Source organism: Clytia hemisphaerica, unplaced genomic scaffold (genome assembly GCF_902728285.1).
Source record: "Clytia hemisphaerica strain Z4C2 unplaced genomic scaffold, Clytia hemisphaerica genome assembly, whole genome shotgun sequence".
NCBI classification, from domain to species: Eukaryota; Metazoa; Cnidaria; class Hydrozoa; order Leptothecata; family Clytiidae; genus Clytia; species Clytia hemisphaerica.
In genome coordinates, this window is record NW_027103968.1 from 2,165,618 (window position 1) to 2,290,516 (window position 124,899).

At 35.3% G+C, this 124,899-nt stretch overlaps 6 protein-coding genes across 9 annotated transcripts; 5 read left to right on the top strand and 1 right to left on the bottom strand.

The window, feature by feature from the left end:
• Positions 1-14,881: 14,881 nt before the first annotated feature.
• Positions 14,882-27,508, top strand: LOC136810496 (testis-expressed protein 9-like). Its single transcript, XM_067067064.1, has 13 exons — positions 14,882-14,994; positions 15,373-15,436; positions 16,486-16,538; positions 16,673-16,775; positions 17,140-17,198; positions 17,647-17,828; positions 18,245-18,327; positions 19,257-19,343; positions 20,246-20,332; positions 24,057-24,121; positions 24,697-24,766; positions 25,885-26,019; positions 27,034-27,508. The coding sequence occupies exons 1-13, from the start codon at positions 14,936-14,938 to the stop codon at positions 27,112-27,114; spliced, it is 1,128 nt and encodes a 375-aa protein (XP_066923165.1). The 5' UTR covers positions 14,882-14,935; the 3' UTR covers positions 27,115-27,508.
• A 590-nt stretch (positions 27,509-28,098) lies between these two features.
• On the top strand, positions 28,099-37,788 carry LOC136810506 (ADP-ribosylation factor-like protein 6-interacting protein 4). 2 transcript variants are annotated; one of them, XM_067067083.1, is made up of 8 exons: positions 28,099-28,355; positions 28,954-29,079; positions 29,424-29,541; positions 33,167-33,318; positions 33,686-33,772; positions 34,897-34,966; positions 36,837-36,936; positions 37,702-37,788. In XM_067067083.1, the coding sequence occupies exons 1-7, from the start codon at positions 28,144-28,146 to the stop codon at positions 36,894-36,896; spliced, it is 825 nt and encodes a 274-aa protein (XP_066923184.1). In that variant the 5' UTR covers positions 28,099-28,143; the 3' UTR covers positions 36,897-36,936; positions 37,702-37,788. The 2 variants fall into 2 exon arrangements, with proteins under 2 accessions (XP_066923184.1, XP_066923183.1); XM_067067082.1 differs by lacking the exons at positions 33,167-33,318; positions 33,686-33,772; positions 34,897-34,966; positions 36,837-36,936; positions 37,702-37,788 and adding an exon at positions 30,392-32,183.
• Positions 37,789-40,885: 3,097 nt separating this feature from the next.
• Positions 40,886-42,305, top strand: LOC136810567 (ADP-ribosylation factor-like protein 6-interacting protein 4). Its single transcript, XM_067067129.1, has 4 exons — positions 40,886-40,921; positions 41,018-41,181; positions 41,552-41,638; positions 42,191-42,305. Exons 1-4 carry the CDS (start codon positions 40,886-40,888, stop codon positions 42,303-42,305), a joined length of 402 nt encoding a protein of 133 aa, XP_066923230.1.
• Positions 42,306-46,573: 4,268 nt separating this feature from the next.
• Positions 46,574-93,177, top strand: LOC136810505 (A-kinase anchor protein 10, mitochondrial-like). Of its 2 annotated transcripts, none has more exons than XM_067067081.1 (13): positions 46,574-46,661; positions 83,166-83,261; positions 83,540-83,604; positions 83,978-84,452; positions 84,877-84,975; positions 85,345-85,426; positions 86,106-86,229; positions 86,826-86,968; positions 89,558-89,702; positions 90,217-90,476; positions 90,819-90,919; positions 92,141-92,193; positions 92,501-93,177. In XM_067067081.1, exons 2-13 carry the CDS (start codon positions 83,180-83,182, stop codon positions 92,570-92,572), a joined length of 1,701 nt encoding a protein of 566 aa, XP_066923182.1. In that variant the 5' UTR covers positions 46,574-46,661; positions 83,166-83,179; the 3' UTR covers positions 92,573-93,177. The 2 variants fall into 2 exon arrangements, with proteins under 2 accessions (XP_066923182.1, XP_066923181.1); XM_067067080.1 differs by lacking the exon at positions 46,574-46,661 and adding an exon at positions 78,404-78,466.
• LOC136810497 (merlin-like) lies at positions 61,218-71,932 on the bottom strand. Of its 2 annotated transcripts, none has more exons than XM_067067067.1 (16): positions 71,701-71,932; positions 70,292-70,333; positions 69,742-69,951; positions 69,442-69,510; positions 69,017-69,102; positions 68,725-68,800; positions 68,058-68,192; positions 67,076-67,150; positions 66,653-66,766; positions 65,585-65,707; positions 64,842-64,973; positions 63,736-63,821; positions 63,294-63,396; positions 62,646-62,836; positions 61,661-61,820; positions 61,218-61,386 (listed from the first exon to the last, which is right to left on the bottom strand). In XM_067067067.1, the coding sequence occupies exons 1-16, from the start codon at positions 71,782-71,784 to the stop codon at positions 61,336-61,338; spliced, it is 1,737 nt and encodes a 578-aa protein (XP_066923168.1). In that variant the 5' UTR covers positions 71,785-71,932; the 3' UTR covers positions 61,218-61,335. The 2 variants fall into 2 exon arrangements, with proteins under 2 accessions (XP_066923168.1, XP_066923166.1); XM_067067065.1 differs by having other exon boundaries at positions 70,205-70,333; positions 71,701-71,931.
• A 5,749-nt stretch (positions 93,178-98,926) lies between the features above and the next one.
• LOC136810568 (T-box transcription factor TBX2-like) lies at positions 98,927-116,129 on the top strand. Its single transcript, XM_067067130.1, has 10 exons — positions 98,927-99,614; positions 100,337-100,532; positions 102,862-103,129; positions 104,407-104,553; positions 105,375-105,454; positions 106,447-106,559; positions 107,149-107,795; positions 114,293-114,377; positions 114,864-115,031; positions 115,777-116,129. The coding sequence occupies exons 1-10, from the start codon at positions 99,194-99,196 to the stop codon at positions 116,127-116,129; spliced, it is 2,478 nt and encodes an 825-aa protein (XP_066923231.1). The 5' UTR covers positions 98,927-99,193.
• The last annotated feature ends 8,770 nt before the right edge of the window (positions 116,130-124,899 follow it).

Consider the following 124,899-nt stretch of genomic DNA (forward strand, 5'->3'; position numbering starts at 1 on the left):
ATGAAAATAGAAAACATAACAAGAACAAATTCGCCATTCAATGACAATGCGAATTCAAATGTGGAATTCATGATATGCATCATGGACCAGCAGCTGATTAGATTGGTGTTAAGTGACGTAAAATCAGTCACTGCATCAATTGAAACCAATCAATTATTGAGTACGTGATGTTGCAATGAATACATTAGTTGCAAGGCAAGTGTTGCATATCAAGAATAGTGCAAATTTTGACGGGTTCGAGATTGACGTAAATTGGAGCTTTATGCTGCAAGTACGACAGGACAAATTTGATTCTCTAACGTTGATTCCCGTACTCCTCAAAAGTTGCTGTATTCCAGGCTTTAACTAGCCTGTACCAAACCCCCACAGCGGGACGATTTTTCAAATCAAAAAAAAATCTTTCCGTGTGAGGGTTTGAAACGTCGAGGCGATTTTCTTGTCCATAAATGGGGTTTCTAGAGCTAAGGAGAACTTTAGAAACTTTCACTGTTTACGAAAGTAAGTTTTGCATTTCATGCATTTTAATTAGAAACAATCAACTTGAGAATTGCTTTTCATTACAATTGTCATAAAAAGTTGGAAAGGAATTGATTTTGATCTAGAACAACTCCCCAAGGGAAATAGAATTGCCTTACTTTGATACGTCATAATGTGAACATTGCACTTCATCGTGTGGCTTTTTGCAAATAACCTTGGACAAGAAATCCTTCTCGACGTAACAATCCCAACTATCTTCAGCAACATCAAAATGGTAGGGTTTGGTACAGGCTAGGCTTTAACCGAAAACAAATTGACGTTAATCTAATCTAAAAATCAGGTGCGTGGTTTTTTTTGCAATATCTCCTTAAAATAGACATTTTTACCTCAAGACATCTTCCCTTTGAGAAAGCTCAAACTTTGCAATCGATGCGGTGAATCCAATTTTTTCAACCAAATTGTAAACTGCATCATCCTTGATTAGTGTGTCTCGTATCTCTTGATTGGATTTTGCCTCTAATAGCTAATAAAAATCAAATTTGATCTGGATTTTATAAACAAATAAATACCTTATTGGCAAAATAAATTTCGGCAGGGAAAAATGAGCCAGTTTGTCTATTTTAGCGGAATTTATTCCGGCTAATTTTGAAGAGAACTCAAAGGTAGAAGAAGATTGTGCGTAATATGTTTATAAAATTTTAAAAAATTATGATCGAGAAAATTTCTTCCCTGGACATTTTAATTCCCGACCCCCCCCCACACTGAGGGTAAAGTTCCCTTGAAATTAGGAGAGGCATAGTATTTTTAGAGTTCATATGTTTTTTAAAATTAATTTATTGCACATCAAATAAATCTATCTGGTGCCAGGCAAGTTTCTTCCAAGATGCATAACTCTGATGATCAGGAAAATATTCAACATCTGGAACCTTTGGATTCAGACCGTGCAGCAGATTTCAAAGAACAAGACTGGCAGTGGTTTTCATGCGAAGTCAGCTACAACTGCAATTTCATAGGAACACTGATAGCTGAAGCCGGCTGATTTTGCGGCGCCTCTTAAGGTCTTTGATGGTAAATTGGCCTGCTCCTTTTGAGCTTAAGTGTGGGCGGCACAAAAGTGGAAACCCCGAAAAACAAGATTGTTGAATAAAAACAAAATTGAATATTTTCATCTAAAAGACAGTGATATTTTCATGATTTTTTCAAGTCTTTTGCCCAAGTCTTTTTTGATAGCACTGTCCAATCTATCCTCCATGAAAAAATAACTCTGTTTAATTTTTGTCAAACATTCTTTTTGTAAAAGTCGAAAGTGGTTTTTGGATTTTCCTATGAAGATAGTTTGACTATACAATCATAAAAAAATTTTACCTTTTGGATATCTGGTTTTCGGGTAAATTCTTCAGGATAATCTGTAACAGTTGGCATGGAAGATGTCAAAATGTAATTATAACACCAATCTTGCAATATTGCTGGGTTCATGCCACAGTGAAGAACCGACGAGCCCATTAGACGTCCAGCATAGAAGAAGGATTGGTTTGTTAAATTCATTGTGGATTTGTTAGGAAGCCCATCTGTAAATAGTTCGGCTTTCATTTGGTCAATGGCAACTAAAATATAGAAAAAGGGAGAAAAGTTTGAAATCTGAGATCGTGTGTAAATTGCAAAATGGTACAAATTGTTATTTGGAAGTCAAACATGTGAAAAACACTAATTCAGATCATCGACTCTTTGACATGAATTGACATCACTAACCAACAATGGGTTCTGTATTGGTCCTTGACCCCTTGACCGAAAAATTCAAACAAACTTGCTCGAACTTTCGAATATGTTAAAAAATTTGCGACTTAAGTTATTCTCACCAGTGAAAAACTCTCTAACTGGGCCAGATCCAGTACCAGGCTCCCCCACAAATCTGACGCGCAACGCTTTCTTCCCGGTAAACCATGGCTTGTTTACCATGGCATCTCTGTAGTCCTTCCAGGCAAAAAGCCTTCTAACGGAGAGTTTTTCAAATGGGTCTGTGTCAGAAAACTTTCTTATTAAATCCCCAACATTTTGTATCACTTCCTCCGACTCTTCTTCATACGGCAGAGTTTCATCTATCTCTTCATCCTCACTAACACTTATTGTACTGTAGTTTATTAGACCACAATCAGCGGCATGTTTCTCAACAAAGTTTGCTGGGAAGGGAGTTCCACAAATAGGGCAGTCTACATAACTCCGTTCGATTGATGATCTTGGGCGTGAGTTTGAACTTGATGGCTGTTGATTAATTTTGGCGTTGTCCTTCTTAGCTCTACTGTCACCCTCTTGATCACTTGAGCTACCATCACTAGCTTCTACATCAAAAGGAGAATTCAACTCGTCCACAAGGTCTCTCAGTGGTACCGGATCAACATTGTCCAAACCAAGATCCGTTGAACTTCTAATATATATTGGAGTAGTTTTGGCAAAGTGTTTGATAGTGTGAAAATCGTACTCATCAACATCTGGCTGGACCAAATCATCGCCATTAACCGCTTTAAGAAATTCAAAACCTTGTAAATTAGCAAATCTCGTCTGGAACCGTTCCAAAATCAAGGTTTTGATTTGACTTTCTGTCATTTCATCGTTAATACTGAAAATAAAAAAATACATTTTGCAGGATGTTCCTTTGCATCTCTCTTTTGAGACTCAGACAGCGGCTACACTCCTTTTTTTATAAGAATAGTGTACCTTGACTGAGGTACAGCTAGACACCAATTCTACACATTTATAAATTGTACGTTAGACATGGGCTACCAACGAGTCTGCTAAATTGCGTGGATGGATGTGTGGGTCAAAAATCTGTGTGGGTGCTTGGGTTGAAACTTTTTTCCATAGGTAAATTTTTTTTGCTTGGATGCGTGCGTGGGTAAAAGATATTTTGCGTGGGTAATTTTTTTGTGGTTGTGTGTCCAAAGCAGTCATTTACTGACATCGTCAACAAATTTATAAAAAAAAGATAGGATTCAGCAAATGGGTTTTCATCGCCAGGTTTCCGGGCTACACCTGAACAAAAAAATGTTTGATTTTCACCGAAATTCAAAAAAAAAAAGATTTTTTGAAATTAGGGCTTTGAAAAGTGAAAAACTCTTTGTATTCTTCTTCATTTCATGTTTTCATTTCAATTTTTTGATTTTTAAATTCTAAAAAGGTAGGTCTAACAGGACATATAAAAAAAGTTTTGCATTAATCTTTTTTAAAATTCAGAAATTGCCATTTAAGTTGACATGAAATCGAAAAATTAGGTGTATCCCGAGCCCTTAAATTATTTTTAACACTTTGTAGTTTTTTTTAATTTGAATGACAAGGTCAAACGAGGAAAAAATGCTCAGTAAATGACTGCTTTGGACACACAGCAACGAAAAAAATGACCCCCGCAAAAAGATTGATATTGCTAAACTTGCCACAGTCATCACTTTACCATAAAGAGTGTTGAAGGGACACGTTACATATGAGACATTTTGGGGTATAATAACCTGTCAAAAAATCTTTTTTCAAGAATTTTTCAGGCCAAAAGTGATATGGACCACCAAGAATAAGGTAATAGGCTGTAAAAAAACTTTACTCCAACAAGGTTGAGCTATGCAATCAAAAACTACAAGCAGGGGGCACCTTTTTTGAGAAATTGGGCAAAATTCTTGCAAACGACCCAAGGGTTTGTATGCTTTTTGTTTTATGTATGTTTAGTCAATCTTGATGGACCTTCATGCCAGAGACTGTAGAAAAAATTCTCACGTTAATCCAGTAATGACCAACTTCTTTTTGTGATAATTGGTTCTTGCAGACTTCAAGGGAATGCGTTGGTAAACAGGATGGGGTAACAAGAAAATGTCTTTCTTCATTTCTGACCCCCTGCGTTTCTTGGGAGCCTTCTCCTTCCCTCGTTGTTTGAATCTCTTCCCACGAGACGGCAAAGATGCAGGTGGTGATGTTTTTGATTTCTTACCTGCAAAAATAAAGATTTTTATCCATATTTTATCAGTGTTGCTAAACATATCAATAAGGTTTTCGTAATAGGAAGTATTTCAAGCTTGAATGCTAATTGGACCTAGCTGTTGATAAGGGTACCTGAAGCAATAATGACTGATTATGATCATACCCAGGCTAAAATAGTGTTGTAAAATAAGAGTGCTTAAAGTCTAAAATCACTGTTTTGCATAAAACGAGTTTAAAGCTGGAAATAAGTTACCATTAATGTATTATTTGTGTGGGTAAAATGTGGTTTTCATTTTTTGTATAACTTATATCTGAAATAGCTAACAACTGTTTCTTAGATAGAAATTACAAGAGTGTAAAGTTAAATTACCAAAAAACTCACCTCCAGCTCTTCCATTGCTACTGGGGAAGAGGTCCTGAAGTGCTTCATTGACACTTTTGGAACTTTTGTTTTCTTTTTCGTCATCACCATCATCCAATGTATCAACAAAATGTGTGAATTTCTCCAGTAGTTTCTTTTTGTCCATTATGAGCTATTCCTATAAAAATTATATACACCAGGGGTATTGACAAAAAGTTTTTCTCGTGAAATTTTAGAATAATAACAAATCATCCCCTGGAAATTAAAGGGGGTGACACACCTAGAAAGTGAAATCTTGTGAAAGGCTTTAGTCCAGCCTGCTTTAGCACATCACAGTTTTAGCATATGTTTTGCATATTTTCCTGCATATTCTCACCACAGGAATTTGGCCATCATAATTTTTCCATATAATCCAATATGGCGAATGGAGAGGCGAAAGATATCGAGGTTTCAAAATTATGTACCTTTGAGCCAATTATCAGAAAATTTGAGTAAGCCAATTTCGAGAAAAGCTGAGTAATTGGGGATGTGCTTATAAAAAAAGATCGAATTTGGCCCATTTTCTTACAAAAACATGTCTGACAACCAGTATTTCATACTTATTAAGCAAAAACATTCTTTCAAATTATGACTTCATGAGCAAATAATATATCTATCCCGTCTAGAATTTGAGTAATTTAGTTAAGAACATCGACCCATGCTTATAAATAGCGATTCTTATAGCTGAAGATGCGTTTTTGAGCCAAAAAAATTTTCTATGAAAATCTGGTTCGGCCATCTTTTACCTAGGATGATACCCTACTTTCGTGCAAAAATTCAGAAAAAATTAATGATTGGCCCAAATTTGCCCAAATATTTTTTTTGTCAAAAATCGGGCTCTGTCACATTCGAGGGTTTATAGTCATACACCTTTGTGCCAAAAATCAGGGTATGAATGTGAAAGATGGCTGGATTTTAAAATGGTTAGCGTGCGTTAAATCTGTAAACATTCTTTAAAATCCATAGTGTGCAAGGGGGTTCCAGGTCCCACCAAAATGAGAGATCCCAGCACAATCTAAAGCCCCACCTGATATTTTGTAATCTGTGGTCCCACCTAGAACTTGAGTTTTTCCCTGCTACCAAAGCCCAAAAGGCAATTGTGTGTATGGACCCTTTTTAACTATGAAAGTTATCCCACGACGCTCACTATGAAATCTAAAAGATTTTCCTGTTTTTTTTTCTACTCAAGAAGGGTCAAATTCTTTAGATAAAAAGCGAGACCATGATATTACAGCACCAGGCCCGGGCCTTGGCCCAACAACAAACAGGTTCAACTAAATCCTGCTTTAAAAAAACCCTTGACAGTTACATCAAAATGCCTCGAAAATGTCAATATGAAAATTGCGTAATCAGAGAACGTATGTCTCGCTCATTATAAAAAGGCCGACACAAACTTTCAATAATTGGATTGTAACATCGAGTTAAGTCTCTTTTGTTAAGTCACCAGGGGGTAAATAAAACAGACCTTGATACATTTATCGTTCGTTTCAACTTGACCATTCGTTTAAAACTCAGCCTCCTAAATATTTGGGGTAGGTAAAATATGTACAAAGAAATTCATACTTTTCCAACCCGGCGAATCTTTAAAAAAGAAGCGAACAATGAAATATAATTACCCTTTCCAAATAAACCTCTTCGGTGGCGAGCATAGTCTACTCTGACGTAATTGTAAAATTTATGTGATGGGAGTTTGACATAGTAATGTAATGTTGTTTGGGGAATTATGAAGTTCTCTGGAATTTCGATTGCATTTATTCAAGTTGATTTTTTATGACTTCTAATGGTACTTTTTCTAACGAGTTTGATTACTCTGTTCTCACACTTATGTCTTTTTTTTCGTGTCCTTTTCCGTGATTACTTTTATTTATATTTTTAAAGATAGGTAAGAAGGCATATTGATGTAACTGCTTGAAAAAGACCTGTTTTTGGCAGGCAGGGTTTATTCTTAGAAATTTTCTCCTGTTGGCCCCAACCATGGTGGTGTGTGTGGCACCTGCAGACACTGGACATGGCCCTACCCACTTTCATCAAACATCAAAACAAAGTGGAGCCGCGGCGGCCTCTGATGTTTCTTAGACAGAATAAAAAAATGGTCTGGAAGCTCTGTAAAATGGTTTCTTTTATGACATCCCATGTAGTCCCAAGCTAGAGCAGTTGACAGTAGCATTAGCCCCCCCCCCCCCCCCCCCGCTTGCTTGCCTTAGAAATTACACTTGGTGTAGCTAAAATCTCATCGCTGTCTGAGGGCTGAATACTTCCTGTTCAACTAACTACTCCATTTAAAGCAGCTTTCAGGCATTTACACCATAATCAATAGAAGAAAAAAAGGACATGACCACATAACATTGAGATCAAAACCAAAACAGTGGTGTTTTCACCACATTTTGGACTTTCTGTTCCGCCATTTCCATATAAAGCATGTTGTTCTTTCCATCCAGCAAGCATGTTCCCGCCGTCCCACCATGCGCGGGTCATGCATGCAAACTTTAAAATGAGCGAGGCAAGACGTGCCAACCTCGTTTCCAGACTGTTTTCGAAAAGATAGTATGTTTTAAAAAAGATAGTATCGTTTTAAAATAGATAGTATTGTTTAAAAAAAGATAGTATCATTACAAAAGATAGTATGTTTTTAAACGAAGATAGTCTGTTTTAAACGAGAATAGTATTTTTTCAAACGGAAATAGTATTTTTTCAACGAAAATAGTATTTTTTGAACGAAAATAGTATGTTTTAATCGAAAATAGTATTTTTTTAAAAAGATAGTATGTTTTAAACGAAGATAGTATTGTTTTAAAAAGATAGTATTTATTTCCGCTTTGGCGCGCCATAAATTATGATCAAAATCAAAACATCTGCACCAAAAATGAAAATTTGTTGTGACAACAAAATACAAATCCATTGACTTGTTGACAAATATATAATCTGTCAAGGTCACATTGAGTATATTGCAGAACAAAAAAGTCTCTGGTTTATACCTTCAAAAATTGTTCCGTAAAATTAGAAATCCTAATATTTGATGGGTTCGTGGATTGGACTTACGTTCCAAAATGGTATCTCGAGAGCCGTGGGACATTCTGCCAGTGATCCGACTGGTGTTAACCTGATAACAGATGTTCATAATTTTCTTACGTGCACGGTAAACCTCTAAAGGCACTTGAAAATTATTGTATGTTTTCACCCATCCCTTTAGAGCTTCAGCGTGGTGGGCAGAAAACAACCACAATCTGATCTCAGGTTAACTGGTGTGGACATCAAATGGATGACAATGGTAGCGACTCCAGAAGTCACGCAACTTTCGTTGACGTCAAACCAAATGTTTCATTTTTCCGTGAACTTTGAACCCTTCGAACTTCTTTTCTATGTATGCTAAAGCGTTCCGGTTTTTACTAAATGAAAGCCCGTGATCTTAGCTTTCCAGCGGTATATAACACTGTGGACACGGGCTAGACGGCAAATTGGTAAAATGCCGAACGTTTTGCAACATTTTGAAAATTGTTTGCCGACGGGAGAAAAACATTTTGCAACTTTCGATGAATAAATGTGTCTGGAAACGGAGGAAAATGTGTTTGAAGGCTGAAACTTTGTATGTTTATCAGAAAAAGGGTGAGGAATTCAAAAATCACAATCGCTAATTCTAATTCTTTCATTTTCATGTAGTTTTTTCACTTTTTTGCTTCTTTTGCATGGGAATGTCCCAAAATAAAGTTTTTATTTCTGCCGAAATGGATTTTCTTTTCATTTGGGGTTTCTCCTTTCAGAAAAACTTATTCTTTATTCATAAGTTTTTGTTCCTCCATTTCCAGAGGCCCCTTGAAAATGGGTCCTACCACCTTTTTTGACTCATTTCAACCTTTTCCAAGCTAATTTTCTTCAAAAACAAAAATAAAACAATGCAATGTCTTCTTTTTTCAAAAAAGATATATCTTTCTTTATTTTGATAAATATACTAAATATTTTACAAATATTTTTATATAATAATATTCTAACACCATCAAAGAATTCTCCCTCCAAATTTCAGGTCTCTGGCTACACTAGAAAAAGAGATATGCAAAATTGAAGAAGCATGACTGGAAAAAATTTTTTTTTTCTTTTTTGACACATTTTTCGAATTTTTCCAAGCTATTTTCCTAACCTTTTTTTGACATTTTTAGTCAAAATTTTGACACTAAAAGTTGAATATCTTTACAACCACTTATCCTCTAGAGGCCTATGACCCCTCATTTTCTTTCTTTTTCAAAGCTCTACAAGATAGGATAGGTTTTGAGAAAAAAATTAAAATTTGAAAAATCTTCTGGAGTTGCTAACAATGGTTAATGGATGGAGCTGATTTTCTGACCAGTTTGTTTATTCTTTGTTTCGTTTATTCAGGTTTATTGGGCTTATCCAATTTTCTACTTTTAGCTCTGCGTTAATAACTTCTTTTTGCAGCCTCTTTTTTTTAGGGGCCACTCACATATTGATTTTTCCCACAGGACAGTAAGTCTGACAGCCACACGAACTTTAGTAGGAGGGTGGGTGGGTTGGATCGAGTGACGCTAAGAAAATCGATAGAGATATCGATTTTCGAGGCCCAACAGATGCTCAAAATTCCAGAATACTACAAGCCGTATATGTATAAAAGTTGCGAAGCGTTCCAGAGCCTCCTCGATTCGCAAGTTGCAAGCAAAACATTTAATGACATAATACAAACACTGTATATTCAACGACGCGGGATTTGTGCAGTTTTCCTCTACATTTGCTGCAGTCTTTCTGAATATCCTATCATTTGCAAATTTTTTATAGTCCCTCTCTGTAAAAATGACATCTGTAGATTATCTCTCATTGAGCAGCAAAATGAAGCTTCAACCGTTCTATTTTTCATTTTCTAGAATAAATTGCAAAAAAGTTTAAAGAAACAACAATATAAGAAGATGAAAACACTAAACACACTCAAGGCATTTTGAACTTAGAAAATAAAAACAAACTGTACCCTTATAATCATAATATTTGATCTGTAGCATCACGCTTCACCTTTACAAAAAGGAGGATATCATAAAATGAACCTAGGAAAATTTCATAATTTCAAAAAAGTCATTTTGCATTATCATACAGTAATATAACTAATAATGTTAAAAAAAAAGAGAAAACTTTCAAAACAGGACAAAGCAATTCCATATTCATAATTTCCAACAGATTGCAAGGAGGGAAAAATATCTTATGGGAAACATTTTTGTAATCTAAAAGAATGCCCAAAGTGGAAGAAAACTTCAAATTGCCAACAAAAGTTTTCCATATTAGACGTCAAACGTGGAAGAAAATTTCCAAATTGACAAAGAAAAAAGAAAGAAAAATAACTATTAAAAAGCAACAAAATGAAGAACAACAAACCTTCTTCTTCTTTTGCAAAATATATAACCATTTTCTAATATGGTCTACAAATTAGCATTTCTAGAATTTTGATAATGGAAACTTAAACATTAAAGATGAAGAAGGTAAGAAGATAAAAAATGCGCTGGATAATTTTCATTGTAACAGTTTGGTCAATCATTGCTGAAAGTTTGAAAAAGTTTTTCCGACGCAAAAAAAAATGTCAACCAATTAAAAGCATAGTCTGCTTATACCTACATCGTCTAGCTAGGCTAAAAAAAGTGCGAAAAGACACGAATGCTATTTTTTAATGAGTGACGTTATGACTTCTTTGATTGCGGCCGTGTACAGGGAACTCACCAAATGTTCCTAAACTGAAATGTGGAGGAAAATTGTTATAGTTGACAACAAAAAATTTTCCATGTTTTAAAGGCTTGTCAAAAGTGTGTTGACAACAAAGATTTTCCACGTTCAAAATGCACAAAGAAAATTTCAAAGTACTGTAAGAAGTTGTGCAGAATCTGGGTTCTGGCTCTGGGTTCACCTCTCGATTCAGCCGGTTTACCAGATGAGTTCACCTCCGTTCTCCTTGGTTCCCTTAGTTCACCTTTTTCTAATTCAGTTAAGTCAATATCGCAGAAGAAGAAGATTTTGATCTAAGGTTGAGTGAAAACTAACCTAAGTCAGTGAAAATTACAAAATTGTCCTTTTTTTGCAAGAAATTGGCATCTCTCATTCCAACCATCAAAATGGAAACAAAACATTCGATTCAGGAAAGAATGATAAGTACACTACAACATAAGCCATTTCTTGTGACAATCATAGAAAAATCTTGATCCAATTCAACTCATTAATAGCATGAACACCAAAGACAAAAAAGTAAAAGAGAATAGCAACAACCTATTTTTGCCGCCATGTAATGGCATCACTTTCGCTTTACAATAGATTCAAATAATATCAATTTACTATAACGGAGGTAATTTGTTTTATCATTTCCCGGGATGTTCTTCACATTTGTTATCTCCTAAATAATGACTTCACGGGTCACGGAGGGTTAACTCGTTCTTCGTATCATTCTGACGTATACGTCAAATTTAATATGACGGAGATAATTTATATTAAATTTCCCGTATTATCCTTCATATTTTATCCCCTAGATATTTTGGTGTGGCGCGACTCGGAGATACGAAACGTTTTTCCCCTCTCCCTGCCTTATAGAGAGTCGAAAGGATAGATAGTTAAAGGTACGCACACACGATAGCAAAACTGCTTCGCTCATGTACATTCGCTTCGCAATAACTTTCAATTACTTTTCTGGTAGCAGCCCTCTTCGTCCAAGATAGCAACTCCAGAAGATTTTTCAAGTTTTAATTTTTTTTTCAAAATCTATCCTATCTTGTAGAGCTTTGAAAAAGAAAGAAAATGAGTGGTCATAGGCCTCCAGAGGATTAGTGGTTGTAAAGATATTCAAATTTTAGCGTCAAAAATTTGACTAAAAATGTCAAAAAAAAGGTGTTAGGAAAATAGCTTGGAAAAATTCGAAAAATGTGTCAAAAAAGAAAAAAAAGAAATTTTCCAGTCATGCTTCTTAAATTTTGCATATCTCTTTTTCTAGTGTAGCTAGAGACCTCAAATTTGGAGGGAGAATTTTTTGATGGTGTTAAAATATTATTATTAAAATATTTAGTATATTTATCAAAATAACGAAAGATATATCTTTTTTTGAAAAAAGAAGACATTGCATTGTTTTACTTTTGTTTTTGAAGAAAATAGCTTGGAAAAGGTTGAAATGAGTCAAAAAAGGTGGTAGGACCCATTTTCAAGGGGCCTCTGGAAATGGAGGAACAAAAACTTATGAGTAAAGAATAAGTTTTTCTGAACTGAAAGGAGAAACCCCAAATGAAAAGAAAATCCATTTCGGCAGAAATATAAACTTTTTTTTGGGACATTCCCATGCTAAAGAAGCAAAAAAGCTAAAAAAACTACATGAAAATGAAAGAACTAGAATTAGCGATTGTGATTTTTGAATTCCTCACCCTTTTTCTGATAAACATACAAAGTTTCAGCCTCCAAATACATTTTCCTCCATTTCCAGACACATTTGTTCTTCAATAGTTGCAAATTTTTTTCTCCCGTCGGCAAACAATTTTCAAAATGTTGCAAAACGTTCGGCATTTTACCAATTTGCCGTCTAGCCCGTGTCCACAGTGTTATATACCGTTGGAAAGATAAGATCACGGGCTTTCATTTAGTGAAAACCGGAACGCTTTAGTATATATACATAGAAAAAAAGTGTGAAGGGTTCAAAGTTCAGGGAAAAATGAAACATTTGGTTTGACGTCAACGAAAGTTGCATGACTTCTGGTGTCGCTATCCAAGATTCAAGCAACAAAACATCCTCACGTCAAATTTGTCTCTTTTTCAAGAGGCATCGAGAATAAACCGGCATAGTAAAATGCCGGAGATGCTCATTATGTTAACAAAGTTCAGGCCTTTTTTTCCCGTGTCATAACTTGTGCGGGTTGTCTAGGAACCAATCTGTGTAAAAAAGTCATAATACCAAAACCACTACTCGAAAAACAAGCGAAATGTGCAAGCAGAAGGGGGCGGGAAAGCAACTTTTCTGGCAGTGGAACATCAATACCCGAAGTGACAAAGGAAAAAGATCGTTTTCATCAATTTTCGGTATATTTATTTTATAATATGACCAGCGTAAAACAGATATCCTTCTTTTTTTTGAGTTATACCTGACAGATTTTCATGATTTTTGGCACAATGATGCAAAATGGCAATGCCCAAAATGTGACGGAACCCGATTTTTTAAAAGAAAGTTTTTTTGCTCAAAGATGCGTTTAGACCCCTTTCATAATTTTTCAGCTTGTTTTGATTTTCTTGCTTAGTCTTTCTGTATGGTCTTTTTTAACAAAATCTGGAATAAAAGAGATGGAATTCGGAGGCAAAGTTGGAGGCATATTGCCTCTATCATCTAAATTTGTAATATATTTTATTTAGGCTAAACAAGGTAATCCAAAACATATGACATCACATGAAAAGGGTCTATTAACAATGGCCAAAACATGGCGGCCGGAAATCGCCGTTTTTCTGGATTTTCATTGGACTTTTTTCTTACATATGGTTATTTTTTCATTCAAAAACATTATTAATAGCAATGCCCACCATCAATCAAGCATGTTTTAATTTTCAATAAAATTGGTTTTTGAAGCCGGAACGATTGACTGACTGATCTTTTTCATTTTTCTTCTCGCATTGCTATCTAAAGTCTATTCACGCACGATAAGTACGCACTCTTTTTTCTTTTACCTATAACTTTTGAAGGAATTCTTCAATCTTTATAAATTTGGTATCGTTGGAGAGATATTTGTGAGTGGAACAATTTGAAATAAAAAAGTTTTAAAAAAAATTCTAAAAACGAAGCATGAAAATGAAGAAGAAAAAAATGAAGATCTTTTAGAGAAGTGCTATAACTTTCATTTTCATTGGAGAGATTCTTTGATTTTAGGAGGTCATCACTGTAAAGAAATTTCACTAAAATATTTATTCAATATAAAGTTATGATACAAAGTTGACAAGTGATTGACCCCAAAAAACAGCAGAAAACAGCGTTTTTAGACGTCAATCAGCTTATAAATTTGTTTGATATCTTTTGACTGAATGATTGACTACCAAGGGTAGTTAAATACTAAAATGGGTGGTATCTATGTGTTAAATGTTGAAAAGATTTTACTACCTGGGTAGTTAAAACTGGTAAAATTAGCAAATTTTAAGCTATTTTTGTAATTCTTTTAATTTTTTGGATGACTTTTCTGAAAAAATCTGAAAATCTTTATAACGCGAACAAATTTTCTGTTGGAAATGTTTGCTGCAAACAAAAATTTCTCGAGATTTTTTGTCAATATAAAAGAAGACTTTAATTCTAAGGCTAAGGGCAAAACATTAATTTTTGCACAAAGTGAAAAATGTGTCACAGAAATAATCATTTTATAGCTTTTTTTGTAAAATCAGTCCCAAAAACAACCAAAAAATAGGTGGTCTTTATGACAAATTGTCTCAAAAACCTTTACTACCAGGGTAGTAAAATACCTCTTCCAAGAGTATGGGTGGTGGTATGTAAAATTTCGTAAAAATCCTTTTACTACTCATATATGTCTGAGATTTTACTACCGACCCCCCCCCCCCTGCATGAAAGGAAGTTTGAGTAGTCTGAGTCCTTTTTACCATAAACAAATAGAGAAAAAAAACAAGGGGATTGATTTTTAGAAGGGGGTAGCAGCGAGAAGGGGATTATCGGACCGCACTATGCACTATATATTTTCGAAAATTTAGCCCAAACCCTCGGGGGATAGGCATTTTTAAAGGTTGTGGGGGATGCCAAAAAGGGGGGGATCATTATTTTAACAAGGGGGAATCAGACCACTTTCCGCACTATGACTTTATTTAAGATCTAATGGCTAATCTTTATACATTCACTCAACTTCTGGTTCCCTTGAATGGGCCTTTTTAAAAATAGAATCAAAATTTAAATTTGCATAACGTTGTCCTCAAGCTGAAGAAAACTTTGCACTTTTCCATTTACCCTTATACATTGAGATATTCACTAAAAAAACAATGATGAAGCCATGGATGAGAGGGCTAAAAACTTTCCCTGACTCTACCTGCCTTTATAAATTTTTCTTGAATTCTAGAGAAAATAAATAATTCAAAAATATTATTGATAACAACTGTTACTACTAGAAGATGAGTAACAACAAGAAGAAAAACAATGCAAGTCTTATGCATAAGGAGCAAGAATTCAAGTAAGTTAATATCAAAATATTATTATATATAAATTGATATAAAACCACTGACCATTTTGGAATTTTTAAACTGTCCTATTATTATTTGACATCATTTCCTGATAAAATAACACATTTATTGTAAAGAATGGATTTTTTGTGAAACTCGAGCAAAAAGAGTGGCCCTCTGCAAGGATCTCCCTGCTTATCTAAAGTACAAGCTGAGCCAGTTTGCTCCAATTTTTATCACCTTCCATCAATTTCCTTTTAAGAGTACTAAAGCCATGAAGACTCAGTTATTGTGAACTGACTTGATAGCTGAAGCTTTTTTTAATAGTACTGTACAAACTTTTAAAAATTGTTTGAGAGGGTCAATAATTTGTTTAATTTTTTTTCTAGGGATTTGAATGCAGCACTTGAAGAAAAAACAGCTTCATTAATTAATGACGTAGAGTCTGTGTTGGTAGGGTATAATGAGTCGCTTGAAAGCAAGAAAGCCTTTAGCCAATTTTTTCAATTTGTGATAAAGTCCAGAAAAAAAGCTGTACGTCACAAAATTGACTTACATCTCTTTTGATCCAAATCTTTTCCAAACAAACTACTGACAGGCTTAGCAATCCTAGACAAAATTCAGCAAAATTCCAAAAGTATTTTGACTTTAATGGCTTTCTTTCTTCATATTTATAATTCTATTATTTTTGAGCGAAAATTTTGCTTTGATGTAAAGTCTTTTTTCGAAAAAACTTAGGGCTTGACTTAGGGCTTTCTTGCTTTTAAAGCAAGGAAAAGTTCTTTCTATTTTTTTAAAGCTGAACCATTTCATCAGTAATATTTTACTGTTATTATTATAATTTGATGGCAATCTCTGGTCCTTTTTATCTATTGATTATTACTATTATGTATTACTACTGATAAATAATGTTCAAATTTATATAACTTACCTTAAAATTCTTGTACACCATAGCATCCTCGAGGCATATTTAACACAATTGAGGGCTCATTTCATGAAAAGGATGCTGAGATGAGAATTCTACTTATTCTGAAAGATAATCATCTCTTAATATGTGCATTTGGATTATATAACAATGGCCTCCTTGCTCTTGGTGCTTCTTTATTTGTACAAGAAACTGGAGCAGTATTCTATGAGGCCCCCTCAGGAGACCTTCAATTCACGCAATCATGCATTTTTTTTTCCCAAATTCACGCATTCACGCAATGTTTTTTCACAATTCACGCATTTTTTGTTCACTCAAAGCTTTCCAATTCACGCATTCACGCAATGTTTTTTTAATGTTCACGCATTCATGCAAGTGAAAAAGCTCATTCACTCATTCACGCAAACCTCTGGGGGCCCCGTCTATGCAAAGATAAAAGGCTTCTGTCATTGTTTGTTGGTATAGGATTTATATTTCAAGGAATTATGAAGGATAATGAATAATTATATTAAGTTTTTCAAATTATTTAGTTTTCTCAGTTTTATTTATGGAGATATTTTTTTCTTCATATATCTAGCGTGGACAAGAATTATTTTTCAATGACCTTCATTCAACAGAAAAAGATCTCAGGTATAATATATCTGATTTCAAGAATATTTTTCATGTTTTAAAAGTCATTTTATAACAATCAGTTCATTATGTTTATTTTATCGAGATTCTTTGACATTAGAAATTTTATACTGCTTTTTCTTTCTTCTCTTTAGTGATATGTCACTTGGAACTCAGAGCATCGATGGAACAGAAGCGAATACAACAGAAGACTCTCTACGAAAACCGCCAGCCAAAAAGAAACTGTCTGTCAAGAAGGTATGAATTAGTAGTATCTAAAAACAGGACAAGTAAAATCTTTACAAGCTGTTATTTGATTTGGTTGTTAACCTGTAATAAAACAATTTTATTGCTCCTCCAAAGATTTAAAGAGATCATTCAGTATCATATAAAAACTCCAACTCATTCAACATGAGAATTATTTGATCATACTTGGGATTTTACTATTTCATAATTTTATTTGCGTAAGGGATCTGTCAGAAAAGAATTTTCATACCCTAAAAACTTGGCCTCCCTCAACTGCTTTTTTTCACCCAAAAAAAATTACTTAAAGTATTTGCTGGTTTACTTGATATTTGCTTTTTGTGGCATTTTTATAGTCAATCGAAAAATAATTTTATAGAGACCTCTATCTGGGCCAGTGACTGGTGCAAAAAAGAGAGAAATGAAACAAAATGGCAGGTAAAATACTTTTAAAACAGATCTTGGTCATAATCATGAATTAAGTAAAATTTGCAATAATACAATTTGCAAGACAGCAATTGAGGATCTTTCTCATCAGTTTACTTTGCCTGGGTTTAAAGTCCTTTATTCATGATATGCACCATTGCAATGTCTTCTACGGACCCAACAGCTGATTGGTTGTAAGTGACGTATCGACTGATTTAACGTCGCTTACAATCAATCAGCTGTTGGATCCGTGATGTAATTTCAGAAGACATTACAACGGTGCATATTATGAATTAATAAAGGTGATTCATTCTCTTTTTCGTTAACATCATTGTTTTTCTTTTCCCTATTTCTGACCAATCTTGCTCCACATCCGTGTCAATTTAATATCAAAAAGCTTGTAAATTAAAATTGATGAGTAAGCTCTTTTTTAAAAACAAAACCTTTTAACATCTTCTAGACCGAAGACTTCAATCAACACTATTCATGGAAAAGAAACATCACCTTTAAACTTGGTTTCTGATCGAGCAGCTTTCGCAGACCGCATCAATACGTTAGAGATGGAAGCTGCAGATGACCTGTACACACCTTCCCATTTGAATGAAGGAGTACTTCCAGAAGCTGCTAATGAGCTAAGTAGTGGTAAGACTGGGTCTAATAAACAAACTTTCTTTATAGTATAAAAATAATATGAAAACTTGATAATGGGTGACATTGCTGCCAAAGGAAAACCCAAAATTGTTCTAGTTTTTTTAAGTTATTGAAAGATATTTCCTTGGGTCAATAATTTAATGGTGAAAAGAATAACCATAGAAGCGTCATGTTTTTATTTTAAAACTGTATATTCGACTTTCACTACAAGCGGCCATCATCAGAGTGTAACAATTCTACCAACAAAGAAAAAAAATCTAAAAAATTGTTGGCTATTATTTTAATTTAATGTTTAATTTGGAAAAAAGGACGATTTTTAGACCATGGGCACATTTAAACTAAAAAATGTATCTTTGTGCGATTTATTCATGTTCACATTCTCAGATTCATTTTTAATTAATTTTCAGATGCCACAATCAGGTTTTTGAAAGCCAAATTACGTGTCATGCAAGAAGAGCTTGAGAATGTTGCCAATGAATGCAGACAAAAGGTACAGGTGGTGAAAGTAGAATCTATATTTCTAAATAATTTCTATATTTCTATAGAGACCATGAAACTCTGAGTTTGAAACTTAGATATTGTGTCAACTCTTTATTATATATTTCTATATATTTATTTGCATAAATTCATTATAATTACTTTCGCAAATATTTAACAAAAAATGCTATGAAATATAAAAAGGTTAAGCCTATAAATATATAATACATTGTTAAAATAAGCTGGGTAAAGGGGAAAGATACACGCTTTTTTTTTATAAGAATGGTGTTTTTTCATTTCATGATACGATAGATATTCTTAACTTTTTGGCGAAAATATCCAAAAATATTCTTACCGTATTCTTAGGTTAAGATCGAAATTGCCAATCTACAGGTTAAAATGCATTAAAAATGGCATTCTTAGGTTCAGTTGTTAAATTCCATGATGGTGATATTCTTACCATATTCTTAATTTTTTGGCCATTTTCATCATGGACATTCTTTTAAAGTGTATTCTTATACAAAAAAAAGCGTGTAAGCTTAGGATCGAGGCTTAGCATACAGTATCAGAAAGTATAAATGATTCTCATGAAAAGAAGTTTCTTATTTCTGTAAAACTACAAAATTGAATATAGACCACACACAAACACGCAAAAATTTGAGACCCCTGTCCCATATCTTACTACATTGCTCTTAAAATTGAATCATCTCCCATTGGTATTCAAGAAATAGTAAAGTAACCTATAAAATTGTTTCACTGCTTTTTATGCTCTTTCTAATTATAAATTTTATTTCCTTGAGACTTATTTCATTTATCCCTTGATTTTAAGCAGATCTTTCTCTTCTTATTAGTTAGAAGACTTCGGCTCAGTTTCTTTTGTGTTAAGGTTTTTACTTTATAAGAATTTAGCCTGAGAATCATCTTTTCTATTGCGGTTTTCAGGCAAGCAAGGTAACTGAACTTCAAAGCGAGATGAAAGAATCAAATATGCAACAAACAAACTTATTGAAGAAGAACGAACAACTACAGGTTTCTAAGCTTGATTTTAAATACCTACCTATTTTATGCCAAATTTTTATTTAGTTTAACTTTAGACTAGAGTCTACTTCTGACTGAAATTTGTTTTCTGATGATCTTGATGGTGCTGAGTCCAGTGAAGTAGACTAGAGGATTTTGCCATCTTGAATTTTTTCACTTTCGTTTTCGAAAATTATATGAAAGTATCAGCGCCATCCAGTCTATCAAAAAGCTATCTGGTTAACTTCACAGGTCTACTGATATCTACAAATTTTTAAGACACTGATATATTAAACCCTTCGTGCAACTTTGATGAAGATCTCGGCATCATTGAAGAACTTCATTATCGAGAGATAAAATCACGATGCCAAAAATAGAATCCTCACTTTTTCCAAATTTCATATTTTTTGATCAAAGTTTGTGTAGGGGCAATTAATTTTGCTATCTTGTAATTTTTCCTACCCAATAATGCCTTATTTGCCCAAATCAGGTTTCTATATCTCAGGATTGGAAAATATTTCACCAGTGTTAGGTATTGATAATGAAAACCATGATTCAAAAAGTCAAAAAAATTCAGCTAAATCAGACCAGCCCTTGCTAAATACAAATTTCAATCACTTTGTGATTTTAGCCGAATTCAATTTTATCTGTATATAATACACCAATGAGACATTTGGCTAAACTGAAATTTTCAAGGTAATTTGACAATCTTAACGGTTGATGCAGTCGAAAGTGCTTTCCCTACTAAAATATAGGAAGATACAAAAAGAGCTAGTGCACAAAAATTACAAAGAAAATTATCAAAAAGTGATGATTTTCATAAACATATATTTTCATTGAAATTAGTAGATTACCAAATACCGTATGTGAAAATTTTGCCTAAATTTAATCTCCTGTCTCTTTTTTATACACAGAAGACGATTGAGAAACAGAAGAAACTTCAAACAGACTTACAAACTAAAAATTCAGACTTGGAATCAGATGTGACGTCTTTGAAAAAGGTAAAAGATGTATACTCGAACCAGGCTTAAAGTTTCAGAAACTTTGAACGTTGTCTTTTGGGCTGAACAGGGCAGGATGAACATTAGGGTAATGGCAGGGGTAATATCCATTTTGTTGTTAAACTTGATTAGTTTTAGATACTGAAAAAGGATCGAGATTAGCAGGATCATCAGCTATTTTAAATTTTTTTTTTACTTTTATCAATTAACAGTCGATCGTGTCAATGAAGAATGGGCTTTTCCAGAAAAGAAATTTACCCCCACTATTGAGGATATTGATTTTTCGAAGTATCGAACCCCCTCTATATCCTACTTTATTAATAAAGACCCCCTGGATATCCACTCTTAAAAATATGCTCAACTCCCTGGATATCTTCTCTTATAGAGATGCTTTACCCCTGGATGTCGTATGCTTTACTTGAAAAGACACTTTACCCCCCTGGATATCCGCTCCATTGTAGATATTTAACCCCTTGGATATCCACTTTTGAACAAAAATCGTTAACCCTCTGGATATCCGACATCCTCAAAAAGGGGGGCGGGGGGTACGGACTATTTCTGGAAAAGCCCAATCTATTAGGTTAAAGCTGTGATAATGAGAGCTACAAATGGCATCATTAAGATCAACAAGATAAAGATAATCAAAAAACATCGACAATATGTATACCGCTTCACTCTCTTAAGATGTGAATCTCTTAAAGCATCTCCAGGATTTTTTAAAAACCTTTTTATTAATTTTTTCTTATTTCTATCACCATAAATATCTTGCTTTATTTGTTCAATGATTTTCTCCAGCCATTGCACAACTTTATCGTGATTTTCGTTTACGTCGCGTATTTTTTCCGCTAGAGGTCCTGTCTTTGAGCAATATCTACATGTCGTCGCTAACTGACATAAAGTCTTTTCCCAGTCATCCATTACTAAAACAGTGAGGTCTGTTATATAAGCTGAAAATTCGTGCACACTTATCAAAGTCTCATCAAAATGTAAATTAATTCTTGATAGGTTTTGAAATGGTTCACGTAACTTGTCTGCATATTTGTAGGGTATCATTTCACAATTAAAATTGACCCGAGTTTTCCAGGCTTCCATTTCATATATGAGTCGTATTATTTCAACATAGTAGTTAGCGAGGTAATCATTAAGAGTGCTATTATCTTTGGAATTTTCAGGTATGTTTACTAAGACTTCCTGGTCCTGATAACCAGAGTTGATTTGGATGCTCATCTTATTTCTATTTTTGATTTTATCCCATTCTCTTTTATCAACCAGCTTGTATATGTTTTGTTTTGGTACAAAGAAGTTTGGTAAAAATTCTTCAGCTATCGATTTTTCTAAATGATTCCACACCTCATTGTAAAAACTCTGGACTTTCAATTCTTCTGAAGATAGATTCTCTTCTTTGAATGACATTGCGACAGCCATCAATGCAGTTTTCAAGAAATAAGACGGTATTTCTTTAACAGTTTTTTCAGTTTTCAAAGAATATTTCAGATTCAAGAACGCCTTTCTTTGGTAAGGTGCCAAGTTAAGTAAGATTTCTCCTTCTACTAACGAGAAAGATATTCTCCATTCAAGTTTAGCCAGTGGACTTCCTGGAAAACTTTTTGCAATCAAAAACAAAGGAATATTCTTGAAAACATCGATTTTTGACTGCATTGGAAAATCTTCCATCAATTCTTTCGGCCATTCATCTAAACGTAACCCAATCACAAAATCCTTATTCGAATATCTGATAGCAGCATGCGTTTTCGATGTCTCCTCGAAATCGTATTGGTTATTTTGGTGAGCATCTTGGCCAGTCAAAAATAAAGGAGCTAACTTCTGCTGAACAATCTGTGGATATAAAAACATTCCATTTTGATCTTCAATAGTGTAAAATCCAGGGTTCTTAGTCTGTTTCCAGTAAAAACATTCAAATTTTCGGCGAAAATCACGGACGATCCCAGGGCCAATCTCGTATAGATAATCATAATCAGAGTCATCTCGGTATAAATATTCAGCGCGACTTCCTGTTAAATATTTGGTAACAAGAGTTGGAAATAAAAGTCTAGATGGCTCATACCCGTTTACTGTAAAGGGAACAAGTTCTTTTTCAGTCAGTTTATTCTTAATGTTATTTCTGCTTCGTAACTCTTTTTCACTTGATCAAAATCGATTTCACTCATTTTCAGCCCTTTTCCCTCCATTTTTTCTACAAATGGTACGTACTTTCGAAAAAAAATCCGTTTCTTTTTTCTAACAAAGTTCAACTCCTTATTTTGCTTTCCCCGATTTAATTTAATAAATATCATTATTCATTTTAACCAACAATTAAATTTTAGTGCACATACTATATTATGAATCGGCAAAAGAAAATCCTTAAAAATTTAACCTGTCGAAGATGATATGTTATGAAATTGCCAAAATAACGTTGAAAATTTAACCTGCTGTAGATATTGAATAATTTAACCGAATTAGTTATTAAAAACCATTCATGTTTAAGAATTATTTCCCAGAAGTAGTAATAAAGTTATGATATTGCTCATCTTGTAGATTGTTGACTAACTAGACATTGAAATGCTTATTCGAAATTTACAATAAAGATCAAAAGATTTTTCTCACGTAACGTGTCAATGACTATTTTGTTCAAAGCAGGTTAGGATAGAACAGGCTAGTGCAAAAACAGGCTAGTGCAAAAACTGGCTAGTGCAAAAACAGGCTAGTGCAAAAACTGGCTAGTGCAAAAACTGGCTAGTGCAAAAACTGGCTAGTGCAAAAACTGGCTAGTGTAAGAGCAGGCTATGTCCAAGAAAAGGCTAGTGTGAGAGCAGGCTAATGGAAAAGCAGGCTAGTACAAAATTTGCAAATGCTTTTAACCCTAGACTATTTTAATCTAGTTCAGAAATGTACTAAATAAAATGATCAGTTGTCTAAGAAGAATAGCGGGTTTATGTATTTGCAAGAAATTAGAACCTTACCGTCTCCGTCGCAGAAAAACACACCTACATAAACTAAACTCGGTATTGTCCTTTAGATAAACATTGTTCTGTCGGAACTCGGGGGGGTCATATGGTCCGACCCGCGTCATGTGCCGCCCTTAAGGGTAGGTTTATCGAGACCCTCGGAATACACTGTAAGGTAAGTGTACTTTTGATAGAGTGCACTACAAGGGTCCTCCTTTAGCTGGATTCAATGTAAGGGTGTGTTTGGGGACTACTGAATTGCAAGACTGACAATAAAAATCTGATGTATATCAAAATGTACTCTTAGGTTCCAAAAAAACAGGGGGGGTTAGAAAATTTTCGATATTTTAATAAACGGGAGGGGGACCTAATTGCCGGAGGGGGGGCTTGCAAATTGTACTTCTGAACACCCAAGAATAAGGTAAATGTAGGCTAAAATCAGGCTATTTAGAGCAAAATAAGGGGCCTTCTCGTTGACAGCTGAAAATATTCTTAAAAATTGATAAACCGGGGGGGGGTCCTAATAAAGTACGGGGGGCGTTTATTTGGAACCTAAGAGTATAGTATCAAAAGATATGCGATCAAACTACACTGTAAGAGTCAGAAACTTTCAAAAATGCACTTTAAGGGTATCTTTTCACTGCTCAAAGGCTGCACTATAAGGGTCCGATTTTGAAAGCCATTTTTTTGGTGGCACATGCCGTCGTTTAGAAATCGAATCCCCCCCCTCGGGTGTCGAAATTAAAACGTATTTGCATTCTCTTTTTTCGTTTTTACAGGAGCTGGATGGTACCAAACGTTCAAATAAACAATCTTCCGCAAACAGAAACACACTTGAAGTCAGGTATGCACCTTTTTCAACTTCAGGTCACTTAATATTTCGATTTAATTTCTGAGAAAATTGCCATGACTAACCCTATTATTATACTTTTCATTTATGCAATGGGCTTTTCCAGAAAAAAAATTTTAATATGGGGGGTTGAGGTTATAACTTTTTTTAGAAATTTACCCCCGGATATTGACACCATGTACGGATATTTTCTGGAAGAGCCCATTGGGTCCAGGGCTATCATCTTCTATTATTAGATCTAAAGGCTTTTCCTTTATGAGATGGTATTAGGGCTCGAGCCTTAGCAATCTCACGTTTATCGCTTCGTAGTACACTCTGTGCGCATTGTATGTTTGATAAAGAAATTCCCGTACATGGACTTCTGCGATGAAGTATGATCTATAAGTAACAACGCTTCTCTTATCGCCTCCCCTCTCTCACCAACACTCCATAGCAGCGGTCGGTTTGAAAAATCTCAAATGAGAAAAGGCAATGATAACGACCTAATATGGCAATGAATTTTGAAATTAGCCGTAGATACTGGGCCTGTGCACAGACAATCAAAGGGCGCTTTTTTTAAAATGTTTCAGGTTGAATCGTGCATTGGAAGAAGTTGAAAAGTATAAACAAGCTCTGAAAAAATCCAAAGAGTCGACAAAGGTAAAACAGAAATGAATACACGCTTTTTTATCATAGATATTCTTCAACGTTTTGGGAAAAATCTTCCTGAACTTTTCTCAAGGGTATTCTTAGGTTAGGATCCAAAAGCAGTCTAAATCTAACATGAAATACATACTTCGAGAAAATTTTTGGCATTCTTGTGAAACTTTCAGCATTGCTGGGAAATAATTGGAAATTTAATGGTAAAATGCTTTAGATATTGATTTCTTAGGTTCAGCTGCCGAATTCCATGATGGTGGTATTTGGGCAATTTCATCATGAATATTCTTATAAAGTAAATTCTTATGAAAAGAAAGGGTGTACGAGAGTATTTTTAAAAGGTTTTTGTGACCAGGAAGCCTACAACGTCTTAGATTGACACCTGGCAGTCCCCAAACGATTTAAAGTACCTGAAAATCGGACCGGTCTTGGTACAGTATTATGAGCGATTTAGTAGCGGTCAAGTTTTTGTTTTAGACTTCAGACCTTCTAAAAAATCTGATTTTGAACCGTCCTGACCGCTCGTAGACCCTCGTCTTTCACATCAAATTTAGCTTAAAAATGACCACTTTTGTTTGTCGCAACACAACTGTGTATCCCCCACTAATCAGTCGGCAAGACACCGTTGATTTGCAGTAAAGAGATCTTTGAGCCGGAGGTTTGTTAGTAACGATAACATGAAACAAATTATTAAAGGATGTCAACCGGTCGATTGATGTCAGTCTGGGACTGGACGCATCGAAACGGCTGCTGAATTAAATGCATTCGTAACAGTCATTTAGCGACCCTCTCAAAAAAAGTCCATTCTGAAGATTGTTCCGATTTTCAAGTACTTAAAATCGCTTGGGGAGTCTCGTATAAGCGTTGGGTTTTACACGGGCAAATAAATTAATTTGAATGGACTTTTAGTCAATTTCTTGTAAAATCTTTCGATCTATTCATGATATGCACCATTGCAATGACTTCACAAAATTGTGCAACTTTTCTGTCTTTGTTCCACCCAATACGTCACTTTTTCTATTGTTTAAGTGACATATTGGGTGGAAAATTTTGAAAATTTTCAGAAGACTCTCCAGTGGTGCATATCATGAATAGGATGTTTTTTTTTCATATTACAGGCTGTGAACGATACTGACAGAAAATGTTTGGACCAATTACAAAATGAAAATAAACGTTTGGAGTCACAAAAGAACGACCTCATGATCGCATTCAAAAAACAATTGAAACTTATTGACATTTTGAAACGACAAAAGGTTTGCTACAAATTAGAAATGGTCCGAAAATCTTTTCTAATCGACCTTTTCATAAATTACGTCGCGAACATCGCTTGCCTCGTATTCAAACAATTTCCATGGTAATCATATCCCTTGAGATATTAAATGATTTTTTTATGAATAGAAAGTGGTTGTAATAAAATCATCTAGGAGTTAATCACCATGGTAATAATTTCAAAAGGAGGCAAGTGACGTTCGTGATGTAATTTATGAAAAGGTCTATTTAGTTACATTTCTAAATTATTTTACCATAGTACGTTTACAAATGAAAGTTGGATTTTTTTGAATTTCCTGAAACAATTGCAATAGTCGAGATATATTGATTTTGCTAAATCATATTTACTCAAAATGCCAAAGATGCAGGGTGGATACGACGATGCCTGCAGCGACCGTAGATCAGTCGTAGAGCATCCGGCTAGGTCGTTGGTTCAACTCTCGGTCGGGTCATACGGTACTAAAGACTTCGTACTTAGAACAAAAAATGATTATTGATGCCTCTCTGCTTGATGCTCAACAATTAAGAAAAGGATCAAGGGTAAGCGGAGCAATCCAGGGAGAACGAGTGCCCCCTACCATTTGGTAGATAGCTATCGAAAGAGGAGCTCGTAGACTTACTTTCGTATGATAGAGAAATAGAGGAAAATTTCTTTCTCTAGATGGATTCTTATATTGGGCTCTTCCAGAAAAATGAAATTTTCAGAAATGTTTTTTTGTATTTGGGAGTGGAGGATATATATAACAATTTTCAATGATATTCCCCCCCCCCCGGACAAAATTACTTTTGGCCCCCGGACAAAATTACTTTTGGCCCCCGGACATTGGGTTTTACCCCCGGACAAGCATCAGTTAACCCCCGGACAAGGCAAAGTTTGATATTTTTTTGCTACCCCCCCCCCCGGACAATATATCCTCCACCCGGGGTGTACGGACATTTTCTTGAAGAACCCATAATTATTGCTTGATTTTACTAAGGAATTTCTTTCTTTTTTTTAGATGCATATCGAAGCAGCAAAGATGTTGGAATTCACTGAAGAAGAATTTATTCGAGCTCTCGATTGGAATAATACCACGTGATAGGACCTTTCCCATAGAAAGATTATGTTTTATCTCTTTTTATCAATAACTTGAGGTTTTTCTTTTATTTAACCTTAAATCCTTCTAGCATCTTCTAGGGGGAAGCATCTTGGCGGGGGAGGGAGGCAAGATCGACAAGTGATATGACCGTGAAGGGTTAACACTTGCAACAGTCGTGATGTAAAACTTGTCAGAAAAGGACAGGGTCACTGGTCACTGCATGTCTCACTTCTTTTCTTTTAAAACCGATAATTCAAGAGGAAAATTGTACATTTTGTTAATTTCTAGAGATTTTATTTGTGAATATTTTTTTTTTCAATGTGTAAAAGGATGATGTAAATTTAATGGAAACTTCTAAACAGGGTTTTTATAATATTACTTTAATGTAACAATATTAATTTATTCCACCATATAGTTACTGCTTTAGGGGACCCAGACTATACAAGTGATCTTTTACAAAAATAATGAAAAACATTTACCTTCGAAAGCTTGCTGACAATGCATTTTAAGCAAGTATTTAAATTAACCGTATTTCAACCAAGAAATTAAAGACCACTACTTCATGGTTGGAGAGTTAACATAGTAAACACTTCCACTAATATTTTAAGTTGATTAATAGCATGTTCAGACGTTACGGTTCCGTTCCGAAACGAAACGAAATGTGAACGTCAAAACTCGAAACGTCAAAAAAGAAGACGTTACAAAGCAAAACCGATCGAACTGCTCCGTTTTCTTGCTCCGAAACGTTCCGGAATTAATATGAACACACTCGATCCGTAACGAAAATCATACCGGAGTGAGACGGAACAGTAACGTGTGAACATGGTCTAAGGTGCACCTTGTATCCCTTTAAAGTGATGCCTGTTTTTTTTCTAATGAAGCAAAGTGTCCAAAAGTGCTTTTGATATAATTTTGTCTCCTGAGTGCTCACTTTTGACTGGTCATTTTTCAAATAAACATAAATTCTTTTCCATTTTCAGAATAAGAAAAATAATAATAGATTTAAGAAAATTAATTATAATTGTAATCATGGAAGACGAAGCACCTGCTACTGTCATGGAAACCTCTCATTCCGGACGTGAACGTACAAAGCGAACAAAACGACGGCACCGAGATGATATGACGTCACCATCAGATGATTCACCATCAGTAGAAAGAGGGCGTAAGAAGAAGAAAAGAAAGGGAAAAAAGAAACATAATAGAAGAACTTCAACATCTTCGAGCTCAAGCAGTAGAAGCAGGTATGATTCACTGTCCTTTATAAACCCTGGACCAAGCTATATCCGCCATCTTTGGTCGATTTTTTTTGAAAGTGGTACCCGCAATGAAGCCATTGTAGTATTAAAGCTTTGCCTAACGACAAATGGCGCTACATAACTAGTGTCCAAGTAAAAGTAGATCTAGCGCTCTCGATGCGGGTACCACTTTAAAAAAAAACTCCGATCAAAAGATTTTGCTTGGCCGGGGTTGGGAAACTGCTTCCATGGTCTTTATAAAACTCAGTCATATCACTCTTCTTGAGGTGGATAACAAGATATACAAGATTTCTTACAAATCACGCTTTAAGTGGGTTTAATTGTCAATTTTCCTTCTCCATGTACACGTTTTATTTATAAGAACAAACTATATAAGAACACCTGTTTCTTAGGTAAATGGAAAAAAATACTCAAAAAATGATGAAAATAAGAACAATTTAAGAACATCTATAGGAGTAAAGAACATCCGACGGCTTCAAAATTTTTGGATGTTCCTATAGGGAAAACGTGTACTAAGAATTGTTTTAGTACTACTATTTTGTAAAATATTTTGTTTTTGTGAGTTATTGTCTTTTGTACTTAGATCATCATCCTCGTCAGACAGGGGACAAAAGAAAAAAAGACGAAGGAAAAAGAAACATTATAGAAGCTCTTCTTCCGATTCTTCAAGTTCTTCAAGCAGTGTTGGCTCTCGTTCAAGTTGTAGCAAGTAAGTTAACAAACTGCTCTCTTCCATAACAAGCCAGGAAGGGCTAAGTAGTATGCAGAGGGGTCTCGACCCCTTCATTTATATTTTATGCTCCCTATGTATAAACCCTCCCTAGAATCCTTATATTTACTTTACATTACATCTCTTCACAGGTCACTCACATCTCTTATACGTTCAAAAGTAGGATGAAAATATACTCTCGAGCCTGAATTTTATGTACCTTAAGTAGCAAAAGAGAATGAAGAACAATTTCATAGAACTGAAATCTCGTGATAATTGAGTGAAGTTTTACCGTGATAATCGAGTAAAGCTTCATCACGAAATTTGAGATTTTTTCCTTTCAGTTCACCATCTCCATCACGTGACAAAAAGAAGAAAAAGAAGAAAGATAAGAAACTTCGGAAAAGTGAAAAGAAAGAACAAAAAAAGTTGGAACGGAGATTAAAAAAGATGAGAAAAAAGGTATCTTTCTATATAAATTTTCTTGAGCATTAAGGTTGCTGCATAGGCTGCTGAGGTTCGACTCCCGCTCGCAGTGGTTCACTTGGCAAGTGAATGAACCTTCTCCTGGATCAACCTATGCCATGTGAGGGGCATTGGGTAGCCAGGTCAAGGTGCGCTCAATGAATTCGTTTATACTTGCGAAAATGGGCTTTAAAGCCTCCTGCAACTCAACAATACCGAAAGTAGAGTGGTGCAAATGAGGTCAAAGGCGCCAGCGTTACAAACCAGGGGTCCACAGTACGAATCCCCACTCCTACGCAGAGCCGGTCGGCCGTAGTCTGAATCGCAGACCTCTACAAAACCCCAGGTAGTATAGGAGCACGAATCCGTTAGTGGATGCAAGCAGCCTAGGTCGGCCGTTGACTTAATGAAAAGTTACAAAAAAAACATTGTCTAAAAATCTCAGTTTACTGGGCTGTCCGTGTATATATCTTAACTGCTAAATCATTTGATTTGTACTTGAGGTACTTTGAACAAAAACGGGCTTGTAAACTTATACGGAAAGATAAAATACACCGGTGAAGCAGGTTACTACTATTGAGGCCTTGTTAAAAATGTCCAAAATATCCCTCTTGCAGTGCAAAATTATTTTATCTTCTCGATCACGAGAAGCAAATTCTTTCTATTATTCGAATCCTTCTGTGATTCAACTAAAATATTAAGCGCCCCTCTCAGCTAGAAAGTCATTTAAAATACTCTACGTAATTCGAGTCTTTCTATTCTTGGCATCCCTGAAGATCGAGGAATGAGGGGGGAGTTGGCTGTAGTGTAGGTTGATCTGTGAAACTGGTGTATTTTATTTTTCCAGAGTTTGCTGACGCTCGATTTGGTCAGCACATTATCGAAAGAGGCTCAAGATGAAATCAAAAGCAAATTAATGGAGGAAAGAGTATGGAAACGAATTGAGAAAAGCACGTGTAATTATTGTCATAAATTATGTCGTGACGTACAATTGTGTTGGGAAAAGCATGATACTGTTTGTGGAAACAATGACGTAATAAATACTGATGCAAAACCTGGGAACGAGGCTGTCGATGTAAATGACTTTGAGGGAGCGCCTGAGCCTGTGGAAGAAATCACTATTGAGGAAATTAGCGAAACAAAGACGAAAGTTGCGGCTCGTATGAATACAATGAAACCAGAGATGATTGAAAAATACACATGTTCTTATTGTCGTAAATTTTGTCGTGATATGCCTCACTTGAGAAGACATTTGGCTGTACACGAAGAAGGACGAAAGACATTTGTTTGCGAGCATTGTTCAAAAGCTTTTGCAGCTTCATATCGTTTGAAAGACCACGTGAACATGGTCCATTTGAAACTTTATCCTTTCCATTGTTCAAAGTGTGGAAAGGGATTTGCTAAACGAAAACGAACGGAGAGACACGAACTCGAATGTAAAGGTGACCCACGTGCTAGTATGAATGAAAGTGAGGCTGCTGCTTGTGAAATCGAGGCTGTTATTGTCCAAGATGAGGATGTTGGTGAGGATGAAGAAGTTATTGAAGCCAAAACATGATTCGTTCAGGCTAGACCTTAAAATTCCTGGTTTGCTGTCACCCGACCCTAGATTTTTTAGATGGGTCGTCGGCCGGAAAAATTTTTTTATTTTGGTCATTCATGGAATTTTCGTCTACATTTTGTAATTTTTGAAGAAGAAAAAATTCTCTTCGTCGAAATAGCAATAAAAGTTTTTAGGTCGGCAAGTTTAGAGAAGAGTCGGTCAGCTGACGGTAAACCAACATTTTTTAAAGTTCAGCCTCGTGTATATGAGAAACCGTGTAACACAACACCCTACACATAAGAAAAATTAGCACAACTCATATCCGTGCGAAGAACCTCGAGAAGAATATGCTGCGATACACGTAGCCAAATACTCGAACAAGTTTTATGGTCCCTTTACAATGATTTTTAAACCTTAACCCTATTTTTATCAGGGGGGGTATTTTCCACCAGGCTGGCACTCTTTTGCTAATAGCTCACTGAAATTTGTTTTTAACACTCTGAAAGTTTTTGACTTTTAATATAATCCTATTAGCAGCATGTATACCAAATTATACAATTATACTCCGACCAGATCAGGTTTTATGACTATCTTGTGCAGGCATATCATAAAATCCAGCTAAAACCCTGCAAAATCCCAAAATCTTAAATTTAGCATAACTTTTGATCTAGGCATCCAACTGACTTCAAATCGAAATTTCCTTAATTCAAACAAATTTGTGTTCCCCACGCAGTGCTTGAGTTATGGGGACTCCACTGTATTTGTATCAAACAACATTAGGAGGAGGCCATTTTAGGGGCAAAATGAATCATCTCCACTGGGAATGACATCCAATTGTTAACGTTATCGCTGTATTATCTCATCCCAACTTACTAGCCAGAACATTTTTTACCATGTTATCGAGACAGGGGTGTTAGAGATCGGATATTTTACCGCTTGTCCATATTTTACGTTTTTTAAATAATTTTATTCGATTTTATCTATCATCATCCTCATACCTTAAGGGAAGAAATTTTCACGGGACAAATTATCGCGGAATTTCATTTCGTGGTTTTTTGATAAATCCGCGAAACTAAATTCCGTGAAACACGAGTATTCTCAGGATTTAATAAATCACCTCTATAAAATTGGTCTTTTTAGGGCAAAATAGGCCATATTCGAAACAAAAAATTATCTCAACCGCGAAATTTCCAAATTTTGAGCTGTGAACAGTGAAATTAAATTCCGGGAAAATTTCTTTCCTTTAAACAAGATACTTCTGATATCTCCAACATAAACAAGTAGGCTTTTAATACTTTTTACAACTACATATCGAATTTAATTTCTAGTTGATTTCTAGCTTTTTATATGAACACCGTAAATCCTCGAATAAGCGCCCGTGCGCTTATTTAATTTTTCAGGCTCTAAGGGGGGCGCTTATTCAAGCGGAGTGCTTATTCGAGCGGGGCGCTTATTTTTTTATTTCCGAAATTCGTATATCAATAAATTCGGAATCTGCTTAAACTTAACTGTTTCAAAGGGTTGATTTTTCAAAAAAGGATGAATAAACGAAAAATTGGAAAAATCCAATTGACAATTTCTATCATTTTATTCTTAATCGCTTTCTTTCTTTTTAAGAGACAAGTATCTACTCAATATCTTATTCAATCTATAACAAAATTCGAATAAGCGCCCCTCCCTGGAGGGGGCGCTTATTCAAAGGGGGGTGCTTATTCGAGCGGGGCGGTTATAATATTATTTTAACTAAAAGGGGGGGTGCTTATTCGAGGATTTACGGTATTGTTTTCTTTTGGCATAATGAAATTTAGCAATATCTGCAATAGCCTTGCGCCGTGTCGTTTCCTTTGATACCCGAGTATTGAAACAAAAAATTTCCAAAACATCGATTTAATAGTCGGCTGATTTTAACCCTGATTGCTTCAGTTTCTGAGATTTTGATATGACTGTTCTTAAATGACTGCTCCTCTTATAGCGATTTATATAAAAACTTTTATTAGAATATTTCGACTATTCAAAGTAAAAGCCCTAATAGTGATGGAATTTCTTCTGTATTATGATAATTTCGATTCCTTTATTTAGGTGGAAAAGAAAGAAAAGAAAGCTAAATCGAAAATGAAGAACAATCATCAAACAACTAAAAGTCATCCATCAAAACCACCCAAGGGAAACGACGAAACAGCGAACAATGTTGTTTCCAATGCTGGGCGTTCTTCTGCAGCACCAAAGAAAAGGTACGTGGGTTACAGGGTTTTCGATAATCTCTGCTCTAAGTTTATCTGAAAGTGGTTCTCCAACCACCACTACCTTAAGGGAAGAAATTTTCGTGGAATATAATTTTGCGGTTAAGAGGAATTTTTGTTTCAAATATGGCTTATTTTGCCCCAAAATTTTTAAATCAAGAGAATATTCTTGTTTCGTGGAATTTGATTTCGCGGATTTGTCAAAAAACCGCGAAATTTTCTTCCCTGATGTTTATAAAGCAACCATGTTTGAATAAAGGTTATGGAGACTACTGTGTCATCTAAAGAGATAAATCAGTGTCGGTATGGATTTTGCAATTAATAAAAAAGTCACAGTTTATTGTTTTCTTAACTACAGAACGCTGGTACCGATGACGAAAGAGGAATACGAAAAACAACAAAGTGTTGTCAGGAGAGTTTACGATCCAGAGACTGGCAGAAATAGGTATTAAATGAGCTGTCAACCTCTTATTTATTCCCATCATTTTTTCAGAATTCAATCAAAAACAAAACACTAATTATCAACCTTTAACCCTATTCAACCTAGGCTTTTAGGGGCGGTTCAGAACTAGGGGGGGCTTTTCCTGTACCACCCCTTAACTTTTGATCTAGTGGGTCTTTTTGGATGAAATTTGGCACACAAGATCCTTGTCACGTAAGGTAACTTTTGACAAAAAATTTTTTTGATGACGTCACTCATCATGCCCAAAGTGAGCAAAAACCGAAAATTTCCTTTGTTCTTATAAATAGCTATTGTATTCTAACAAAGGCTTAAGAAAAAAGTTCCCTGAGTTTAAAATGCTTATTTTATCCTAAATATTCAATAAATTACGGTTTAAAAGATATATTTGACATCAAAAATAAATTTGTATTAGAAAAGTGTCAATTTTTGTGACACCTTACTGTCAGAAATGTCATAATGCTCAAGGTGTGAAAATATTTAGGTGTCAAATTTTTTTTTATTTTGAAGCTAAATAAAAGTTAGGAATTTACAGAAAATTTCACGGCAAAAGCTCTAATATTTCAGGAACTATTACCAATAGTTTGACCTCCGAACAGAAAGAGCCCCCCCCCCCTAGGCCGAATAGGGTTAAAGTGTGGGAGACCAGGGGTTCGTGTTAAATTGACGTTAAAAAGCAGTTCTGACGCCTTGTAAATTTATTAAGAGACCCTTCAAAAGGCGACCGCGTCGTTAAGGAAAGATAGGTGTATTTATCCGTCAGCTCTGGCTCAGAGTCGCGCGATATTCATACGTGGAATGCTCGCTGTTAGCACTTTTAGGGAAGTCAGTTGTTTTCACGGGGTCCACGGCCATCAGGCTTGGGTATTTATAAATGAACTTAGCAAAAAAATAGGAAAGAGTAGGGATTTGAACCGGAAACTGCGCATCCTTCAGGGAAAACAATTATTAAAAGAAATATATCTATAGAGGTCTGTGTATCAGACTACCTGGTTGGTCCCTTAGATCAGTCTCTACTCGTGCCATTCCTCTGCTTGTTTTGCTTTAGAGCACTTTGTGAAACAGAGATAACCCTCATGTTTTAGACTCTTATTTTCTTTCATCTTTAGGCTGATCAAAGGCGATGGTGAAGTATTGGAGGAGATTGTCAGCAAAGCAAGACATAAAGAAATCAATAAGGTACCTGCTATAATGTTGTTAAACTACAATACTGGCCAAAAGTAAATGGAATCCTAATTATTCAACTGTTTTTCTGGCTCCTCTTCTCCCCTACTACAATCTTGCACAGTCAAGTTCGATTGAAATTCCACATTGTAAAGGGGTCAAAGGTGGGGGGGGGGGATTTGTGAATTCATACCAAAAAAGTAAGAAATTCCATTACTTTTGGCCATTATTTTAGTCTTGATTTAGGAGTTATTCAAATAACAGCCCGATTACTGGATACTACAATTAAGGCCATAATATATTGAGAATTTTGGTTATTTTAACGTTTTTCAAGATTTAAAGTTCTGGCGAGAAAGTCGATTTTTGGCTATCTTTTTAATTTAATCGAATATTTCAATTTGGGAGGGGCTGGCAGACTTCCAGGCTATATTCTGAGTCTTATTGGACTATTTTTGAACTTTTGAATCCTCAGATCCTAAGGTCCTAAGCTTTTAAGTCTACCGCTAAAACTCAGAGTTAAAACTCTACCCTTCCAACCTACTTTAGAGCACTTACAAATCGATTGTGGTTCAAAAACTTCCCGGTGGATTTCCCTTTTTTCTCAAATATTATGACCTTGATTGTGGATCATGTGGCTTTAAAGTGAGGAGTGGGTGGTCAACCAGTTAGAGGTTAAGGAAGAGATCTTTTGAAGGTTTATACGAAAGATTTAGATTGCTGACAATTTTCCTTACACTTACCGATCGAAAACAAGTTCCCAGTTTTTAATCCGTTTCCTGATGAACAGACAATCGGAATCGTGAATAGGAATTATCACTCTGATTAGAAAAAATATGTTTTGATTAGTTTCTAAGGATTCAAGGTGAAAATTTCATGATAAGTTTTTAAGTTTTTTTTATTGTCAGTTAAATCAAAATATTAGTTACTCGTAGCAAGAGTAGAAATGAGGACTTAATTTCTACCATGGTTACCGTGTTTGACGATTGACTTCATCATTAAAAAATCTTTTTTCTCTATTGATAATAAAGAAACAGTGGGTGCATTGCATCAAAGCTTCAAGCCTAGGTATCTCTAGGCTTTCATATTTAAACTTTTCCTATCATCTAACAAATATTTGGGGGATGATAAATCTTTGTCTGAGCATTCAAAGAGCTTGAATACACCCCTGTCTCAAAGCCCCGGTGGAACTTTTTTTCTTCAGTGAAGATATAAATCCCTATTGAAATACCAATGGGGATAAAAGTTTTATTGATCAAAGGTTAAAAAATCCAGTGAGGATGGTTTTGGAGTGCAATTTTTAGACATTGATTTTTGAGAAGGGATGAAATCAAAGTCAATTTACCATTAACACAGGGGTGTTTGAGTGAACTTTTCAAACACATTGGAAAGCTAAGAATTTCGAAGTATTATTATTATCCAAAGAACCTTTTAGCTCCAAGATATTTGCTATGAACAGTGAAGTGCAGGATACAGTTAGCTCTCTCTAATTCGATCTTCAAGGAAGTTTCTTCGAACTAGAGAAATATTCGAATTACAGAGACTTTTTTATGCTGCTTTCCAGCTGAGGAGATCAATATTTTAGTTCGAATAAATTGATAATATTGATCATTTGGACGTTTTCAGAATTTAAAGTTCGATTTCAACACTTCCGGATCCAAAGTGTTACTCTCGGTCGCCTTATAAACGAGGGGGGGGGGGGTCGGAATAAACGGAGGACCTAATTACCGGGACCCGTTTATTAGGCATCTGAGAAGTAAATTAGAGCACTTAAAAACCATTGTTATGTTTTAGATTTCGCAGGTAATTCCCCTTTTGTATCAAATATTATGATTTTTACATTCTAAGCTCTTCTGTTTTTCAGCTCTAATGTTATTGTTGTTTTTAGTTGTCGACGAAGAATGACGGAGAATACTTCGCCACGAGCATCGGTCTAAACCGTAAATGAAAGATCTTGTTACAAATTCACAATATGTTGGTAATAACCGGTTAGTAATCATTGCGTTAGTGCCACAGATTTCTGTAGAGTCTGAAGATGCTAGTTGGCATATTGTTGCTATTGTTTTTGAATACCTGCGAAGCTTCTTATTGGTCAAGCGCTGAAATTCTATTGTAATGTCACGCCACCTAGGTAGGATTTCCTACCTAACCACACTTTTCAGTCAAAGCGCACTAGATGGCTCCTTCGAGCTTTACAGAAATATGTGGTTAGTGCTATCATTTTTCTTTGCATCAGTCAGGCTTATAGGGCACACGTGGGAGCTAAACATGAAATAAAAGTTCGAAACCCTTAATTTGGTCCTATTTTTTTCAGTACTAGTGAACATGCTGCATGTTAAGTATCAAAAGTTGACATTTCACCCTGCTTCTCTAACAGTTAGCTGTAGAACATCACCAGACTTTAGAATATGCAACAGTCGTAAACAAATACGGGCTTGTAAACTAATAAGGAAAAATAAAATACACCGGTTAAAGCAGGTTACTACTATTGAGGCCTTGTTAAATATGTCCAAAATATCCCTCTTGCAGTGCAAAATTATGTTATCTTCTCGGTCACGAGAAACAAATTCTTTCTATTATTCGAATCCCTCTGTGATTCAACTAAAATATTAAGCGCCTCTCAGCTAGAAAGTCATTTGAAATACTCTTCGTAATTCGAGTCTTTCTATTCTTGGCTCCCTGAAGATCGAATGAGGGGGGAGTTGGTTGTAGTGTAGGTTGATCTGTGAAACAGGTGTATTTTATTTTTCCAGAGTTTGCTGACGCTCGATTTGGTCAGCACATTATCGAAAGAGGCTCAAGATGAAATCAAAAGCAAATTAATGGAAGAAAGAGTGTGGAAACGAATTGAGAAAAGCACGTGTAATTATTGTCATAAATTATGTCGTGATGTACAATTGTGTTGGGAAAAGCATGATACTGTTTGTGGAAACAATGACGTAATAAATACTGATGCCGAACCTGGGACCGAGGCTGTCGATGTAAATGACTTTGAGGGAGCGCCTGAGCCTGTGGAAGAAATTACTATTGAGGAAATTAGCGAAACAAAGACGAAAGTTGCGGCTCGTATGAATACAATGAAACCAGCGATGATTGAAAAATACACATGTTCTTATTGTCGTAAATTTTGTCAAGATATGCCTCACTTGAGAAGACATTTGGCTGTTCACGAAGAAGGACGAAAGACATTTGTTTGCGAGCATTGTTCAAAAGCTTTTGCAGCTTCATATCGTTTAAAAGACCACGTGAACATGGTTCATTTGAAACTTTATCCTTTCCATTGCTCAAAGTGTGGAAAGGGCTTTGCTAAACGAAAACGAACGGAAAGACACGAACTCGAATGTAAAGGTGACCCACGTGCTAGTATGAATGAAAGTGAGGCTGCTGCTTGTGAAATCGAGGCTGTTATTGCCCAAGATGAGGATGTTGCTTGTGAAATTGAGGCTGTCCAAAATGAGAATGTTGATGATGAAGAAGCTATTGAAACCAAAACATGATTCGTTCAGGCTGGATCTAAAAATTCCTGGTTTACTGTCACCCGACCCTAGATTTTTTTAGATGAGTCAGTCGGTCGGAAAATTTCTTTTATTTTGTTCATTCATGGAATTTTTGTCTACATTTTGTAATTTTTGAAGAAGAAAAAATTCTCTTCGTCGAAATAGCAATAAAAGTTTTTAGGTCGGCAAGTTTAGAGAAGAGTCGGTCGGCTGACGTCAAATCAACATTTTTTAAAGTTCATCCTCCTCGTATATATGAGGAACCGTGTAACACAACACCCCCGTCTTTCAGATCTGGTGGAATCTCCTACACATAAAAAAATTAGCACAACTCATATCGGTGAGGAAAATCTCGAAAAGAATATGCTGAAATAAAAGCCCCTTTGAATAATACACGTAGCCAAATACAGTGGAGTCGAACCACTATAACTCGAATGTCCCATAACTCGAACAAGTTTTATGGTCCCTTTATAATGCTTTTTAATCCTTAATCCATAACTCGAAATTTCCTTAATTCAAACAAATTTGTTTTCCCCACGCAGTGCTCGAGTTATGGGGATTCCACTGTATTTGTATCAAACAGCATACTTTTTGATAAATAACGAGATTGCTCACGGGAATTTTTTGACCTGCATTCCGTGCGATCGTGTTTAATCGTACACTCTGTGAATTCTGATGGGTATATGCAAGAAAAATCTCCTCTCCTCAGTCTTTTGAGACTTTAAGGAGATTGGAGAGTGTCCTAATTTTACAGGCACTAGCAGCAGGGTTTACCCTGTTTGCTGCAGTTCCACTAAAGAGTCTTGATAATCCCCTGAAAATATCGAGTGATCGGCTCCCGTATGTTTGAAATGATCTAAAATCATTTGTTTAAGAAGTTAATACCTTGACAGGATAAATAAAATTATACAGGTCATGGCAAATAAAAGTAGGGTACATATCGTTAATCATTGTCCTTTTCATTCCTACAACTAGAGTAGGCGAATGGTTAAGGTGGTGGACTAGTATGTAAAGAAAAGATACTTTTGAGAGTTCGAATCCTATACGGTGCGTTGAAGTTTGTGTTATTTTGTCAGTATTGATCAAACTTTTTCTTTTTAATATTTTTGAAAATTCCCGTTATAACTTTAAGAAAAAAAATTTTCTAAAGTAGTGTCACCTCAGTGCAGTTTGACTCAAGTATAATATAGTATTTCAAAATAGATCAGAGGTTGGTTAGCGGGTGGAGAGTCAAGAGTCAAGAGGATGACTTTCCCTTCTCATGAAAATCAAGTTTAAACACTTTTTTCAGAACCACAAGTGAAAAGATGCTGCTAAAAAACGATTGACAGGTCTAAAAAATGATTGACAGGTGCCGTTTGCTCGCGCGGGTTAGAAATTCCCGTGAGCAATCTCGTTATCTATCACAATGTGGCCAGGAGGAGGCCATTTTAGGGGCAAAATGAATCATCTCCACTGGGAAATGACATCAAATTGTTAACGTTATCGCTGTATTATCTCTTCACAACGTACTAGCCAGAACACTTTTTACCAGGTTATCGAGACAGGGGTGTTAGAGATCGGATATTTTACCGCTTGTCCATATTTTGCGTTTTTTAAATAATTTTATTCGATTTTACCTATTACTATTCTCATACCTTAAGGGAAGAAATTTTCACGGGACAAATTTTCGCGGAATTTCATTTCGTGGTTTTTTGATAAATCCGCGAAACTAAATTCCGTGAAACACGAATATTCTCAGGATTTAATAAATCACCTCTAAAATTGGTCTTTTTGGGGGCAAATAGGCCATATTCGAAACAAAAAAAGTTATCTCAACCGCGAAATTAAATTCGCGAAACTTCAAAATTTTGAGCTGTGAACAGTGAAATTAAATTCCGCAAAAATTTCTTTCCTTAACAAGGTACTTCTGATATCTCCAATATAAACAAGTAGCGTTTGAATACTTTTTACGAGCCCCCCCCCCCCCAGCGGCACCCCTAATCACGCCATCACGCAAAAAAAAATTCTCAATCACGCATCACGAAAATCGCTAAAATTTGTCATCACGCAAAAAATAGCGAAAAATAGCCCAAATCACGCATCACGCCTCAAATTTTTGCCCTATCACGCATCACGCCAAAATATTGACCACGCCAAAAAAAATCACGCCATCACGCAAGAAAAAAGTCCCAATCACGCCATCACGCAAACCGCTGGGGGGACTCATTTACAACTACATATCGAATTTAATTTCTAGTTGATTTCTAACTTTTTATATGAACATTATTATTGTTTTCTTTTGGCATAATGAAATTTAGCAATATTTGCAATAGCCTTGCGCCGTGTCGTTTCCTTTGATATCCGAGCATTGAAACAAAAAATTTCCAAAACATCGATTTAAGAGTCGGCTGATTTTAACCCATATTGCTTCAGTTTCTGAGGTTTTGATATGTCTTAAATGACTGCTCCTCTTATAGCGATTTATATAAAAACTGTATCTTTTATTCGAATATTTCGACTATTCGAAGTAAAATCCCTAATAGTGATGGAATTTCTTCTGTATTATGATAATTTCGGTTTCTTTATTTAGGCGGACAAGAAAGAAAAGAAAGCTAAATCGAAAGTGAAAGTGAAAGTGAAGAACGATCGTCAGACAACTAAAAGTCATCCATCAAAGCCACCCAAGGGAAACGACGAAACAGCGAACAATGTTGTTTCTAATGTTGTGTCTTCTTCTGCAGCACCAAAAAAAAGGTACGTGGTTGGTTGCAGGCTTTTAGATAATCTCTGATCGAAGTTTATCTGAAAGTGGTTCTCTGACCACAACTACCTTAAGGGAAGAAATCTTCGTGGAATTTAATTTCGCGGTTAAGAGGAATTTTTTTTTCAAATTTGGCTTATTTTGCCCCAAAATTTTTAAATCAAGAGAATATTCTTGTTTCGTGGAATTTGATTTCACGGATTTGTCAAAAAACTGCGAAATTTTCTTCCCTGGTGTTTATAAAGCAACCATGTTTGAATAACGGTTATGGAGACTACTGTGTCATCTAAAGAGATAAATCAGTGTCGGTATGGATTTTGCAATTAATAAAAAAGTTACAGTTTATTGTTTTCTTAACTACAGAACGATGGTACCGATGACGAAAGAGGAATACGAAAAACAACAAAGTGTTGTCAGGAGAGTTTACGATCCAGAGACTGGCAGAAATAGGTATTAAATGAGGTGCCAATCTCTTTTTTATTCCCATTCTCATTTTGGAATTCAAGCAAAAACACTAATTATCAACCTTTAAAGTGTGGAGGACTGGGTTCGTGTTAAATTGACGTTAAAAAGCAGTTCTGACGCCTTGTAAATTTATTAAGAGACCCTTCAAAAGGCGACCGCGTCGTTAAGGAAATATAGGTGTATTTAGCCGTCAGCTCTGGCTCAGAGTCGATATTCATACGTGGAATGCTCGCTGTTAGCACTTTTAGGGAAGTCAGTTGTTTTCACGGGGTCCACGGCCATCAGGCTTGGGTATTTATAAATGAACTTAGCAAAAAATAGGAAAGAGCAGGGATTTGAATCGGAAACTGCGCATCCTTCAGGGAAAAAAATTCTTAAAAAAGATATATCTATAGAGGTCTGTGTATCAGACTACCTGGTTGATCCCTTAGATCAGTCTCTACTCGTGCCATTCCTCTGAGACTTGTTTTGCTTTAGAGCACTTTGTGAAAAGAGATAACCCTCATGTTTTACACTCTTATTTTCTTTCATCTTCAGGCTGATCAAAGGCGATGGTGAAGTGTTGGAGGAGATTGTCAGCAAAGCAAGACATAAAGAAATCAATAAGGTACCTGCTATAATGTTGTTAAACTACAATACTGGCCAAAAGTAAATGGAATCCTAATTATTCAACTGTTTTACTGGCTCCTCTTCTCCCCTACTACAATCTTGCAGAGTCAAGTTGGACTGAAATTCAACATTGTATAAGGGGGTAAAGGAGGGAACTTGTTTTTTCAAATGATAGTCGATGGAATATCGGATTTGTTTGTTTATGGTACAATGATACACGTGTTATACAGTAAGATAATAATACATGTGATGTGATAGTGCGTAATGCAGTAATATTGCAATACATGTAATGTAATAGTGCGTAATACAGTAACATAATAATACATGTAATTTGATAATGCGTAATACATTGATATAACATGTAATGTATTAGCATGATCACCTACAATCCTTTCCTACCATATCAATCATGCTGGACCATGTGTTAACCCTCAAGGTACTTCAAATTCCCTCAAATGCTGAATGGTGATGAATAGGAAGAAAAATAGAAGAATAACGAATCCTGTTTTAAAAGTCTTTATTGAAATGGCTTTGTTTACTGGATTGAAACGTCCTACTTTGGGTAGTGGATACTGTGTAGTGAGGTCTGGTAGCACATAAAAACGTAAGAATACTTCAGATAAATCTGCCAAATTTCATGCTTTTATCACCATCTGAAGTATTTTTGTGCCAACAGACCTCACTATTAGATTGCTGACAATTTTCCTTACACTTAACGATCGAAAACAAGCTCTCGGTTTTTAATCTGTTTCCCGATAAACAGACAATCGGAATCGTGAATAGGAATTATCACTCTGATAAGAAAAAATATGTTTTGATTAGTTTCTAAGGATTCAAGGTGAAAATTTCATGATAAGTTTTTAAGTTTTTTTTATTGTCAGTTAAATCAAAATATTGGACTCGTAGCAGGAGTAGAAATGAGGACTTAATTTCTACCATGGTTACCGTGTTTGCCGATTGACTTCATCATTAAAAAATCTTTTTTCTCTATTGATAATAAAAACAGTGGGTGGATTGCTGAGTATCTCTAGGCTTTCATGTTTAGATCTTTCCTATCATCTACCAAATATTTGGGGGATGATAAAATGTTCGTCTAAGCATTCACAGAGCTTGAGTACACCCCTGTCTCAAAGCCCCGGTGGAACTTTTTTCTTCAGTGGAGATATAAATCCCTATTGAAATCCCAATGGGGATAAAAGTTTTATTGATCAAAGGTTAAAAAATCCAGTGAGGATGGTTTTGGAGTGCAATTTTTAGACATTGATTTTTGAGAAGGGATGAAATCAAAGTAAATTTACCATTTGGTAGGAAATTCCAGGGTATTTTCTCACCGGGGAACAAATCTTCCAGTGGGGCTGGGGTCCCAGTGGGTTTATGACACAGGGGTGTTTGAGTGAACCTTTCAAACACATTGGAAAGCTAAGAACTTCGAAGTATTATTATCATCCATTGTTAACCAGTTACATTTCGAAGCGGGCTACACGGCTTTTTGCACAACGCAATTGGTTCTTTTCGCATGACGACGGGCCTGCACTGTCCAGAGTTGCCCGTCGTTAGGAAAATTCCTTGTAACGTCACTTTTTCAAAGAAAAATGAACAATGCGTTGACATCATTTCATTTATTTCTGACGTCAGAAATTATAAAAAATTTTGATCTCTTTTCGCTTGTTTTTTTCGCTTTATTTCACAACTGCTACCACCGCCCATCAAGACTTTTCCTAATGGGAGGAAAGGAGATTGCATCGCAAGAAGGTACCACACAAGGTGACCCTACAGCAATGCCAGCATATGCAATTGGATTAATGCCACTGCTTGAGATCCTCCAAGAAGATTTGCTGACACAAGGAGTTAAAAATGCTGCATATGCTGACGACCTCGCTGGTACTGGGAAGCTTCAAGCCCTGAAGAAGTGGTGGGATGACGTCAATGACTTAGGACCTCTCCTAGGTTACAACCCAAAAGCTTCCAAGTCGTATTTGATAGTGAAGGAGGATAAGCTCGAAGAAGCAAAGGTGCTATTCAAAGACAGTGGAATCAACATCACGGTTGATGGACACAAATATCTTGGTGGTTTCATTGGTCAAGAGGGTGGCCAACAGGAATATGTAAAGAAATTGATAGAAAAATGGCAAGCTGAGCTCCAAACACTGAGTGATATCGCAAGATCAGAACCACACCTCGCCTACTGTGCATTCGTTGGTGGGTATGTTAGCAAGTTCACCTACTACCTACGTGTGATGCCCGGAATTGAGGAATATCTGAAGCCCCTCGATGAAGTTATTGACAAACATTTCATTCCTTCAATTACTGAAAACCATCACTGCAGCACCGAAGAAAGACTACTCTTGTCACTACCGGTGCGTATGGGAGGATTGGCCATACCCATCTTATCATCTCTGGCGAAGGAAGAATTTCAAAACTCCAGAGAACTTACAATGAAGTTCTCCCAAGACATCATCGAACAGAAACCAGTGTACGAAGTTGACAACAGGGCAGCAAAGTCTGAGATCAAGAGAAAACGGAAAGAAGGAAGAACAATCATCCTCGAAAATCTCCGCAGAGAAATGACACGTCAAGAGCTGAAAGCGAACGATCTTGCTCAAGCAAAAGGTGCATCCAATTGGTTGACCACTGTACCCCTGAAATCTGAAAATTTCAACCTATCAAAAAGAGAGTTCTTCGACGCAATTGCCGTCCGATACAGATGGAACATGAAGCACCTACCATCGACATGTGCATGTGGCAAGTCGTTCTCTGTTGAGCATGCACTTTCCTGCCCTAAAGGAGGGTTCATCTACCAACGGCACAACACTTGCACAGGGATACAATTGCTCAAATGTTGAATCAAGTGACACATGATGTCGCTATCGAACCAATGTTGGAGCCGATCACTGGCGAACGCTTAAACAAAGGTGCGATCACGACTGACAACGCGAGAGCTGACATCAGTGCTGGAGGCTTTTGGGTTCGTGGACAACGAGCATTTTTTGATGTAAAGGTATTCAACGCCTATGCTCTGAGATACACAGCCCAAAGTCTCAAAAGTGCTTTTGCGTCAAACGAACGGGAAAAAAAGAGAAACTACAACGAACGAATTATCAAAGTTGATCATGGATCATTCACTCCGTTGATATTTTCCATGAATGGTGGAATGGGTGTAGAGGCTGAGCACTTCTTTGGAGCGCTAGCTAATCTACTAGCTGATAAGACAGATTCTCACGCGTCTCAAACCAAAAATTGGATCAGAACAAAAATTTCGTTTGCTTTAACGAGATCCGTCGTAACATGTATTCGCGGCACACGAACACTAAAACCAAACCTTAGGTTTGATGAGATTGACTTATTAAATAATAATATTTTGAAATGTTAGCTTTTCATAGATTTTAGTACTTAATTTTTTCACCGTATTGACCATTGCTTTTGTTTATGCTTTTGAGTTTGGCATGACCCGCTAAGTTGTGCTATTTCGACAGTTTTTCGATTCAGTTTTCAGTTTTGTTTGTGTCGTGATTTCAATTTTTTTTTCTTTATTTAACTTTGAATTTCCTAGCTCTACGTATTTTAAGCAATTTATACATTGTAACGTTTTAATTTAATATTTAATTACTTCTGCGGTTGGCACCAATGCAAAAAAAAAAAAAAAAAAAAAATTTCCCTGGATAAAGCGCTGAAAATCAATCGAAGCTGAAGGAAACGGTTAACAAATACAATAATGACAGGTTAGTGAGGGCTGTACTGAAAATATTGCCCTCGGTCAACGCAACAACCTCGCAAGCTCGGTCGTTACTTGACAGCCCTCACTAACCGGTCATTATTGTATTAAAGAACCTTTTAGCTCCAAGATATTTACCTTGAACAGTGAAGTGCAGGATACAGTTGGCTCTCTCTAATTCGATCTTCAATGAATTTTCTTCGAACTAGAGAAATATTCAAATTACAGAGATTTTTTTATGCTGCTTTCCAGCTGAGGGGATCAATATTTTAGTTCGAATATATTGATAATATTGTTCATTTGGACGTTTTCAGAATTTAAAGTTCGATTTCAACACTTCCGGATCCTATGATCTTAAGGTCCAAAGTGTTACTCTCGGTCGCCTAATAAACGAGGGGGGGGTCGGGATAAACGGAGGACCTAATTACCGGGGCCCGTTTATTAGGCATCTGAGAAGTAAATTAGAGCACTTAAAAACCATTTGTTGTGTTTTAGATTTCGCAGGTACTTCCCCTTTTTTATCAAATATTATGATTTTCATTCTAAGCGTTTCTGTTTTTCAGCTCTAATTTTGTTGTTGTTTTTAGATGTCGACGAAGAATGACGGAGAATACTTTGCCACGAGCATCGGTCTAAACCGTAAATGAAAGATCTTGTTACAAATTCACAATATGTTGGCAATAACCGGTAAGTCATCATTGGGTTAGTGCCACATATTTCTGTAGAGTCTGAAGATGCTAGTTGGTATATTGTTGCTATTGTTTTTGAATACCTGCGAAGCTTCTTATTGGTCAAGCGCTGAAATTCTATTGTAATGTCACGTCACCTAGGTAGGATTTCCTACCTAACCACGGCACACTTTTTAGTCAAAGCGCGCTAGATGGCTCCTTCGAGCTTTACAGAAATATGTGGTTAGTGCTATCATTTTTCTTTGCATCAGTCAGGCTTATAGGGCACACGTGGGAGCTAAACATGAAATAAAAGTTCGAAACCCTTAATTTGGTCCTATTTTTTCAGTACTAGTGAACATGCTGCATGTTAAGTATCAAAAGTTGACATTTTACCCTGCTCCTCTAACAGTTAGCTGTAGAACATCACCATACTTTAGAATATGCAATAGTCGTAAACAAGTTACGTAACAATCTAATCTACTAATTGAAAAATTATTAGCCCTAAATTTGGCAATGCTTGAATTGCTATCAACAAAAATATGATATACAGTTGTGGCTCTCTCTAATTCGAACTTCAAGGGACTAAGACTTTTCTTCCCCGGCTGGCACACAACGTTGTTTCAACGTTTTTATAACGTTATTTTCGCTTTGCTTGCCAGCACCTTACCATTTTCAGGATCTAAAAAGCCAATAGTTAACTAAAAATGTTCAGTTGCCATAATTTTGTAGCAACTCCCAACTCACCAACTAGAAAATTACCTAAATCCCAACAGAATAAATAAAGCTTTATGTATGATATGGACGTTGTGAACGTCAGAAAAACGTCGAAACAACGTTGTGTGCCAGCTGGGTCGAATTAGAAAATGATTCGAATTATGGAGAGCGTTTTACACCACGGGGGCAAATACTTTAGTTTGAATTACAGAAAGATTCGAATTATAGAGGTTCGAATAAGCGAGAGTCTACTTTAACTAAAAACATAAGGACTTGGAAGTTTTATGCCAGTCTTGGTGGATTAAAAAAACTTATGTTAGAGATTTTCCTACAATAAATATTTTCGATTAAGTAGAGAGCGATTAGAGAGAATTCTTATCCACCGAAAGAGCGGATTATTTGACAGACATAGATATTTCTCATTAGCAATCTCTTTCCAAGGGATTATCCTTGTAATTGATAAAGAAGCTTTGTTAAAGATTGATACCATATAAACGCTTTAAGAATGGTGTTTTGTTTTCATATTATCATCGATATTCTTAAGATTTTTAGAGAATATCATCCTGAAATATTCTAAGGCTGGAGATTCAAATTAAGCCTAGATTTAACATGTAAAATCTGTCTCAATATAATTTGCAGCGGAGACAAAAAAAGGATGTATAACTTTTGATAGAATTCGAATAAAGCTTCGATGGCCAAAATGTTAAGAGCAAGTTGAGTATATTTTGAGGCTTGCGTACTCTAAAATGGCCGATTTCTTAGGAAAATGGACGAAGCTATTCACAAAATGGAGATGATAAGAACATGTCAAGAACATTTTTTGGGTTAAATTCAAAAAAAGAACTTCTGAAGGCTTCTTATAAAAAAAGTGTAGCTCTCATATGTCATAAAAAAGTGATTAAAAACTCCCTGCTAATTCCATTTCTATTTATCGTTTAACCTTATTTAAATGAGTAATTACATACTTTTTTTCTCCCTTGATTTAATTATTCAAATTTTAATATATGAAATTTAACCAATAGTGCTAATTAAACCATATTAAATCTTTATCAATTACTTCTCACTGATATGTTTAATACATACCTATTTATTTTCCTTTAAAACATTTAGAGTCATACGAACGGAAAAGACTTGTTGTGATAAATTTTGGTTTTTAAACAACGGAAAAGTATACTTGACAAACCGACAAAAACATTGATCCTGAGAATTGGTGTTAAATGATCGATCTCACCTTTTTAAACGTTGTTAGCATTTTACAAATCAATTTATACAAACTTTTGGTAATCATGGCGCAAGTGTTGTTTTGAGATACAGTTTTTTCGTTTTTCGGGCGAGGAGTATATTTGCAATCATCTGATGCACTGAAAAGACATTATTTCCCTACACTTGGGAGCTCGAATCTGAATAAGCGAATAACGGAATCAACAAGAACGAGAGTTACATTACATTTATTGAGAAAACATTCGTGGTATCCAATTTATATTTATTGGAACTGATTAAAGGTATTGTTGCATAGAGTTGCTATAGAAATATTTGACTAAACAAAATGGCAGACGTTGATCGCAATAACAATATTAGCGACAGTGAAGGAGAGCACATGAAGAAATCACGCTTCTCCGCTGTATTGAATTTCTTCAATGATATTATTGGGAAAACAAGTTCAATACCGTATGGTCTCGATCATACAAATGGCCCCAACAGACGTTTCTCAGCGACGTTGCGACGTAAAAAGAGACAAACCTCAGCACCTGATATTTCAATCTCGGTCACATCAGACGGTGAAAATAATAGACATCGAAAATTGGCGCCAAAAAATTCGTCCCCAGCCTCCTTAAATTTACCGAGGGCGCGAATGCAACGCCCTGCTTTGTCAACCAACTCTCTTAGTCAAGCGGATGTTGCAGAAGCGTGGTTACGCCCAACACGCCATCGAAGCTATCGATCAAACGGGGGCATCAATTATCATCAAAGTGATCTTAGTCTGGATAGCTTCGCCTCATCTACGTCTAGTCGATTGAATTTAACGGGAGGTACACTCGATCGTCATACCAGAAGCAGATCAAAGAATCTAACCGTACGTTTTAGTATAGATGATCTTCATAAGAAAGAGCAAGCTACCATGAAAAGATCGTTTAGTAACTCGGCAGACTTACGGAAACCGAATCAGGTTCAAGTAGATGATGCGCTCGCCGCGCTTAAAAATCTTGATGATAATTTAAAGACTCAGAGTGAAGGTAACTTGATACATGTAGGAGCTTTTGTTTGTAGTGTCGAGCGTTCGAGAAGTCAAGACAAGCTATCCAACGGTGACGAAGACGTCTTCATTGATGAACAAAAATCGAATCAAATCGGGAAACAAGATGATATGAAATCGGGAAATCTTGAAAGCAGTATGCCAGCTATCACTGTACAGATTGATCAAGGAAAGATTTTTGGTAGACAGAAATCTCGTCGAAGAAGTAGCTCCTCCAGTTCAAGAGAATCCAAATCTTCAAGTAGGAACACCTCCAAAACGTACCGAAATATCAGGACTAGAAGCTTATCTAACGAAGTCAAAAATGGCGGAGAAAATGAAAAAGGAAACTTATCTAAGACCAGACGATATAGTTCGTTAGATCTTGAGTTGAATAAGAATGTAATCAAAAGTAAGACTAGCCGCTTGTCTATACCGAGTGGTTCAGAAACTCCGGACCGAGAGGAGCCAATAACACGAAAATCGTCTGAACTATTACACGATTGCTTTGATACAAGTTTCTGGGAAGATGCATCGATCGTAAGCGAGGCTAAGATTCGAGATATTTCTGAAAACGAAGCTCGTCAAGTTTTGTCAAAGATTGATTGTCACGAGAAAAGCGATAAACATATGTCGAAAGAAATCACTTGCAATGTTCGTGATAAGATTCGGGCGTATACAGGGCGTAATTTTAAGGTCATCGTGAACACCCTTATTGGTGGTTTGGTCCGCCCTTCCACCCATGATACGGTGGGTGTTACAGTTAAAGGAATGACTGATTCGAAAAATGATCGTTTTGTAGTGACGGCTTTTGAGAAAGACGATATGTTTATTTCGGTGACGTGTGTTTTGATGAAAATTCAAAATGGTACCAAATTTGTGACAAATATTGAAGAGAAAGCACTGGGAAGTGCTAAATAATTTTTTTATGTGACCATATTATTATTGGATATCTTGATTTAGTATGGATCTTAGTATAGAACGTATTTTTATTTGATTCAAATCGACTAAATAGTTGGCCAGTAGCGTGGTGGTAAAGGGGGCAGCGCCCAATTTTTCGGGGGGGGGGGGCGCCGAAGAAAAGGGGTACAAAAAGGCGCCTCTGATTACTAATTTTGGCGCCCCTTTTCAACTTAAAGTTATGACTTTTACAAATACAGTTCGCTTTCGCTTTCGCTAATTCGAACTCCAACTCTTATTCATTCGATTTACAGAGAGATTTAAATCTTGGAAAGTACTTAGGAAGGTTGCTACTTGATGGGGACTGGAAATAAGTTCGAATTATGGAAAGACTCGAATTATAGAAGTTCGAATCACAACCCACCACGCTACTGTAGGTGGCTAATTTTCTGTACTTTAACAAAAGAATATAATTTTCATCAGCGCAATGTCTTGGGCAGGAAGAAATAAAAAAATTTATTTTTTTGGTAAAAACTTTCATTTTCGCTTCTAAAAATCATTTTATTCCAGTTTCAGCACCGTTAGACATAGCCTATTGACCTCAAGTAGTTTGATAACTTCCATTAAATATACACTATAAAATATTGTAAACTATTTTTTATGCAAAATTTTTATTTGCAGTTTTTTACTTATAAGAACTTCTTTAACGACAGTTTCGAAAATGTATCAATTTATTAACGCTAAAAACAACTCCGAATTAAATCCCTTCAAAGTAGGCTAAAAATGGCAAAATGGACCCACTTTGGAGGGCTACAACTTGTGATCCAAGAATTATATAAAAAGTCTGAAAACATATTTGCGAAGTTTCAGAAAAGTATAAATACAAAATTTTCGACCAAGTTGAAAAAATCAGCCTAAAAATCATCCGCTTAAGATTATCTTTTCAACGAGGTTAAAATTATATCCTTTCTCCTTTAAGAGTTATGTATCAAAACGTGCGGACTGTCAATATTTTTTGGAACAGACTTTAGTACAATTTATTAACCATTGTGGAACGAAACGAATGGGGCCGTTTCATTTTATACCGAACGAAGACAAACATTTCAAAGGGGTTATCCCAGAAGAATTTCCAGGGGGTCTAAAGGATTGTTTCAACTTTCTAGGGGGGGGGGGGGATTTCCAGTGAGTAAAAGACTGTTAGTTCGTCCACCTTCACTTTAAGGTATGAAAATAAATTTTCAAATAGTTTTTTCTTCTCGACTAGAAAAAGGTTCTTGCACTCCCCCTCCCCTTTGTAAGGATGTTTAATATGACGCGCCTTATGTTGCAAAACTATATCATCTTGGCTCTCAATGAATTAGCTTTCGCTTCGATCAAAATGAAATTCTCGCTCAGTAATGGAATACTTTTTCGCTTAGATAAAAGTCAATTTTCCGCATAGATAAACTCACTTTTTTCGCTTGGATAAACTAATTTTTTTCGCTTAGATAAAAGTCAATTTTCTCGCTTAGATAAACTCACTTTTTTCGCTTAGATAAACTCACTTTTTTTTGCTTAGATAACCTCACTTTTTTCGCTTAGATAAAATATTTTTTTTCGCTTAGATGAAAGTCAATTTTCTCGCTTAGATAAACTCACTTTTCTCGCTTAGATAAACTCACTTTTTTCGCTTAGATAAACTCACTTTTTTTCACTTAGATAAACTCTCTTTTTTTTCGCTTAGATAAACTCTTTTTTTTCGCTTAGATAAACTCTTTTTTTTCGCTTAGATAATAACTTTTTTTCGCTTTGATAGATTCACATTTTTTCGCTTAGATAAAATCATTTTTTTCGCTTAGATAAACTCTTTTTTTTTCGCTTAGATAAACTCATTTTTTTCGCTTAGATAAACTTATTTTTTTCGCTTTGATAAACTCACTTTTTTCGCTTAGATAAACTGACTATTTCATCGCTTTAATAAACTCACATTTTTCACACTTTTTTTTTTTCGCTTTAACAAATTTTTTCATTGGCATGCTTGTTCTCTGGTTGGTAGAGATTCACCATGCTGAATTTGAGCTCTGGCGAACGCCGTGTGACCCGGCAATCGTCCTTACGGGAAGGTCTTGCGCTGTAATAAGTCCAGACCGACTTAAGGCAAAATCTAATCGGGCGCTGTGTCTTCAATTTTGGTGCTACGTCTTAGATATTTTGCAGGCTTGTTTTCCATTTCGTAGAAATGCCTCACTGAGAGTTTGACCGGCTGAAAACGCCGTACGGCCCAGCAATCGTCCTTACGGGAAGATCATGCAGCGCACCTTTCGCTGCCCCATAGCTGGGTGACCGGTGACGATGGAGTGATAAGATTTGGCATGCTTTCCCCCTCCGATATGTTTGATGTCTCCAGAAAGTTTCAAGCCGTGAAACCCACCCAGTCCGGCGCTAGGAGAGGGGGTCATTTACAGTGCCGTAGCGCCCTCCTGTCAACTTTTCAGGACTTTGGACCTATGTTTTCGGAATCTACACCAAAAAAAACATGAAATATCAAAACCTTTAAAATTTTAAAGGTGACCCTGACCCGATTCGAGCTGGGGATCCCAAGTGCGTAAACCCAATACCGTGGAAAGCACAGGTCGAAATTATATATCGACGCTGTGCCGACGAATCGAGATTCTATTCAGCGCGCAATCAACGAAGACAAAAGTAACCATGACGACCATCCAAGATCTTGGATGAAGTTCAAAGTTGATGTTTTTATTCCCGTTGTTGAAAACACAACTGAAAAAAAGTCATCAATGCTTTTTAAAAAGAGTCGGTGATAGATCGTAACATAGGCCGTGTTCAGACCTAGGTTTAAAGTAATTATGTCCGCATGCCTCTTTTATATTCCTTTTGTATTTAACTGCACGCTCCTCATTAGTTAAACCAAAGTTTAAAAAGGAATCACCCTCTGGTTTAAAAAAAAGGTTTTTACGATTTCGTGACAGTTCTCTGAATAGACGAAATCAGAATTCGCAAGTGAAAAGCATGCTCCTTTTGTAAATTATGAATGGAGAACGTGAAATTTATGACTTAGAGACGCTCGGAGCGTCTTAAGCAATTTAGGCAGTTAACGGGCTTTTAATGAGAATATCATGGATCGATGGACCCATACTCCGCATCAAAAACGAAGGAGATTCCTTTTTCCTCTCTTATGTAATCTATCTAAAAGATGAAATAGCAATTAAGTCGTTGCATTTCTTAATTCCCATATCAACTTACTACTCCTTAAGCCTTAAACTTAAACTTTCAGGTCTGAACACGACCATAAAGTCTGTCTATTATTTCGATTCAATTAAAGTGATATTTCCATAATTAATAGTTGAGTAATTACTGTTATACATTTGGGGATCATGTAAAAGATTTCTTTCGAAAGAAACTCACTTCAATTACACTTGGAGGTTTTGGGGGAATTCGTAAATAGTAAACTACATACTGATACAGTCTGCTAGACATTAATAAGGTAATATTTGCTCTTCATCTTTGATTCTTTCTACAGTGATTAGATTGACACATGCGCGATAAAATTTCTATTATTGGTCTTCAGAGGTTAATATATTCCTTGAAAACTTAACCTCTGATACTCAGGGTATGAACCCAACGCCTTTTACCACTGGGCCAACTTCAAGCCTTGCGCTGGCGAAATTTCTCAGGTGTGTCATTCCTTCGCTAGCTTGACTTGGTCCAGAGCTCATTAGGGACTCCTCAGAGTATATCTTGGTCTTGGTTGATGGTGTACGTCACCGCCAACTCGTTCACGAGTTGTAGAAACGTCGCACTGCTTTCCATCACACCGGGGGCTCCGAGCTGGTCTGGTACGAGTTCTGAACCCCCTCTATAGCCTTTCCGTGAACTTTTCAGGACTTTGGACCACTTTTTTTGGAATCTACACCAAAAAAAACATAAAATATCAAAACCTGGTCAAAAAGTAGACCGAACCTGATCGCATTCGATCAGGGGATCCCCAGTGCGTGAACTTTGGACCACTGGGCTTACTGCTGGCCGAGCGCTGGGTTGTGAGGGCTTGTTAATGAGCTCTAAAGCACCCTTAGAGCATTCTTGAGGCTTGGCTAAAGGTGCAAAAGTAAAGCAGCACCACCCAAAAGCATAGCATAGCATTACTAACATCACTAGAAGAAAAACCTCCACCTCCGCTCCACGGCACCGGGAGTTCCCAGGGGGTCCCCCATCCAAGTACTATGCTTAACTTCCGTGATCTGACGAGAACAGGTGCTTTCATCCTGGTATGGACGTGGAGCATGCCTGGAGTGCTTTTTTTGGCTATTTGTACCTTGCTCAGAGCTGACTAAGCAGTCAGGCAAAGTTCTCCGGTGAGACCGACTAAATAGTCAGGCAAAGTTCCCCGGTGGGACCGATTGAGGCCTCTACAGCCCTCCACACTCTGCTTTGATCTCCCTCAAAGCCAGCACCCGCCGTCAGCCCTTGGAAAGGCTTGAAACTTGGCGAAACTTGGTCAAAATTAGAAAAAAATGACCTCTTTTAGGTACCAGCACAGACGGCCCCTGGGGATTCTAGTCGGGGTTCCAGGGGGTTCAATTGGTGCCCATTGGTCATGGGGGATGTGAGGGTACACGCTTGCACCGGTGAGGGTCCTTCAAAAATCCTCAAAGTGTCTTCAAAAGCCGGCAAAAATTGCCGAAAATGACCTCCTTTGGGTACTAGCCCCGGTGGGACCAATTGAGGCCTCTACAGTTCCCCACAGCCCTTCGGACCGCTTCGGATACCCTCTGCCTTGCTTGCTTGCTCCCTTAAAGCCAGCACCCTCTATCAGTCATCCGAAGCCTTTAAAAGGCTTGGAAAGGCGGAAAGGCTTGAAAATTGGTCAAATTTGGAAAAAAAAAATGACCTCCTTTGGGTACCACCGTGGACGGCCCCTGGGGGTCCCAGCTGGTGTGCTGGGGGGGTCTGATCGGTGCTCACTGTTCAGGGGGATGTGATAGTACATGCCTGCACCGTTAGAAGTCCTTCAAATTTTCTCAAAGTGCCGTCAAAAGCCGGCAAAAATTGCCAAAAATGTCCTTCTCAATTGAGACTGTTACACCCCTATCCCACCAGGAAAAATCGCCGCTGAGACCAATTGAGGGCTCTACAGCCCTCCACAGCCCCCCCCATAGTCCTTTGGACCCCTTTGGATACCCTTTGCCTTGCTCTCCTTCGAAGCCAGCACCCTCCATCAGTCATCCAAAGCCTTTAAAAGGCTTTGGAAAGGCGTGAAAAGGCTTTGGAAAGGCTTGAAAAGGCTTGAAAATTTGTAAAAATTCGTCCAAATTGGAAAAAATGAATTTCTTTCTCCAGGGGATTAAGGCGGGGTCAAAATGCTTGCAACGTCAGGGGGGGGGTCTTGCAGTTACTCCTTGACACTATGTGGAGTAACTGCAATTTTGGACAATTTCTTCAGACACCACCACCCTTGCAGTTATTCTATAGTGTACTAACTGATTTTACCCTCAAAATTGGTGTATACCACCCCCAAAAATGCCAAATTTGGCAATTTTTTCACTGTATTCCTCATTTTTGATACCATTTTACTGGGTACGTCCTATTAACGACCGTTCGAGAGTTAAATATCTCAATCATTTTCCAAGTTTGTTAAAACATCTTTCATGCCTTGATTGAAGAAAAAATTTTGTGATTTTTTTTTGACTTTTGAAAAAAATGTTTTGAATTTTTTTGCTTCCGGAATTTTTAAAAACCTAAAATTTTAAGTGAAAAATTTAAAAATGTGCTCACTTAGTACACCATATCCGACCAAAATGGACAATTTTGGGCTTAGGCACCACCCATGTTGCAGTTAGTCCACTGGTGGAGTAACTGTTTTCCCAAATTTTGGTTTATATACCACCACGGTAGTAATTGTCATAGTGCTTATATAATAACTGCATGACCCCCCCCCTGGCAACGTTACAAATCATTTTCAGAAGCTCATTTTGCACTCAAACGAAGCGTATGACTAAGTAGAATAAGATTCAGTCTAGGCAGATGTTTTTTCATTTTGAAATTTTGCGTAATTCGCAAAAATCCTCAATTTTGCGCTATTTTGATGACGTCATAAAAATTGAAATTCCAATAACTTTTGATAGAATTATCAAAATAATTTCAAATTTTGAGCAAAGATGCATAGTAATAATGTTTTCAGAATTAGTAAAAAAATTCATCGAAATTTGATGACGTCATCACTTTTCGACCAAAAAACTAAAATCCTTGAAAAATGCTGATGTCATCAAGATTTTAAAAAACTTTTTAAATCTTTTGAAAATTTGCCTTGAAATGTATTTTTGGTGAAAATTTGAAATTATTTTGATGATTCTATCAAAAGTTATTGGAATTTCAATTTTTATGACGTCGTTAAAATATCGCAAAATTGAAGATTTTTGCGAATTACGCAAAATTTCTAAATAAAAAAACATCTGCCTAGACTGGATCTTATTCCACTTGGTTATACGCTTCGTTTGAGCCTAAAATGAGTTTATGAAAATGATTTGTAACGTTGCAAGAATTTTGACCTCCTCCACGGACCCGCCTTATTCCCCTAGAGTTGGGTACCACCGCGGACGGCCCCTGGGGATCCCGGCCGGCGTTCCAGGGGGTCCAACTGATGCCAACTGGTTAAAAGGGATGTGAGGGTACACGCCTGCATCAGTGTGGGTTCTTCAAAATTCCTCAAAGTATCGTCAAAAGCCGGCAAAACTCGCTCCGTGGACCGATTTCGGGGATTTCCGGGAGGACAGCAAACGGGGGTTCCCAAACGGCCCCCGGACCTAAGCCAGAAAGGGTGACACACATGCTTTGCATATCGACCGGTTTGGATGTCTGGGGTATCCTGGAAGTCTCGCTATAAAGGGATTTCCGCATGCCCAAAAATCGCCATTTTGACCCGCTGGAAGGCCCTTTCCGGGTCAGGAACAGGCCACCGGGGTTCGTACGGGTCGGGACTGATGCCCTGCGTCCATCCCAGCCCATCAGAACATTAAAGAAGGCCGTCCGGCTTCAAGCGTGCCTTAAAACCAGAGATTTAGAAAGTTGGTATTAAAGGTTTTCCGGATTCGTTCCGGACTTTCACGGGCCTTCGGAAGGCCCAGCCGGGCTGGACTGGTCGAAGGTACCCTTCTGCTTTGTTCTCAGACCGTTTTCAACGTTAAGGAAGGCTTACAGGACTTTTGGGGGCCAAACAGACCGAGCTATGGTTACGGTACTCTTAAAAATGGCATTTCCGGAATTTCCTGAGCCGGGAAAAGCCGGTATAATATCCCAAACGACCCAAATCGCCGGTCTTTATGCCCGAACATCTTTTCCACTTTTCAAGTTCATTATAACAAGCCTTGGGGGCCTTGCAGAAGCCTCCAAGGGTTTCAGAAAGTCACGAGTTCCGGAGGTTTGCCAGGGAGTTCCGGAGAGGTCCGAAAAGTCCGGAACACCCAAATTGGGTCGGGCCACACCTAAGGAAGGTGTGGTATACATATGAAGCACAACAGACTAGTGGTTGGTGAACTACGGTCGATAGACCGTCTGGCTACTTTGGCTTACTTCCCAATTCTATGCTACACGCCCTACTTTGAGTGACTGTGACGTCATTTTAAGGCTTTCAAATATAGACGCGAGTTTGTAGGAAAAGTGAGTTTATCAAAGCGAGAAAGTTGACTTTTATCTAAGCGAAAAAAATGAGTTTATCTAAGCAAGAAAATTGACTTTTATCTAAGCGAAAAAAACAACAATCGCAAAATTGCGACTTAAAATATTTCCTTGAAAATGAAGGTCATTATTGGCATATACTAGCAAGTAGTTGCCACTAAGAATACCCCGCAGAGCTTCCTGTGTAGATTTTAAATTCGTTTTATCGATAAAATATAAGTCGGAGGAAGAAAGCTTGGCTTCAACTTTACTTTTGAGATGACATGGGATAGACGGTCGCTCACATCTCAAAAAGAGAAGTTATCGCTCACATATTATCACAGTGAAAACGCCGAAAATTCTGAAATTGATTTGATTCTTATAAAGTAGACACTTATAATAAAAATAAATATGCTCATCTTTTTCGCCATACTTTGTTTACTTTGTAAGAACTATTACAGAAAGATATATTGCCTTCAATCAAGAGTTAGTGATTTGATTCTTATAAAGTAGATGCTTACAATAAAAATAAATATGCTCCTTTTTCGCCATCCTTTGTTTACTTTCTAATAACTAATTACCGAAAGGCATATTGCTTTCAAAATCAAGAGTTATTGATTTGATTCTTATAAAGTAGATGTATATAATAAAAATAAATATGCTCATTTTTTTCGCCATCCTTTGTTTACTTTCTAATAACTAATTACCGAAAGATATATTGCCTTCAATCAAGAGTTATTGATTTGATTCTTATAAAGAAAATGCTTATAATAACGATAAATATGCTCATCTTTTTCGCCATCCTTTGTTTACTTTCTACTAACTAATTACCGAAAGATATATTGCCTTCAATCAAGAGTTAGTGATTTGATTCTTATAAAGAAAATGCTTATAATAACGATAAATATGCTCATCTTTTTTGCCATCCTTTGTTTACTTTGTAATAACTAATTACCGAAAGATATATTGCCTTCAATCAAGAGTTAGTGATTTGATTCTTATAAAGAAAATGCTTATAATAAAGATAAATATGCTCATCTTTTTCGCCATCCTTTGTTTACTTTCTAATAACTAATTACCGAAAGATACATTGCCTTCAATCAAGAGTTATTGATTTGATTCTTATAAAGTAGATGCTTATAATAAAAAGAAATATGCTCATCTTTTTCGCCATACTTTGTTTACTTTGTAAGAACTAATTATCGAAAGGTATATTGCCTTCAATCTTATAAAGTACCAAGTAGCAACAAAAGAGATATCGCATTTACTTTCTTTAGGCGCTAAAACGGGCGTCAGTCAGGGCGTACGGAGGGTGTTTGACATCAGAACCTGAAGAAAGCCTAGTCCCTTTTATCAAATATTTCCCTTTTGGAAAACGGGAAATATTTAATTAGTTTATCTAAGCGAAAAAAGTGACTTTATCTAAGCGAAAAAAGTGAGTTTATCTAAGCGAAAAAAGTGAGTTTATCTAAGCGAGAAAAGTGAGTTTATCTAAGCGAGAAAATTGACTTTTATCTAAGCGAAAAAAAATATTTTATCTAAGCGAAAAAAGTGAGTTTATCTAAGCGAAAAAAGTGATTTTATCTAAGCGAGAAAAATTGACTTTTATCTAAGCGAAAAAAATTATTTTATCTAAGCGAAAAAAGTGAGTTTATCTAAGCGAAAGAAGTGAGTTTATCTAAGCGAGAAAATTGACTTTTATCTAAGCGAAAAAGTATTCCATTACTGAGCGAGAATTTCATTTTGATCGAAGCGAAAGCTAATTTATTGAAAGCCAAGATGATATAGTTTTGCAACATAAGGCGCGTCATAGTTTAAAGGTACAGCCCAATCTTGCAATTAACCAGGCTCGCAAAAAAAACGGCTCTAAAGCCTAAAATAGAACAAGTTTGGGAGCGCATAACATCAATTATGTATGGCGGAAGGTGGGAAAACTAACTCTAGCGGAAGGTGGGAAAACTAACTCTGGCGGATTTCTAATAATTAACAGTTGAATTTGTGAATAAATATATGTTTTTCATGCGAAACAAAAAATATGTATAACAAAAGTCGAAAAATAATCTAAACTAGATGAATTATGTACAGAAAACTGGAATATTCACAAATCTTAAATCAAATTTATACAAAAATTTAGAAATTTCGAGTCTTAAAATTAAAAGTATACAAAAGAAAAATATAGATTTTAAATTCAGAATTTCATTTCAAAATTGATTACAAAAAAAATACAAAAATATATTGTGAAAAATAATTTGTTGAAAATTAACGTAAAATTATGACAAATAATTGATTTCAATATACGACCACACTAAGGAACCAGTCCCTAGCTGTGTTTTGTTAATAACCCAAAATCTTACTTACACACTTGGCTAAGATACCAAAAAGTGTTATTTTAAACATTTGGATTTTCTATCTAGATACAGTAACAAGAGTTTAAAATTTTATTAAGACAGAAAGTTCGATTTTGTATATAGCCCTACACAATTTAGACTAAAATTCAAAAACATTCTTCTCTTTTATTTTGCACGTTTTAACATTCCCGACAGAATCTTACAAAAACCTCTTTGAATATCATTTTTTGTAGAATCTTCAAGTTAGAACAAAGTTGGTGGTTTAAAAATTCAATTAACTTAAATTCAATGAAGATATATGGCTATGCAGTTAGATATAAGACATATTAAAAGCTTAGAGCCTCATGAAGTCAAAAGATTCATCCACCGAGTCTTGCCATAGTCCGTATAAAAAACCCTGGTCTGGAAGCTTATTGTTGTAACTTTTTGTTAACTTTTTCCTTTATTAATAACGCTCATGAAAATCGATTTTCTCAGTTTTTGATCACTTTATCAAATACTCCTCTTGGGATTGGTTCAAAAGTTAATCACATGATCAAAAACTGAGCAAAACAAAATAATTTCTCAGCGCAAGTTCAAGTTGGAAACAAAAGAAAGAAACAAAAAGCTCCCAGACCGTAGTCTAGCAACCTAGACGACTAATTTATACATAGTAGAAATAAAGCAAAAAGTAATGAAGGGAACAATTTTAGTTTATACAAACTAAATCCCGTATTATTAGTATTACACGCATTATAAACGACTCAGTCTACCCAGACTGTGGTTTCTTATACGGACTATGGTCTTTTCGAGACAGGGGTGATCAAAATTTTAAAAATAAGATGGTTAGACTAAATGCTGGAGTTGTTTTATAATCTTTGATAAACTTGAACACGAGAGTTCGTTGAAGCCGCTTGAAGCTGAAAAAAAGAAAGGGAAATTTTTAGAGTCAACGGTCAATTCTCAACATTTATACTCTTTTGAAAAAGTTGAGGAAAAGCCCTGGAATTCGACGAGTCCAACAAATCTGCGTATGTGATAGCATTTTACCTTGAGTGGATGAATTTTCGCCTTTTCGCGTTTTGAGAATTCAAAATTTTAGCGTCGACAAAATTTCGCGAATTGGCTTGGAGTAATAATTGATAGATTCAAAATGAATGAATAATTAAAATTACAATAAAAAGATCGAAATACCTTTTGCATAGTTGAGAATTTAGTCTCTCCTTTTCCAACACTTTCGAGATGAATTCGATCCAGAATATCAGGGTTGCCAGCTACTTTTAATCCTTCAATTTCAGTTTTCAATTCGGTGAGTTGTCGTTCGAGATGTCTGCTTTTCTCCAAGTACTCAACCCTATTATAAAACACGAGTACAAACCACATATATCTCATATAAAAAACTATATAGAGCTACCCTATTATTTCCGAGCACAGACAGGTGAAGTAAAAATATTCTGCCATCTTTTCTGAAAGACCTCAGTAGAAACCTTTGAGTTTCAAGCCCGAAGGGCTGAAATCACTTATTTCATATCCAAAACGCGCATAGAACGCGCCGTAATCATGACGACAGATTGTATCTAGCGGTTCCTTTGTTTTGGAGGACTACACTTTTTCAAATCTAGTGATAGATTTTAGTTTCAATCCGGCGTTTGTGTAAAAACTACGCGCGGGCGTTCTGGATGGGAAATACCTTAAAAGAAGAAATTTTGGCGGAAAGAGAATTTGGCGGATTTGGCTGAAATCCGCCAAATTAAGTTCCCGCCAAAATTTCTTTTTTCCGCCATCCGCCAAATTAAATTCCCGCCAAATTAAACATTTTGAAAATATGATCTCTTTTAAGACGTTTTTGCTATTTTTTCGCTGTTTTGACGCCATCTTAAGGTTAAATTTTTAAGCGACCGCCAAATTAAATTCCCGCCAAATTTAGTTTTTTCGTCCATCCGCCAAATTAAATTCCCTCTGAAAAAACTTTTTTGTCCATCCGCCAAATTAAATTCTCGCCAAAATTTCTTCCTTTAAGGTAAATGGTTTCATTTCCCGGAGTCTCGCCTCTAGCCTTTCGGGCTTGAAACTCAATGGTAGAAACCTTGTCTGTCTTCAAAATTTGATGGGGTTAACGTAATAGAATCCATAAAAATAGCGTCCGGTCTGTACGGGGAAAAGAATTTCCAATCCCTACCTCTCAAGTTGTACGGACATTGTGAAATCTTCTCCGTCACCGCCCACATAATTAGGCGCTCCTCCGTAATGCAGATGTGATTGTGAAACTTGTTGAGGACCTTGCACGTGTTGTGTAGGCTGCTGTTGCACTTTCTGAAGTTGGGGCGGTTGTTGGTGTTGGGCGTATGATGAATATTGGATCGGAGGAGCCTGGTATTTTAAAAAAGCGAAACATTGGGTTAGAAATATATAACTTGGCTAAAAATTTTCCTTACCAATTCTCGTCGCCAAGCGGTTTTGATCATTTCTTCCGGCTTGTCTATCTAATTTTCGCGGTCAAGAAACATTCAATCAATCACAAAGTGATCAAAATGTCTACGGATTCGATTGTAGCTTCGAGATGATATACTCTACAATGCTGTTCAAAATTAAGAAGGGACTAAATTTTCGCTTTTTTCGCATTTTCTCGGTAAAACTGTGAAAATTAGAACCCGCAAATTACATATTTGGCTATTTTTCATCAAAAAATTTGAAATATCCCTAGAAAATTCCCGCGAAACGCAATTTTTTTAAATTTTTCTTGACCACGAAAATTAGTTCCCGCTAAAATTAGTTCCCGCTAAAATTAGATCCTTAAATTCAATGTAAAAAGGCCAAGAATGCTTACCCTTTGGTAGTTGTTGGATATTTGTATCAGTTTTTCAGTGGCCATCTTTTCAGAGTGCCGAGATTTGTCTAATTCTTGTTTTAATAGTACAGTTTCTTGAGCTCTGTAAAACGAAAAAAAATACAATGTCCTAATCATACTGAAAATTATTTTACCATTGACCATTAACCGTTCCCTGGTCAGGAGTGTACTTTCGTCGCAAGCGAACCGTGGCGCAGTGGTAGAGCATCCGACTACGGTTCGCAAGGTTGCCTTACCTTATTTTGAGCAACTTTGATGAATTTCAGGGTTCATTTAAGCAAAAAACAAAAAAAATTAATTTTGGCGGGAACTTATTTTGGCGAATAGCGAAATTTTTAAATTTTGGCGGGAACTAATTTTGGCGAATTTCGTCTAAATCCGCCAAAATTAGTTCCTGCCAAAATTAGTTCCCTTAAGGTACCTTCGGTTGGATTCGTGTAGGATTTGTTGGATGTTGATTTGAGCAGATTGAATGTGTGACTCTAAGTATGTTTTCTCTTCATCTTTCTGAAAAAGAAATAATACAGGAGTGATAGAGTGATGGCTAAGTTGTCAAAGGCGTCAGTGTCTCAAGTCAGGATTTCATGGTTCGAATCCCAACCCCTTCCAACGTTCCGTTCAGTTCATAGATAGCCGAGCCTGCTGGCCGTGGAACCCTTAAAAACAATCGAACGACTACCTTAAAGTCCTAGATTACTGGGCTATCCACGTAAAATTTCGACTCTAAATGTCCAGTCAGTCTGTTCTTAATTTAGCGAGGAAGAAAGAAACCTCCTAAGGCAAAGTCTACGCTTTAGTCATCTCCAAATAGAGGGACGCTCATCTCGCAATTGATAATCAATAGAAAATCTCTGAAGTTTGGCATAATTTGCTTCACCTTTTTCTAAAAGGGCTGAGAAGGGGTCTTATTTGCTAATATTAAAAAGCTAATTGAATATTATCTGCATTGCTTAAAACAAGGATCTGAAAGACAAAAACCGTTACAAAAAAGTACCTTTTAATGGGAAATAATTTTCGCATGGACTTTTTTTTCGTGGATTGAGAATCCAAAGTTTTCACGTGGACACAAGTTCGCGAATCGACCTCTTTTTTTCACCTAACTTCTTTCTATATTTCCTAGGGGATTTGGCCAAAATGGACTTTTCCAAAAATAGTCCATGCCCCCCTCTGTTGAGGATATCGGATATCCAGGGGGTTAAATATTTTTGTTCAAAAGTGGATATCCAGGGGGGTGAATATCTACAAGGGAGTGGATATCCAAGGGGTTAAGTGTCTTTTCAATTAAAAAATACGATATCCAGGGGATTAAGCATCTTTATAAGAGAGGATATCTTTACTAATAAAGTAAGATATCGGTGGTTCGATACTTTGAAAAATCAATATCCTCAACAGTGGGGGTAAAAGTTTTTTCTGGAAAATCCCATTTCGGATTTAAAATTTTTCGTGAGGACTAATTTTCGCGAAAATGGCCAAAATTTGCAAGATTAATAATCCAAGCGAAATTTAATCCACTTAAGGTGAGCATACTTGATTGCAAACATGTCGTAACGATTTGATTTCCGTTTCAAAATCGGCTGCTTTCTTTAAAAGTAATTTCGCCTCTTCTTCCGCCACGAGGGCTTTCTCCGCCAAAAGGTCGGTCGTTTCTTCCGCTTTTTGCTGAAACAGAAGATTTATAAAACTTAACATTTTGGAAGACAAAAAACAACAACAACAAATAGTACTTCATTTAACCTCGTCCCCGTATATCCCAGGCTTTATTTACGTTACTGATAGACGCCAGAGAATATCTAGCGCTATCAGCAACTGTCAGAAAGCTGATAATAGAAGATACAAATCATATGAATAGAGGTTAAGGTTAGTGGAATACAGTCGACTCCCTCTAATTCAAATCTCTATTATTCGAATCTTTCTCTAATTTAAACTAAAATATTGGTTCTATCAGCTGGAAATGGTTTTTTAATCACTCTCTGTAATTCAAATCTATCTCTAATTTTAATAAAATTTTTGGTCTCTTGAAGATCGAATTAGAGAGAGCGAACTGTACTGATAAAAAGATTCACGAAGTTTGACTTTCTGTCTACTCTTGAATTTTGATAACATGAGGATACCACGACACCTTAAGAGCCAGTCTTAGAATGGGGTAGTTTGGGACAGGTCCAATAGTTTGAAACTTAGATTTTTTTCATTTTTGGAAATTTTGGAAAAGTACAATAAAGAAAGATCAGTGGGAAAAAAGGAAAGCAAAGAAAAAGTCAAGAAGTTCTCACCAAATGTTTCCTGTATTCATCAATGAGACCACTGTAATCTTTCAGTCGTTTCTCCATATCGATCCTTGCCTGTGTTTCTTCTATCCGACGTCGAATCTCTTTGTACAACCGATTCTGTTCCCTCTATAAATGGGTTTTTAAAAGCATTCGATTTTCAAATGAGTTACTAACCACGGGCCCGATTCTGTTCTCTCTATAAATGGGTTCTTAAAAGAAAATTCGATTTTCAAATGAGTTACTAGGCACGGGCCCGACTCTGTCCCCTCTATAAATGCGTTTTTAAAAGAAAATTCGATTTTCAAATGAGTTACAAGGCACGGGCCCGATTCTGTTCCCTCTATAAAGAAGTTAAAAGAGTATTCGATTTTCAAATGAGTTACAAGGCAAGGTCCTGATTCTGTTCCCTCTATAAATGGGTTAAAGAGCATTCGATTTTTTAATGAGTTACAAGGCACGGGCCCGATTCTGTCCCCTCTATAAATGGGTTTATAAAAGACAATTCGATTTTCAAATAAGTTACAAGGCACGGTCGCTTATTATGAAAAGAGACTCTAAGAAAATCCCATTACAAACAGAAAACTCCTTTAAAGGTTTCCCATTGTGATAAACTTATACTATTTCAATAATATTTCGCATTTGCCCTAGTTTACAATTGCAATGGTTACGCTCTTCTCGAAAAAAAAAGAAGAGACTCTAAGCTATCCAACGAACTATCAACGAGCTTCTAACTCCTTCTAGATCTGGAGATATAAGTCTTTAAAGTTTGAACTAGCGATTTTCTTAAGCAAACTTTAAAAAAAGGACCGTGGCACAGTTATTAAACTCTCTTTTGGGAAAACATTATGTTAATGTCGTTCGAAGAAATAATTCCATTTGGAAACGAGGCCCGCAATGCTGTTGATTTATCTCGAGAAGTGTGTATTTAGGAATCTCAAGCGATAAGACAAACTAACGTTAGCCGTTAGCTCCCGAAACAGTAAAATATTACACTTAGAATTTGAGGATTCGTCTTTCGTAGTGACGAAAGGTGACGAGAAACTAAAGTGATGTTAATAAATCAGAACATACATGTCTCTGCTCCCTGGCATCTTGCGCTTGTGATTTCATTATCTGGATTTCCATTGTATCTTCTTTCTTACTGCGCATGTACAGGTCATGGTTACCACTGCTTAGCAACAAAATCTGAGAAAAGAATTGAATGAAATTCTTATCCAAGGTAAATAATATTTTGTAGGAAGACTGTATCAAGCAGTATCAGTGTATACTCAAAATCACTTTTTACAACCATAGTTAAAAAATAATCGCCGATCTTAATAATAGTAGCAAAAAAATTTTGAGTCTTAAGTAGTCATTCACGTGTAGAAATTGATTTACAATTAATCAACAAATGTGAGCGGACTATATCATATAATTTAAAGTATCGAATTAATTTTTGGTTATTCATGGCAAGTAGTAGAAATCACTACAAGTATGAAAGGAAAAGAAGCGAACCTTTCTATTGATCGCGACATCTAACGAGACGAAATGAAAATCTTGTACTTCCTTATCCATCGGTTGTATCCAAATCTGTAAGAACACAAACGAAACAAGTAGTCTTTGGGTTATTACATTGAGCTCAGTATTTTAAGTACAGTGGGCTTTTCCAGAAAGAAATTAAGCATGAGGGGCGGAGGATATGACGTTTTTGGAAATTCTCCGCCCGGACGGTAGGTCTAACCCCCGGAAAAGCATCAGTTTACCCCCTCGACATTCAAGATTACCCTCAAACAGAGCAAAGTTACCCCCAAACAGAGCAAGTTTACCCCCGGACAAGAAAAATTTTGTAGATTTTTCATTACCCCCAGACACTATATCCTCCACCAAACCTCCTCCCCAGGTACGAATATTTTCTTGAAAAACCCAATGCAAGCTTTTCAAATCCGATAAAAGATTCCATAAAAATATAAAATCAAGACTGATTCTTCCGAGCAAAGGATCGTGGAAATTTTAGCGAGACTAATTTTAGCGTATATTAGCGAGTCAGGAAAATCTTGATTTTTTTTTAGATTTATTTTAGCGAATCACGATTTCAAAAAATTTCGCGTGGATAAATTTTAGCGAATACTCATATTATATTATTGACTGAATTCGTTTTCTAGCATTTCTTTGCACTGAAACCCTTCCTGTTGATAAAAATGTATCAAGGCAATATATAACCAGAAATGTCGCGCGGATAAATTTTAGCGACCTGTCGATTCGGGTTGTTTTAGCGAGATTTATTTTAGCGAAAATTGGGAAAACTCGCTAAAACGCTTAAATTAGTCTCGCTAAAATTTCTACGATTAAAGTAATAGCTCACAGGACTGTGACATATCCATAGTCCATTTCATGGTCATATTGACTCCAATGATATGACTTTCTGTTGGACCAACTTTATAAGATTTATTGTTTGACCATTAGGATTCATTATTAGAGCAACTTGAACATTGCTTACTTGTTTATTTTTGAAGCTAATATTCTTTATTTCTGTCCATAGAAAGGAGACTTTAGGAATGAGCTGATTGTCCGATTCGTAAATATTTATCCCAGTAGCGTGTATACCGAGCCATAGTTCTGTTCCAAGTTCATTCTATGAATATAAACAACAATCAGAATATTTGCCTTAAAAGTGGATTAATTTTCTTGTCGAATTGAGAATCTAAAAATTTCGCGTAGCGAATTTTCGCGAATCGGCTTTCACCTACCTTATTACATGAAAATAAATATGGAAGTATTTAACACGAATTGAAAATTTCGTGTAAATAAAAACCCCCTTAATTAAAACCAGCCGTGGTGTCCTTGCAGAAAAATTCGTGTTAATTTCAGATCGTGCAAATTTCAAGGTCGTTAAATACTTCCATATTTATTTTCATGTAAATAAAGTAATTTCTTTCAGAAAAAGCACAAGATTTTGCAGTGAGGACTTGCTTTATCTAAGTCAAAGAGAAAAGGTTTTTGATATTGAATTGACACGGATCTATAGCAAGATTGGTCAGAAAGAAGGAAAAGAAAAACATTATTTTGCTTCTATCAGCACAATATAAAATAGGCAGTCCTGATATGAAACATTTTGTCTGATATGATACAGGAACAGTAATGTAAAAATAAAAACTTTAACCAACCTGGATCCTAAAATATCCAATGCCATACATCTCGAGATTTTGTGCTGTTTTGAGGTACTCCATCTCAGCTTGATATCTATTATTAAATGACAAAAATGAATTTCAACTAAGCATCTTAAATGGCTTTTGTGCTGGAGTTGTCTCAGGCTACACAAACCTTGAAATTTTCATGTTAATAATAATAATAATAATATGGTCTTAGATGGCAAAATACACCTGGAAGAATAGACCAGCTCAATTTCTGTGGAAATCACAACGAACATATAAAGGACTTTAGCAATTAGATAGATACCTTGAAAGACCTTGACAATGTTGTGAATACCACTTGACAATTCTTTCCTCCCACTCATCAGCGCTTAATTTGTATTGCGCTAACACCTGAATAAGAACAAAAGAAATAATTATATGGGTTATGTAACAGACTGTAACAATAAAAAGTTTCAATGCAATAGAAGTGAAAACTAAAAATTTCATTTCATGCATTCTTGATGTTTCAGTGTCTTTCTTTTACACCATGACCACTGCAACTTTTAACTTTGATAACTTTTAGGCCTATCTATATGTTGAAAGGTGTGGAAGTACATGAGAAACTTTGAAGCTTGTAAGTTACAATTCATTTCAACTCAGTTTGCTTTGACAAAACCTCAGCTGAGGATAGTTCATAGTTGAAAGCAAAAAACACTATCCCAAATCTTATGATTGAAAAAACAATCCTACTCTTTGAGGTAGCAGTTGGTCATTTGCCAGAAAATGTTTTTTATGAATGTCTGAATCAAAATCACCATACTAAAAACAATAAAAGTAAACGAATTGTATGGAATAAGATAAAAAAAGAGATTGGATCATTGTAATCAAAATCAGCCTGGCTGGCACAAAGAAAAAATTTCCAAAAATTGGAGAAGAAGTTAAAAAAGTTAATGCGTTTGCCTTATCAAAATGTTACATTTTGCAATGGAAGAATCAACTTGGGACAAATGACAAAAATAGTTCAAAGAAAATCAACTTTTTGAAAGTAACCTTAGCTTGGACAGCATAAGATGCTAATAAGATCGATTCCTCAGTTGGGCAGTATATACTTTCGCTGAGAATCTCAGATTTGACGTGAAGAAAGAATAGATGAGTAGTTTGTTCCATAATGATACCAGTATCAACATCAATGGGATAAAATTGCACTTGAAGATAAAGTTTGATATTGCTCATGTTTTGTTCTCCAAGTTCACTCCTGACCTATCAAAAGAAACAGTTAAACAAATTATCTATGGAACATATAAATTTCCACAGTTTCTTGGTTTAGATGAAAGCAATGTAGAATGTCAAATTCATTACTTCAAGTTTTTTGTGTGTGTCACAAAATTCCAAAACTGACTTTTAGGAAACTTCACAAACAGAGTTCTAATTTTTTTCATTTTCAGGGATTCCAAGACTGTTGAAGTTGGTTATAAGGTTTAAAATCCTTGAGCTAACACATCATGAATTATACCTTCTTGTCCATTCTTAACCAGAGAGGTTGTTGATTCGGACATTCATAATGCAAACCAAAATAATAATTTTCTCTCAAACCAATCACCTTACAAACCAAATCAAACAATTCTTGGCCTTTGATGTTTTTCTAAAGGAAAAGGACACAAACGGTTCATATTTGTGAGGTAATTATATATATAATTATAAAAATATTAGTGCCTTATTATGTTTCATCTTTATTTTATTTAGTATTTTCAACACTCTCTCTCCTTGAGGTCAGATCTCTGATCTTCACCATATATCATATACTCACAGGCAAGTTTTTCATTAATTTTGTATTAAAACATATACAACCAATCTTCTTCTTTTATTTTGACTTTTGAAAATCAGCCATTTCTCTACCCCTTATTTTCTCTTGCAGTTTTGCATATAGCGTCACTATTTTGGTCATAAAACGTTTTACCGGGCCTAATCCACATCTTCCCTCTCAAAAATATCTTGTAATATATTGTTTTTTGGAATAGACTAAAAATGGCTAGGTCGTAAAAAAGATGTCACAGGACCCCAGGCTTAGCCCTCAACTATAAAGCAAATTTCACAAGTGATACTTTTATGGACCTACCTGGTTATGCATTTAACACATATATAATTGGTATCTACGTGAGCGTGATCATTAAACAATCATTCAGAACACAAATAGTGACGATCTATTAAAATTAGTCGTTTGTTTCTTATAAAAAAACGTTTATAGAAACCAAAATTTCATGCTCTTGAAATATTCTTTCATATTCAAGATTTTGTGAGCAAAAAAACATCTATCTCATTAAAAAATTGATTGAATTGGCTAAGAACATTGATGTATGCTTATCAATAATAGATTATAGATAAACATGAGCCAAGCGTTTTATGAGCTAACAAAGTTTTTTTGAAAAAATCTACTTGAGCCATCTTTTACCTATGATGGTAACCCTACTTTCATGCAAAAAATCAGAAAAAGTTAATGATCCAATTTTTCACAAAGTCCAAAAAAAAACATTTTTTAGCCGTTTTTTGGCCCAAATTTGCGCCCCAAATTTTTTTTTGAAAGTCGGTTTCTGTCACATCCGAGGGTTTATAGTTATGCATCTTTGTGCAAAAAATCAAAGAGCCAATCTTGAGAAAAGCTAATACCTAAGTAATTGATAATGTGCTTATAAATAAATATCGGATTTGGCCAGTTTTTCTATAAAAACACGCCAAGCAACCAAAATTTCATGTCTAAACACACACATTCTTCAAAAGTAAGCCCTCTTGAGCAAAAAAAAACATCTATCTCAAAAAAAAAATTGAGTAATTTAACTAAGAACATTGTATTTACATCTTTGTGCAAAAAACCTGAAACAACTAATGAGCCAATCAGGAGGAAAGCTAATAACGAACGAACCAACCAACAAACCAACGAACAAAGGTTAATTTATAGGACCTCCACCCCACCGGGGTAGGTCCAAAAAGAAAAATGAAATTAAAGTGTCTTACATCAACATAAAACTCCAATTCTTCTTCTGGCTTTGTAACAACGTGAACTGCCATTTGCTTTCGATTATTTGTATTCTTTGCCATTTTCAAGTCTGATTAGTGTTTTGTTTGCTTCTGTTTGTTGTTGTCTATTGGTTTTGATCTATTGTTATCTATTTTGAATAATTATCCGAATGAAGGTTGTAACAATCCTTTGAATTCAGTTCAGCATTCCGCAGTACTGACCTTATAACAAAAAAAACAGGCCTAAAATGAATAAAAGCTACCTTAATTCTTTGATCTTGCATACCTGATTAAATTTGGATTGACAGGACATAAAAATTGGGTCCTTTTATTTGTTTTGGTTTTCAAAACAGCTGAAGCAAACATTTTCGTAAAATGTATGCAGGGTCTATTAAAATACTGTGAACTGGGGTAACTTGCATCAGTGGAGGGAAACTTGCATGCCATCAAATGACTGACCAATCAAAGCAGCAAAGTTTAAAACAAATGAACTATGCAGCTCAGCTTGCAGCCAGGGGGTACCAAGTTGTGGTACTGGACCAGTGCCGAAAAGTTGTACTTTCTTGTTTTTTGAAATTTATCTGAGACCACCACCACTTAGTACCCTGGTGCCCTGGTACTAAGTTGAATTTACCCCTTAAAAATACCACCCCTTAGTACCGGGTACAAGCTTGATATCACCATTGAGAAATGACACACCACCGTTAAGTGCCCTGTACTAAGTTGATTTTCCCCCTCAAAATAGGTATCCATGCCCTTTAATTCTTAGTAATGGTACTTTCTGGTACACCTTCCTTAAATTTTCTAAAAAACTTCCTTTCTTTAAACTTAATTTTTTATGGAAATTTTAAACTCGTTTTAGGCCAAAACCAATTATCGAATCTGAAAGCCCTTGAAAATCTATAAAGAAGACTTTTTAAAGCAAGTATGGCTGATTTCTGTACTGAAAGGAGTTATTTGATGTAGAAGTGTCATTTTGTAAGCGTATTAGGCGAGACCAATTTAATTTGTTGTTCTACGGGCAGATCATTAACAAAATATGGGTTGGTCGGTCGGTAAAATAAGAATAAATTTTTCATTTATCAGGGTTGGTAAAGTACCGAAAATGTTTTCCAAAAAATATCTGGATCAAAAATTCACTTTTTTTTTATCTTCGATGTAGATCATAACAAAATCTTAGTGTATGGAATATTGATTTTCTAAATTTTTCAATTTCTTGAATTAATTTTCAGCTTTATTCAAATTTGATTCTTACAAATAACTAGTGTGTAAAATATATTGTAGTGGAAATTCAATATTATTATTTTTTGATTTTATCAAAAATAGGGTCGGTCGGGCCCATAGAACAACAAATTAAATTGGTCTCTCCTTATGACCAAAATGAGGGGGAAACGACCACTTTATCAAAGAACAGTACAGAAATCGGCCTTACTCGCTTAAAAGTCTTCTTTATAGTTTTTCAAGGGCTTTCAGATTCTATAATTGGTTTTGGCCTAAAATGAGTTTGAAATTTCCATAAAAAATTAGCTCTGGGCTATACCCTAGGTTTTCAATAAATGGGTCCAGAAATAAGGCAAGGGTTACCCTTAAAACTTTTCTGGGCTGCCCTTTTAATATCAATCCACAGGGTATTAGGCATGTCTGGTCCAAATTTGGTGCTTTGTTCCAAATTTGCATGATAATTACACCAATCAGGCCTACTATGATAACACCTAGGGGAAAACAAAAAACAAAAGTTTAACAAACAATAAACGTAATAAACATCCTAATAAAATGGTAAGAAATAAATATAGACTGCCTAGATAATAAGAAATTTTTTGTGATTTTTCAGGATTGTGAGTACGAGATACTAATTTGATGCCTCATATTTGGTATTGAGACCACTATTTAGTCAAAGTAATCAAACAGTAATTGAAACGATCGAACAAATCGAAAATGGCCGATAAAAATGCCATAATTTGAGTTGAGTGAGTATTCGATCACCGATAGAATCGATATGTTTCGACCAATCGTCCCAGTTAGAGCAGTTGACGGTATGTACTTACCAGGGGGTACAGTCATTTGCGTACCCTTGCATAAATGGGGGGAAGGGGTACTCAATATTTGACATTCTAATGTGCGTAATGATGGCCCCTACCTTATATATCCGCCAGAGGCGATGTCAACCGAACCGATTTTCGTAAATCATCTTATGACAGGACCCTGCCGACGCACCGGACTTAACCAGACGTAAATAATCGAACAGTTTGATTACCGAACTAATAAAACTTTGTCGAACTTAATCGAACGACAAAAGTTGCTAAAATTGCGAGTATATATTCGATTAAGTTCGACAAAACATAATAAGTTCGACAAAGTTCGACAACGAGAAATGTTTGACAAATTCGACAAAAAACTCTGTTCGATAAAGTTTGACAACAAGAAAGGTTCGACAAAGGCCAGGCCCAATTGATAGCTTGGTTCGTGTCCTCCGACCGACTCTAAATTTTTTAGAAAAAGTGTTTAATTTTGAGTTGGAAAAATCTAAAAAAAATTACCTCCTTTTCACATGATAACTACTATCTCTGCGGTTCTTTTTTAACTGACTACTTTGATTTTCTATAAACAACATCCACTTCGCGCACAGAAAATGTCCCGGTGTAACCCGTACTTAAAAACAAATATTAACCACCTAAAAGCAGAGACTCGCAGCTGTATTCCTTTAAGCACACGCCGCGAACACCTTGATCTCCAACTAGAAGTTATCTTGCGATCGCGGCGCATGCCTTTGTGGATCCAGGCTTTAGACTATTTCTTTACATTCGCGTATGGATTCCAGGATTGCACGATTGCTAGAGGAATTTCAAAAATTGAGGTTTTTGGTGGGAAAAAGAAAAAAATGTTCCAATTTTAGCTACCGACCAACCGACAGACCCATTTTTCAAATTTTCTAGGACACGAACCAAACAATCAATTGGGCCTGGCCAAATGCGACAAAAAACTCCGCTCGAAAAAGTTCGACAACAAAAAAAAAATGACCTCCTTTTTAAGGGTACTACCGTGGGACCAATCGAGGCCTCTACAGCCCCCCACAGCCCTTCACATCGCTTTGGATACCCTCTGTGCCTTGCTTTCCCTCAAAGCCAGCACCCTCCATCAGTCATAAGGCTGTGTCATTACGCACGAGCGAGCGCAGCGAGCGAGTGCGATTCTTTTGGCAAAAGCGCGGGAAAAAAAAGCTGATATGCGGAGTGATAAAATCGATTTTTACCCTTTTTCAGCCTCGTTTCCATTCACACTTTCGTCGTCGTGTGCAACTGTCTTAAGTCCCAATATGGAGAATTATCGCCTGTACCCGACTGACTGTTGGAAGCATTACGTAATGGATTTTTTCCAAATCGAGCTCCGGCGTGAAAAACAGTAGGATGTTTTTCATACGACGATGAATACGTCATTTCTTCGAGAAACGTCGCAGGAAAATATAAGTATCCTTCTCGATCGGGAAACGTCGCTCGGTTCGGAAGCGTATTGTTGATCGGACCATACTGCCTTTTAACAGTCAAAACAAAGATGGCGGCAAAAATAAACAACTGGTTGCTACCGCTCTTTCGCTATTTTTCTTTGGTTTTTATGCTTTAATGAGTTGAATTGGATCATGATTTTTGTGTGATTGTTACAAGAAATGGTTGATGATGAAGTTTTCTTATTATTCCTTCCTGAATTTGATGTTTCGTTTGGTTTGGCATGAGAGATTTATGCAATCTCTTCTTGAAAAACAGGATATTTTATCCGGTCGATATTTTATCAACTTTCACAACAAACTAACTTCAATTTTGCCCGTATATTTACACAAATTCTAACAAGGCAGTTGACTGAATATTTGTGGATAAATCTGACCATGCTATATTTGAAAAATTAAATACTTGCGACATCAAAAAAGTTTGAACTCACTTTTTAATGATGGTCAGATGGTAGATGCGGCACCCAAGGAAATGGTTGTGGTTGGATATGAACTGGTTAGCTTTAATATAAAAATTTAAACCCAGAGCAAAATTTACTGATTGATGATTGATGTTTTAAAAATGCAACGTGGAAAACTTTTGGTTGTGAATTTGGACATTTTCTTGCACGTGCGTTTAAAACGTGGAAATTTTTGCTGTGAATTTGGACATTTTCTTCTACGTGCATTTTAAACGTGGAAAACTTTTGGTTATGAATTTGGACATTAACTTTTGGTTGTGAGTTTGGACATTTTCTTGCACGTGTGTTTTTTAAAACGTGGAAACTTTTGCTGTGAATTTGGACATTTTCTTCCACGTACATTTTAAACGTGGAAAACCTTTGGTTGTGAATTTGGACATTTTCCTCCACGTGCGCTTAAAACATGGAAAACTTTTGGTTGTGAATTTGGATATTTTCTTCCATGTGCGTTCAAAACGTGGAAATTTTTGCTGTGAATTTGGACATTTTCTTTCACGTGCTTTTAAAACGTGGAAGTTTTTGCTGTGAACTTGTACATTTTTTTCCCTGTGCGTTTAAAATGTGGAAAATGTTTGTCTTTAACTTGACATTTTCTTCCACATGATTTAAAAAATGTAGAAAAATTTTGCTGTCAGGCATCAAAAATAAAAAAAAATGTAGTGTTTCCGGAATGCGGGTGAAGGAAAAAAGCTTTGATGCGGCCGGCCAGAAAAAATTTTTTATTTGATTTTTTTTATGACTTTAGTAATATATAAGATCATTGAAATAGAACTTTAACAATAACTTTTATGTACAAACAGTATGAAGTAAGCCCTGAATATACTAATGTATCAACTACTAACTAACAAACAATTCTTGATCTACAAGTGGGAATATCTAACCAAACTACTTTTATAGCTTAAAATGCTCCAACTTGATTTTTTTTATAATGAACTATACTGTATAGATTCGAACCCATAGTCTGTGGCCAGATCAGAAAATTATTATTTTTCACCCGGTTGGTTTCCAGAAACGCTACATTTTTTTATTTTTGCCTCAATTGAAAATTTTTTCAAGCAATATCCTGGCATGAAGACTTTTTTTCTTTTTGGAAATTTTGGAAATTATGATTGCCAATTATGTGACATTTTTTGCATTTGCAGCATGTGTGTAAGTAAAATTTTTCTGAGCCTCGACTGTTCTTTTTTTTTTTTGCACTTTGAGCTTCTATCATGTTCTTATTAATAGGATGTAAGTCAGGTACTTTAGGAATCATACCCAATTTTTATTACTTTGACCCCTAAATTGATTGAAATTGAGTAGTTTCAGGCTCAGCATTTTTCTTAAATTGTTCTTATTTTTTGGCGATTTTGAGCCTCGTTGTTCTTATAAAATTGTTCTTATATTAAAAAAGTGTATGTTTGAAATTATGAAATTGTTTCCCTGTTTTGAAAGTTTTTTACTTTTTGACATGCATTTCAAAAAATATAACTTTTGGATGCTATAATTTTTACCTTTTTTTCAATATTTTTTATATTTTACCTTTTCTCCAATATTTTATATATTTTAAACCTTTTTTCCAATATTTTATATATGAAAGTATATGCAAAATATTTCATCTATTTTGAAAATATAAATTTTCCATTGGTTTTCTTATTGTAAAATATTCTCAATTTTTGATGAACAAGATCAATTTTTGTAGATATACATTACCCCCTGATTTAAGAAAACGAGAAAAGAGAAAAAGTATTTTAGGTTGAAATTTTAAGATATTTGAGTTAAAAAAACTTCAAAAAAGCAGTTTGTTTTGAAAATAGAATATCAACTTTCTTTTGGTTCACCAGAGTTTGTACATGTTTAAAATGCATTAATAGAAATTTTCCTTGCTCTCGTGACGATCATGAAAATTACCAAAAAAGGTTTGTTCACCATGCAAATATCGCGAATTAGCCCAAATCATGCCTCGAATTATTTCCCGATCACGCATCACGCAATCGGCTGGGTACAACTTTTTAAAATTGTATCATAAAATGGCTAACTTTCTCATTCCTGGGAAAACATGCCTGCCCCGTCTCCGGGATCTTTTTGCTTCTAGCGCCGTCTCCGGCTAAAATCGGTGTTAAATCTACTTTTGTGGCGTTTTGGTCCTTTTCCGTTGTACACTAGCAATCGGAACGTTTCGCTGGGAATAAGGAAGTTTAGCAATCCTACGGTAAGTGTAAAAAACCTTTCGCTTGCGAACACGAGATTTTCGTATCGTGCGTAACCCCTTTTACAATTGTTAATTGATTCACAAATACTTATAGCGTGTAATTTACCCGACCTTGACCCCTATTAAATCAGAAATTTGATAGAGAATACAATGGAGACATATAAGGTTCTTACCTCTGCTATCAAGAAGACTTAACTCATAAAAATATACCTTAGGTTTTCGAATTTAAAACAAATTCATAGTTGGATGTTGGATGTTATGTGACCATCAAAGTATTATCCTGTCGGATCCGGTTGTAAAATAAAATGCTATAGAATAATGATATCATTCCGGGACCTTTGAGCGATAAATATAATTCATGCTGCTCATATCAATTACGATATTATAATTCCTCCTAATGATTATGCTTTATTTTATAATGTGTTAAAGTTGAACCCAGCTGATAAACAAAAATACTCATCTCCGTATAAAAGATTTTGAGTATTAAGGAGCTAAAGGCGAAGCTATACAGCTAGTAAGATTCTCCATAGTTTTTAAAAACTCAGATACTGAACCGCACAGATTATAGACAGATAGACAGACGGATAGACAGACAACAGCAAAGAAGGAAGGGTAAGTTTTCCTTCTTTTTTATTCACTTTAGTAATTCAACCTCTGTTTGCATCAACATAAAAAAGGTTGCATTTGCTTCATTGGCCGCTGTGGTAAAGTGGTCATTAACCTTGGTTGCTGCACAGATTTTCACTCTATATTTTATTTAAATGTTCTTCAGAGCCCTAGCCAGCCCAGCCATCCATAGGGCCAAAGACAGAGGCCCAAATTGATTGTTTGGTTGTTGGTTTGTGTCCTTAATTCAACTGTGTATATGAACCAGTTCTCAGAGCATGTCATGGTTGCCCCCAAGGAAAATTTCCAACATAAAACTCTGCCCCTAAGATCCGTTTCCAACCATAAAAAAAGCCACAGAAAAACTGGTAAATACAAGTTTTCAATGATTTTACCCCTGCCTTTGTGCTTTGAAAAGTGAGCAATCTCTGACCTCAAGATCTTGATGATTTCTGCCATACTCTGAAAACTGGTACGTAGTAAATAAAGAAATTGCCTAAAAAGCACGGATCCAAAATGATCCCCTCCCTTTTCTTGGCATCCCCCCGCCCCAACTTTTAAAAATGCCTATCCCCCAAGGGTTTTGGGCTAAATTTTTGAAAATATATACGGTACTGTAAGTTGGTCTAATGTCGACATCCCTCCTCTAATTTCGACATCCTTCTTTAAAGATAGGAATAATAGTAAGGTCAGAATCGCGGATTGAAACTAATTTTCTTTGCTGAGCAATCAGTTGAGGAGTTCATTAGCAGTTACATCAATATGCCTTCTTACCTGTCTTTGAAGTCATAAAAAATCAACCTGAATAAATGCAATCGAAATTCCAGAGAACTTCATAACTCCCCAAACAACATTACATTACTATCTGAAACTCCCATCACATAAATTTTACAATTACGTCAGAGTAGACTACGCTCGCCACCGAAGAGGTTTATTTGGAAAGGGTAATTAAAATATTTTATTGTTCGCTTCTTTTTTAAAGATTCGCCGGGTTGGAAAAGTATGAATTTCTTTGTACATATTTTACCTACCCCAAATATTTAGGAGGCTGAGTTTTAAACGAATCGTCAAGTTTAAAACAAACGATAAATGTATCAAGGTCTGTTTTATTTACCCCCTGGTGACTTAACAAAAGAGACTTAACTCGATGTTACAATCCAATTATTGTATATTGAAAGTTTGTCTCTGCCTTTTTATAATGAGTGAGACATATGTTCTCTTATTACGCAATTTTCATATTGACATTTTTGAGGCATTTTGATGTAACTGATTAGTGATTACAACCTTCCTATTATTCCTATCTTTAAAGAAGGATGTCGAAATTAGAAGAGGGATGTCGACGTTAGACCAACTTACGGTAGTGTATAGTGTGATCCGATAATCCACTTCTCGCTGCTACCCCCTTCTAAAAATCAATCCCCTTGTTTTCTCTCTCTCTATTCATTTATTGTAAAAAGGGACTCACATTACTCAAACAGAAAAACTTCCTTTCCTGCAGACCAAATTTCATAACAGTGCTGGAAAATAATCTACAATATATGTAAGCCCCCCCCCTTCTTAAACGATCTCCCCCTCCTTGCTATCCCCCCTTTTTAATGAAAATTTCTGATCCCCTCCTTCTTCACTTTTTTGGAAGGTGTCATCCCCCTTTGATAAAGGGGGGGGGGTCAGAACTATGTACTCTAAAGACACATCACATGTTTCAATCTCAAGATCAATTCTACACTTGAAGATTTCAAAGGCGTTTGAAGAATTTTCTTAAGGCATACAATGACACTTCTCTTCTGACTTTTAGTTGCTAAATATTTGTTTTTTGTAGTACATATGCATGGGTAGTTAGACAGGGACATTTTTGCTGAGCTGAGCATTAAAAAAAAATTCTCTCTGTCCACTATGATCAAAGTGATTATTGTTTAGGAGAATCAGTTAAAAAAAGAGCCGCAGAGATATAGTTGATAATGTGAAAAGAAGGTAAAAAGATTTGATTTTTAAGACTCAAAATAAAAGTTTTTTCTCAAATATTTGGAGTCGGTAGAAGGACACAAACCAAACTATCAATTGGGTCTTGCCTATTTTTGCGTCCAGATCACCACATATGCCATGCCATGAGAGGGTAATCATAATCATAGTCATAATAATCAATTAAGAATGAATGAAATGTGAAAGCTCGTCTTTTTGTAGCCTGGAGATCCATGCTATGATTTCTTATTCTATATACTGATGGCAAAATATATAACATGGTATAGGCTGACAGTTTGAATTTCCCAGATCATAATAATGGTTGAAAACATAGCCAATCAGATTTTGATTGCATTCAAAAATAGAACCCCAAAAAGTGAGGTTTTCAATCACAACCACTTTTTGGCCCACAGCGTTGACATTCTTGTGGCTGCTGTGTAGTACAAAATTCAATAAAATAAGGAAATTGATGAGCTTTCCAAAAATGTGGCCCTCTTTGAAGTTGAGTGATTCAGTCTTGAAATATAAGATGGCAAAGTGAGGGCAGGTTTTGTGGCTGTATGTCATGTGGCTCACTCAACAGGTTGGCTTATATGTGCTGTCCTGCTTTAAAACTTCAATATTTTTTAACCGTTTTTCTTGAAATTGGTAGTTTAAGGTCTGATAAAGATACTTATGGGTTTAATTTGTGGCTGCAGGGTTTTTGAATAGGCTTAAAATGTGGCTTTAATCATACTTCAATCACTAATTTATCAATTTACACATTCAGGTTGGGTTTTGTTTTCGAAACATGAATATTTGCAAAGTCTAAAGCAAAACAAACACAATCTGACACAATACAGTGTTATTTTAAAGAAAGAGTGTACATTTTGTGGCTGCAAATACCATTTTTTGTAACTATAACCTTCTGAGCTGTTACATTAGGTATTAGTTGGCATTTTTAGGGTTGGCTTATGTGCTGTCCTGCTTTAAGACTTGAATATTTTTAAACCGTTTTTCTTGAAATTGGTAGTTTAAGGTCTTAAGATACTTATGGGGTTTAATTTGTGGCTGCAGGGTTTTCAATGGGCTTGCAATGTGGCTTCAATCAAAGCATATATGAAAAAAAATCGTCAACTTTGAGCCGCAATTCTTGCCCAATGACCCAATAATTTTGGTTCCATTTTTGATATTTTATGGATAAACCCTTTTGCTACGAGTTTCATCTGAAAAAATTGATTTTTACTAATTGAACAAATTTGTGGCTGCTGTTTTATCAACATAGTGTTTTTCTTGATTTGTGCCGCAATTTTGGCCCATTTTACAAAATTTTTTTTTTTCAACCTACTTCAACCTACTTTAGAACCAATATTGTGAAGTTTCGTTTGAAAAGAGTTATTTTTAAAAAAGGATATTCAAATTTCCTTTTTTTTGCTGTTTTTGAAAACCTCACACAATTTTTGAATGTCATCTTTTATTATTCTTTTACTGGTCACACTTTCTTAGAGAAAGCGCATATTGCAAAATTTGGTTTTTATTTTAGTAAGTGAGGACAGCACTAAATTTGAATTTCCCACTGTAAATTTTTTGAGGCAGAAATCTGCCTAGGTCATACCCATCTATTTATATTTCTGTTTCTTTATTAACATGAACTTTTTACAAGTTATTTTCGCTTAATGGAACAAAAAATTAATAAATAAAAAAATATTAAGTAATTTATAGACTAAAAAAACAACTACCGTCCCGTCCTGTATACATCAGATTATAAAAATACAAAACAGGTCTCCTGTCTAGTCTTTTTGTTGCTGTTTTGAAATGAAAACAATTTTTTGATAGGTCAATGAACCCTGGATTGTTGAAGCTGGGTTCACCTCAATTCACACTGTTTACCAGATGAGTTCACCCAGTTCACCCTGAATCACCTATCGGTTCCCCTGGTTCACCTTTTTCTAATTACATTACTACATTAGAAAAAGGTGAACCAGGGAAACTGATAGTTAACCAGAGGAACCAATAGGTGACTGGGCGGATAAACTCATCTGTTGTGAACTGAATGAGCCCAGCTCTGAATCGTGGTGAACTGGGGGAACCCAGTGACATAATTCAAGCCCAGACAAGCCAGAAGTGGGGCTAGAAGAACCCTTTTTCATTTCAATCCAGTAGTCATGTTGGAACTTCATAATCACAACATAAATTCTTGAAATTTGGGCTAAAATTTGAAGAATTTTGCTGAACTATATGGGAAATGTTCTCTCTACAGAAGGATCTATTTTCAAACTCTTGCTCTGACATACCCGTCATCTCGCAAACCTAGTACACCTCCTTCCCAGGTATACTTTGTATACATAGATGACTGGGAAAGACCTCCTGACTGGGAAATCGCTTGACAGAGATCTACTAATTCTAAGTATCATTAAATCTTAATCCAAACCAACATAAAAAAATGGCGTATATACACTTGATTTTACTGCAATTTAAGATATTTGGGATAGAAAATTCCAATCAACAGGTAGGACCAACTTTGGCTCAGACATACCTGTCACCTTGCAAACCTAGTAACCACCCACCTCACCCAGTACTGTAATAAAAATAATTCAAAACATATTTAATAACTTATAATAACTTATAACATAAAAACCTCTAGGCCAGAGCAATTTGAAAATATCATTACATACCTCCAAATCAATAAGTGTTAGTAGGAAGATTTTGTTGTTGCCAATATCAACATACATTTCATTGCCTCCAATTTTCTATTTATTTTTTTCAGCATAAAAAGGAAGTATGAGTAGTAAAGATAAAGATCAACAAAAGAGAGGAAGAAAATGGAGATTTTCACGCAAGAAAATGAAAGAACCAACACAAGGTTAGTTTTTGCCTTTCTCCTTCGTCTTGTTTTCTTTAGCAGTAGTTAAAATTTTACGTGAGAGAAATACATTATTATACATATTTATTTATTTATTAAAAGGAATGAGGTTCAAGGCACGCCGTGGGCCTCTAAGAACCTATCTTTTTTACAATCGGCTTGTCATTACAATTTTCTTTAGTTTTTTATGTAAAATTTAGATTTTAGGGCTTACGAATACAAAAATGATATTCAGAAAATGATGTAGTCGATATATACAACTTTTTTAATATTTATAGTGGATACAATCACATTGCCATTTGATTTGAAAGTGTTACTGGACAAGGAAAATATAAATTTGAAGGTTTGTCATCAATTTATTTTCATTTTTTGAGCAATTTTAATTTTTATTTGTTTTCTTTTACCTGTATTATATTTTTCTAAGATCACGTAATTTGCATTCTATATTAAAGTAGTTTTAATATTTACTCAAAGAAGGGATAATAGAGGGTACTAACTATAACCATACACTTACTGTCTTGTCCACCCAAAAAAGTATGTAAGTTAGTCCATTAATGTCACATACCTATGATAATGGTTATTATTCTTTGGCCCAATATTTCTCATGTAGACTAAATTGCTTTTTTATCAGGATTTATAAAATTACTTATTCTATCTTTCCATTTGTGTTGTTTCATCTTCTTGCAATTTTATGATTCGTTCTGTTTTCGTTTCAGCCACGAACAAGTCAATGTAAAGTGTCCAAGCTTTGTCCGACTTTGATGGATATTTTAAAGAAATCAATGGCGTTGGGTTACTTTTTAGAATATTTAGCTGAGATTAAACGTAAATTTCTCCTCGATTTCTGGCTAGAGGCAGAAACTCTACGTATGGTTTCTGAAACAAATTATTGTAGAAGAACGCCAACTAGTGCTCGTAGAAGAACACTCTCAAGGACTCGATCATTGAATTCTCCTTCATCAAAGGTTGAAAATACTATAAAAACTGATAGTACAAAGCTAAATGATATCTCTCAAGAGAATATGGATGATAAGAGAGTTTTGAATTCAAATTTCAATCAGTCGTTGAATAATTTGGATCATACAGTAGAACAGAGGGAATCAAGAAATACATTTGAGCAACCTTTACCACGGCAGTCATCGACAACTCTTCGTTCTTATGAAGATTTCAAGTCAAGAGCCAAATCGAGAAGTACAACCTTTTTTATAATTTGCTTTTTGACAGTCAAAACAAGCAAGATCTTTTTCAGACTTTGTTTGATTAGTCTAGTGTAAAGAAACTCAATCATTGGGTCAACAAAATGTGTATTACCTTAAAGGAGATTGTTCTCATTTCCCAAATGCGTGTTATTCCAGGCCTTGAAACAGGTTTTTTCTTATTTATAAGCATTTTTTGGCTATAAATATCCTTCATTCCCCAAATTAAATTCCCGCAAAATTTAAATTTACAAGCCATCCGCCAATCTAAATCCGCATTGAAAAAGCTTTTTTGACCATCCACCAAATTAAATTCCCACCAAAATTTCTTCCTTTAAGGTATGTCGAGACAAGTCAAAGAAGTTTTTGTCTTTAGTTTTTATGATAATGAATTTTCTTTTACACCACTTACTTTTTAGATGCAATAGTTGATGCAGTAGAGATTTATACAAAGTATATTTCACTTGATGCAGAACATCCCATCAATTTATCGTCTGAAGACAGGCATCTTATTGAAGGTATGGTCAAGTTATGATAATTTATCTATGCTTTGTACTGATAATTTTTTAACAGATTAACAGATCATTAAGGGCAATATATGACAAAATCAAGTAGAAAAGGAATCCATACTCTTTTCTATCTAAAATTGATCCAATTTTGTTGAAAAGAAAGTAAAGTAAGTAGGCTCCTTTTTCGCCACTCGTTCTCCCTGGATTGAAAATCTTTGGTATGACCCGGCTAGGGGTTGAAAGTCCACAACCTTGCACACCATAGCCGGAAAGAAAAGTCACGCATTTAAAGGGATTGAAATAACCCAAGACTTCAGCCCTTTAAAAAGCCATTATTGCTCAAAGCAATATTTCATTTAACGCAATCTATCATTTCAGCTTCCATATGTAAAGGTGACAATCAATTAGATCCATCATGCTTTGCACAAGCTCAAGATTTTGCTTTTGGTAAACTAGAAAGGTGCATATTTTTACGAAGTTGCAGTCGCAGTATAGCTTTTTTATCAAAATGCATTCCCATGTATAGCAGGGATTTCTGGGGGTTTTTCTAAGCACTTTGAGCTGAGGCTGTTTTTGTAAACTTTTAGATTGAATTTCTAATATGCCTGAAAGGGAACTTGTTCAGCAAAGCTGTGCATTGATGAAGCTGGGGGTCTTGAATATGTAGATGATAATGTTATTGTTGCTCAATAAAGGTTAATTCGCTAGAAAAAATCTTATTTTTTGGATTGAATTTCAAAAACTCAATCTTAGATTGAGTATTTTGGCTGGTATATGGACATAAAAAAGTGCTTAGAAAAATCCCTGTATAGGCTATAAAATGAATGTTAGATATTAATAGGATGTATAAGAGTGAAAGTTACATCACTTTTGGGTGTTTTTACCCATTATTTCGGTTAAAATCTGGTCGTAAAAGAATAAATTACATGCTAGACGCATTTAAAATTATCTTAAAAGGATTGATTTTGGCGGGGTTATACAGAGGGATTGAACACTTGATAAAAGGAAATTTTTTTCCAACTCAATTTTTTAGTAAATTTTATGGCAATACTCATCCATTTGAGCGCTAATAACTTTCCCAATCGCCAAATCGGTTTTGTAACGAAATTAATTCAATTTAAATTTTTTCTTTTTTATAGTTTCTATGAAGATTTTTTGTCAACGACGTATATGATTGCCTACCAATTGCATGTTTTGGAAGAAAAAGAACTCAAATTTCAGGATGTCCTTTATGATGAACCGATACTGTTCTATTTTCTGGAGGTATCTTGTTATATTTAAAATTTTATTTTTAAAGGTTTTGAATTAATAGAACAGTGTTAAAAGTTCTTCCATCTCAAAGGGATTTCTGTATCAGTGCAGTATATAAAGAACTTTTTTCCGTTTTAAATTCTGCCTTATTCACCAAAATTTCAAAAACATGTGTTGCCTCAGACGAAAACCTTGCTTTGACCAATTAGAGAAGTCTCCCTCAAAAAACCATTTAAGAGTGGGTCTGGAAAACAATCTAATTGACCATTGACCATCATTCTAAAAAGAGGGTCCAATCTTCAAAGTTTTGTCGTTTAGGACGCACCGTAACTTGATCTAATGTCGACATCACTTGTCTAATTTCGACACCCTTTAGAGTTGAAAATAATAGAAAGGTTGAAACTATTTGTCTTTGTATAAATTATTCTTATCTCTAAAGAAGGGTGTCCGTATTAGATGGGGATGTCGATATTACCAACTTAAATACGGCAAGTGATTCAGAAAGTTTCCTGAAAATGAACTGATCCTTGGTATCTTTTTGTCTAAATTCTTAAGATTCAATTTTAGGGTATCACCATTAACAAGCTTTTCTTTTTTCTTTAATTTAGTTTTTAGATGGATACAAAGCAAAATCAGTGTATGAATTTTACATCATTGGTGAAAATTTTGAGGAAGATATCGAGAGGAAATTGAAAGATGATTGTTACGAACTTGAAGAAGCAGTAAATGATGCAATGCACATCTACGAAAGGTTAGTCACAGTAAGGATTATCTGACACTCGCAGCAGATAAGCTAAATAGACCTTCTTTCAATTTTACGTGATGTTTAAATCTCTAAATTAGAAGAAGTGATTGGAAAATCAGCGCGCGTTCGAGAAGCGTTCAAGCGCTCATAACACAAATTGTGCTCCCTTTTTTAAGAGGTCATTGCATTGACTCTTATCTGGCATTCGAAATACTTGGCCCCCTACTAATCTGGAAGGTTTAGATTACGGAATTTCATCAGATCGCGTAAGGATCTTTCAGCAGCGAAAGGGCCGTAGAGCCTGACTGGGGATGCGGCGCATCAAAGTTCAAACTACCATTCCTCACACTTGTTCCTTCATCAGAATATCAGATAAAGTCAGTGTCGGTTCTTACAATTTGTCTTGATCTTGTAAAATTTGCTGTATGATATTTCTTTTCTTCTCAACCATTGATTACATTGATTATTGTTACGATTGTTGGTTTCTCGAAATATGCAATTAAGTATCAGAAAATTTTAGGTTTTAAAGTATCATTTTATTGAAGCTTCTCTAGCGGTAACTCTGATCACGATATCGCGCGATTTTTTGTCTTCAATCACGATCACGTAAAACAGCAAAAAAAATAGATAATCACGCATCCCTTTGGAAAAGTCCAAATTACGCATCACGGCTCGAAAATATTTCAAATTTTGAACTCTGATCACGCAATCAGGGGGGGGCAAGCAGTTAGTACAGAACACTATGTGTACTAACTGATTTTTGGAAAAATCTGTACCCCACCACCACCCCCTGTCACTTAGTACACCGTGTACTAACTGTCTTTGACCTTGCTCAATATATATACCACCCCCCAAAATAAGGATCCGTCTCTCTACGGTGCATTCCAGGTGAATTTCACACCCCAGGGAGGTTTTATGAGGTGTATTTTTACGTTTTTACCTGTCTTTACCAGGTTTTTACCACTAACTACTTTCAAACAAATAAAAATATAACAAATTATGGAGTAGGTCGACCGCAGTGGGGGGAAAAATTGATGAATATTTTATTTTTCAAAATGAATATTTACCAGTTAGTCAATGAAAACACTAGTAAATAAAATACAACATATAGGCCATGGCCAGTGGATTGTTAATGTTTCAAAAATAAAGAAAAAATTCAAAATGTCTGGGACCAACTTTTTGATATGTTTCTTACTCAATTTGAGGGTACTGATTCGGAATTTGAATGTTACCAAGCTTGAAAACCCGCAGTTTTTGCGTACTTTGCGATTTTTTGCGATTTTAGGCAAAATTGTAAGCCCTGAAAATTTGTGATTTTTTGGGGCTCTTCAAAATCAAAAAAGACCTATACCACGTGATAGAGCTCTTCAAACTGAGCAAAAAAATGTATTATATCAAAGTCTCAACTTTCCTAGATCAAAAGTTATGTTTTGCATAAATTATGCAGATTGTGGGGAAATTCCCTGTTTTCAATCAATTTTTGACCATAAAATCGTCTATAACTTAATTGATCTAGACAAGTTGAGACTTTGATATAATACATTTTTTTGCTCAGTTTGAAGAGCTCTATCACGTGGTATAGGTCTTTTTTGATTTTGAAGACCCCCCCAAAAATCACGAATTTTCAGGGCTTACAATTTTGCCTAAAATTACAAAAATCGCAAATTACGCAAAAACTGCGGGTTTTCAAGCTTGGTAACATTTAAATTCCGAATCAGCACCCTCAAATTGACCAAAATCAATTCTAAAAGCATGGCCACGGACATTTTGAAAAAAAGTCAAACGTTTTGGTGGCACTGGCCATGGCCTAATAAGGTAAATTAGTAGTAACACTAGGAGAAATAAAATTAACAAAATTATACAACTTATGCACCCTTGAGTTCTTAATTGCCCTCTGAAATAGTGCCAAGAGGCTTAACTTTTTCCAGGAAGTTTTTGCAAAGGACTAAGTTATGTGTAATACAATTTCAAGGCAAGCAGTAAGACTAGCTATAGCAATTTTCAAATTCAAATGTTTTATTTTGAATATTTCTAAGAGTTCTAAGAGTTCCTAGAATTGTAATGTCATGTGTCAAGCTGTTAAAAGGTATTCCTGACCGTCCTAGAAAGAAGATACATAAAAAAGATAGAACCATAAACCTCTCATAAACTGATAACAGTAAAAATCTGAGAAATATAGTTTAAAATTCTCGTTTTGAAAACAGTTAATACACCTTTTTTCTTCCAAAATTCTGTATACACCACCCCTTTTGGCAGTTAGTACACAGGTGTACTAACTGCATTTTGAAAATTTGAAAAATGGACCCACCACGGTACTAAGTGTCATGGGTGTCGTGTACTAACTGCTTGCCCCCCCCCCCCTGACGCAATCACAATGAAAAAATTTCCAAATCACGCAATCACACTGGAAAAAAGTTCCTATTGCGATATCACGCAAACGGCTTGGGGGCCTCTTTTATTGGTATGGTCGCATCTAGTAATGTGCCTCAGGATAAAGCCGAAGCCTAAAGAATGGGAAAATATGACGAAAAATCAAAACTCGTAAAATAGATTTTCCTTAAATTTAGCTTTTACTTTGCTTCGTCAAATTTCCAGGTATTTTTCAATGAAATGTGAACAGCAACTCATAGCTGATGACAAATTAAGGATCGTCCTTGAGAATAACATTTGTCGTGATGATGGACCTCAATCCAATTGTTTTTGTATTCCAATGGCTTATGCATGGACGGCTTTGTCAGAAGTATAAAAATTGTTAACTCTTTATATTTACTTCAATAGCATTGTTCTTTTTCCGTATAAATCTTTTCAAATGACTTCCCTTAAGTGTTCTAGAATAGCACTTTCAGCCTCTTAAATTTAAAATCCTATAGTTTTTCTTTGTTCAACCATGATCGACCCTTTTACTTGCGCCCTCAGCCCAGGGCCTTTGCAATCGGTCTACCACGTACCATTAGTTAGTCTAATGTCGACATCCTTTATATAATTCCGACACCCTTTTCAGAAATAGGAAAAATAATAAGATCGGAATCACTGATTGAAATATATGTTTTCCGCTCTCCTGATCACTAAGCAGAAAGAAATAAAGTTTCAATCAGGGATTCGGATCTTCCTATTAATCCCATCTCTAAAGATCGGTGTCGGAATTAGAAGAGGTATGTCGGAATTAGAAGAGGGATGTCGACATTAGACCAACTTACGGTATTACTCTGACTTCATTTCTGATATTTTTGTTGTTTCTTCTTTTTAATTCTCAGGTGTACCTTCCCATGTTTGTGAAAAGCAACATGTACGAATCGTATCAAAACCATTTAAAGAAAACATTACGTTATACTGAAGATGTGAAGTCTTGTTCAAGTCGGAGCTCTTTATCTTTAGAAGAAAATTTTCCTCTAGTGGAAAACAGGCCTTCACCCAATAATACTATAGAAAGATCAGAATCTAAATTGAACTTGTTTGAAGAAACGAACCTGGAAGATTTTTGGTTCAAACCTTTGAATCGGCATTCTGAGCTAGGGTAAGAATCACGAGAGAATTCTTTTTATAGGAACCATTAAAACTTTTAACTGAGTATCAGCAGTTTTTTTGTCAAAAAGTCAAGATTCCAATAAACTGATGATGTTTTTTGATAATACGGTGTTATATAGTAGTATAGGTGTTATATGATATTACAATAACTGTTACGGAATAATGTAGACTTAAAAAATATCCTTTAGTTTTCCTTGCCATTTCCCTACTTTTTATCAAATATCCAGTAGTCGCCTCGCGTGCTAAACCAAGGTTGCAAGATAGTCTTTTTCTTTCTTTTTTATATTTTTTAGTGTAAAATAATATTAATACGTTTTATTGATGTTTACAGGGCAAGCCGTTTAACATTGGGACATGTCAATGAGTTCGGTGTCTTTTGCTCCGGAATGGAAGAACAACCTCTAGACGATAAAGATAATGATGCTTCAGGAAGTATGTCTCTCTACAGGGGGGGTCATGCAGTTACTATGTGAACACTATGACACTTAGTACGTGGTGGTGTAACAACTAAAAAAAATTAAAACAGTTACTCCAAAGTGGAGTAAGTGCACATTTTTTCACTTTTTTGAAAATTTCCCTAAATGTTTATCAAAAATTTGAAATTTTTCGAAGAAAAATTGAATTGTTTATGGAAAAATAGAAATGTTGGAATGCTTTGATAGTGACTTAAACCAAGTATATAAACTTATTCCAACAGTTCTTTTAAATAAAAAAATCAAAAAAAAATTTCGACCAGTGGGTATGTCTTATATATCTAAAAAAGCCGCAAATTACCCATTTTATGGGGTGGTGTACTCCTTTTTGAGCACTAAAAACAGTTACTCCACAGTGGAGTAAGTAATGGTGGTGGTGGTGTGACAAGAAATTTTCCAAAATGGCAGTTACTCATCATAGTGTCACGGAGTAACTGCATGACCCCCCCCTGTTCTCTATACTAAGCTTTATATAAATTCTGGAAGCAATTTCCAATCTCGCCCAAACAAAATAATTTGATCAGAGTTTTTTTTTGAAAGTGGTACCCTAATGGTAGCACTACTCAATAGTGGTGCAAATGCATCGAGAGTGCTAGACCTACTTTTCCTTGAACAATTGTAGTGATGTAGCGCCGTTGTTCGTTAATTTTTAACACTGCAATGGCTTCTTTGCGGGTACCACTTTCAAAGAAACTCCGATCAAAGATGGCGGGTATAGCTTTGTTCAAGGTTAATAAAGGTTAGTGGTAAGGGGGCGTCTTATTCTCTCGTGTCTCTTTATGTTAAAAAAGGGACATTCCCTTCCGGATTATCACGTTTGTTATTTTTTTTGTGGTCCCCAGCAGAACTCATTGATCCCTATATAATGGGCTTTCCCAGAAAAAAAACAGTATACCCCCTGTTTAGGAGGTCCATTTCCGTTCCAAGGGGGTAAGGTTTGATATGTAGCGGAATTCTATAGGGAGATACAAAAATCTGTCAAAAATAACTGGAATTCCATAGGGGTAGCCTTTTAAATCCTACTAAAATTCTGAATTCCAGAGGGGTTTAAACCTGAAATTGCCTGGAATTCCAGGCTGATGGTTTTAGATCTCTAAACAGTTTTAAGTTTCTAAGTCTCCGCCATCTATTGAAGCTGAACCATTCAAAGTCAATCTTCATTTGTTTCATCATTTTTCAGTGAAGAAGCTTGGGAAGAAGATGAAAGATCTTTTGAGAGGCGAAACTATGGAGGTATGTTACTAGTGGTGGAAATAGTTATTATTCGAAGTGGTAGAGAATCTCTACTTAAGTTTATCATTCCGAATATATAAATGATCTATCAGGGGCCGCGGCTCAACTTTGAAAGTGATGGGGCCATGATATACTGACGATTTTTGAATTTTAGCCCTTCTAGATCGCCTAAAACAGGTTGGTTTTAAGGTTATTAAGCCAAATTTGTCATGCCCAAGAGGTTTTCCTATTTGAATTTACCAAATGACGTATTGTAGTGGGTTGAATTTCCCTTACCAAGTCAAGGTTTGCTTTCTTTGTTCCCTAGGAAACAGAAGAGTTAGCCTGGAAGCGTGCACGAAAAATCATTGACGACATTCAAAAGCAAACTCAAGGCTAAAGGTATATTCTTCTTAAAAGGTAGGTGTATATTTTATTTCAATTTTTCCAAGTTTAGTTTCTAGTTCTTTTGTACCAGATTTAAAATTTTCAAATTATATTTTTATACAAAACTGTAAATAGCTTGTAGATAGTAGACTGAAATTTTTACCATCACATAAAGCCTATGTAGCGCCACAAAGCATTTATTTTAAAGTTGATTTTAAAAATTAGCCAATACCTAAATTTTGAGGTTAGCTGAAATTTGTTTTGATAAAAACTTGGGGTATCTATCTGTAAAAGTCTTCTTTGCCTACTTTGGAGAGGGGGCTCTAGCTCCCTCTTGGAAAATATTTTCTAGATTACTCCCCTTATCAATGAGTGCATAATTTTAGAAAATTGATCATGAAGATAAGTTTTTAGAATTGTTTTTTTCATGACAAAGAAAATAATATATTTTGATATGGAATTTAAAGAAAAAATATAATGTAAATAGGTTTTAGGCTTCTAGGATAAAAGGAGTGACTCCTAAACTTTAATGTGCATTAATTCAGATCCATGCTGATTTTTTTGATAATTTTTGGGATAATTTTTGAATAATAAGATAATATTAAAAAGTCAAAGAAAGATTGATGTATATATTTTATATCAACATTTGCGCCAAAAAAAAAAAGGTTCAAATGATGTCAAAGTGCATTGACTTGCTTACCAGTAGCATTGCCCCCCAGCGACCGATTTTTTTAGGGGCGCCGAAATACAAAGGGCGCCAAAAGACGACTTTGATTACTCATTTCGGCACCCCTTTGCTTTTTTACACCTTAGAATTGGCAGTTTTCGCCCAAAAAGTGAGAAAATACCCCAAATTTTCTTGCTCGCTTCGCTCGAGTAATTTTACAAAGATATTTTCTTTTCATAAAGGGTGCCAAAATCAAAATTTTCTAAAATTGCCACCCCAGTTTGCCCAAATTTTAGTCGACCCACCACGCTACTGGCGCTTACTTGCAGATTTTCTGCATTCAAAATACGGCATTCTCGTATTTATCTCATCGTTCCATCGTTTTCGGCTTTTTCAGAAATATATTGGTTGGATTTCAATTTAGTGTCAAATCTTTTTCATTCTTTGATGCTGTAATTGAGACCTAACAATTATAAAATTTGTTTAGGGCTTGATACAAATTTGATCTAGCAATTACGAAGTTTGTTTAGGCACAGGGCATGGGCATGGACAGGGTCGTGATTACTCAAACCAGTTTGTTTTTTTAATTTCTCTTGTCTAATACAATAGCAATTTCTTTATAATTACCAAAAAATTATTTACTATTTAGTGATTCATAATACACCTTTTCGACCGTAGTCGCGCGGTCAGGCGCGTGCCACTTAATTATTTAATTATCCCCCTAAACTCGATCCAATCTTTTTTTGAAACGTTTTTCTGTTGTCTATAGGTGCGAAAAAAGAAATGAGGCGGTTTTAGTGGGATAAAGCGGACACAAAAATGCCCGCGCGGCAATTGGCGGCTACGGTCGAAAAGGTGTATTTACAGTAGTTTCTCACAGAATAGTCAAGATTTCTATTATATTTTTAAACAGTAAATTTTCTATTGAATTTGTAATTATTATACATATAATTTGAAATGTTTTTTCTGTTAATGACACACCCAAATTTTATCAAATTTAAAAGAATATTGAACGGTTTTTTTCTGATAAAAGTCACCAATTGCAAAGTTATTTTTTTGGAACCCAGTCCTAGATGTTCAGCTTCAGTTAATGGTATTGAAAGTAAGCAATTTTGATGAAACCATACGTTGGAAAGATATTTTGAATGGATGGTGTAGCCTTCTTTTATGAATTCCAGTACACGTTTTCTTTTTATAAGAACATCCATAATTTGTTGAAGCCTTCGGATATTCTTAACTTTTTGGGTTTCAAGACTAAAAATGTTCCTAAAATTTTCTTCACCATTTTTTTACCATTTTTACCCATTTTACTAAGAGTCCACAAAGCCTTAAATTGTCCTTAACTTGTTCTTAACATTTCGGCCATCGAAGCCTTATGTTCTTATAAAAAAACGTGTACATAGATTCACTTTGATTTTGAATAGCTTTCTTGCTCGAAAATGATTTTTCTATGAAGGGCAAATTTACCTCTTACACTTTTCGGAAAATTTTTAATCTTCGACAATTGTTCAAAAACCTTTATCTGATAACTTATTATCTATCAGGGTAGATACTTAGGAAAAAACGTATCAAAAACATTCCAGCACTTCTGCCATATTTGATTTTTATGTAATATAGAATAATGTAGAATAATCAATAGAAGCTTGCACGCTGAATAAATGAATGAATCAAGAGAGAATAATAGACAGAGGTATACCAAAGGAAAGGTGTGAATAATCCTTGACGCATTTTTATTGAGCCAAGGTGTGAACGGCTTTCGCACTACGGCTTCCTGTGATCCCATTTTTAATAAGATGGTTAGCAATAGTCTAGAAACCAATTTCAACCAATCTTTTCTTTCCGATTTTTTTTATCATTTCGCAAATTTTTATTATTTTTAGATTTTTTATCTTTTCCGACTTGGTTAAGCTTCCGATTTATTTTATGACGTGAATATTTTCATATCATTCCAAAAGGTCCATTTTGTTGATATTATTTCAATCAATAATTTGAAATAATGGAACGGGTACTTTTAGTTCTAGAATACTCATTATCTGATAGGCTTGCCTGAACGCCCAAATACAGTAATATCCCGCCCAATTTGGGGAGACAGCTCCCTTCGCTTTTTGCAGATTAAATTTATTTAAAAGTCAAAAACCTGCTTTACCTTTAAAAGGTACAAAAATTGAAAATTTTCTTTATCGCCCAACTACAGTGAGCGACTATTCTTTTTCAAAATTGGCTCATCACTTTAAACGGCTCACCCGGGGTACATGGCCCATCTGTTCATCAGCTCGCCCATTTGTTTGATCATATTAATGCTGAATAATCACTTTTTACTAATCCTCAGTTTTTCCTACTTTCCGTTTTGCTTTATTTTTTTCAAATTTCCAAAACATTACTATTTTTAAAGAGACATTGCTTTTGTATAGTTATGTTGGAGGTGTGAATGCACTAATATTCCTTTTTACCCTCGAAACACGAATTTCTAAAGAAACCCATATTTACACTATAACACCTCTGAATTCAAAATCCTAGTAATTTGAATAATTACTTTATGGGAACATTTTTCGATCCGGGAACTTTTATAAGCATTGGAGTTACTTCATTTCAAATATATTCTCTCTGGCATCTAATACATGTTTCTTTTTTTTATGAGAACATCCAAAAATTTTGAGGCCTTGGGATATGTTCTGAACTTTTTGAGTTTTAAGCTTAAGAATATTTGAGTATTTGTCCGTTTTCCTATGAAATTCGGTGTTCTAGAGTCCACAAAGACTTAAAATGTTCTTAACTTGTTCTTAAGATTTTGGCCAGCGAAGCCTTATGTTCTTATAAAGTTTGTTTTTACAAAAAAAAGGTGTAATCTGTGATATTCTCATTCTAGCCACCGTTCAATGTAAATGCCCTAATTTAACTGCATTGTGTCGCAGTTTCATTTGTCTTTATTCTTGTTCGAATCCCCCTAATCTTTTTAGTTTTAGGCTACTGTATTTCATTTTCGATCAAACCCGGCTATGTATTCCTAATTATGTCTAACAGAGCCTGTAAAACTCCTCCAGAAAACAGGAACCAATGACCATTTTGATTACTATGTATCCTAGGATTCAAAAGCACCAAAGTCTTCCACTAGGGGCTTGTGCATACTGCATTCAAACATTTTTATTTTAGAAATTAGGAACAAATCTTTGATGATTTATCTCCTTTGCCTTGAAAAGGTAACAAAGCAATTTCATAAAACTTTACAATAATTTTGTTTGGAATTTTGATTTGTTTTATAATGATTCATTTAATTTATTTAATCAAGGACAATTGGAATTTAATTTATCATGATATTTTTAGTTTATTTTTATAATTAGGATAATTTTTTATTTGAATTCCCACCATATCAACTTTGAGCAACATATGTGGCTGTGGTTATACACTTGTTGTTGTGATCAGTGGATTCTTGGCTCCGGTGGATTGAGGTACTGTATGTTACTCTCTTTTTTTATAAGAACAAACTATATAAGAACATAAGGCTTCGAGGCCCAAAAATTTAAGAACATTCTAAGAACATTCTAAGGCTTTGGAGACTTAAAAACATGCATTCTCTTAAGATATTACATCAAAATGCTCAAAAAATGCTGAAAATAAGAACATTTTAAGAACATTTTTAGGCTTCAAATCCAAAAAACTAAGAACATCCGACGGCTTCGAAAATTTTTGATGTTCTTATCAAAAAAACGTGTACGTACACTCTTTTTTTTATAAGAAACAGTAAATTCAAAAATATAATTCTGTAATTCTGTAAATTAATTTCAAGATAAGAGTATTTTAGTCTCAAAATTATCAAAAAATATTATGTGCATCCAGCAAAAAAAAACACTTGTATTTATTCGCTTTTTAGGAGATTAGTACTCAAGTGCCAAATAAACGGGGGGGTTCGAATAAACGGGGGGGGGGCTGGAAAATTTTTGAGATTTTAATAAACGGGGGACCTAATTGCCGGGGGGGTCGGAAATTGTACTTCTGAAAACCCAAAAGTAAGTTAAATAAGGCTAAAATCAGGCTATTTAGAGCAATATAAGGGGCCTTCTCTTTGACAACTGAAAATGTTTTTAAAAATTAATAAGCGGGGGGTCCTAAATGTTAAGGTCCGGGGGGGGTTGGAAAATTTTCGAAAAATTAACAAGCAAGGGGGCCCATTTATTTGGCACCTAAGAGTATGATCCTTAATTTATTCATTCAAAATCTATTTATTTCAGTCCAAGGGTTACTGTACCTATTAGTAAATTTGTCTGTTTTTTAGCCTCCAAAAAACTACTGTAGATCGGCAAAAATTTCCTCTGATAATTTCGGTTCACTTTACTCTGAACGAGTTTCAAGTAAAAATATACTTTAGACCGCTACAAAAAAGAATTTGAAAGAGAAATATTTAAAAGTTTTAATTGGCCAAAAAAAAATAGCAAAAAAAAAAGCAGAATTAGACAGAATCGCAAATTCTCTCTGCGTTTCAATTTTTTCAAAGCGTTTATTGAGAGTTTTTGAGAGAAAAAGAACGAAAATGAAAAAAAAATTGTTCGCTTCAATTCAACACAGTAACAATTCAACCAAAAATTATGCAATATGATTGGCTTACAGTATTATAAAATTCGACCAATCAGAGCGTTTGAAAATAACAACATAAACCAATATGGCTTTTTAAATTTTCCGACAAGAGAGAGATTCTCGTTGTTTTTTATATCATGCAAACAATAAAACAATAAAAATGTAATCATTTAGAACAATAACAGGCGAGTCATTATATTTCTTTTGTTTTAAAAAAATATCTTTTTTTTTGCTATCCGTGCTTTATGTTGAGCCTCTCTCGGGATATATTATTTTTTAAATGACCTATTGGAGTTGATAGGTGATATCTCAGTCACTTTTCCATTCATTTAAAGAGTGTTAAGCTTGTTAGCACGTTTGGTTTGATATTTTTCATATGGCTTATTTTTCGTGGAATTTGAATTTTTTTTTATATCTGCTTGTTAAGTTATTTTTTTTGTCACACTTTAGTCTAAGCTGTGAATAACTTTAATTAATTTGATTATCGTAATTTTTGTTGAGTTTTTGATTAGCCAAAAATGATTTTTAAGGGGGGTAGGAAAAATCACAACAAAATATTCCAAAGTGTCTGTGTAGCGAGGAGATCTACTATTCGCTAGCCCATCCAATCCTAAGCACTTCTTTAGACTTTAGACTCCCAAAATCTCATGTCGAAATTCCGTACTTTTTGTCATCGACTCTATCAATTTATAAATTTTATGAAGAACTAATACTATTCTTATTTTACCATTAATATCCAGATAGTTGCTAAATGTGTTAAATTGCGAAATTTTCTTTCCCAATTGCGTTAGAAGCATAATTTTTTTCCTCTGACGTTTTTGACACTTTTATCAGCATTTCCTGATGCATTTCTAGTTCCCTTACGTAAAATTGCACATCAATGTCTTCATTTTAATAAGCCTCTGTACCTATTTCATATTTAACTTGTTAAAATGTTATCACATAAAATTGCTTTCCTCAATTTTTATTATACCTTCTTTGTTCTGAATTTTTCTTTTGTTATGCTAACTTTTTTTCGTGGCACAAAAAAAGATGCTGAATTTTACATTGTTTTCTTTTCTTCTCTCTCTGTTTCTTTAATTTTGCTTATTGAGCCGAGGTGTGAAAATTTCTCATACTTTGAGGCATACTTAAATGGCCTCGAACTGTCTTATCATCTGATCTATCTGATAGAAAGAGAGCGTGAAAAAAGCGTAAATTTTGATAACTAGAGAGAGCGTTAAATTTATTTTCAGTTTCAGTGTTCTACATTAGCTAAAAAATCGAAAGGTTCTGCAACGAATAAGAGTGCGAAAACTAAGTGGCTAGCAAAAGATAAAAATCTATTAACAAAATAATAATTATAATTCTTGGTGTCAATTTCATCAGGGGTTTTGTGTGAAAATCAGAGGTGTCAAAATGGAGCCCAACTATGGTGAGAATTTCGAACAACAACAAAATAAATTTGAAGAAAAGAAAATCGGACCTACTACAGAACTACAAGATGATCCTTCCAAGGAGGAATACTACATCCCACCACCACCACCACCACCACCATCAACGACCCCTACTACAGGCCAGTACCAACTGAATGTGATACAGTCATCAGGAAGCCTCCCACAGCCCGTTCCGCCCACGCAACAGACCCATCCTGAATGCTCGCCTCCACCTCAAAATCTATGGAACCAACCGTCAAACAACTCCATCCCAAACTATTCTTATTATCCACCTACTGCACCATCTTTTTACTCGGCACCTGGCACTGGACCTGCGACTCAAGACCTACCACCGCCACCGCAGTTCAATAACCAATCATCAGAATATAACATGTATTATCCAGGTACAAGGTTTTTTATAAGAACAAATTATTAAGAACATAAGGCTTCGATGGAATATATGAATGTTAAGAACATGTTAAGAACATTTTTAGGCCTAAAACTCAAAAAGTTAAGAACATCCTAAGGCTTCAAAAATTTTGGATGTTCTTGTAAAAAAAGTGTACCTGGATAATTGATTCTATCATTTTAGCCTCAAATAGTTCTTTTTTAGTTTTTACCTTACACGTTTTTTTTATAAGAACAAACCATATAAGAACATAAGGCTTCGAGGCCCAAAAATTTAAGAACATTCTAAGAACATTCTAAGGCTTTGGAGACTTAAAAACATGCATTTTCTTAAGAAATTACATCAAAATGCTCAAAAAATGCTGAAAATAAGAACATTTTAAGAACATTTTTAGGCTTCAAATCCAAAAAACTAAGAACATCCGAAGGCTTCAAAAATTTTGGATGTTCTTATAAAAAAAACGTGTATGGATAATTGATTCTATCATTTTAGCCTCAAATACTTCTTTTTTAGTTTTTACCTTATTATTAATCGTCGCTTCGTTTCATATTCCAACTTCTTTTCATACATTTCTTAGTTATTTAGGGAAAAAACGTGTAATAATACTGTTTCAGTCTTACTTTGTACTGACATTGATTCACTTTTCAACACTTTTCAACTGATTTCTTTGGAATATTTTTACTGAAAGTTAATTTTTTAATTTTTTTATATATCCAGCTTTGTCGCCATCAACTGGACCTTCAACTTTCGGCCCCGGCGGTGCAATGCCACCAGCACAATATTTAGATTACGGTAAACACTGCAATGTTGACGATGATGATGAGAATCGACCTGTGGTGACGTTGGAGAATAAATCTTTATGGCAAGAATTTCATGAAGTTGGTACAGAAATGATCATCACTAAAACTGGAAGGTAGCTATTGCTTTTTTTGAAAGAACATCCTAAACTTCTGAAGCCTTTAGATGTTCTTAACTTTTGAGTTTTCGGTCTAAAATTTTTCTTAATTTGACCATTTTAAAAGTCTTTTTGTTTGCAATTTCCCAAGAAATCGGGTGTCTTAGAGTCTACAAAGCCTTAAAATATTCTTAACCTGTTCCTAATATTTTCGCCATCTAAGCCTTAGGTTCTTATGTAGTTTGTTCTTATAAAAAACGTGTATACACTTTGAGGTACCTATAAATTCGCATCTGCTTACAATTCACTATCTCCAGGATGGTAACGATAGAATCACGCTTTCTATTGAAATTAATAGAAATTTGCATTTCTTTTGTGAGAGATTATTAGTCATCTTTGTTTAGATAATGACATGAAAATTTGCTTTAAAAATCAACATGTGTTTTCTATAGCGAAAGTGTGGTGTTTGTCTCGAGTGCTTTTAGAAAGAAAATTTTCCTTCGATATGCTTTTTCATCTGAATCGTGAATAATTACCGATAATTATCTCTAAATTAATTATTTTTATTGTTGTCTGAAAATTTTATTTAATCGCAACATGCCGTACATTAGATACGGTCAGTTCTTTTGGCTCTCTCTCTTATTTCTCTTTTCCAATCTTCCGCGAGGAGTTTAAACTATCCGACAATAGGGACCGCTAAACGTGTTTTGATTGGAATTTCAAAGAAAAAACCACTAACTGCCAAAGATTTTTCTAATGACTTTTCAAAAAAAGAACAGATTTAATTTTTTTTCGAAAAAATATTCATCCTAAAATTAATTTAAGAAGGTTTTCCTTTTAATCATTTAAATCACTTGTGTCTTTTCTTTTAAAACTTCATTGTGAAATAAAAATGATTTTAAACCGTAAAAAATCCAACCTGTTCTTTAGAATTAAAAGATAAAAGATTTCAAAAGAATTTTAACACTATTTTTATCTACTCTAATCCTAATGTTCTTATTTATAGGGAAAATGTGTGCTATTAATTGAGTTAAAGATAAATCATACCATAGTGTTCTTAAATTACTCTTAATTATGGTGATTTTAGCTTGATTATTGTGATTAATATATAACTTGTTTCAATAAAAAGGTATTATAAGAAAGGGGGGCTCAGGGGATTTCGGTCGGATTAAGTACGAGGAGGTGTAATGTCTGTTCAATCGATCTTTCAGTTGTCTTAATTACACCCCCTTCTCACAGACCCACTGGGACCCCTTCCTACTGGAAAATTATTTTTATTTATTTTTACCCTCACTGGCTGAAAAAGTCCTAACGGGTCTGTGAGAAGGAGGTGTATTATTCTCAAAATCACCTTAAGCATTCTCGATGTACTTTTGGACCTACCTCCGGGTACCCCGGTGGAGGTTCTATAAATTAACCCATGTCCGTTCGTTCGTCCTTCCGTCTGTCTGTTACCAGCTTTTCTCAGGATTGGCTCATTAGTTTTTTCTGATTTTTTGCACAATGATGCAAAATAGCAATGCCCAGAACGTGACGGAGCCCGATTTTTGAGAAAAAATTTATTTGGGCAAATTTGGGCCAAAAACTACCTAAAAATAGGGTTTTTTGGACTTTGTGCAAAATCCTGTCATTACTTTTTTCTGATTTTTTGTACAAAGATGGAGGGCAAGATTCTCTAAAGAATGGCTGAAGTGGTTTTTCCCGGAAAATTCTTATTCGCCTTAAAAAACGGATTTTCGTATTTTGGGGGAAATTCCCTTTAACCAAATAAGAAAATATAGCTTTTCTCAATGTTGACTCATAATTTTTTTCTTATTTTTTGCACAATGATGCAAAACGGCAATGCCCAAAATGTGACGGAGCCAGATTTTTAAGGAAATTTTTTTTGGGCAAATTTGGGCCAAAAACAGCTTAAAAGGTTTTTTGGGCCTGAATGGTTTAAGTGATTTTCGTATTTGGGGAAATTCCTTTTTACCATTTTACATTATTCAACACACAAGCTTTATTTTTCCATTCTAAATTTTTGTACAATTATTGTCACTTTTTTCTTATTTTCATCTGATGTTAATCATTAGGTAGGTCCATTCAGCATGTTGCTTGTTTCTTTTTGCTCGAAAGTTATTTTTTCTTTTTGCTCGAAAGTTATTTTTTTTCTTAATGAATCGAAGTCGAAATGAATCATGGGTAATCAGGACAACAACGCTCTTATAATGCCTTTCTGTTAGTCTAATTTTTTGGATGTTTTGTGTCCAGTCAACGGCAAGTCGTTATGGGGGTGCAATCAGTCCTGATTACCCATGATTCATTTTGACTGTGTTGACCGAAATCTTCTTCGTATCTTTTTCAGGAGAATGTTTCCACCAATAAAGTTCCGCATATCAAACCTGGAACCTAAAACTAAATATATACTCATCATGGATATAATTCCTGCAGACGATTGTCGTTATAAATTCAGCAGGGGAGCGTGGCTTATCGCCGGAAAAGCCGACCCACCAATGCCTAAACGGATGTTCATTCATCCGGACGGACCGAACACCGGGAATCAGTGGATGTCGAAAAGTATTTCATTCAATAAAATGAAAGTCACCAATTGTGTTCAAGGAAAGAATGGATATGTAAGATTTCTCATTTTAATTCATTGTTTTGGAGTCTAATTCATGATATTCATAACGTAATGTTTTCTACGGAAATACCCCAGTTTTAGCAAGTAGTGGCAAGTTTGAACTAGACAAAAGTTGTATAAAATTTTCCACTACTGGCAAAAACCGGGGCTTTTCCGTAGAAGACAATACGTCGTGAATATTATGAATTGGAAAATACTAGTCTGAAGGTGGATTTTTTATGACATCATTTTAACCCGCGATAGCTGACTGTGTCTTTTTATTCCTACTAACTTATCTATAACTTTGATTGAAAAATTCTCACTATACAGCTAGATAAGACGTTGCTGATCTGCCCTGTGAAGATTATATAACGAGTTAATGTATTTGCACTTTGCAGGACGGTAAAGTGTCTGAAAACCCGCAGTTTTGACCCGAAAAATCGAAAACAATAAAAGTGTTGATTTACCATCGTCCTCAGTCAGTCAGGATGTAGTCAAGTCAGAACCTTACCGTCTCCGTTGCAGAAAAACACATACATAAACTCGGTTATATACCATTTCCGAACAGTATTCCTGTGGCTAAAACAAAAGACCTTATCGGAGTTTTTGATTTTTCTAGAAAAGCGATGTATTGTGGGATTGTTTTGGGAGTGTTACAATAGAATTCCCTCGAGGATTTCCTGAGAGATTTCTATTGTAATACTCCCGAAACAATCCCACAATGCATCGCTTTTTTTAGAAAAAAAACTCCGATTAGGTCAATTTTCACCGATATAGGAATGTTTTTATAGTATACGTTTGAGAACGAAGATTTGAAACTAATTTTGTTGAGTAACATTTTACTTCCGTCACAGTGTGTGCAACAAATTCTTCATATGACGTTTGTTTTCAGTATCTGAAACTGTAAATTATTGTGTAAAAGCTTTCAGCATTTTAAGTTTATCTAACAAAATCATAAAAATATGCTGTTAACCGTTAGATTCTCGCAGGCGTCCAAAATTAATGAAAAATTATTTGCCTGTAATTTTGTTAAAAGTTTTGTTTTTAAATACGAGTGAAATCCTTTGCTAAGCTTTTTCACATTGGATTGACATGGAAAAAAAGCATAATATAACAATAGACAGACATGTCCTGATATGAAATATGTGTCTGATATGCAACGGGAACAGTTATGTAAAAATAAAACCTTTAAAGCTGAGGCTATAGGAAAAATAGATTCAGACTTTTCAATTTTTCAGTTTTAAAATCAGAATTCAACTTAACCCAGTTCCTCTTCTCTTCTTTTTTCAGCCTATTTTGAATTCCATGCATAAATATCAACCTCGTTTCCATATCGCGAAAGTTGCAGACTTCTATAAAATGAACATGTCCAATCTGAAGACCTTTGTTTTCCGAGAAACCGAATTTTTGGCTGTCACCGCCTACCAAAATGAAAAGGTTTGATTAGATTCACTATCATTTAACTTGTGCCTTCGAGTATGTTTTATAAAACCCTGTGTCACCGAGCCTCACTGAGAAGTTGACTTTGATTTCATCCTCGTTAGAAATTCAATGTTTAAAAATGGCACTCCGAAACCATCTCATCGGATTTTTTAACCTTTGAACAATAGAATTTCCATCCCAATTATCCCCGTTGTGGAAAAAAGTTCCACCGAGGCAGTGAGACAGGGTTTTTTTATCTAGCTCTGGGGACAGTACACTCCTTTTTTATAAGAACCAGTAAGTTTTTGTTCATATTTCTAGGCTTTATACTTTACCTGACAAGGGTAAAAATTCTGACATGTCAGATTTAGGATTGTTCTTAATTAGCTCTTATTTTTGTTGTATTTTAGCCTTATTCTCCTTATTATACTATTTTTACAAAATAAATTAAATAAAAAAAAATTTAATCTTACAATTCATAAAAGAGCCTACAGTTCTATCAAAATATACACGTTTTTTTTTATAAGAACGTCAAAAATTTTCGAAGCCTTCGGATGTTCTTAGTTTTTTGGATTCGAAGCCTAAAAAGGTTCTTAAAATGTTCTTATTTTCAGCATTTTTTGAGCATTTTGATGTAATTTCTTAAGAAAATGCATGTTTTTAAGTCTCCAAAGCCTTAGAATGTTCTTAGAATGTTCTTAAATTTTTGGGCCTCGAACCGTTCTGATATAGTTTGTTCTTATAAAAAAAAAACGTGTATCAAGAAATTTTAAGTTTTCCCTTACCAAAAAAAATGCATTTTCAATTCTCACACCACTTTTGACACTACCTTTCAGGTGACAAAACTGAAGATCAAATACAATCCATTCGCCAAAGGTTTCCGTGAGGATGGAGCTGCTGGTAAACGTATTTCAAGGTATCTATCTAACTTTGTTTCGATTTCCAATGGTCAAACCTTAAAAAAAACGGCTTTTCACGAATTTGTATTTTCTATATTCCATTATTTCCTAAAATTTACAGTGAGGTTTGGAAGATTTTCGAAAGAATGGTCACATCGTGGTTCTTTTACTGAAACGTTTACTCATAGTGTCCTTCAGGGTCTCTCCCCCCCCCCATGCCTAGAATGAAAATTTTCCATTCCCCCCCCCTCATTTTTTCCCACCCTGCCTCCAAAAATTTTTCTGCCCCCCCCCATCCAAGCAAAAAATTAAAAAGCAGTAATTTGATGAACTTAACGCTTATTGTTTTCCCTAAGGTAGTTCTAATTCAAGAATAAATGGAAAGGATGGTTGTTTTTAAACCATGATATTGATAAAACTAAGCATTATGCTATATCATCTCATAAAACCAGATGTTTTTCAATTTTGAATCGATTTTGGTGAGTCCCCCCCCCATGCCTAGAATGAAAATTTTCCATTCCCCCCCCCTCGTTTTCCCCCACCCTGGCTTCAAAAAATATTCTTTCCCCCCCTATACGTCCTTTTGACCTCAAAACCCATCCCCCTGAATCCAGGGGGGAGGATACTATGTTACTGTGATATCTGTATACATTGTATAATGTGTCTACGTTAGATGCCTTTTTTAGCGAAATACACGTTTTTTATAAGAACATCCAAATTTTTAAAGTCTTCAGATGTTCTTAACTTTTCGGGTTTCAAGCCTAAAAACGTTCTTAACATGTTCTTATTTTCAGCATTTTTTGAGTAATTTTGTCCATTTTCCTGAGAAAACAGGTGTTCTAGAGCCCACGAAGCCCTTAAATGTTCTTAACTTGTTCAAAAGATTTTGGCCACTGAAGCTTTATGTTCTTATATAGTTTTTCTTATAAAAAAACGTGTATTAATACCTCTTTAAAACAGACACGTTTTTCAGACACATTCCACTGTATTTTAAATCACTTTTCTTTAGAATCGAGAATAACGAGAGTGATGGTGAAGAAGAAAAATCAAGTTCGCATCAAAACAAGAAAACCAAATTCTCACCAACACCCAATGAATTGAAAGGAAAACACAAATTAGACGGTATGTATGCCTAATATTTTCATTTAGAGGATTACCACATGAAAAGTCCCTGAAAATTGTTAAAATTTGTAAGGCAAATTTATCTCTCTTTCTCTAGCTCAAATCTTCCACAATTCAGGGCCCACGCCATTCTAATGAGGCGCAACCAAGAATTTTCACATTGCAAAAAAGTGGGGAGGCCCTGTCCCCCCTCCCCGGTGGCGTGGGCCCTGCAATTGGTTAAAACCGAGGTGTTCTGTAGAAAACATTACGTCATGAATTACTATAAACAATATTCCAGAAGAAGATTTTAATCTATTAGCCTATTTCATAGGGTTTGTGTTTTTAGTACATTATATATTTTCTACGTCAATGCAGTAATCAACTTTTTATGGTTGAACACTCCTTTGCGAATGGAGATTGAAAGTTTTACAAAGGCAACAACAATAGAGAAAAGAGAACCAGCAGAATTTTTTTTCAACACCTTTCTCGAAGGGAAATCTGTATAGATTTGTGCATTTTTGCCCTGAAACTGGAATTGAATAGTAAAATGAAACTGATGCAAAAATCCTATGAAATAAGTTTATTTTACCATATTTTATCTCTATAGAATCACCAGAATCAGGAATTTCCAGTTTAAATTCCACTCCAAGCAAGATGCGTTTCAAAGATACTATTTCACCTCCAACACATATATCGTCTTACGAAAGTCACATCAAATCACGACGTTTCCTTTCCCCGACAGCCATGTTTACTTCATCACGTGATCAATTCTTCTCGTCACGTGATTTTTCACCACGTGACGAGTTCCGATATCATTATAACCCGGTCGCATCGCCTTCCCCATCCCCGAGTTTCGAAAATTATCTCCCACAAAACACTTCAGCGAATTCAGTATTACCAATGGTCCTACCCGGATCTATTTATTCGTCCGGAAATCCTCAAAATACAGTGAATACACCCGGTACTGAATATAATAACGGGGCGAGTTTCCACGATCACGTAGGAGCAGGACAATCGCTTAAAAAACAATTACAACTCAATACGGAACTTTTATCGAGTACTTCTTCTCAATGGCAGAATTTTGGCAGTTATACCACACCAACTACCAATGTCGGATCACCTTATACACAAAACAATTATTTTTCATCGACCCCCAATTACGGACGGTATGGAAGCACCCCTCTTTGTAGACACGGGCTGGCGCATTGTGCAGTTTGCTCATATAGTAGCTCTATTTTAAATTCAGCTAATTTATAATGATTATTTTTGTTTCATTTCGATTTTCGTCTTTTTTGTTGTTGTGAATATTTTTCATTTTTGAATTTTTTGTAAAAAGAAACTTTTAAAAAGAGAGGCCAGAAATAGGACAAACACGTTTTTTTATAAGAACATCCAAAATCTTTGAAGCCTTGGGATGTTCTTAACTTTTTGAGATTCAAGCCTAAAAATGTTGATTAACATATTCTTATTTTCGCCATTTTTTGAGCGTTTTTGTCTATTTCCCTAAGAAATTCAGTATTTTAGAGTCCGCAAAGCCTTAAAATGTTCTTAACATTTTGGTCATCGAAGTCTTAGGTTCTTATATAGTTTGTTCTTATAAAAAAACGTGTATTAGTAATTTGCAACTTGGCGACGCTAGATAAAGATAGCCTTAAGTTATGTTTCAAAGATTTTAACTTGCAAGCTCTTTCAATACTGTGAAAAAGTCCTGTAAAAGTCGATGCTTCTTGTTGTTAGAATTTGCTGATGAAGTTTGCAAAGAATATTTGCTAATAGTGAAGTTAAGTATAAATAGGGAGTTAAATGTATCAGAGGATATCGATGCAAAACAAAGTCGATAGTTGATGTACGCCTCTATATTGCCTTTGCTCACCTAAACAGACGACGGTATTTTGATGTTTTTACCTTCTTCTGGACCGCGATTTTGGTGACATGTCAACTTTACTTTATATCGTCTTCTTCGATTTACATAACTTTGCTAATAGATAAATCACGAACGAGGACGGACGAATTTCCACTAGCCTTCATTCACAGTAATGAACTTTTTCTACAGGCTAAGCAGAAAGCAAGATAGACTTACCTCGCGTAGTATGTCCGCTTTGTGATTTTTCTATCGATACTTTAACATCGCCAATGTAATGTTTTTAAAGGAGAGCGAATACAAGTGAGATAAATTCTGTTATGAAAATGTACCAAAACCATGATAAATAAAGTCTTAACGAAATACGCTTGCGTCAATTTTTTTTGTTGCGTTCTCATTGTATGACTTCATTTTTAATGTTTTTTTAATTGAACTTTAATTTACTTTAAATCTTTTGTTCATAATTTATTTCAAAATATACGATAATTTTATTTTTTATTTATCCATTTTGTGACCTTTTGGACACCTTTTTTTATTAAATACAATTTTAAAATTTACATATCACTAGAATTTGGGCTGTATATTATATCTTTAAAATTTTCAATAAAATCTTTTTTCTGAAATTATTCAATTTTTTTTTTCTTTTTCGTTTACGTCATCCACACACTTAGAATTTGGTCGACTTTTTCTACGTTTTTTTTACACCCCTAGACAAGTAAGTAAGTCAAATACAAAGTCTTTGGTCAATTTATCTATTATACCTCAAATTTTAATAATTACAATATCTGCTTTCTAAATATCATAACTTTATTTCATTTAGGAGACTTAAGACGTCGGAAACTTCAACCCCCCCCCCTACTCTCCAAATAAACGTACTTGCCGGGGGGTTGGAAATTTTACATGCAAAAACCCATAAATAAGTTAAATATAGGCTAAAATCATGTTTAGAGCAGGATAAGGGACCTTCTCTTTGAAAGCTGAAAAAATAATAAACGAGGGGTGGAAGATTTTCGAAATGATGTGCATAACTTTAGTCCAAATTTCATGTTTCTACCTTTAGCCAAGCTGGAGTTATTTAAAAAACAAGTTTTTGCTGACGTCAGCACCTTTTGGTTTTTACGTTTTTTCGCGAAAATAAGGGCGTAAACAATTAGGTAACACCCCTACAGTGAAACTTCATCATGGTATCCTTCGTAGTAAATCATTGGTTTGCTCATTTTCTGCCGGCTAATGGTCTTCAAAAATTATGGTAATTTTAAGGTTTTTGAGACATGCCATAACTTACCAGAGGGACTGATAAAGGTGAAAAAAGGTACTCTTTTTGAGCTTAATTTTAGGGGGGTTGGTGGTAAGAAGAAAATCCATAATATTGGGTGGTCTATATTAAGTGATTTTCCCAAAAAATCCTTTGCGAATAATGAAGTTTTGGCACTTTTTCAGGAAAATTTCATGAAATGGTTTTTTTCCTAGTAGTAGTATCTGACCGAACATTTTAATGGGTTTCTTCATATTTCACTTTTATCGGCTGACTTTCTGAAGAACTACCCCCCAATCCGTATCCCGTATCCCGTATCCGCTTTAAGAGCTTTTTGCTTTATTAGTCCGCCAGGAATTCAAACCTCTTAATAACCGAAATAGCAGTAGGCGACTACCGATTCCCGGGGAGGACAAAATTCTAGGAGGGGCAGTTTTCCTGTCACAGCGCCTACCAAATATAATACGTCATATCTACCCGCCCATATCTTGTGCACTTATTTTTGCGCGGGGCTAGTCGGGTCCAGCTACTATGTTCAGGGGTGGAACCTCAAATAAAGCTGAACCCGACTAGATTACCGATTCTTTAAATAGGCCTTGATTGAGACTATCAATAATGGTGGACAACGGAGATTGGGGGAATTCCCATCGAATTCTCAGAATTCAAAATGGTAACAAAAATCATATGACGGAAACCAAAAAGGTAGATTGGTTGTTGTGTTGCTTGTTACATGTTGTTTGTATTACATTTCCTTTCTTGTAAGAAAATATTATTTTAAGGGGGATTTTCTGGTCTCCTCCATGTCTAACCCAACTATACCCTGAGTATCAGAGGCCAAGTTTTCAAAGAGAAAATATTAATTTATTTGCGCTGTGATACTCACGGTAGTCCATGTCATTTGACTATTTAATCAATCCTTGAGCGAAAGGAGTCCAGGTGGTGGTTGGGGTTGGGGGCTGATAGGTGGTAGGATCCACAAATTATATAATCAATAATTGGAACAGATCCATAAGAGGATCTAAATAAGACCACAAAGGATCAATACTCAAGGTGTTTTATCCTGTGATTATTTTATCAATTATTCTAGGATCTAACCAGATGGTGTCAATCGAATGAAAATTGCAATCAAACTAATTGAATGTAAACGTTACTGTCTATAAGACTGCCCTTTCCTTTAAATCATTGCCAGTGTGAAAACGATGCAAAGTCCACGCCGAATTGTTATAATTTTAAATTGATATATACGCCAAAAACCAAAAACCCTGGGATATTTGATTTTCTCATACTAAAAAATTGCTCCAAATAAGTTTTATACCGTGAGATTGGGTCAGTCAGGACCTCTTTGGTCTTTTTTAACATTAGTTTGGATAGAATAAAAACATACCTGATCAACACACAACTTTCGTTTTTGGTTATGTAGGTTTTAAAATCCACAAGTAATGAACCTCTTATAGCTTTATCTCGATAAATCTGGTTGAAAACCTTCTGTCAGGTTTCATTCCGTACGTTTTTTATCCACGTGGTGAACAGGTTTCCCCGATTTCCCGATAATTAAAAATTGGAACTTTCCCGTGGATGCATTTGGGCGTACCCCCATGGCAAAATATTTTTCGTGAAAATTTACCGTATTCTAATGCTAATATAATCTAGATAGGATAAAATATTAAATTTGATTCTTTTTTTTTTTCATATTTCTAAATTTCAAGATAAAAAGAACTATGTACGAATTATTTTCTTTAACGGGCGTTTAATTTACATTGACATATTTAATGATGTCATAATCAATGCCGTGCATATTTCGTCAACATCATTTTCATTGGATAAATACCACTAAAATATACAAGTTAAGTAAACATAAATTTATCGCCCGCGAGCACAGCTTAGATAAGTGCACCTCTCTTATTCATTATCTAAGAATTGAAGCGGGCAGAGATTACCGCGCAGGGTGATAGCAGACAAAGGTTTTTTGAAGATATTTTCAGTTATAATCCAAGGTAGAACAAACGAAACATAGAAAGAAGGTTTTTTTTTGTGCTCTATACGATGATCGGTATTTTTTTTAATTCTATGTTTATATTTTTCTACCCAGCTCCGTTGCTATGTACGCGTGCCCTGTTGCTAAGACAGCTTTGCTTGAAATCGAAAGCGAAACCAAAATAATTTAGCACACACTGCCGTTTGTATAATATTGATGAAGTGAAATGAGGTCCTGACTGGATTGGGTAACTTGCATCAGTGGTGGCTAACATGCATAGCCCTCAAATGAATGACCTGGCTGGTCATTGAAATACAAAGTTAAATCAAAACAAAAATGGTAGAGTAAAGCTGCGAGCAGAGCTGCGTAGTTCATTTGTTTTGAAATTTTGCTGCTTTGATTGGTCAGTCATTTGATGGCTATGCAAGTTTTCCTCCACTGATGCAGGTTACCCGACTTCACGGTATTCTATTTACACTCTACGTCGTTATATGGTAGACGAGGGAGCAGCTTAGTAATCCTGGCATGAAGAAATTAGGCGTTAGGATGGCGGTGTGTTGGGTGGCTGTTTTGATCTTAAATATGGTAGAGACCAATGATGTTATCTTTAAAAACTGAATATATTGAACATAAAAGACATCTGTCTGAATAAATCCTACTTCCATATTATATTAAGTTGATCCTCGTGTGTTAACATATCAGTATAAGAGATTCATCCTTCATGTCTTGTTATGATCAGGCTTCCACTCATCCTTGCTGGAGAGAACAGGCTCTTATAAAAACACATGTCAGGGAGAAGAGCTCACTCAGGCCCATTCTTCCAGCAAGGACCCAAAGGAGGAGTGCACAGGGGGGGACAATGGAGATCAAGACTCTCCGACACAAACATGTGATCTCCATTGCAGAGTGCAAGATGGTAGACCTAGCTATCAATCATAAAATATAATATACATGTAACATCTAACAAGCTTACTATGTACATATTATAACACTTTCATATAACATATAATACATACAGAAGATACAATGATAAAACATAAAGATTTATAAAATCTATACCCAACAGGTGCTCCTCTCATCTTGAAAAGCTTTGACTTATGCCAATACTTTTCTATCCGCTCCTTACGCAAATACGCCAAAAGTAATTACTACCTCACTCCCAATATATTCGGCGTACTGTGTGCCACTTCCAGCCTGGAACTATTGCCCACCAAAGTTGGATCAGATTCAGATTGAGCCAGGCTCCAGCTCCAGCTGACAGAAAGTATGATTGATAAACTTGGTGGAGTTATCAAAACAAATTTGTTGTCAAAGAGATTTAACAGAAAGTAGTGAAAATACAGATCAGATATCAACAGTCCCATGTTTCGTCCCAAGTTAGAGCAGTTGACGGTACTATTTATGTTCATGTGCAATTGTTGTGATGCTGGAGTTGCAGCATACAATCCCGGACAAAAAGTTAGACTTTTCAAAAATGAATGAAAAATTTCAAAATAAGCTCTGAAAACCCATATTTACCAGCAGGGCCAATGTTGTTTTTATTGGATTTCGAGAGTTGAGTGACAAGTCTACAATCAGTGCCATAACATATTGGCAATTTTGGCAATTTTACCATTTTTCGAAAATTGAAGCTCGAGTGAGAATATCAATTTCGGGTTTTTAACTTGATTCCATCGAATATTTCGATCTGGGAGGAATTTATTGGTTTCTAGGCTATATTTTAAGCCAACCAGACCATTTTTGAACTTCTAGATCCCCAGCTCCTGAGGTCTTAACTCTTAAGTCTAGCGTTAAAACTCATAATTAAAACTCTACCCTTCCAATCTAATTTAGAAAGCTACCAAATTTTTTGTGGTTGTAAAATTTCGTGGGGAATTTCCCTTTTATGCCAAGTATTTTGGAACTGATTGTCGAAGCCAAATCCACTCGACATTGAAGGAAATTAATTTTTGCAAAGTCTTCAGGCCTTTTTTTGTCTGAGATTAAAGGTTCAATGAGTTTTGCACTCCAACTTTTTCGAAAAGACATCTAATTAGACCATATTCGATTACGGTAATTGTTTAATTCGATAATGGTTTAATCAATTATAAACAACTTTTCAGAGCTCTCTGGTACACCCACCACCTGTGTGTGGCTGAAGTTCACCCATTTTCAGTCATTTTCAAGTCATTTTCAGTCATTTTCAGTCATTTTCAGTCATTTTCTGTCATTTTCAATCATTTTCAATCATTTTCAGTCTAAAAATTACAAGGACTAAAGCCACAAGGATTGCTAGCAAGCCTGTATGTGTCTTCTGCCAAATAATCACTTGTGGTCCATTTGGGGAATTTCCCAAGTGTCTGTCAAAAGGGTTTTTTTTGGCACTATTGACTAATTTTTAAAAAGTCTACAGATAATTGTTGTCAATGATTATGGGCTGTCGCAAATACTGTACCCCATCAGAAAATCAGAAAAGAGCAAGCACACGAGAGGGAACAAATAGAGTAAATAGAATTGCAATTATTTGATTGCGTTCGATTGCGTTCGATTGACACCTTCTTGATTACATTTTGTCTTTGCAGCTCAATTTCATTGCATCTCATATTTACATTTTACATTTCTACTCACCCAAATCAGTTTTTGTTAAAATTATTCAAAAATTTTTGTAGATTGTTTTTTAGAAAAATAAAGGATTTGTACCAAGTAAAGACATTGTGAAACCTGATGTCATGGAGAATGATGGTGGAAACCAAAAGATAGAAGGAGGTAAAATAATTAAGGTTCACAGTGAATCGGAAATGCTATAATGGGCCGTCAACATAGTACGTACGCACTAAAATGTCGAAAATCGAGTACCCCTCTCCCCCTTAATGCGTACGTACTATGTGGACGGCCCCTAGGGTAAATGATAGGTTGTAGTTCTGCAAGCTTCTTCATATATTCATGTTCCACCTATCAGTAAAGAGACATTCCTTGGAACCATTCTTTAATTTCCTGAATGGATTTTCTTTTGCTCATTCGATAAAGAAGAATGTCTTCAGGGACTAAATGAAGTGAAAATTACATATTATATATTTTAAGATATCAAAATTTAATCGTTTGGAAAACCTTTTTCGATAAGACTATTATTACCACCAAAATATATATTACCTGTCTTAGTACTTTTAATTGACTGAAGTGGAAGTGGTGAAACAAATTCTTGTAGATTCAGGGAAATCAATGATTAAGTGACTTTTATCGATTGCTTTTTAGCAGAAAAAGTCGATGGTCGTCCTGGAAAAAAGAATAGCAAATCATCGAATACTGGAAACAAAGAAAATGACAACATCTTGAAAGCTGTTCGTGAATCCACTGATCCCGACTCTTACCCAAACAAACTCCCCGGTTATTTCCTTTTAATCAACAACGAAAATTTTTTGGGTAAATATAACCTTTTTTTAGTTTAGACTATTGGCAAATAAATCTTATTCAAAGCCACCACTTTTTGATTATCTGGTGAGAGTGTTACAACCTTCCAAGAGCGCTTAGAACCTAAGAGATACAGCACTACTTCCTTTATGCTTAAAAGATCCGGTCCCTTTACTATAACGTCTACTGCATTTTAAATCTTTCGAAATATTCTTTTTAATCTTTCCTCTATTCATAATTCTACAGAATTATAATCTTGCTCGAAATATATTGAGACTTTAGTGTATTTTAACGTTTTTCAGAATTAAGTTTGGGCATTAATTGTTATTTTGATACTTCCACTTTCTTTCACTGAATATTTTCGAGGGGTTCGGTGGCTTTTAGGCTATATTCCAAGCCTGATCGAAACAATTTTGAGCTTTTAAATCCTGAGATCCTGAGGTCCTAAGTCGTAAGTCTCATGTTAAAATTCAGAATTAAAATTCTACTTTCCAACTCTAGTTTAACGCGCTTAAAAATCATTTGTGGTGTTTAAAATTTCACAGGGAAATGCCCTTTGTCTCAAATATTTTGTGTGGGATTGTAGATAAACGAATTGACACTGATGACAGTTGAGAGACTAGGGTTGGCTCTGAGTGACACTCCTCCCTTTAAGCTGGGCCGGTCTCTTTACCATAAGGTTGTCTGCTATATTTTAAAGCCTGCTTTCGTGATTTTAATTTCTTTTCAACCTTTCCTTTAATTACCCATCCTACAGAAATGGACAAACGAACTGGCACAGATATAGACGCAAGGAGTATAACAGTTTTATTCCAAGATATGGGTTTTACTATAGAAGAGCACAAAGATTTGTTATCTTATAAAATGAGACAAGTTTTGCAAGAAGCAGGCGAAAGGAGTTATGCGAAATATTCCTGTCTTATCATTTGCATTTTAAGTCATGGCAAGGAAGGTGAAATATATGCTGTTGATGAAACAATTCCTGTTAAAGAGATAACACTGTGTTTTCATGGATCAAACCTAGCTGGGAAACCGAAGATCTTCCTTCTCCAAGCTTGCCAAGGTATATCTCTTTGCCTGTTATTTATTTTCTCCTTATTGAATAATTAACTTTCTTTCAAATTAAGGCCTTTTCGATCATATTAATTTATTTATTTTCACCCAACTTATCCTCAAATCCACAAATGGAGGCTTAGGTTTCGCTTCAAAGCCCTTGTCATTTGTCCCAAATTTTGAAGTTTATTTATCATGAGTTATGTAACAGACATGGCAATTTAAAAAAGAACACCAGGCTAACGAATAATACCACATTGACTTTCAAGCCCGCTAGACAGGAAACTCCTGGATGGGAAATGAAGTCACTTGTTTCCCATACTAAACACCTGACCCACGCGGTTTTCACACAAAAGCTACAATCATCGACAAAATATTTGAGACAGCGGGGATTTCTAGGCGAACTTTTAAACACCACAAATAATTTTTAAGCGGAAAGTAGAGTTTTAACTCTGACTTTTAACATGAGACTTAAGATAAAGGACTTTAGGATCTCAGGATTTAAAAGCTCAAATTTTCTCTGATAAGGCTTGGAATATAGATTAGAAGCCACCGAACACCTCTAAAATCGAAATATTTAGTGAAAGAAAGTGGAAGTGCTAAAATAGCAATTCTCACCGGAACTTTAAATTCTGAAAAGCGTTAAAGTACACTAAAATCTCATTATATCGCGATCAAGATTTCGAAAAATATGAAAACTAAATTGTTCTAGATTCAATCCGTTATTCTAAATGCGAATCTTAATGCTTCACCATTTCTTGCTTGAGAAAGGTTGGAAATTTATCTCTAGTAGTGGGGTCGTTTAGCATAATTTACGGGAAAACAATAAGATCTAGCTGAAACTTTCTCCAGACTTTCTCTATAGGATGGTTATGCCTCAGGAAAAATTCCCCTAAAATCCCACGGTGGAACATCCCTTTTTTGGGACATTTCTTTTTTCCCCAGGCAAAACCCTAAGGGCGAAATTTTTTGAAAATCTCAAACTCATTTTCAGACATTATCAAGTATACCATTCGAAAGCTCTCGAAAAACTATATAGAAGACTTTTAAACGGGTATAGCCGATTTCATTACCTAACTCGAGATATTCACGCAGAAGATGCTATTTATGGTCAATTTTGACCAAAGTGTGGCGAAAAGTGGAACTTGCGCATAAAATATCTCGACTTAGGTAAGGAAATCAGCTATACCCGTTTAAAAGTCTTCTATACAGTTTTTCGAGAGCTTTCGAATGGTATACATGATTTTGTCTGGAAATAAGTTTGAAATTTTCAAAAAATTACGCCCTTAGGATTTTGCCTGGGGAAAATAGAAATGTCCCAAAAAAGGGATGTTCCACCAGTGGGATTTTAGGGGAATTTTTCCTGAGGTATAAGCATCCTATAGAGAAGGTCTGGAGGAAGTTTCAGCTAGATCTTATTTTTTTCCTACAAACAGCCTGTATTTTTGTAACACGACCACACTATAGCCCCTTCGGGGCTTTAAAACTCAATGCGATAACACTACCTGATAAAAAAAACATCTCCAATATAGAAGACCTCTTCTCACACAATTCACCATTTTCTCTCTTAACCAGGTAGAGCTTTTATGAATTCAGTTCAACCTCGTGAAATATTGGCATCAAATAGGCCACCGGAGGACAATGATGAGCCACCACCAGAAGATAGGAATTCTGAAGATCTGAGCGAAAAACTCTCGTCAAAAGAAGAAAGTTCTCGTATCATAACATTGCCTTCTGAAGCTGATTTCTTGTATGCTTATTCAACTGCATTTGGCTTTAGGTCGTTTAGAGGCCCGAAATCTGGTACTTGGTAAGAAAAAACTAATTTTCCTTTTGTTGTTATAAAGTGATAAATTTATTATCAAAGCTTTTTTTTCTGAAATCGACTACATTTGGTTCTAAAGTCTGTCCAGATATAATTGGCAGTGGAAACAAGAATGCCTGTAACTTTTGATAGTCAAATATGATTATGGAAATTTTTTTTGCTTGTTTTAGAGAATCAAAAGCGCTATATTTGAATGTATTTTTGGTTGAAAAATTCGCGATTTTTAGCGGTTAAATTTGCAATTGTAAAAATTGAGCTTTTTTTCTACTTATGCTATAACGTTCATTTTTACACCAGTGGTAGTTCAACCTTAGGTTAAGAAGTTTGTTAAATTTAAGGCGAACAGAAAAGTCCTTCGGAAGATATGGGACCCGAAATCCCCCTTGGTAGCACTTTTCTGTGAAATATCAAATCTCCAACTTATTACTAAAAACGGGGGTTATGTTATCTTTTTTGAACAGTGCAATTAAAAGTTGGAAAGTGTTAAGTGTTGGTGCATTGGTATTATTGGGATCATTGATTATTTCGAAACGAAGTGAAATCACAGTATTTTTAATTGTTTTTATTGAAAAGATAAGCAAGAACTTATATTGCCTTTGTTATTTTTAAGTCATTAAATAACTTTTCTAATTCCCAAAACACTAAACACAGTTTGGCTATGAGGTCATTAAAGAGATCGTAAAATGTGTTATGATCGAAAAACATATCATATCACTACCCCCGTTTTTAGTAATAAGTTGGAGATTTGATATTTCACAGAAAAGTGCTACCGAGGGGTATTCTGGGTCCCATATCTTCCGAAGGACTTTTCTGTTCCCCTTGAAATTTAACAAACTTCTTAACCTAAGGTTGAACTACCACTGGTGTAAAAATGAACGTTATAGCATAAGTAGAAAAAAAGCTCAATTTTTACAATTGCAAATTTAACCGCTAAAAATCGCGAATTTCTCAACCAAAAATACATTCAAATATAGCGCTTTTGATTCTCTAAAACAAGCAAAAAAAATTTCCATAATGATATTTGACTATCAAAAGTTACAGGCATTCTTGTTTCCACTGCCAATTATATCTGGACAGACTTTAAAATTCCATGGGAAAAGAGTATCTAGTCAAATTGGGTACATGTTTGGGGTTACAAGAACCAATCTTCTCAGCAATAGATAATTTAAAGAAGATTTTCAAAAATGATTTCTTCATTTTCAGGTTCATTCAATCCTTTTGTGAAATTGTACGTAAGCAAGCTCTAACCATGGATGTTATCCGAATACACCTTTTTGACTGTAGCCGCCAATTGCCGCGCGGGTATTTTTTTGTCCGCTTTATCCCACTAAAACCGTCCCAGTCCTTTTTTTTTGCACCATTAGACAATAGAAAAATGCGTCAAAAAAGGATTGGGACGGTTTTAGTGGGATAAAGCGGACAAAATAATGCCTGCACGACTACGGTCGAAAAGGTGTATTGGAAGAAGCTTTTCAAAAACGATTTCTTCATTTTCAGGTTCATTCAATCCTTTTGTGAAATTGTACGTAAGCAAGCTCTAACCATGGATGTTATCCGAATACTGACTCGAGTCAATTTAATGATCTGTAGTAAACAATCCAAAACAAAACGCCAGGTTGTCTCAGTAGTTACTCAATTAAGGAAAGAATTCTTTTTACCAATCCACCTCCAAAAGACTGCTGCGGATAGTATAAAGTGTTGACGAATGGATGGTTACGTAGACTAGCAAGCGTCTGTCTTTCCTCGTACACAGGAACGTGGGAATAGTGCTTATAATAAAGATTTCTTATTGAAAATAGAAATTGCCGCGGGAGAGTGGTTTGTGGTGGTTTGTGGACATTTGTATTCAGTGAACATATAGAACATACAGCGAATTGCATGTTTAATCTGCAGCGAAATACAACGACGTGGTTTACTAGTCTAATGGTAACGAGGTTTTTCATAAAGTTTTTAATGTCGTACTGGGTCTATTGCGCAAGTTTTACGCGGGTTTTTGAGAAGTTACGGGCTAAAAGTCATGAAATCTCAGACATGGGATTGTCGAAACGCAAGTCCTCGATATCGATTATTTTACATGATTGAAATTTCTTGGCGAGGCCTAAAAATCTGTTCACCCCTGGCGATATCACTTAGTGCTTTACAAGGAAGGAGCTATTTATTTTTCTGTATTCGTTTTGTAAGTAGTATATGCTCGTAAGTGTAATGTAGTTTCCCAAATTATGAAGAAAAGAAGATCTGTTCGAGATTTTTGAATTTTAAAAGGAGTCTCCTTGTAAGATTTTAAAAGTTTAATTCTGAGGGGACCAGAAAACCTGTTTGAATCAAAAACTCCGATAAGATCTATTATAAGAGATCAAACTATATGCGTCTAACTGTAGCATCATTTTTTTTAATCAAAAAAAAATCCACATAAAGTATGTCTCAAAATAATTTGCAGCTGAGACAAAAATGGCTGTAACTTTTGATAAAATTTGAAGGAAGTTGCGATTTTGCGCTCGTTAAAAAGATATTTGTGATTGGAATATTATCAAGCAAAAAAAATTGAAAAATAAAGAAAAATGAAAATAAACAAGAAAGCCTAAGCGGCGTAAAGGCCCAGCAGTGTTAGCAGTGTCAACGAAAATTTACAGGAGTAAATTTTTTTGATGTATAGACTCGAGTCGCGCGAGCAATAAGAATTTGTTACTTTCGTAACATTTTGAGATAAGTACCTCTTACTAATCGAGAAAGAAAGATTTGATCATATAAGTTGGAGGTATTAATTATATGTGGTTTTTTCTTACGCATGCGCGCAATAGAAAGTCAGATAATTCGATTTTAGCCTGGACGCGTCAATTGATAATTGCGCGCATAGGCCCTGACAAAGTCAAATCTTTTCGACCAGTTGCGTTTTAAAGGCCCGTACCGCTGCGCACTGGGCCAAAAAACGAAGAAGCCTTTTGTCAATCAACCAATACCAAACTTTGTGTGATATCTTTTGATTGAATGAATATTTTTGAAAAATTTTTCACAGTGATGATGACCTAGGATTGATCATTATTCATTATCAAAGTTTTCCAGTATTCCACTCACAAATACCTTTTCCCATCCTTTAAAAAAAAAAATCTTTTCGATCTTATACCATTTAGCCCGGAAAAAGAGAAGTGGAATCCTCATTACGAAAGTTTTCCAGTATTCACTCATGCGTATAGAACGTGAAATACATTTATTCAATTAACAAACAATTAGCAATCACTGCAATTAAGAAAAACATCTCGTCAATTTAATGATCTGTAATAAACAATCAAAAAACAAACGTCAGGTTGTCTCAGTAGTTACTCAATTAAGGGCTCTGACCATGAAGGTAATAAAGATACAGATGGAGAGAAAACGTCTCGGTAAGAATATATTACTTTCATTAGGATATATTTTTGGGCTGACATTTTGTGAACATTGAGAGTCGCATCACATTATCATTGAAAGTTTCTTATCTTAAAATCTTCACGTCTAAGTGGGAAGCGGTTTTCATACTCTGACAAAATGATCGAAACAAGGTTCCTAATCGTAACACGTAATTCTTTTTAAATCTATCGATGGCTTTATGGGCAGCTTGAGTCTGTTAAATGACGCGCCTTTAACTTTTCTGGTTTATCACCTGGTTTTCGATTTTCATTCAGAATTCAGGATGCGTACCACGTCGATTTTTCAAATTTTACAATTTCATATTACATCCCTAATCCTAAAAATAGCAAGGATAATATTTCCTTTTCCTTTTTCACGGAAATAATATTTATCCATCGAAATAAACCCCTTTTAAGTCTATTTTAGATATTTTCCGTCCAAGATCTGGTCCGTAAATTAATCAATTGTAAGATGATACTATAATCCCAAGTACACCACAATCGATTACATTTTTAAACTAGCATTAACTATCGCTATAAATGCCCCCATAGCCCTGAATTTATGATAATTTAATAAGGAATGCTACTTTTAGCCTGAGTAATCGCCCTACCGTTACACTCTTATTTATTTATAAGCATAACACTTATAAACACAATTTAGCTAAAATTTGGAAACTAATAAGACATAATCAATCAAGTATGAACTCGCAAGAAAATAACACACTGAGAATTCACCCAGAAAATGAAATATTGATAAAACCATGTGTCATTGAGTCTATAAATAAATTTTTACGAAGTGTTTTTGATAAATATGATAAATGATAAAGAAATAAAATCACTTCTGTCTCATAGAGAATGCTAAAAAATTTGGATTAGAAATCAGAAAAAATGAAATGAACCGCCGTTGTTGTCGTCTTTTTTTCTGAATAATTTTTTGCAGAACATTCGCCTTTCACGTGCCGGGGGGGGCAATAAAATCACGTCAAAATTTACAAAAATTTAAGGTAGTAAAAGTGTAAGGCACGTCAAAAATTTAGGGTGCGTTGATAATAAGGCACGTAAGAGGGCGCGTCAATAAATGGAAGGTGCGTGTACGCGTAAGGCGCGTCATTTAACAGACTCAACTTTCCCTGATTAGAAATGCCGAAAGCATCCACCGAAGGGGGGGCTTTGAAATATCTGTTCTGAAGGCACGTTCCAGCTGGATATGGTGGTCTGTTCTTAGCAAACTAAAGAAAAAAGTCTGCTGGAAAAAAGTGGCCTGTTCTACTTAAGATTGGGACCAGCTGGAAAAAATGATCTGTTCTTATGAAAAATAGTTTGATATCAAAAAAATAAGATGTCTAAGATTTTCCTATTTGTTCTGAGGAAATTTAAAAAAAGTCCAAAAGTCTTTGAGATCTGTTCTTTTCCTTCTGAATGTAGTTGCCTGGAGTGGCAGCTAAAATTCTCCATCTTTGTAGAACATCTGGAAATTAAGTTTCTGTTCTTAAAAGTCCTTCAATGTCGAGCTGGAATTTAGCGATCTGTTCTCATATAGGATTCTGTCAGTCCCTCGGTCAGCCCTAATAGATAAGAACAGTTAACTCGCGTAAAATCAATCACCTGGTAATTTCGTACCTGTTGCGAAAGTTTTTTTACTTCCTAGCTGGAAAAATATAACTGTTCTGAAGTAAAAATTTCTCCCCTGGAAAAAGAGGAACTGTTCTTGATTTCGAGAAAATCTTTCCAGCTGGCAAATCAGAACAGATATTTGCAAATTTTAGGTCGGTGGCTGCTTCTGAAATGCCTACGTAATTATGTATAATTTCGTAATCACATAATCACGTAACAACGTTTCTCGATTGGTTATTCACTCTTCTTTTCAGAGCTATTCAAAGATAGTAACGAGTCTACTTGATGAAAAACATGTGCTGTTTTCATGTTTTTCAGCAGGGACATAACTATACCATATAGTTTATCATTTTTGGCTGATGGTAGAATTTGTAAAAAAAATAATTAGACAGTTGAGGAATTTTTTAGGGCACTTTTAGATTAAAAATTTTGATAGCTTTTACTTTAGATAGAATTTCTATCGTAAAAAATCATGTTAAATTTGGTGGGTATTCAATTTAGCGGACTTTTCTTTTAAAAACCACCAAGTCCGCCAAATTTAATACGCAAACTAAAGGTAAGTAAAGTATGTGACTTGTTTGTTTATGTTTGATACTTTTGTGAGATTTTAAAGTCTGTTTCAAAAAGGTGTGCAGTGTTTTTATTTATGACCATAACTTTTTAAGCATTTGTCGTATGATATTAAGTTTGATATCGTTGAAAAAATACGTTTATATTTATTAAGATGAGAATGAGAAAATGAGAAAATTGATAATTTTGCAATTTATCTTTTTTAGAAAAATTCATGATAACAGAATGACTGAAAAAAACAATAACAAATCTCTGAAACGAAATCTGATTGGTTTAACATGTGGTGGTAGTACAGGGCTATTTGCCGCCCTCGGAAACGCCCTAATTCAATACATATACCGCCAAAACCCAAACGTGGACTTGTCTGACCAGGTGATTTTTGTTCGATCTGTTATTCAATTTGTGATGATTGGAACTATTCTTCTTTGGAAACAAATGAGTCCTTGGACAGGATCATGGAAAATGTTTGGACGGTTATGGTTTATGGGGATGACTAAAGTAACGAGTTTAGCCTTCTTTTACCGTGCTTTGAGAGTATTACCTTTAGGAGATACGACTGTGATTTTATTTACTAATCCAGTTTTTACACTCTTTTTAGGAATTATCTTTCTAAATGAAGCACGTAGCGCCTTCAATATCATTTTTGGATTATTGAGTTTTCTCGGGGTGGCAATAATTGCAGACCCTCAATTATTTTTCTCTGACCAAACCTCGCTAAAGGGACCAAGTAATACAAGTTTGACTCCAATCAATACAACGTCTTCAGTCTTGAATGGGACTAATATCGACGAAGCGGCGCCCTACAGCAAAATTGTCGCCGTTGGGTTTGCTCTTATGGGTGCAATGTTGTTAAGTTTATATATGGTGATATTAAAATATAATACAAGTGATAAAGTCGATTTTAGAGTTGCCCTGTTTTACCCAAGTATTTGCGGACTCTGGTTACCGCCTATTGTTCAGGCGGCCGAGCGGCGCCCCTTTGGATTTAATCAACTAACATATGACTTTTGGCTTATAATGATTGCAGGCGCCGTATCATATTTTATCGCCATGCTCCTAATGGCGTACGCCCTGTTTATGGCGGAAGCAGGTCCAGCCGCCTTAGTTCGTAATGCCGAAGTGATTTTCGCTCTTATCTTTGAAGTGGTAATGATGCAGCAGATTCCGATGTTGTTCAGCATTGCGGGCGTGGTTTTGATTTTGTGGTGCACCTCTATGATTGTTTTTAATCGGATCTTCAGTTTAGAGCAAAAAATCTGTCAAAAATGCTGTAAAAGAAACACAAATGATGACATATTGACAGTCAGCATTATTGAAAGCGAAAGTGAAAATACTGGAAAAGAGGCTAATGAAGACACTAGCCTGAACCCAACAGATGGAAAGAACATAACATATACAAGATTTTAGTAGTTTTTTAGATGCTTTGGATCTATAATAT

Excerpts from the sequence above, each read along its gene's own strand:
- LOC136810496 (XM_067067064.1), top strand. The coding sequence starts at position 14,936 with ATGAGTAACAACAAGAAGAAAAACAATGCAAGTCTTATGCATAAGGAG. Across the intron at positions 17,829-18,244 it reads TGCTAATGAGCTAAGTAGTG|ATGCCACAATCAGGTTTTTG; the intron begins GTAAGACTGGGT and ends ATTAATTTTCAG. Across the intron at positions 26,020-27,033 it reads ACATTTTGAAACGACAAAAG|ATGCATATCGAAGCAGCAAA; the intron begins GTTTGCTACAAA and ends TCTTTTTTTTAG.
- LOC136810506 (XM_067067082.1), top strand. The coding sequence starts at position 28,144 with ATGGAAGACGAAGCACCTGCTACTGTCATGGAAACCTCTCATTCCGGA. Across the intron at positions 28,356-28,953 it reads AGCTCAAGCAGTAGAAGCAG|ATCATCATCCTCGTCAGACA; the intron begins GTATGATTCACT and ends TTTTGTACTTAG. Across the intron at positions 29,080-29,423 it reads TCTCGTTCAAGTTGTAGCAA|TTCACCATCTCCATCACGTG; the intron begins GTAAGTTAACAA and ends TTTTCCTTTCAG.
- LOC136810567 (XM_067067129.1), top strand. The coding sequence starts at position 40,886 with ATGACTGCTCCTCTTATAGCGATTTATATAAAAACT. Across the intron at positions 40,922-41,017 it reads TAGCGATTTATATAAAAACT|GCGGACAAGAAAGAAAAGAA; the intron begins GTATCTTTTATT and ends TTCTTTATTTAG. Across the intron at positions 41,182-41,551 it reads TCTGCAGCACCAAAAAAAAG|AACGATGGTACCGATGACGA; the intron begins GTACGTGGTTGG and ends TCTTAACTACAG.
- LOC136810497 (XM_067067065.1), bottom strand. The coding sequence starts at position 71,784 with ATGGCAAAGAATACAAATAATCGAAAGCAAATGGCAGTTCACGTTGTT. Across the intron at positions 69,511-69,741 it reads CTTATGCTGTCCAAGCTAAG|TATGGTGATTTTGATTCAGA; the intron begins GTTACTTTCAAA and ends TATTGTTTTTAG. Across the intron at positions 68,801-69,016 it reads CATTGTCAAGGTCTTTCAAG|ATATCAAGCTGAGATGGAGT; the intron begins GTATCTATCTAA and ends ATTTAATAATAG.
- LOC136810505 (XM_067067081.1), top strand. The coding sequence starts at position 83,180 with ATGAGTAGTAAAGATAAAGATCAACAAAAGAGAGGAAGAAAATGGAGA. Across the intron at positions 83,262-83,539 it reads AATGAAAGAACCAACACAAG|TGGATACAATCACATTGCCA; the intron begins GTTAGTTTTTGC and ends TAATATTTATAG. Across the intron at positions 90,477-90,818 it reads AATCGGCATTCTGAGCTAGG|GGCAAGCCGTTTAACATTGG; the intron begins GTAAGAATCACG and ends TGATGTTTACAG.
- LOC136810568 (XM_067067130.1), top strand. The coding sequence starts at position 99,194 with ATGGAGCCCAACTATGGTGAGAATTTCGAACAACAACAAAATAAATTT. Across the intron at positions 103,130-104,406 it reads TTCAAGGAAAGAATGGATAT|CCTATTTTGAATTCCATGCA; the intron begins GTAAGATTTCTC and ends TTCTTTTTTCAG. Across the intron at positions 114,378-114,863 it reads AAACCAAAAGATAGAAGGAG|CAGAAAAAGTCGATGGTCGT; the intron begins GTAAAATAATTA and ends ATTGCTTTTTAG.